This window comes from Centropristis striata, chromosome 21 (assembly GCF_030273125.1).
Source record: "Centropristis striata isolate RG_2023a ecotype Rhode Island chromosome 21, C.striata_1.0, whole genome shotgun sequence".
Taxonomy (NCBI): Eukaryota; Metazoa; Chordata; class Actinopteri; order Perciformes; family Serranidae; genus Centropristis; species Centropristis striata.
The window spans coordinates 15,767,078-15,911,256 of NC_081537.1; the positions used below are offsets into that span (position 1 = coordinate 15,767,078).

Sequence of the window (144,179 nt, forward strand, 5' to 3'; positions counted from 1 at the left end):
TGTGTTCATGTGAGTCTGTGTGTGTGTAAATCCTCAAGGCACGTGAGGATGACAGACACACCATCTCTCTAAACACCAGCCGAAGAAAGACGACAATCTGTAACGAATAAACAAAAACAGGGGGAATTCATGGATGGAAAACTGGAACTGTGCTTAATTTAACAACCGTGCTGTCATTATTTTGTGCTCGGGAAGCACACTAATAAGGCACACAGAAATTGTGGGTATAGTCACATTCTGTTGAGTTATTTTAGGAAACTGGAAGGAAACAAATGCAAAAGAAATAAAAGAATAGTGCAGTGACAGAAACATATTCTGATTAATGTAAAATAAGTGGAGATCAGGAGGTTCTGGGCTTATATTAAAATTTAACACATGTCTAAATAGATATCAGTCTCCTCTGTAATAGAAGTAACACATGTTTTCACTCAGTTGTCTTCTTTCTTTTCTTCTTTATTAAATAATTCTTAAAACACCCGATACGTATGTTTGTTAGCAGCGCCCTTCAGTGCTCATAGTAATTATGAAGGATGCAAACGCAGAAGTAATAAGTGATGTTACAGAGTGAAAGGCGAAGGCCTTTTTTTTTTCTTTCTTTTTTTTTAAAAGTTTTAGCGGGCAGCAGGGATAAAGTACAGGTCAGATTAACATTGAACTTCGACCAAAAGTCCAGTTGATCCAATCTTTCAAAAAACTTCTTTATGCAACTACCTTACTTAGTTAAATCACCTACATAACTACCTCACTGTATGTACTTCTGTCCATTTATTTCACTTTTCTAACAATCTTTTTCTGTGCCAGACCATGTACCTTTCCCCCTTAACGTTAAGCAAGTAGTTACATTGCCTAAACCTAACCAAACTGCAACCATTTCACAACTTTTACAGGTTTAATATTATGAATCGTTACATTTATCTATGAGGATATGTTGATCTGCCACCAGTAAGGGCATATTTGAATAAAAGACATATGTGGTCTTGTGGTTTGGAAGTTTGCCTCTGAAATATTATTGTATGTATGTATGTACTACTTAAAAACACATTGGCAGAATGTCATGTGTTTGACAGCTTTTATACGATCAAACATTTCACAATCTAGTCTTTTTGACAAAAACTAGACGAAAGAATTTACTCAAAGTTTGCTACTCAGACAGACAGATCATAAACAGCAGTACATTACTTGGGTATTGGTGTATTTCAGGAACAGACTTGTGTTGACACACTGGCCATGAAAGGACACATTCTTAGCTGGCACTGAGACATGACTATATAAGATCTGTCTGTCCTGTATTCTTCACTCATTCTGTGACATGAGAGGATTGAATCTGAGCGTGTGTCCATTAAATGTGCATTGACCGCAACTTCTTCACTTCTTTTCCTCTGTCATCAAACCACAACCGCATCATATCAGTCCTCAAAACTGCATCTGTGGTCGTTTCTGCTGCAGTACGTGTCTCCAGGACCACAGTTTGTCATTATGACACACGCACGGAAAACAATACCAGCATCGCTATTGCAAATGGTGAAAACATCAATTTGCCTTTTTATGAGCGGTTATGTGCAGGACTGTTTCTTGGCCAGGGGCAGTTATCCTCCCCAAGTCTCCTCCACTGATTGCCTGGCAATCAAGTAAAACCACAGGTAGTCGGTTTTACACTTAAGTGTTAGTGCTGATTGAACAAACAAAATATAACAGGCTTCTTAATGAGCTTCAGAGGTGCTGTGAGGTGGATTTTTTCTGTTTTTGTTAACAGCTGCTCTGTCTCAGATAATTATCTAATAAAACAATCTTCTTTTCTAACCTTACTCTACGCCAGAAAGTAAATTAATGTGTTCCCCAAAATGTGAAACTATATCTTTAAGCTTCAGCAGTCACACAAGGTTCACAATGGACAGTGTCTTTCTCAAGGACACTGGAACTGGAAATCTATTCTGCTAGAAAACATGACATGATCACAGATGAGGCTTCACTAAAGTACATGTTTTATTTACTTGGGACTCCTGTTTTGGCCGGATCGCACTATGAGGCCAAAGTAAAGCTCGAGCGGTGTCAAATCTCTGCTGAAATGGGACGTTGCTAAAAATATTAGCCCAGTTTGAGAACGGAGAGACCTGCAGGAGAGAAACGTGCTGTGCAACAACACACGAGAGAGAAGAGGGAGAGGCATCTCTGACTGGGGCTTCTTCAGTATTCTGTGCATCTTTTTCCTAAATTTAAACAATTAAACAATATTATGACTCTCTACTGTGTCTGATCTGCCAGTAAAAAGGAACTCTAACATGCATTTTCATTTCACAAATCTGTTATACTCTTATAGCATGTGGTTTTATGTATTCTGACTAACAACAAGAGGGCAGATGAAAGCACTAATAGTTTGAGCTTTTAATCAGCCACTGTTTCAGAGCATGAAAACAGCTACTGTACAAGTCTTTTATACATGTATATATATGACTATCCCCACCTAGTGGTGACAATAAAGTCCTGGCTCTGCTAAGTACCATCTGACTGAAGAGATAAGATGAATGACTGCATGAAACACAGCGAGCTAACCCTGTGTTCTCCGCCGGCTGTCATGGGAATCATTAGGTACAGTCCACACTATAATAAATCTTACTATTAATGTGCTCGTCTTAAAAATGCCCTCTGGAGTCAAAGTGAGCAGAAACTGGAAGCTTGCTCCAGGAGGCCAACGCTATATTATGCGAATACGGTAATTAAGGAGAGAGCGCGTGCTGAGATTAGTAGAAGAACAAAAACTGTGGAAATAAATGTCAGATGGTGGGGAAAAGAAAAGCAGTAGCAAGAAATGATGGGGATTATCAGCTATTTTGCATCCATAGCATGTCTTCTTTCAGACTAAAAAAAATGCACATTTAAGATTTATCCTTCCTTACCAGAAGTTTAAGAAGCCCATTTGCACATTGTAACACACAAAATAATGACCATCTTAATGCAAGTTATACATTTGTTTTTTAACCTATTAACCTGTAGTGTCTTGCACAATATATAGAATTTTACAATTAGTGTATTCAAAGGCTATCTGATCTATATTCTTTAGGTTTTACAGAGACGTTTATTTATATTACATTCAGAGCATGATTTATAGAACATTTTATTCCTAAAACATGGCAGAAACATATTTTTTTTTTTGATTTTGCTAAATGGAGCACAAACATCTGATTATGTGAAAACTCCAATTCCACTTTTACCTGATCACTTTGCCACTTATAAATCCATTCTACCTGTGCAAATAGAACAAATGTATAGTTTTTTAAGTAAGACGGTTTAGGGTGCCTTTCTCTGTTGCCTTTCAGCCCCACTCTATCATTTCGGCATACAGGAGGAGTTTATTTTTAGATACATTTCTTGCCAAATGGTGCTTTAGTCTTCACAGGTGACTGCACTTATGGGACAGTGTGGATGTGGTGAAGCCTCAACGTTCAATAACACCAGATGGTATTAACTGAAAGGATCATATTGTTAAAGATGCTCAAGCACTGAAGACATTTCTACATCTTTAGAGGCTCAAAAAACTATTGAAATAAACAAGTAAAACTCTTATTTTTGTTGCCTTATCAGATATGATAAGGCAACAAAATAATTATAATAATAATTTTCAGGTCAAGCTTTAAGATAAAAAACAGGATAAATTTAAAGTAATTAGACTTTAAAAAAAAAAATAAACATAACAGTTTATTAAGTAATTGAAATGAGCCATATCGAAAATGAAAAGGCTGCTTACATAAATCCATCAATAAAAATAATCTTATAATATATTTATAATATAGAACAATCTGAATGGGTCCATTCTGCATAACGAGTACTATTCCTTTTGATACTTTCAGTACATTTTGTTGCTGATACTTTTACTAAAGTAAGTTTTGAATGCAGCACTTTTACTTGTAATGGAGTAATTTCACAGTGTGGTATTAGTACTTTTACTGAAGTAAAGGATCGGGATACTTTCTCCACCACTGGTATTTTTCCTGTTTGTATTGCTTCTATCTTGCTAACTATTTGCACCTGTGCTTTATCAATATTGTAATGCCCAGATGTTATTGTGTTGTCAATAAACAGTATTCATGGAGCAGTTTTCATGGCAGCCAAACATTTAATTAAATAATCCAACAGCAACACATTTACGGTTCACTTTAATAAAAATATAAATATGGCGAGTAAATAAATCAGTCAAATGAACATTTTTAATTGTCAGATATTATGTGTGTTTGTGTTTTTATAGTTCCCAAAGGCACAATTAATCAACTCGTTCAACATTTCATTCAGTCAGCGCTCACCACAGTCCTCAATCTTTGTCTCTATCCACAACAACAGGAGGTTTCAGGAGACGGTTTTCCCCAGGAGAAAGTCAGCGTACTCTTTCCTGCGCAGCACTCGGTGCATTTTAAAAGTGTTGGGTGACGTGTTGGAGAAGGCCATCATGTGTTGTCGCAGCTCCTTGAACGCGCCCTCTGCCACCAGCTGCACCCTCATTGGCCCGATGCTGCCTTTGATACGGAAAGACTTGTAGACAGCCGAGTCCTGCTGGAGACAAATGTCCAACTGGAGGGAAAGACAATGAATTAATTAACTTTACTTCAAACATAAAAAAACACATAATAAAAGAGTAACAGTGTCCGAAAAGGAGTAGGTAGAAGTAAAAGTTCTATTTTCCTACCCCTGTTTCACATCTCTATTAACTTGTTCAACATTTTGTTCCTTGAACATGATTTTTGCAGCTCTATATTTGACCAGATGTATTAATTTTAATGCATGTGACTTAAAAAAAACAGTTAGTTCATGTATTCCCTGTATCCCACATCATGCATTTTGCTCTCTTTTGTAGTATGCTTAATGGTTGCAAGTTGCTTTTGTAAGTGTTCCTCTAAACTCCTCCAGTAATTCAGATATGGCAACACAAGTGCAATCATTTTTGATCCAGTATGTGTCTTGTTTTCCCAAGTTTTGCCAGTTTAGTTCTTACATAATTGATCTGAGGTTTCCAGCAGATTTTGTGGTCTAAAATCACACCCAGAAATGTGCTTTCATATACTCTACATAGAGGGGAATGTGAGAATAAAGAACAATTTCATGATAAAGAGTTAACATGCTGTTTGCTGGTTTTGTCTCACCTTGTACCGTTGTTCCTCTGTGAGGTTTCTCACACCTTTCAGCTCTATAAAGACCTGGTAATGAGGATCTGAGCCGCCAATTGAATCTCCTGCAAAACCACGACAACGTTAGATTCATTATAGTGAAAACTGAGCCGGATTAGCCACTCAGAAGACTTCACAGATGTCAGATTCTACTGTGTTTGAGGGGTATAAGCCATAGACTGTATATAAATGATGGACGTAGTCACCGTGACGTCACCCATTGGTTTGTGGACTGCCCGTTGGAAGCCTCGAGTTCAGCGTTACACTCGTCGCCATCTTGCGTCGCCATCTTGTTTCCGATACGCAGAGCAGACCATAATTGGACTGTCGCGGAGCGCGAGGGATCTGACGACACTGACTACACGCATCTCTACACCGGCAACCCGACTGAGAGAAGCTGCTGCTAATTCATGTTAGCATTAATTGGAGCATTAACTGGGATGTTAGTTTTGGCTAGCAAAAAAACTAAAACAAAATGTATCTTTCTTACCTCAGAAAACTGAGCAGCGACTCCTTGGAGCGTCTGTTAGTCCAACCAAACACTGAACAAGACATTTTTACTGAACAAAACGTTCAAATAAACTGTCATTAAGTGAAAATACAGTGTGAAAGGGTCAAAGTTATGAGACCAAATCGGTAAACGTCTTCTTTTCTATCTATATAACGTTATATATAACTTTATTGACACGTTGCCGTGGATACGCATTCCTCTGCTTCTCTCCTGGTGACGGCTCGCCTTGTCAGTGACCTGTCAATCAAAGCTAGAAACGCCCCAAATCATACGATTCTTTATCTTCTATTTTCTTCTAAATGGGGCCATTATTAGAACTATTGACATCAAATTGTCTTGAAGAAGATTTTTTACTAGCGATTGAGACCATAATGTTGTCCCTGAAAATTTTTTGAAATGAATGGGCAGATTTCTTTTGCAGCCAAACTTAGCACCCTCTACTGGAATTTTCGGTGAATTGCAGGCTTTATGCACTTCCTGGTGGCCTCCATGCTCAGGCACGGAGATTGCCGCCTGGTATAAGCATGACGTCTTACCCATGATGCCGCTCTCAGCGCAGCAGTAGTCAGCCAGTTGGGCTGCCGGCCACTGAGCAACAGCTTTCTTCAGAGCATTGAGGAACAACGCCTCGGACACTTTCTCCCCTCGAACGCTCAACATCTGACCCCGTCTGACAGCAGAAAGGAGGAAATATTCTGCTGTGTTGTGTCGAATGAATATTATTGAATATTTGAACAAATATGCACAAGAACAAAATGTACCTGTACTGAAACTCAACAATGGGACACTGGTTGTGGAATCCAACTACTTTCACAATGTCTCCGATGCGATATCTGTAAAAGCAAAACACAGTTATTAATGCATCTGTCCATCTAGGTTTGCAAAATTATTTCCAACAATTTTTCAAAGTTTTAAACTTTCCATGGGAATTTATGGGAATTAACAGAAACTTTCATTTTTGAATGCTTGGGGTCGGGGGGATGAGTAATATTTAACTCAACATTAATGTTTGGTTGTTCAATTAAAGAATTGATTGCTCAATAAAATAATTAAAACGTAATAATAACTTACAAATAAATCTGTTGAAATGTTGCTATTATACAATAATTGTATTATTTTGCATGGATGTCTGCTTATGAAATAAAATGTTTATATTCATGATTGGACATGATACAGTTTGTTTAAATTACCCCCAATTTCCAATTAATTCCCATACATTCTCCATAATTCCCCAAATTTCGCAGCTTAACTTTCTTTGGAAAGTCTTTCTGGAATATTACTGGAAAATTTCCACCCCTTTGCAACCCTATGTCAAACACAGCTATTGTTAGTAAAATACCTGAGATCAAACCTCAGTATAGACTGCAGTTCTGAGCCTCTTTAGATTTTAACTGCATGTCAGGCTGTTTAACAGAGTCTGATCACGAATCTTTATATTACATAACATTATCAGCCACTCATTCTGTCTTGATGGAGTGCAGTCGAGTGAAACCACATCACAACAATGACACAGAGCAATTACTCAATATCATATCTACCTTTTTGTGGCCTGTAATCCAACAAATGGGCAGTTAATTGAACCCACAAAAATATACATGAAATGAGGACGACTTGATTACGTTATAAATAAACATGGTTATTTTGGTGAATTTTGAGAATCATGCCTTTTTAATATGATTCCTTATTGACTTTAGAAACATTATGCATTCATAATTTAAAAAAAATCTTGTATTGTAAATTTCTTTTAAATATAATTTAAAAGAAAAAAAAAACGTAAAAAGGGCGATAAAATAAAAATAAATGTATATTATTTAACAAAATAAAATACACAATTGAACAAAAATATATTTAAAAATAAATTAATAAATGTGCATAAAAAATTAAACTAACTTACTGAAAACTACTTCACATATATTCAATATAGAAAATAGTAAATAAAAAATAAATTAGACCAAAATAATTCATATAAAATAAATTTTATGTTGTAGTGCACTGCAACACCCTATTAAAAACTCTTAAAAATGTATTCATCATCTAGAAAACTATATTCGACATATATTCCAATGACTAACTCAACAAAAATTGGGTGAACACACAGTGATGTAAAGGAAAGGGGTGCGTCTGATTTATAACTAAAGATTGAACAAGAGCATCATTGTGAAACATCATAATCATTGGATTACAAAACTGTTATGAAAAAAATACCTACCACTAATTGACCAGCCCTACCTGCATTAATTAGCCTAGATTTCATATATTTACTCCCATAACATAAAATTGTCAACATTCAAACGGCAAATCATGCAAGAGTACAATCCTTAGAGATGAATTCATCATTATAAGATCATTTTTGATAGTAAAATAAATCAGACCTGAAGAGTCCTGAAGCGTTTGTGATAACGAGCTCATAGTTTTGTCCCTCCTTCACCTCCTCCATCAGCAGAGTTTGAGGCGTCTCCTCCTCCAGGCTGCTCTCCGGCAGGAACTCGCAGAACATTGAGCGAGGGCAGAGCATGTAGCGTCTGTTCAGCTCCTGCGGCCACAGGTTCACCCCAATTAGACCTGCAGGGGCCAAAACACACAGTTAGAATTATTCATTCATTATTCTTATCCGCAGGGCTGACATACAGTAGTGTTCCAAATAACACAACCCTTTCAACTAATTGCCCAATTGCACAGCCTTAAGAGCGTACATATCACGAATGCTGGGTCTTGTTGGTTTCCTGAGAATCTACTGAACCTACTGGTACTTTGTTTGCCATGTAGCAATAAAAAATATACTAAAAACCTGGATTAATCTGGTTAGTTACATTGGACTGTGATTATTTAACACTACTGTATAGTTACAGACGCTCTCATTCACACCTACAGGCAATTTAGAGTCACCAATTAAACCTAAGTGCATGTTTTTGGACTGTGGGAGGAAGCCGGAGTACCCGGTGAGAACATGCATTTGAAAATATTCATATATCTTTATTTTTATTTCAGTTACATTTAGGATATTTGGTTGCTTTTTCTGTCCATTATCATAAAAAGTAGAGCGTTAAGAGAATGCTAACCACTACACCACTGTGTAGCCATACAGTTAGAACTAATACTAGAACTTATATTTGGCATTTTACTCTGTGCCTTGACCACCTGCACTTTTAGAGTTGTATGGGATCAGGTTCCTACCTTCAGTAGCAGCGTAGAAAGGCGAATAGAAAGGCACTCCCTGGCAGTAGTTCTCCCTCAACATTTCCCCATAGATCTGATTAGAGCCCGAGTCCACTGCCAGCACCAGGTGCAGGTGAGGCCACAGCCGCTTGACAATCCCACGAAAGCCATCCTGGAAGTGGGCCCGGAGCTGAGCGGCCCTCTGCGGGTCTGGCTTCATCAGAGCCTGGAGCCTGGACCTCACTTTGGGCTCCAGAGCCAGAGCGCTGCTCACCTCCCCTCGTTCAATGTCCTCGACGAGCTCCTGCCAGCGATCCTGTGGGACGGAGAGGAGATGGGATAGAAATTACTTTTCTAATCCTTCCCCCATCAAATAAATTACCTGAGCTTGTCTTTCAGTCAGTGGGAGCCTGACATCTGACTCAAGACTTCATCCCACTTAACTAGAAAATGTCCCAGTGTGACTCGAACCAGGCAGGCGTGAAGGACACCAAGGACGTTTCCACTAAATTAAAAACGGTACTGTTGTTGAATTACAATATTGTCTCTGCAAAATATAAGACAAACTTTTTTCGGGATTAAGGCATGGTAGTTTCTAGTTTAAAAAATCATGCATTTAATAATAAAAATGCAAATAAATAAAATATTTGGGGGGGGGGGGGGATCATGCATTGGAAAATATACATATCTTTATTTTTATTTAAGTTACATTTAGGATATTTGCTTGCTTTTTCTGTCCATTATAATAAAAGTAGAGAGTAAAATTATGGAAAAAACTTAAAGGCGTAAAAGTCACACAGAGCGTGTTTTTACAATACACATATTATCTGTTTATTACAGTTTTTTTAATGCTTAAACACCAACATTAATTCTTGAATCACTGGCTCTGAAACCCTTCCAGCCAACAGATTTATCAAGCGTGTCAAACTAAATGCATATTTTTTTGCAAAACTAAATACATTGCTTTACACTCAGTTTGCAATTTAATTTCACGCTTCTCGTAAAACTGTGAGCATTGGTCTACATTGCTCAATTTCTGCCTTGCTCAAGACAACATCACATTATGTGGATAAAGACTTATTACAATACCCACAAAGAAAGCAAGATTTATTTTATTTTAACACAACCATTTCTGCTTTCTTCTACTGTGCTTTTGTTGTTTGAGGAGCATTAGAACATTTAAAAAAAATTCAGTGCTTTGTTGCTTTCTGTGCTTTTTCAAATATTGATTTGTCTGAAATGCATTGAAACAAAAACACAATTTTACATGAGTACGAAGAGTTTTGCAAAGAATTGTTTGCTTTTGTAAGAGATGTTTCGCTGGTTTGGTTAAAATGTTTGTGGTTAGTTTGGAGAGTTTTGAAAAGACAAGCTGTAGTTTCAAAGAAAACTCATGAAATCATGTGACAAGCTATGCTGTACCTGTAAAGCAGTGAAAGCATAGAAGACTGTGGAAGCAAAGTTGGACTCCAGTGTTCCCACACTGGGATCTTTGAGAGCAAACAGGAGATGTAGGTAGAGCGTGTCTTTCTCACTGGGAACCTAAGAGGGAGGACAGATGGACAAATGAAAATAATTAACAAATTCTGCAGGAAATTAACAGAAGAAGTCATACATAACAACACAAAGAGGTGAAACTCATGCTGCTCTTCTCATGAGATGTACCTCGAAGGCGGGTGCCGGGGTGGTGTAGAGGTTGAGCATGTGGCGTGAGGAGGCTGGTGTGGAGGAGTTTGGTCCGATGGGGATGCCGGCCTCCGACTGGCGAAAAGTCGGTGAGTAGAAGAATTTGGTGGTGCGCTGGAGGCTGTCGGTCGCAGGGAACGCTCTTCCCATGGCATCCAAACACACAGTCACTCCCTGGTGGAAACACATGAAGAAATATTGTAGATTTACATACACAATAACACAGGCTACAGTGGGGCCAATACATCATTATTAACCCATTGAGGCCTAAAACGTCTGTAAAAACTGCCTGTAAAACCTCTAGGCGATTTGAAAATAACCCCCTAAAACCTCAAGTTTTTCTGTAAATTCAACAGAACTGTCAACTCTTCCTACTTTTTCAGTCTCTGTAGCAGATAGAAATGAAATTCAAAAAGTATTTTAGAGCTTACAGCTGTTATATCTGAGCCCCCTCCGCTATAGTCGTCTTCCGTCATCATGTCAAAGTTCTGGAAAAGTCCCATGATGCATTGAGACACTCCCACATGTATTCTCAATTTGTGTCTTTTTTAGTCATTTTGTGCCACTTTGTGTCTTTTTTGGTAATCTTGTGTCTTTTTTTAGTCATTTTGTGTCTTTTGTTGGTGATGATTTCAAAGTTCTGGACTACTACAAAACAACGTATCTGCTTTCCCGGCTTTAATGGGTTAAGCTTCACCTGCAGGAAGAACTCAGTGTTGGTGTCCTTGGTGCTGAGCAGCATGGCGCTGGCTCCTGACGTCCCAGAGGTCATGGCCAGGATCAGCGGCTTCTCTGCAATGATCACCTTCTCCTCTCCGGCCGCGATGCGTTTGATGAGCTCCCGGTAGTGCTCGTATGTGGTGATGGGGTGACGCGACCGGAAGTCATCGCTGTCTGGAAATCAACAGTCAAAACTTTGGTAACGCTCTATATTAAGGTCCTTGTAATAACCATTAATTAACAAGTAATAAGGCCCTTGTAAGTCCTTACAAGATGCTTAATAACATTATTGTGTGTTTATAAGCTTATATAAGTGTTAATAATGGCATTACAAACACCCATGACCCACCCATTATGTCTTTGCCATGCCTTAATTAATCTTATTTTGTTTGCTTATTGATATTAAAATATACTTTATTGCTCATCTATTATAAGTTAACTAGAAGTTAACTATGCTTTTTGCAACTACCGGATCTAAAGCGAGAACAATGCCTTATTACTTGTTAATTAATGGTTATTAAGGACCTTATTATAAAGCGTTACCAAAACTTACTTTATAAAATTCTTCACTGAAGAACAGTATGAGATGTGGTTATTACATCAAAACAGTCAGTAAAAAAACCTTTGAGCTTTGGTTATTTATCTCACATACATTTCCCGCTGTTTATTTTTGTTGTCTGAGAAGCAACACAGGAACACAAAGCAAATACCAGTTTTGAAAAATACCATTTATTAATACTGCCTCTTCTGCATATAACTCTAAGAGTTTTCTTTCTTGGATTCATCAGAAACAAGATGGGAGATTAATAGACTTATATGGCGTATGGGGAAATAATTTTTTAAAAAGAAAATAGACAAGGACTGTGTCATTTTCTGCCACTAGGGATTCTCTCAATCAAGAGTTTCAAGATGGTACAGTCTGTCGGACCTGCGGTCAGTTTGTACTTCAGGAGGTTTTTCTTAGGGGCTGAACAATAAACACAGAGGTCTCCTCCTCTCCGAAACAAATGGACCAGGTTGTTAAAACAGTTAAAAAAAACACTGAAAAAATTTTTTTTTTTTTGCTAAAATTTGTGTTTATTTTGCAGGTCAGCAGACAGCTGCTGCTAATATTTGTTTACATTTGTGACTGAAATCCTTCATCAGGTTAAAATATACAATTAAAGACATAAATGTGAATAAATGTGGCTTAAAACTGGATAAAAAGTTAATTTATGACCACTTCTGGCAGATAACCACAATGCTGGGGATATACTGACAGGCGACCAAATGACACTGACCATAACCTTGAATAAAATTACTGAAAAGTTCCTCTAGGTTTAAAAAATGTTGAAAACATTAGAGATGTAAGTTCACAACTAAACAAATGTAGAACATAGGTCTAGTCGTTTTTAGCCATTTTATTGTGGAAAAGTTACATACAGTCATGGAAAAAATTTGTATTGATAAGGATTTTGGTTATTGTCAAGAAAACCATGGACAATGGCTAGATATTAGCTCATGAATTAAACTCTTATGAGCTATTTTAGTTTTTATCATCATATTTGTCCAAACAAATGTACCTTTAGTTGTACCAGGCATTAAAATGAACGAATGAATGAATGACTTTAATAGACTTAAAATGTGTATGGGCAGATCTTTTTCTTTCTTTTACATAAATAACCAGAAATGTAACACCTAAATAAATAACAATAATATAAATAAAATAACTGTGCAATTGTGTTTGGTGCCTTGTCAAAAATTCTGGTTACGGCCTTGCTGTCATGCATGCTGCAGCCTATGAGCACTGATTATATATACACTCAACACAACGTTACCAAACAGGCAGTCAGAGGACAAATCAGCGTAAGGGCTTGACTACACGTGCAGTCTGTTGTCCTGCAGAAGAGTCTGACTGACTTACACCTAGTTACAAAACGCGGCGTCAAAAACTGTCCATCGCCACTATCTAATTATTTTCTTACCTTTAATTGAGCTGAAGTCATACTGTCTTCCATAACATGTGTTTGCGTTTTTCCGCAGGCGCTTCAGCAGCGTCTCCTCCTGGACCCGCTTCACGTTGAGAGTGTCGGCTTCAAGTTTCCTCCTCTGCCGCCTGCCCAGCCAGCCCACCGCCTTCACGGACAGATACTGGCTGAGCAGGCTGCCCATGGTCCGGCTCTCACCCTTCATCTTGGAGCTGATGTCCCTCCAGAGGAGCGCCATCCCGGCCAGAGAGCACACACCGAGGGCGGCGGGCAGAGGAGGAGGCATCGCTGTGGACAAGAGCCGGAGTTACACAAGATATGAGCCTCTTGAGCCAGGTGGGGGCGCTGTAGGCCAACATCACACCGGTGTCCGTTTCCCCAACAGTTAAGACAGCTAAATATAAGCAGTTGCTCCATCATGGTTCAGTTTAACAACACCGTACCATCATTTCACTGTTTTTAACTTACCCTGATTTGGTCCGATAACGGCGACAACAACCGATAAAGACGCAAAACAAAGCGCCACAGCAACACGAAACCAAGAGAAAGCCATCTAGAGCGAACAATGTGACCTATCGTTTCTGTGGTTTTAACTGTTTATACGTAAAACAACGCTTAAAGACATTTTTGCTTGTTTTACAGAGGAGCCAGAAGTTTCTCTTTCCCAGCTGTGTCAGTTGCTTCCGTGTTTGGGTCGCAGTCTGTCGCGTTGATTGGCTGACGGCAGGATGACGTAAGGTCATTGAAATTGTGCTGCACTGTAGAAATACTTAAATAAATAAATAATAATAATATAAAGTCTGATGTTACACTGTAGGAAATGATACTACTAAAAATACTGCTCCTGCACCTTATTTGTATCCATTACATTTTTTATGTGTGTGTGTGTGTGTGTATATATATATATATATATATATATATATATATATATATATATATATATATATATATATATATATATTTAAAATACCTGAATTGTTTTGTTTATGTATAATGTCACTGTTGTATTGTGAAAGCATGTTTAAATAAAGCTTTATTTTTATTTTTTAAAAGAGCTTATGTTACCCTTGGGGTTTACAGTATAGTTATTAAAGAATAGTTTATATATTATTAAACCTCTGGCTTTAAATTATAGGCACGGCAAGTTTTTTATATTATATAGCACATTTCAACAACAAGGCACTTGAAAATGCAACACATTAAACATAAAAATCTTTGAGAGAAAGTGCAAAGAAACACCATGAAAAAACATTGAAATTAATTTTATAAGGTCAATAAAGAGCCAAGAGAACAGAAAATCAAAACAATCTAAGATAACATAAGACAGGTATAAAATACTAGAATAAAAGTTACAGTGCAGTGTAAGAAACTATTTGATTTAATATTAAGCAGCAGCAAAAACTACAGTTAAACTGGTCGATGCTTCCCCATGTTAGGTTTTCACTGTGGGGACAGAGAGCAGACCTGTCCCAGGCAACCTGAGAGGTGAGGGTGGTTCGTAATGTAGCAGAAGATCAGAAATGTATTGTTAGTCCACAGAAACCCCTTCATCAGCTCTCCTCCTCAGAACCTGCACAGAGATCAGACAAAACACTGAAACCTCTGATGTCCTGCAGCGCTGCAAAATCGTTCAAGAGACATCTGCACTTTGCTCACCTGTTTCATTTCCATTGTGACAGCTGGTTAGAAAAAAGCACAAATAATTATGATGAAGTGCACACATGAAATGATAAACACACAATGAAGCTTATTTTGACATGTCTTTGTGCTTCTTTCTTGGACTAACCTTCCCAATCAGAAGGTCCATCGACAGACAGCTCAGCCAGCCACGACACCTCAGCTGAGTTGTCGACAAAATATTCTTCTGGCTCGTTCACACACAGCTCAAACTCTGCCAGAGTCAACATGAACACAGAGATACTCAATGCATCCTTCAGCAAAAAGCAAAAATACAGTAGTGAATAAAACTATTCATGTGTTGATTTAACCTTTTGCTTGTACATTTTCTCTGTCAAAGTTGCAAGTTTAGGAGCTCTGATTGTTCTCTGTACTGTACATTTTTATATTTATCTTCCATATAGTTTTTTTTTTTCAAAGAAAACTTCGGGATGGAACATTTCAGAACTAATGTTTCCCTTTAGCTGACCTGTGACTTTATCTTCCTCCTCTTCTTCTTTGGACCAGGTTGTGGTTGTTTCGACTCTGACACTGCAGTCGGACATGGTGGATGAGAGGCTGTTGGTGTGGAGTCTGTGTGCTAAGCGTGTTGTGTCACAGATATAGGCCTCTTTGTAGAACTGATTGGCTGCAGAGAGACAGAGAAAAGACTTTGGATTGAGATTTTGCATGTTTTTTTTTTTAGATATCCTTTACAAAATGCTTTAGATGAGGAGAAAATAAAATGAGGTTTTACCAATTATAACGTTTGGTTAAAAAGGATATTTATCAAATAAATGTGAAGAATGAGGAGTTTAAAGTGAAATAGAAGTTAGTTAGATTTCTTTGGGTTGCTGACCCTGCATGTCTTCCAGCTGTTGGATGCAGCAGGCTGCCCCCCTGGTGTCCATGTGGAGCCGGTGACTGTCACTGAGGTGCCGCAGGACGTGTTTGGAGTGGAAGGCTGAAGGAGTGTAATACAGCAGCTTAGGGAGGCACAGAGAGCCCACTGCAGTGATTTCAAACCTGCTGCCCTGAAGAGCAAGAGAGAGGTACAGTTCAGTACAATGCAACATGAAGTATATGTAAATATTTGTGTGTGTGTGTGTGTGTGTGTGTGTGTGTGTGTGTGTGTGTGTGTGTGTGTGTGTGTGTGTGTGTGTGCGTGCGTGTGTGTGGTCTTTTGGAACAACCTGGAAAGTGAGACGGTCAATGTCGGTCCAGGAAAAATCATACAATAGACACTGCCTCCCTTCCACCTCCTGAAGAGAAGTTTTCATTCTTATTACATGCAAACTCATGATTAAAAAGAAGTAAATACAAACAAATAAATTCCAGAACAGACCTACCTGATAAATATGGACTCCTTTCATTGTCACACCAAGAAGGATCGAACTTCTCAGCTCTCTTTTCTCCTGAACACAAAATGAACAGATGAAGAACAGTATAAAACAATATAAATAATAAATACAATTAAATAAAAAATAATAAATATCATAACACTCATATAATTAATATGTACTCTTTTATGTGCAAATAATTTCTATGAAATAAAAATTCATAAATATTATGTTTTTTTCATTATCTGGATTTTATGTCTTGTGTGCTAATAAAATGTAATAAAAATAATTATCAAGGGGGTATTTTTATTACCTAAATGTTATGCAGTCTTGTGTGTGCAAATAAAATCTAATAAATAAAAATTCATAAATATTGTTTGTTTTTTTTTCATTATTTTTACTTTATGCAGTCTTGTGTACTTATAAAATCAAATAATAATAATAAAAAATAGGCAACCAAATTAATTAAATTATAATTATTAAAATTACAGATTTCTGAATGTTAGAAAATTGTTGTAAACATTTTGGGTAATGTAGGTACAAAACTCAACAAACTAAAGAACATATATTTACTCTGTTTAGACAAAGGAAAATACACATTACACCTTTAAACACTTTACATACAGTTAGAGTATCCTGGTGGTTTTCTTTGGTTTATTCTGTGCAGTCTGACCTGTCTCATCCTGTAGAAGGTGGCTGGTCCATCCTGCAGGTTGCTGACCTCTTTTATAAACTGCAGGACAGCTTGGCTACGTGTCAGACCTCTCAGCTCATCGTGTAACACCGGGCAGTGCTGGAGGAGGAAGTCTCGTCCACGACGTTTTATCAGCTGAGGACATAACTCATATTACACACATATTTAATTTAAGGTCAAGGTTTTCTGCAAATGGTCTCATTTTTTGTACCCAGGAGGGGAAGTAATCTTCAGGAAGGAAGTAATGTCTGTGTTTTCTCTCCTCTTCATCATCATTCCCCTCTGCTCCCTGCTCCAGATCTCCGACTTCAGCTTGGAGTGCAGAAGCTGCCAGCTGGAAGAACAAAGCTTCCTGCTGGCGGCTCTGTGAATGCAGCACCTTCTGCCTCAGCTCAGTGTAGTAGAGCTGCCGCACTTTGCTGCTCCTTCAACAACCAAGGACGCCAAATATAAAAGAAAAACATACATGGTTTCAAAACAGTGGGGAAAACATGGCTCACAGGTGCATCTCAATAAATTAGAATATGATGGAAAAGTCCATTTCCAGTAGTTCAAGTCAAACAGCCCCAACCAAGTATTGAGTGCATATAGATGGACACACTTTTCAGAGGCCAACATTTCCATATTAAACATACTTTTTAAAATTGGTCTTTTGCAAAATTAAAATTTTTTGAGACACTGAATTTTAGGTCTTCATTAAATGTAAGCCATACTCATTATAATTAGAAGAAATTAAATAAATTAAGACATGAAATGTTTCATTCTATGTGTAATGGATCTATATAATGTTATTTCCACCTTTTGAATTGAATTACTGACATAAATAAACTTTCTGTGATATTCTACTTTATTGAAATGCACCTGTATATGTATATGTGCAGAGGGATGACAGTGATGCTGATGTGAGACTGACTTACATTATCAGCCGCCCGCTCTCTACATAATACTGCACTCTGAGAAATAAGATGAATGGGACCTGAAGAAACATGTAGAATAAATATTTAAACACAGTCAAAGAGAAGTATTGCTCACTTTGGATTCTGCATATTACCCTGTCTCTAGACAGTCTCGTTAATATTTGAAGAAACTAACAGAAATCACATTATGTTTGTAAGATAATAAATATTTCACTGGACAATATTGGGACAAAGTGTTGTCTGTAAGAGAATATTGTGCTGGAAACAAGGCAATATACAACACATAAGTGGTTCCTTACTCTTTTCTTTAACACGTATTTTATGAACTAAAAACATCTTCATCAACACCACCCATCAGATTCTGAATCTGTTCATTTTAATTTATTATTAACTGCATTTTACACTTTTCGCAATATTTTTTATACAGTTTTCCCCCCAATATTTTACTATATATATAGTAACCTTTTTTATTCAAGAGAACTATCAATATTAAGGTTAGTTGAATTTGTACGAAGAGTAAAATTTCAACTATTTCAACTGCATATTCATCACTTTTAGTTAACTTTTCAGTTATTATTTTTAGTTAATTAACTAATTGAAATGTATAATTATTCTAGGTTTACTTTTTAAGCATTTACACATCAATTTTAGCTCACAGTTTAGACTTCTCTGCTTTTTTCAAGTTTCACACTCTCCCAGTTGTAACACGTGTTCATGTTACAGCTGACTCAAATATGGATATATATTTTTTATTCTTTAACCTAATTGTTATTTTTTATTACGTTTTTGATTGGTTAAGCTACACTACAATATTTCTCTGTACACTGTGGTAACTGCAGAAGTTCTGGTTAGGAGTCACTGCTATATATTACCACTGTTTCTAATACCTGTAGCACTTAGTAACTTAATAGCACTTAAGTAAGTTTCTTTAAGGAGTTTAAACTCACCTTTAAGGATCCTCTGTTCCATCTTTTGCCAAAGTACTTGCTCAGCTTTTGCTCCAGATCAAGAAAGAGGTATTCATTATCTGAGGACAAAATGAACACATTTAATTAACACAGAGAAAAAAAAATCACATTCATGATTATTTTTAACTTTAAATGTCTCCAGTCAGGATGCTTTCTTAATTTTCCTCATAACATACAGCATTATTATTTTATTTTTTTAGCTTATTTCATCAGGATGGAGATGTTTGATGTCAGGTTATTTGTGGTGATGACTCCCAGGAACCTAAACTGTTCCACCTCAACTCTACTGGTGTAGGCAGGAGTGCATTTTCACCTCTTTTTTTCCCGTAAAATCAACTATCACCTCCTCAGTTTTGCTGACGTTGAGCAGTATTTTTTCTCTGACCACCACTCTCATCAGCCTCCCTAAATTGCAGCACCCAACAGTAAATTAATTAAAAACATTTTCTCCCGACCTCCCACACAGACTCTAACTGACCTCTGAGGACAGTCAGACCAAACACTTGGAGTTCACTGACATCAAGCTGCTGCAACACACTATTTAAAACCTCATGGCCTCTGGCTCTCACCTAAAAAAACACACATAAGAATAATTACATCAGTAGTGTTGGGTTCATACTTAAATAGGATTTTGGCTTTGTGAACAGAACAGCACAAGGCAATAATAAATTAAAATATCACTATTTCATGACTGGCACATCACAGAGAGCTGTTAATGTCAAATTAAATCCTTGGTCTATATATTTCTCCAGTTTAAAGTGATGCTTTCGAATAAATTATTAATAATGAATAAATATATGACATGAGAAGGACACTCACCCTGACAGTACAGTCCAGGTGCTGCTTGTTTGGTAGAAGGATGCACACTTGTCGTTGCTGTGTCGTCCTCATGGTCACAGAAGCTTCATTTGGTCTCAGGCCTCCATATATCCTCCTCTGATCCTCCCACGGGCCGACACAAGCAGGCCCGCCTTCCTCCAACAGCTCACGTCATTAATTCTCACTTATGTTGGTATAAAACAGAGAAAAGCATTAAATCCTCACATTGCACATTACATTATCACAGATTATTGCATTCTTTTCCAGTATCTGGATTTTATGCAGTCTTGGTGTGTGCAAATAAAAATAAACAAAAAGAATAAATATCAATAGAGTATTTCTAATTTTTTTCATTATCCGAATGTGATGTAGTCGTGAGTGCAAATGAAATGATCAATTTAAAAAATCAAGACCATATATTTCTTAATTAGATTGATGCGGTCTTAATAAAATGAAATAAAAGTAAACAAATAAATCAATAAAGAGGATTTACATTTTTTTCATTATCTGAATTCCATGCAGTCATGTGTGAAATAAAATTTAAAATAAACAATACAATTAAATAAAAATAATAAATATATCAAATATACGTATTTCTTATTTTATTATCTGAGTGTTTAATAATTTCTAATAAATAAAAATTCACAAAGATGATGAATATATTTTTTCATAATCTGGATTTTATGCAGTCTTGTGGGCTAATAAAATAAAATAAAAATTATCAAGTCTTTTTATTACCTGAATGTTGTGCAGTCTTGTGTGTGCAAATAAAATCTAATACAAATAATTATTAATAGAGTATTTAATGTGTATTATCTGTGTGCAAATACAATCTAATAAAATTTCAAAATATATAGGGTTTTCATTATCTGGTTTTTTTGCAGTCTTGTGTGTACAAATAAAATAAAATAATTAATAATATGAGTATTTTGAAACTAAGTTGATACTCAAATATTTACTGCCCCCTTCCCAATAAAAAAAAAAATAGATTAATAGAAAGTCAGACAAGACACCATTGTTAGTCTATCATTAATTTATTTAAAAACAAAATCTAATAATGCCAATTGTGCTTTGCTCAGAGAAAGCAAGAACAAAAAAAGTGACACTTTTGTTTTTAGTAGCTGGTGATTCTTCTTATAGTAACCACAAGTTTTCTGCTCTTGTGTTGTTTTCTTAAGTTACAATCTACAGTGTTCTTTTGGATTCCCACACGAAATAATCTTTAACATGCACAAAAAACAGAAGAAAAAACACAACCAAAGAACACTACAGTGCATTAAAAAGGCACCTGCTCCCCAGATACAGGCTTTTTTTTTTAATCCTACAAAGTTACATAGTTGTAGAGGGATGTCGTTAATGCAGCTTCAGTAGCATGAGTCTCAACAATAATCCCCATGAGCAGTTCATAAAAACTCTACCGACTCCATCAAGTACTCTAAATTATCACATTGACCTTTCTTGGGGACAGATGAGATACATTCAAGAGGTAACAATTCATCTCCTAAACAAACAACTATCTTTCTCTGCAACATAATTCACACTAGACTGTAAAATACAATTCTCAGGTTAAGTAGAGTTCACATTGAAATGTCGATGATTGAAGGCGACCAGAGGAAACATGCAGTACAGTACGTAGAGTGGTTTTATCTTGGCGGAGGGGTCCCTCTGCGTGGGGACTTTACACAGATTGTGGGCTCAGAAATGCTCTGAATGAAAATCACTCTCATCACATTTAAATGACATACTTCTCTCTTCTCTTCAACATGCTATGGGTGTCGCTCAACGATCCTCCACAAGTTTCCATTTCAGGGATACATGGATTTGAAAAACTGCATGAAAATATGCAGGTTTATATTATCAAATAAAGCTGACAAAAAGCATTTAAATTAATTTTAACAAGCAGCGTTGTTGATTACTGTCAACAAGTCCTTCAGTATAAATATCAATTTGAACGTGTACCAGCAGACACCCGGTTGCCCATTTATGTTATTGCCCTGACAGATCAAGAATGTTGTTCTTTTAACATTCATACTGTCTTCACATTTTCAGTCTAGGTAATGATTATCATCAAACTTGCTCTGACCTTTCGGAACACACTTTTTCCTATCAGTTGTGTGCACTCTTGCACCAATAAAGGTATATTATGCAGAAATTGCTGCTAACTTTTTGTAAACGAGAAAAAAAAAAAAGAGCTTGGCCCCTCCTCCCCGGCTCAAAGTGAAAGCAAACACAAGCTTTTTTGGAACAAGGTTGTACACTTGTCGTTTGACCTGTCTGCTTTTCTTATAACTTTTGGGCCAAAGGGTGACACCCACAACACCCCAACACAGTAAAATGAAAGGAAATAGGAATTACAGGCAGGGGGTAGGGTCTCTGCAGGTACAGACAGCACCACACAGTTCTAGTTGGTTCTAAATGAAAACTGAGAGGGATTCTTTTTGTCTGACATGGTTTCAGAAAATCCTGCATAGTACACCTTTAACATAGATATTCTACATTTATATTCAATGCAAAATGTCTTTACATTTAGAAAAAAAACGCACCTAAGACCTGTCCCGTTGTGTTATGTTACAGTAAAAATGAAAGCTGGTAAATGTTCTGCAGCTAAATGCACAGGATCTGTGCAGTGAGGTTTCACTATCAGGTAATAATTCTACTGATGTTTGGTATTTTTGGGCCATTTTTTGATTTTCATGATCAACACATTCTGTTACCACACAGTTTTTATTCCCAACCTGTCTGACAACATTTCTTTTGACAAGTGCATTTCAGAACAAAAACTGAAATGATCTGCTTGGTGGTAAGTGTGTTTATAGAACATTTTCAGACTGTGACGTTGTGAATGTAAGAGAGGTGGTGCAGAACAGTTGAAGTGAAGCACTGCTTTAACCAGGAAAAAAAAACAAGAACCCGTCAGTTAAGGGTGATTATTTTCAGAAACATTGCTGCCCCTTACAGCAGTCTGCATTTAAAAGTAAACAAATGAGAACGACATTCCTTCTTGAACAGTACGACAGAGAGCAAACTTTTAGAGACGTGACCTTTTGTTCAGATGCGCTGCACAGAGGATATGTACCATTTATTTTTTACCACCCTATGCAGTTCCTCTGTTTTGCAAATGCCCAAACATTGGAGCAAAATTGCCCTCTCAGCGGTGATGCTTAAACGGCTTGTATACAGTGTATAATACAGGAAAAAATGGTGGTTATCACAAATGTCAGCTTTCCCTGAAAGGCATGACTGAGGAGCTTCTGAGCTTGTTGCATTTGGACTTAAGTGAATGTGATGGCTGGTATTAAGTATTTTAAGAGCTGTGCTATGTAACATTCATTGACAAGTGAAAAAGGTGTTACGCAAACAGAGATCAAAGTCACTTTTCATCAAAAACCATGATGAAAAGTGTGACTGAATGCACTTAGATATTAGTGGTTTGAATGCACTTAACTGTAGATGTTTGTGATTTGAGGCTTTGACTGCGCAGGACTTTCAACTTTCACATTTTGCCTTTGCCATGAAGATCATTTAGTATGACTGAACGGTTCTGCTGCTTAGATTTTGATATCTTAAACTGTGCAGTATTACTGACCGAAGCTGTCTATGAGGATTAGAGGATTAGATTTTGACATTTTGTTTTGCTGAAAAAATGAAAATTTGGATATGTACGCATTTTGCAGGAGATATCTTTCCATCTAATGTTCCTGCATTATGAAATTTGAGAATGCATGTATTTAAATTCACTACATATGAGAGACATTGTTCTTGTGGCCTATGTACAGGAATTTCTTTTCAAAATGAATCTACATTTTGACATGTTCTACTGTATGATAGTGGAATGCAACGAAAATATTACAGCAGTTAAACAAAACAAGCAAAGTTAACATAAAAATGCTTTGTTGTTGGTTATGTTCATCATTATTTTCTATGCATATTTTGCTTGTTTACTTGTATAGACAAAAGGCAGCTTGCTTTGTTCTGATTGCTGTAAAAGTGATTCTTATTTACTAACCTGCTTGAGTACATTTTCTGATAGTTTAAAATTTTGATTATATTAAAACCTCATGACTTCACCGGCAAAGTTCACAAAGAGAAGATGACTCCTCTTCAGAGAAAGATACATGTGTTTTATCTGCTGCACAGCTCTAAGACAGGGGAGTCAGAGACTGGAACAAAAGGGAAGACTGGCTTCAAGTCTCTTCCGGCTAACAGCTAACAGTTAGCGGCTGTTACATGAAGGCACTTCCTGGTAAAGCTTTCCACAGAGTAGCACCTGGGATTGTTTAGAAGTAACCAGTAGAAGCCCTTTATTGGAAGGAGCCTGGGGTCTGAGCTGGGCTGAAAGGTGTGTCGATCACAGCAGGGTGAATCCTAAGATGTACTGCAGGAGTTTGTTCCGATTGGCCTGAGGTAGAAAGGTGCTGCTCAGCTCCAGAGTCGTCACCTGGTTCTCTCGTCTCTGTTTCAAAACCTGCAGAAAAGCACAACACAGGAGGAACGTCTTTACTACTTAATAACTGTAATAAACACATCATCCATTAAAACCTTGATATAAATAATAAACACACTCTTACCCCAAGCTCTTTGAATGTCTTCACTGTGTTCTTAACCAGATAATGGGTCGCACTTTCACCTGGAAAATAGGATACAAAGGACTCAGAAAATACGAAGCTATTCTATCTATTCTATCTATTAATCCAGTAATTGTTTATCTGGTTTCATAATGACTTTTACACAGTGCCCTTTATTTGTTTATTCCAAACTGAAACTAAAGGTCTTTGCACACCAAGTCCTTATTTTCTATCCAAAATGATTGCAAGCTTAAAAAAATGTAAAATTATTATTAAAATTAAAATACAACCTTATATTGTGTCAATCACTTTTACAAATTTCTGCTGAAGCTTTTGCCTGTTGTTATATTTTTTTCAGAAAAGGTTTGATGTTCTGGAATTTCCCGCGTCTGTCAAACGCTTTTAGAGAGACGTTTGACCACTCAGAGCAAACTTACTTGCAAATGTCAGCATCAAAAATGTACTTACAGATATCAATATGCTTTTAAAAGTGGATTGCACACTCGAGACTCAAGCTGCTCCGCTAAAATTAGATGTGGCGCAATACCGAAACAGGGAGGTGCAAGTGACGTGTTCCGGAAACGGACACAGTGGACACACCAGCGAACAGCAGCGGATTGTCTCCAGCAGCCATGGCAAAACAGTGATCAGCTGTTCTTTTGATACCTATTTGTCCAGAATTTTTCCAGAAGGTGTGCAAAGGCTTTAAGCCTGGATAATGAACTTTGCAACTTTCTGAAAGTGGACATTATGTGGGGAAATAGTGCAGTACTACCATAAGCAGCCACTCCTCTCTCTGTGCGGGTGAGCAGGTATCTGAAGAGCCTCTGGGTGTAGTCGGACTCAGCCATGGGCTGACTCAGACTGTGGACAAAGATGGCAGCGCCGCTGTAGGCCTCCAGCACTGGGCTGACTAGTCGCTGTAGGAAGACGAAGAACTCCTGGTGTTCTGCTGAAACGCTCACCTGAAACGGGAGGGGGAAAGTCACTTAAAACAACATTTCTAGAAGTTGATGCCATGGTGGTGGTTCAGTTGACTTTAATAAAAAGTCGTTTTAGAAAGGTATTAAAATAAAACCTTCAGGTAGCGATCTCTCTGCTCCTCTCCAAAGTCACTGTCCTCGTCCTCCTCGTCGCTTCTCCAGGAAAGGGGTTCGGGGAACTTTTTGGGCCAAGGTTCATCTGTGGGGCTGGGACTCAGTTCCTCTTGGTCCTCCTGTCCCGCACAAAAACACACATATTAGATCATCTGGGCCATGGAAATGTCCCACTACTTATTACACATGTAGTATTTGGTCAAGATGAAAGCACTTCCCAGCATTCACAGTCACAGGGGTTACTTTTATTTTTGTCTCTGTGAACTGACCTCTGCTATGTAGAGAACTCCATACTGGATCAGCCGGGTCACTGCATCGTGAAAAACCTGGTAAATAGTCTGACAGGGCTTGGGGACAAACAGAAGGAGAGGAAGAGACACTTTGAAACATGAAACAAACCATGTGCAGTCCTATTTACAATCTGTTTAAATTCTCATAAGTAGCAACAAACAACCATAGTTTACACAAGTGATCAGAACTAGTGTGATCATTCTTTGTGATATAGAGACTGTATCCCAAATCAGACACCGTTTGTTACTGTATCCCAAATCGGACACATCTGAAATGCCGCACTTTCTGATGTTTTCACGGTCATTTCGAATAAGATTGCCACCACCAGTGTAGGTATAATTGATTTATACATATTTAACATTCTACATGTGAAATTTCATTTATGTACATGGAGATTTGCATGTCTATTTACAATACGAAAGTAAATTTGATGAGAGAAAGCAGTAGGATTGCCTGGGTGACGATCTTAAAAGTACATCTTTATTTTTACTGTACTGAATTTTATTGTGAGGACAGAAGTACTGTCTGGGTGTGTTGATAACGATGGCTGATAACGGTGATATTTATTTGGCTTACCCAAAAACATTTAATTTCCCAAGAAAAACTCAGCAGCCCCCATTGTTTTACAGCGAGGAGATGAAAGTGTCCGATTTGGGATACAGTTAGCGCACGGCTAATTCACCGGCGTTAGCGTCCTTTTGCCTATTCTGGTAAACCTGAGCCTAAAGTACACGGTTAAAACAATATACAGTCTGAAAGATAAGAAGTTAGACTCTAGTTGCACACTACATTATTAATTTGAAACATAACATGATTATTTATATTAGTAGTTGATGTGAAACTTTGATAGAATGTTAGCCAAAAGCTTTTGGCTACGGTTACGTTAGTTTACAACACAGAGATCCTCTTTTTGTGCAGTTCAAAGTTTAGAAAGACGTTGACAATGTGCAGGACTTACTGGTGCCACTGAAACCTCATTGATTAGGAAGTGAGAGAGCCCAGCGGCCTTGCGGATGAGTCTCTCCTGACTGAGAGGGAGGCTGTGTGGACCACCAGGAAGGTGGTCAGACTCTGATTCTGCGATCAGCTCTCGCTGCAGTGACAGGATGCTGCAGGCTGGAGACAAGAAATTGTCAGCATTAAGAAATTTAATGGAGAAGAAATGAACAAGGTTGACAGCAAACTTTATCTACAACACACCACTGAACAAAGAGTAGTGATACATCAGAGTGAGCAAGACTCAACAACTTCTTGGATCAACTTACCAATGAGTGCATCAGAAATGAAGACATGGAAAAGGCCATTGCTATAGAAGTTGAGTTCGAAAAGCGCCTGCACAGTTTGGCTGGGTGCGATGGTGAACTCTCCATTGCGATTTGCGCTGCTGGTCACATTGACGCAGTTTCCCAGCAGGTGAAGAGCGCGCATGACCACATCCTCCGAGTTCCCCGAAAAGCCCAGATCAAAGTCACGAGACAGGATCTCCTCCTTCATGTTGAAGAAGTCTTCCACCAGTTTGGAGAGCACCACCCCCTGAAACAATGTGGAGTGAAAGACAGAAGCTCAAAATGTTTGGGGGGGAAAAAGGGATCATTGGTGACTGAGAACTAACAACAGCCAGGATTCAGCACAACAAAATGCTAGACTGGGCTTGAATTTGTTAAAAGCAGCACTGGGTTTACAAAAATGCTGGAGTCAAGGTGGAAAGATTTCATGGGCATTAACGGTAATGTATGGGTATTAACAGGAAGAAAATGGAAATATAGTTTTTTTTTTTGTTGTTGCTCAGGCTGTATCTATCATGACCTATGCCAAAAATTCCTTAATTTTCTAAATAAACCAAACTTTACTTTATTTTAAAAGTTTAACTTCTTTAGGAACTCTACGCAGGACAGAAAGACAATTTCAGAAATCGTTTTTCCTCTGTAACTCACTTATATGAGTATGCCTGCAGAGGGCAGCAACTCACCACTAATGTACAGGAAAGAGGATGCTGGAGAGCGAGATCTCTTAACAGAGAGGGACATTCATTCCTATCATGCAGAAGTATGTGACTTTTGGATCACCTTGGTGTAAGGGAAGGAGCATAATGGACAAGAGGAGGACTAAAGAGACAGAAATCTGAGAAAGAGAATGGTGAAGGAAATAGAAAAAGGGGAAGATGGAGTATTGAGCACCAGGAGAGGACATGAAAGACAGACAGACTCACCTGTCTGTGTCTGTACAGCAGCAGACAGGCTACAATGTGGGTGGACATGATCGCTGATGACTTATTTGCCGCTGTAAGGAAAGATACAAAGAAGATATAATGAGCAACACACAACAGACTTGACAAGCAACCATCAGTCTTATATATATACACTGTATTGTAACGCATATTTTAAACCTTAAACCCTTAGTATCCTGGCATCTGTCTTAAAATAAAGTTCCCAGTCATATAAAAATGTGCCATGTATCAGATGATCAGTTATGTTTGATGTAACACAGGATTACAAAGATCCAAAAGGCTTGCTGACATTAATTATATATCAGGCAGACAGAGAAAATAATGTAGTGTGTGTGCATGCATGTATTAGCACAAGGGTTACTCGTGGTCATCTTAAGCATAGCTCAAGTTCAGGGGTGTAAGGCATGTGTGAGCAGTGGTACTGCATTCCTCCCCTCTCCTGCTTCTCCAGCCTCCCCTTTATCCTATTGGCTAAAAACAACATGCCATCCAGCAGGAGGCTCTGTGATTGGCTGAGAGCTAAACACAAATGTCCCTAGCGTAGGAGAATGCAGATGAATGAGCTGGGGAGAACCGGTTTCTGTAGCGCTAACCCCACGGCAAAAACGCCCAGAGGGATGAGATGTGGATGCTGTGTTGTGCTGTGTTGGATTTCAATTAGAAGAAGCAGTGTGATGGACAATGTTTAATGTGTGCACCTTTAACGCAGGATGAAAATAAGGAGGATAAAAGAGGAATGGCTGATAAAACAGCAAAGATGTTATGAGATGTGATAGGATAAATAGTGTAATTCTGGTTGAAAGAATTTGAAAAGGATGGCAATGTGATGATTCATGACCTCTGTTACATGTCAGGCTTACTTGAGGTCTTACTATAAACTAAAAATATAAAGACATAAGCTGACTTTGAAGCAAACAGCTTCAGATAGATAAACTGAAGGGATGGTTGGCAAGGCTGGTCATGATCCCCAAATGTTATATGCGACAGGGCTATAGTTAGGGTGTAGAAAATCCACTGGCTGTGTGGTTGTGAATTTCTTACTGAAGAGCACATGCTTGGCCAGGTTGTTAATAAGTTGTCGTCTTAAGATGTCATCGGGCAGCTCTCTGTTCAGCTGCTCCTCCTCCTGCCCCTCAAACAGCTGAGCATCAGGTCTGAAAGAAAACCAAAGACTGAGAATTAACTTATGTCAGCTCAATATAGTATGCATAATAAACCAGTTTCCTTCTCTATTGATAATCACGTGGTAAAAAGAGTTGTAACATTATGTTTAGATGATGGTTTCAACCATAAAATTAGAATTAACTTTTCTTATTTTATGGTTTATAGTCATAAAAACATGACTTTTAATAGAAAGGCACCAAAGAGGAAGAAGCTGCCCCTTAAATATCTTAAACAAACACTAATCTGAACTGAAGTAGTCTTAAAGGGACAGTTCACCCCAAAATTAAAAATTCTTATTTATTTCTCTTACCTGAAGTGCTATTTATCAGTCTAGATCAATTTCATCCAAAAATCAAGAAAAAGGTTACTCAAGATAATGTACAGACCGTGTTGTGAGCAGTTTCATGACGGAACTATTTTCTTTTTCTGTAAATCCCTCTGGGGCAAATTTGTGATTTATCATTTTTGTTGCAGCACTGAGCTAGCTTCTGGAAAGAGATATTGCTGTTGAGTTTTCCACATGTATTCTAGATTTTAGCGCCACAAAGAAAGTACCATAGAGTTAATTATACCAAGGAGAAGGGGGACATCTTTACGGCCAGTATCTCCACCACTCAGCAACTCACACCTAAACAGTCTAGACTTATAAATAGCACTACAGGTGAGAGGAAAGACAATGTGTATTTTTGATTTTGGGGTGAACTGTCCCTTTAATTTCTTACCATATGTTTTAATTAAATTACTAAGATGTTCCAGAGAATGTGGCTCATTCTAATCACTTTTACTTTCTCATTTTTTTTCCCAGGCTTACAACAGCTACATGTCTCAGCCATACCATATATTTTCACGACAGGCTGCTATTTAGCATGTGAGTGTTACTATACATGCTGCAGAGGCAGTTTTTCTAAAATAGTATTTGCAATTTGTGTTTGTGTGTTTTGGCTCTGCTGGCATCGGTTCTGAACTTGTGACCCCAGGCCAGCTGGGATGGACACTGCTGTCTTTGTTGATGTACTATATGACCGTATCAGTTTTATTTTGAAGGGACAGACACCGCTGACTTGCACAAGTTTGACAAGTGCTGTGCTCAGATGGCCGACAACATACCCTGCAGTGAAGTAGCAGGAGGGAGAAGTCAAGTTTGGCCATGAGGGTTCATAATATTACAGGTGGGAATGTGGGACTGCTGGTTTGTGGTCATAACAGGAAATAAGTCATTGTCAGAGTGGGGAATGTGTGTGTGTTTGTCCTTACTGCGCAGAAATAATGATCGGCATCAACGTGTGCTCAAGGGAAACTGCTGGTGGAATATGGCGACTTCTCTGGCTGTCCAGGTACTCCTACATTAGACACATAAAAGGTTAATCGATACAAACTCACTCAAGAAAGTGTTGTCTTCATTGTAAGATTCATTCATTGTAAAGCTTTGCAATGCTTTTTAGTGCTTTAAAATCAAGAGCAATAGCTGAAATATGCCGCAGTTATAGCTCCATGTGTGGACACAACAACTGTTCTTTTTATATAAAAGCTGATGTAAAGCTGCAATCAGTCACATAAAGATGCAATTAGTCACCTTTAGGGAGAAGGGCTGGTTGAAGTCAACACGAACACAACCGTAGTTCTTCCTCAGCATCCTGAACACTCCACATGCTATACCCCACAAACTCTCATTCTTCTTAGGTTTACCCTGGTGGGATTGAAGAGTTAAGATGGTTACAATGAGGAATTAATAATGGTAACAAGATCTTCTAGTTATCTATCCCAACAACCACAAGCAAAACCTCAGTTTTCTACAGCTACAATTTCAAAAGCCAGATGCTATGATACTTATTAAGTTTTCTTGACTGTTTGTGTGCATTTTTGCTGTGGCAACAAAGGTGTTATCCTCAAACAGACGTTAGTCAAGCACTCACCAGCTGTTCGCTATTGTAGTTGCCCTCAATAATACGATCATAAGAGATGCCAACTGGCACAACCAGCACGTCCGGGATCGAGCCAGTGCACATTGTGTCTACCACGATGGACAGCATGCCTGCACGCGCTGTGGATGGCTTACCGCTGCGGGAGCGGGTACCCTCCAGGTAGACCTCCAAAAACTGCTGCTGACGCAACAACTCCTCTGTATACTGAAGGAAGATTGATGAAACAGACAAAAAAAGTAAGGTGAGAATGGTGAAATAAGGATGAATGATATAGGGTGGCGGTGGAAGTCAAAAGTGAGACATATGTGCATGCACTGTGTGTAAAGGTCATAATGCTTTTGATGAAAATACAATTTGCTGGAACATCTTTGACATTCTAGGAAACTAACTCCATTACAAGGTAGAAGTCAAGCAATGTGAACGCTGTGCAGCTGCTGTTTATGCAGGCTGAATGCAAGTTAAAAGTGGCGGGTGGTCACCGACAATTTGACCCCCAAACAAACCGCAGAGAGCTGGGCACGTGCCAAGGCAGCCATGATGTGTAACAGTATCCACCTGAGTGAACAGTATGTACACAGCTGTCTCTTGCTATGTAGACATTTTTGAGAAGGGAAGCTTTGTGCTGAAATGGACTCTGTGGCATTTACGGTAAGCTGTGAAGAGGAACGACGTCCAGGTTCAGCTTCCACAGGAGCCACTGGAAATAGAGCAGCACATGGCTTTTATTTTTTTATTAACTTCTGCAAGCAAGGGAGTTCGCTAACTACACTTCTGTGAGCAACAAAACAGGATGCCAGACTAAAATGATATCTTCTACCATATCAAAGTATCACACGGCCTACTTGTGTACTCTAGTGGTTTGGTGGGATGTGTGGTAAAATATTGGAGGTACAAAGGGATAAAATGTAGGTCACGCTTTACAACAGTTGCTGCATGTCTTAAGCTGATACCTCTTATCTACAGGGCACAATACACGCTTGTCTTCGAGGCACAATACACAACCTTTGCCTTTCTCATTACTTTCAACTTGGTTCCACAAACTCCAAACATAAAAATTAACAGCAATTCTCAACTCTGATAGACTGGTAGGATAAGTAAATCCACTAAGCAGCCTAGCTTTTTTGCACATTTAGAGACTTTGTGCTACAAGAAGCTTATGATGACAAAGCATTATTATTAACATTAGTGTTCATTCACATTAGCTATACTTCAGGTTTTCTCATTAGCAGGAGCTCGTTAAGCCACATTATCTAAAAAAAACTAAAGCTGAACAAAAGGTCCTGATTCCAGTCTTAATAAGCCTCTAATTTCTCATTCAGTGTAATTATAAGGCTTTCACACCAGGGACTTTCTTGAGATGCAAAACATCAGGATGGGAATACATTCCAACAAGCAACAAGAGATCGAAACGCTTATAATTCTTCTTACATGACAATAAAAACAATACACCAACCACTTTACATTTTATAGACATTTTGGGACATTTGAAAGGGAGTACCATACATCACCAAAATGATTATCTTTTTACAGAGGCTCGACCTAGAATTGATATGTCTCGATATGACGTGAGACGACAGTATGTACAGTCACAGAGATATAAAAGTGTCTAGCATACGTATTTTGTGTCGAGAAAAAAGCAGCCAAACTACATAAGTTAATATTTATGTCATATGGATGACACTTTGTTATGATCCTTTCATAGAAAAATAGGCTTTACCATGTGTTTATTTCATATAGACTATTTATTTATTGAGTTACCAGAAGACATGCTATATTATCATATATATCGATATTAAGCTATGAAACGACATATCTGGAGAGATTTTTCACTAAAGTTAAAAAATGATATAAGCATCAGCTTACGCAACTTCTCTTCATGTGATAGCTTTATATGCCACTTCACCAATGGTCACATGGTTTCAATGTGTTAGAAGATGTAAAGGCAATAAGAGTTGGATCTCGGTCAGTACAGTGAAGAAAAGCAGCCATACTATCTTAAACTATCTTAATTTTACAACATAAGTTTTAGAGCAGTCTACACAAGAAGTAGTAGATAAAGACGCTAACATGGGCTAACATTATGTAACAAAGGCTTTTAGCTCTCCCTGTCCATCATTCAGGAATGAAAAGAGCACACAGAGCAGAAAAGCATTGAGACATCCTGCAGTTATATAATAAACCCTGGCAAGAAACACACACACACACTATCGGCAGGAACGGAAAAGGAACGGTATGTTAAAGCAGCATTGCTGTGTTAAATAAACACACTTGAGACTTACTGCATGTAAGAGTGATCTGTACAAAATGTCTTTCTTCCCGTCCCCCGTCTCCTCCATTTTCCGTCGTATGAAGAATCCTCCAAGTTTACGGATAAGGGTGCTGAGAAAAAAAAGAAAGTTTGATCAAGTGGCTTCCACACTAAGCTTTCTCCACTGGCAGCAGCAGCAGCGCACTTATCATTTAAAGTTGGCTGCAAAATTGCGATAGTCCAGTAATTACGACAGGCCAATAATTTGGATTGTAGCTTCACTGTGATTATATCAGTGTACTGTAGTGACTAGGAGTGCTAGGAGTATGAAATAGGATTTACACAACAAAGTGTTCACATCAGTGGTTTCCAACGTTTTGAAATAAGCTAGCTTGCATGCAACTACTGCCTTTCCCTAAAGATTTTCCCACATTTTTGTGCTGAGCCTGTTAGTGGTGTATATCTCTATAGAACGTTATTTACAAAAACGGTTTTTAATTTCCTTAAAGAGATCATTTAAACTTCAGTAGATGGCGGTCGGCATGCCCCCAGATTGGAGAAGCAGGCAAAAGTACTGACACAGAAGTTAAGCATACTTCTGAGAACGGGGTTCAGCAGCAATACCTTTTTTTACCCACCTAAATAATCAAATCTAGTTCTAGTGTACGCTACAGAATATTTTCACCCCCCTTACTTTTTTAAAGTCACCAAACTCCTTTGACAAGGACTGACAAAAGTGAAATTTAACTCAAACAACACAGGAGTTGCTGGTCTACCGCTGCCTCGATCGGTTAGTTTGTGTGTGCTACTGTGACTTTGGTGAATCTGAAATAACCCTTTAAAACAGTGGTTCCCAACCACTTTTTCTTGGAGCCCCCCCTACTTGTGTCTATGACAAGCCAAGCCTTCAAGGACATTAATAAGATATTTCTGAAAAATGTCTCTTATCAAGAAGTAAACATTAAACTCAACATGACCATAACAGAGTTGGCCTATACACACACATATCTGACCTCTCAGACGTGTGTACTGCAAAATAGCCTGATATTTTAAAAGGCGGACAAAATCACACAGTAAGACAAACAAACTAATCAATGGACACAGCAGAAGAGCAGCAATTCCTGCCTGCTTTGACTGCCATCTACTGTAGGTAATACACCGACTATGGACAAGTGCCTCATACAACCACACTGCAAAAAATCTGAACTATTCCTTTAATATTTACTCTCCTGTCCTGTCACTCGGTGTGTCTGTTCTTGGTAAACATTGCACAAGCTTGTACTTTCAGGGCCTATACCATAAAGCAACCATGTACAATAAAAGATACATTTTAGAGTTTCAAATACTGTTTGAAACAGGATATGATAAAACAGGTTCAGCACCTGTTGTCCTGTCGGTTACCCTTCTATTAATATTCTCTAAAAGTAAAATCTGTGTCAATCTTTAATCTCACTCTTTAGTTCATCTTTAGTTCCTCTCTGATCTACTTCCAAGGAATTCCCTTTCTTCTCATATCAAACTGATTTCTGTGTTTTCACTTACAGAGAGCAGAAATGCACCTTATTGCCAGATCAAACCTGACATGAGGCTTTGTGGGCCTTTTACCTGAGGATAGGGATGCTGAGGTTGTTTCCAGCAGCGATGTGTGGGGCTTTGATGTTGTGACAGAACAGGATCAAGGTGATGAGCAGGTAGTCAATGTGGGATTTGTGAACAGGGAGGAAGACCATGGGCACATTTTGCTGTAAAGACAAGACAAAGACATACATTTTTTTTTTTTTTAAAACACAGATCATTTGCATTTGTGGATATCTACAAGCAACATTTTGTCTTCTAATTTGATCCAATACCTACAGCAAAAATAATATTTACATGTATCCCTCAAAAAAGTTATGATCAATATGTGTGTACAGTTTGTGCACAATATGTTTTGAAAACACCTTCTTGCACACTGTGTTGAAAGGATCATGCTGTGACAGCATAATTAATGTGCTTTGAGTGTGGTTTCTGCTGACCTCTGTAGCTGCTTTCTTGACCATTTCCAACTGGCCCTTGTGGATCTGGATGCTCCAGAAGAAACCATTAAAGAGCCTCAGGAGGACCCATCCTGTCAGCCTGGATGAAAAGAGAAGTGTGAGAAGATGTGGAACTGAAACGAAGAGTATAAAACATGAACTGTGGCAGGATCTGGTCCATTTTAGTGTAAGGTAACAATATCAACCAATGACTGGAAAGGAAGTGAGGTGAGATTTCTGGTAAACAGTATGTACCTGATAAAGGCTGGTGAAATGTTGGCCACCATCTCCTGAAGGAAGGCCCTGGCTTTCTGCTTCACTTTACTGACTGCTTTGTGCTCCTGGCCAGGCTGGGGGGCTGCAGCGTCCAAATCTGTGGCTACCTTCACAATAGAGCTCTCAACCCTGCGATAGACCAAAGTACAGCACAAAAAAACGTTTTATTTTATTCCCAGAGGCCACCACAAGCTCTCATGATAACTGATGGCATGTTCCAACAAATGTCAAATGTCACGCCAACCGGTACCTGCTGTTGTTGAGCACGTTGTCCACTACGTTCCTGGTGAACATGTCCTTGTTGACATCTCTTTCCATCACAAACAGCACATAACTCAGCCTGCGCGCAAGCCAGCCCCGCTGTCTGCATTAGCACACAGACACAGATGTGCACAATTGTATACACAGAAACATGTTGAAATCTTTATAAGTAAACATATAATCTTCCTATTCACCCAGGCTTTTGATTAAGACTTACCGGTACTTATAGTTGTTATTTACATTCTTTTATTCACTTACTTTATTGTATTTGTTGTGAAATTTTATATTTTTTCTGTCAACATTTGATCAAAATCTATCCCTCTCTTTCTAATAAATACACTCACACACAGAGAATGAAAGGTATAGTTTAACTGTTCAGTCAAAATGGTCTTTGTTGCTTACACTGATTTCCTGGTAATTTAACACATTTTCAGGAACAAGAGATCAGCCCTGGGTGCCTTATCCATTACACACAGCTTTCTGACGACAATGGCTGCGTTAAGGTCACTTTTGTTCCACTTTACTGAGCTTATTCACGGCACAATACTGAATGTGTTTGAAAAGACTAACAATACCATCTTCTCTATACTGACTCCAGCTCATCATGGCTCAAGGATGTCTCAGTCTACATGCTAATACAATGCAAGATTATAATTTTAAAAAAGTGATATCAACATATTTAAGTGAATCCTGCGCTTTCTGGAGCATGATACCTCTACGGATTGCCTTTGATTTAAAAAATAGAAGAAGCGAAGATTCACATGATCTTCATGTTTATACTGTTTGGAGTTAAGGTGTCTTTGTGAGTTTTGTCTGCTCAGGTAAGTCACTGGATGCATGTGTCTGGTATCCACTGACAAACACTTTAAATTATTCATCGGTCTATCTTTCCACTGTTTCACAGATACGTCTTCTTGCCTTTAAGACATTTATTATACACAGGTTGTTAGGAGGGCCTGCTTTTGCTTTATTGATTGTACTACAGAGGATAGTTAGAGGAGTTAGAGCTTGTGCTCTTGTTTGAAGGTGCGAAGGGGCAATTCAAAATGTCATCAGATGTCAAAACAGCACCTGGAAGTTTTCCAGCTCGACATGTAGTGTTGAAAAAGGTTGAATATGTTCTTCTTGCCAGGCTAATAGACGGGTCAGATCAAAATATGTGATACTGTAACGGAGTAGACTTTTCTTTGTTTACCTGGTGTGAGTCTCATTAATGTAGATGACATTGCGCAGTCCCAAAGATGGAATGCTGGGGTTGAACAGTTTCTCCTGGGACCGAAACAAAAATGATCATTATATGAGGAAGAAGCAGCATCAACATCAACTAAGAACCTTTAAGACAAAAATCGATCTGTATATTTGAGGAACAAACACATACAGTTATATTCATTTTATTTTGTTGTCTTTGTTAAATGCTTGGCTCATTAAAAAGGACATTATTTTTTTGCATTTTCTTGTTACCACTGCTACAAGAATACACTCAGTACAGCACTAACTAGTGTTCAAACATTGTTTTCGAAATAAATACATTAAAAATGTATGTTGCCCTAGCCTGAGGCAACTTACATGGCCAGTGTTTGCTGCATCTTTTAGACACACTTTCACTTTGATTATGTAAATATAATGGGGACAACCAAACCTTTACAAATGTGGCACAAAGCACAACTTTACTTTACTGATATCATTAAATGATGCAGACGAAAATGCCTGTCAAACCGTCTATAATTTGGAGGAAAATGACAATATCACATATATACTGTATACTGGATACACAAAATATGTTAAAGTTGATTCACATAAAAACAATACATTTTAATGATGACTTGGACATTTTATGCCTTTGAGCAGCTTCGATGAATATTACAATAAATATTGATCCTTTTCTTCTTTCTTAGTTATGAACATTTCCATTACAAATAACAGACTGGACATGACTAGAGTCTAGCAAATTAAATCAACTTAGAGTTAATTAGCTGTGGTGTAACATTACCCAGCTTTGTGGTGTACAGGAGTGACAGCAGCGGCCCACAAAGGGCCTCTTTCTGTTCAGCAGGCCCTCCTTCCACGTGCTGGCAACACAGCGCAGGACTGAGGGGCTGGTGCTGCGGTCCTTGAAACACATCCATACATAAAAATCATTGAAGATAAGGTAGACAACTAATGCTGAGACAAGACTGAACACTTTTAATCTGACAGGATATGAAATGCTGATCTCACTGTATCATGGCATAACGAAGATAGATTGTTGGTCTTACCGAGTCATCGTTGGGATGTTTCCATCGGTTACACCACTGCTCTCCATTGTTGACTTGCAGCAACAAGCCATCTGACAGCTCCATGTTCTCTGCTGTCCTTTCCTCTCCCTCCAGATCACACACCACTAGCTGGCAAGCTGTCAGGACACAGGGATATTGCAGGGTTAGATTTTAATTGATTTTAATTCAGCCATGGCTCCTGGCAATATGCAAACTTTCATGTCCTTAGCAAAAGTACTGAAGATGAATACCTTGCATTAGACATTAAATTAACCATTTGTATGGCACCACAACTGAACAATATATCATACTTCAAGACCACAAGAGCATCTCAACAAGAAACTACTGACACACAAAAGGCAGATTACACCCAAACACCTCAAATTGAAAAAAGCCGAAAAGCACTCATTAACATTTAGGGTTTATTCCATTGTCCATTCGGATTTATTGAGAGTACAAATGACTTTTGTAACATATAAAAGTGCTGTGCCTTGCAGATTAAAAACTGAATTGCAAAATTTGAGCACCTCATTGTTTACATTTTAACTCAAGATCGAAATATTTATTTAGAAGATTAACTACACCTCCTGCGATAGCACTATTTGTTTTGTCAGTTTTCTGCCAAGAACAATCTGAAAACATTAAAGGTGCTCAAATTTGACGAGAATACAGAGTATATACATATCTAGCCCTAAATATTAGAAAAATAAGTATATTATGCAGCATTTGAGTTGCTTCAGATTTCTATAATAGCAAAAAAATAATTACTGGTGCTGTGATATATACATTTATCTCTCTACATGCTGCAACATCTGCCTCTGCTTAGCACTTTGAACCAGGTGTTACCAGATTCACTTTAACCGGAAAAGCAGTCAAACTAGGTGTATCCAATGAGTAAAAAATACAGGCCACTCCCAGACGATGCATCACCTTGCTACTATTAGTTAGGATTACTTAACACCTGTTTGCTCCAGTTGGGCCTGATTTTCTGAGTACTGTCAAGGTTACATTGTTTCACTCGTCCCCTGACACGATGAATTATGGGTTGGTCTCCTGTGGTTCGAATAACCAACAACAATCAGCTGCAGAAAGTAATGTTCAGTACACGCCCAAACATCTGAGACTCAAAGACCTTTGGGAACAACCAGGTAACAGACAGTCACCACTTAAAGGAAACGTCTATTATGTAAACCAAACGGCTGGGTTTATGTAGGCCTCCTTTATGCTCACTCAAATATCATCATTTGTTTAAGTCTATATTTTACATGTTTAAGTCACACTTCTGCTAGTGAGCTATTTTAAATATTGGTATGCCACAGTTCACACATATGGCAAGGGCTTCCTCATTTTAAGAGCCACTCAAGCATCTTAAGACAACAAAACACCTTTAAATACAGTTCTGTGAAACAGTTTCAACTGACAAAATGTACAAATGTTTAACTCAAATTAACTTTGTAAAACTAAAGTGTTTCCTATTAAATACATTAATATTAATTAAACAGCACTCAATAATATTGCCATTACATTTCTTTCTTTATCTACAGTAGCTGCAGTCAAACTACATTAGCAAAAATAATTAGCAGTTCATCCCAAGTCAAGGCAGTCTGCCTCTGAGTACACAACACTTCATCTGACTAAACCAGGTACTCAAACAATTACAACGCCAAAATCACACTTCTCACACTTCTCAAATGGACAGACTTTCACTGCGATAGTCACAACCAGGTAAGATTTGCAGATGGGGCCAGGTATCATTAAAACACATTCATTACTGGTACCAATACCTTGACTTGGATACGTATTCCTGAACATACATTTTTCCTATAACATTTATATAAGGAACATTTTAACAAAAATAAATTACAACATTACACACTACATGGAAATCTATTGTTATTTTACAGAATCTTCACACTTAAGCGATGCACAGTGTCTCAAAATACACATGCACATACAAGCCCGATCTCTGTGCGCATTGTGGTTTTCCCTCACGCCTCTATGACATGTACCATCAGGCAGCTTATCACCAGCGTTATTAGATCTTGGCTCAAGCATGCTGCCTGCTTTTGGCTCACTGATGCTGATGAGATTTACTACTCTGGTTTTGAAATTTGGTATTGAATGACAAGACATTTTTCGATACAAGATACTACAGAGTATCAATTTTTTTGGTACCCAGCCCTAGTAACAAAACTTTACAGGTTAGGATTAGGGTTAGATCAAAATAAAGGCTATTTCATTTGAGGCGAAATGTCATTTAAGCACTAAAAGGGAAATTCTCTGAGATTATTAATGCAGCAGTTTGTATTAAATATTATTTGTAGAGGTTTTTGTTATACTATGTTTAAGATATTGTATAACACATTTATTGGATGTGTATTTTGTGAGGATGTGCTGAAGATTAAAATTCTGTACAATACCTTCAAGCCCACAATGAATCACACATACTGTACTGGTTTCATATTATACTGGTCTTGTTAACCATTTGCTATAATGGATTTGTGCAGCATCTGGGCCCCAAATACCTACAAAGACAATTAAAAACTTTGACGCCCATTCTGCCTGTTTTTTCCACAACATTTCAACAATAAAATACAGAGTACATCCAACAGCCTGTAGAAGCGAGGACAAAGTACAAAGAGAGTACAAAGGTAATTAACAGAAAACACCATGCTCAGTGCTTCTGATTTGTTTGAAAATAGGTTAGTGAGTCAGTTTATGAATGAGTGCTTTCACACCAAACATCATGGAGTATGTGTGGAAGTTAAAGTACAGTGTGGCTTCATTTATCTGTGAATATTAAGTCTGAGGGAGAGGGAAGACAAGCAGACCTCTTTGCAAAAATGTTCCAAATGTTCTTTCAAACTAGTCCAGCAGTGTAAGCTCCTGTCCGGTTGTAGTGTTGTGTTGTGGTGCTAGTAGGTGATATGCACACTGATGAGGGAAAGAGGGTTTTCAAAGGGGTCATTGACCGAGAGTATTCCCCTTGATGGGGTGACTTTGTTTGAAGCAAAACAAAGAAGATGAAGAATGAGGAGCTTTGGGGATTAGGTAACAGGTGAAGCTAGCCATAATGAAACATCATTGTCTCCATGCAAGTAAATATATTAGCAAATGTAAGGTTAATAAGCCCACATTGTCATGTTTCTAGTTTTTTTATATGAAAATAGAAACACTTAAGAACCATAAGTCAAATTCAAAACCTTTAAGTTGTTTTTTTTTACGTTTCATGTTTCAAAATGTGTCAACAAGACTTGCCATCCTATATGACCTCAATTCAAGGAGTTGCAAGCACTTTATTTAATATCAAAGCAAGTGTTTTCAATGATTTTCAGCACCCATAGTAACCCTGACAAATTATTTATTTATCTTGGACTGAAGAAACTAGAGCTGTGCTTTTCTCTGTTATTAAACTAAATATCTTCGGGTTTTGGACTAACAAAGCAAGACATTTGACATGACCTTAATCTTTCAGAAACCAGGATTAACGTAATTTACTGTTTTCTGATATACTATTGACCAAACGATTAATTGATTAACGGGAAAATAATCGGCAGATAAATTAATAATGAAAATAATAGTTAGTTGCAGCCCTAGAAGAAACACTCAAGAAAAAAAATGAAAACAAACATGGCATATATCACAATCTGCTAATCATCAATTTATACTGGACAAACATCAGTATTCATTTTAACTCTGAGGAGTCTTGGGCTATTTTGTCCAATTTTGAATCATTTTCATCCTGCCTGTATACACCACTTAAAAAATGTTTAAATGCTATGTTAGTATATTTTTTTTCAGCAAAACCTCACCTATATGACCTAATAATTGATTTTTTATTCTGACTTACTGGATCGACATTTTGAACCAAAAAGAAACCAAGATAAATGCGATCTTGTGATTGTGTTTGATCCTGTCATCCAACTCTGTTTTTTATTCTATTGTGACTCTATTTTATTTGTGTCTTGTATGTTTTGCGTAACAATTTTGGTATTTTTTGGTAATTTTGTGTTTTTTGTTGTGTCTTCTTTAGTCATTTTGTGTGTGTTTTTTTAGTTATTTTGTGTCTTTTTTTTTGGTAATTTTGTGTCTTCTGTGGGGTTTTTTTTGGTCATTTTGTCTTCTCATTTTGTGTCTTTTTTGGTCATTTTGTGCCTTTCTGGTCATTGCATGTTTTTTTTTTTTTAGTAATTTTGTCTTTTTGTGTTTTTTTTCTGGTCATTTTGTGTCTTTTTTTGGTCATTTTGTGTCTTTTTTGGTCCTTTAGTCCACCATAAAATGTGATTTTGAATCTTTTTTTGCAAATGTGAACAAAGGTTGCAAATAAAACATTTAAGAGGGTTACATCCAGTTCTATAATTTTATACAAAATATATTTGACCTTGTCTCCAGTTTTACTTGGTATATCATCATCAAACTGAAACTGGCCTCATGGAGCAGCAAGAACTTTAGAGGTAAATTTACAGTAGGGCTCCACGCTGCTTTGTTTTCTAGTCCGGATGTGATGAAGAAGTCATGCTTTGGAGCTTTTGGTGAGCTCCAAAATGATGGTCCAGAGGGTTAAAAGCTGTAATTAGATGCAACAACCTATCTCCCACAAGATCACATTCTGTTTATTATTTTATGACAAAAACATCCCTGTTCAGACATACTATACACGCCTAACGCTAGATTAATCCGCCTCATACGCTTCAAGCTGTCTGCAATAAGCAGGTCAAACAGGAGAAGTCTCTGTGTGACAGATGGGCTGTGCAGCAGATAACTAGCTGTGCAGACAACAATGGCACAAACCAGGCAGCCGAGTGTCTGGTGTGGCTACAGAGTAACGCCGATCTGTTAGGTTGCAATCTCTTCGTAATACCTGGTTAAACTGTCTGAACCAAATTAGCTTCAGTTGTTCCATTAGGAGGCTGGGGTTAAAATTAAACCATGACTTAGTGCAGCTTCGGCCACAGTTTCTGGCACACTGCATGGCATGCTGCCGAGACTCATGTGGCAGACCTGACGTTGGGGCTTAAGGGGCTCGCGATACCGAGAATGGAATCCATTTAACGTTAAACACCTTCATGATCGAGCGGTTAACGTTACATTCATTTATGTCACTGAAGAAAGGCAAGGTCCTGTCAACGGTCCTCTTGAACTCAATGTCAATGTAAAGTTAACCGGCTAACGTCAGGTTATGCCACTAAAATCCACCCTGAAGTGATTTAGCATCCACGAGTCACAAAATGTGTTACCGACGTCGTGTAAGATGCTAATCGCAGTTATTGTTTCCATGACAATAGAAGCACGGCGGCATTAACAGTCACTTCAGCGTTGGAGATGAAGCTAGCACGAGCTCGCTAGCCAGGCTCGCGAGAACGAAATATCCCTTACCTTGGATGTTTTGTTACGCTGACTCATATCTCAAAAAATAAACTCGTTGACAAAACTGCAGCCCACCCGTTGGCTCCTTTAGTAAGCTCGTGTCTTCCTACAAAGAGCTCCACTCTCCTCCGAGAGAGACTGGACGGCTCAGCTCTGACAGGCAGAAATGTGTCACAGGAGGCAGGAGCTGTTATTCTGGTACAGCGGCGAACTGTCAGTGGAGCCGTTCTGCCGACAGCCAGAAGGGGGCAGCACCGCTCCAGGATCACTACATATACAGTCTATGATCGCTTCACTATGCCTTTTTTTATTAACCCTCTGGAGTCTCCAAAAGCACCAAAGCATGACTTCTTCATCACATCCAGACTAGAAAACAAAGCAGCGTGGAGCCCTACTGGAAATTTACCTCTAAAGTTCTTGCTGTAAACTCCATGAGGCCAGTTTCAGTTTGATGATGATATACCAAGTAAAACTGGAGACAAGGTCAAATATATTTAGTATGAAATTACAGAACTGGATGTAACCCTGTTATATGTTATATTTGCAACCTTTGTTCACATTTGCAACATTTCAAATTCTTTATTGAGCATGATAGTGTATTGAAAGTAAGAAAAAGATTCAAAATCACATTTTAAGTTGGACTAAAGGACTAAAAAAAGACACAAAATTACCAAAAAAGACCCCAAATGACCCAAACAGACACAAAATGAGAAGACAAAATGACAACAAAAAAAAAAAACACAGAAGACACAAAATTACTAAAAAAAAAAAAAAAAAGACATAAAATGACCAAAAAAAGATACAAAATAACTAAAAAAAGACACAACAAAAGACACAGAATTACCAAAATTGTAACGCTAAACACATGTTAAAATAATTTGTTATTATGTCTCTGTTGTCTGCCAGCTTCTACTTTTGTTAAGTTTCTACATGCTGAGTTTTTTTTACATTGTCAGAAAGGTGATAATTCAACTTTATGTTTATTACTGAAGTTGTGGTGGATGGTGCTGGTCTACCATTATAGTGCATTGTATTGACAGTGTTCCTATATTTTGCCCCAATAGTGAATATTGGATACAGTGTTTCTTTGACCAATGGGGTAAAAATAGACGGCATTTAAAACAGCTGCATTTTGCTGACATCCATTTTTTTCAAATAAACTGTCCTTCAAGACAAGTTTCACTCTGTCTTTCCTACGTTTATCACCAACATCAAGGCCATAATGTTCTGCTATTTTTAGCAGCTGCTCTTTTGTTCAGAGAGCCAAAAACTCTACTAAAGGAGAATAAAAAATAAAGTAAAAATAAAAAATAACTCATCAACACTTGTCATACTTGTGTGTGTGTATGTATGTGTGTGTGTGTGTGTGTGTGTGTGTGTGTGTGTGTTTGTGTGTGCGTCAATGCAATGAACAGTGCCACTGTGGTGCACAACCAGCCAAACACTATAGCCTAGACAGTAAACAAATGCGCCCCTCTAGCTGACTACCTGACCATTACTGTCTACCTAAGCTGAAAAAGAATACACCAACATGGCATTTAAACATTTTTAAGTGGTGTATGCAGGCAGGACGAAAAGGATTCAAGAATGGACAAAATAGCCCAAGACTCCATAGAGTTAATAAAAAATGAATAATATATATATATATCATCTGCAATGCTAGAATTGTGAGTTTTTCTGGAACGTTTTAGATTACTTTTTTTTTCCTTTGTGACATAAGACATTGGTGTACCAGTTTCAATTCAGGGTTTTTAATGACTTGTTTTTATTTTGAAGGCCTTTGTGCTAAAAGCCAAACTAAATGTTTTCAAATTTGAGTCCCCAAACAAACAAAAATGAATAAATAAATGCAATATCTGTTAGACCTATACAGAAAATGATATGAACACAAAGAACAAAGTTATTAAAACATGGATGTAGCGCGTCCTCCAGTGGTCGGATATTGAAAATATATTTCATTGGAGCATACCACTGTGCCACGATGGGGGGTGGGGTATTTTTAATACAGTCAGTGTTAGTTTTAGGGCATATTATACTATAGATACAACTACATATATTTATATTCAAAACTGCATTTGAATACATACGGTCACTAACCGATAGGTGGGTATATTCACGGTTTTCTAATACAGCCACAATAGAGTAACCCATGACGATATGTATAATGGTACGCTCTGAGACGTTCTATTTCCTTCGCTTCTACTTTGCTAGCGGCAGCCATGAGGTGAGCTAGACTTTCGACATTCAAATATGTGCTTTAATTCTTAGAAAACGATTTATAGGGTTGTTGGCTTTGTTATTTGAGACGAGAAGGACGACTGAAACTCCATTCGACTTGATGTAAAGTCGCGTATTTGTACCATAGAGCATGTAGCATGGGGCCTATGTTGGGTAAGCTAACCGGAGTTAGCCGAATTAAACAAGACATGTCACAACATGTAACAAACAGCGCAGGTCCTCACCGGGGAGGCAGCGGCCAATGCTGCAGCATTTGCAGCGTGTCTGCCAATTTTGGTCGCACAAGCTGATCGATATTGTAATTAAATTGAATCAACTAGCTAGCTATAAGCTAACTGTAGCTTATAATAATATTTTGGTCAAAGGCTTTTCTCCTCGTTGTATACGTGGATCCCCACACTTTCAGTTGGCTAAAAGGCTAGTATTTCTTAATGTCAAGCGATTACATTGCATGTTTCACATGTTATGATAGTTAGTTTTAAAGATAAACCTAATGACCCCTCCAGGCGACAGTCTCCCACTCACAAAGAAAAATACTTCACCCCTTTTAATCACATTCAGACCTGTTGAGCGACTAATTGGCAGCAGATCAATTATTGTTGCACCTTTTTATATTAAACCAGTTAACCTGTTAGTTCAGTCTTTTGACTGGCTTATGTGTACTTAACTAAAAGAAATTTGGAAATGGGATGCAGTTGCAGTCAAGCTCAGTTAAAAATGTATTTAGTTAGTAAGATGTACTTAGTATACATTGAATTGAGAATTATGAGTATTTGTTTTTTTTGTATGTTTTATCTTTTGTACAACACTGTCACTGTTCTTTCTGTATGTGCTTTTATTTGTAATCTTGGTTTTGAATAGTGCTAAATAAAGAAGCTCACTTGCCATTAGTTGTGGCTAGCAGTAATTAAGTATTTAGCTATAAAATTAATAGTTTTAAGTTCAATTAGAAACCTTTATTATACATAAGCTATTTTTCTGGGGACTGATTATTGGCACAAATGCCATTTTTGTAAAGTTAAAATTAATAAATAGTAACAGCCCCATAGCGCTGTATGTATCTCATAACCTGCAAAACTAATATGCCAGCATGCTCAGGCTCCAGAAGCGATTGGCGTCCAGCGTCTTGCGCTGTGGCAAGAAGAAGGTGTGGCTGGATCCAAATGAGACCAATGAGATTGCCAACGCAAATTCTCGTGAGTAGTTTGCCTTGCATTGGAGAGCTCACTCTTTGTAGACTTGTGTTGTGTGGCCTGCATCTTTATTGCATTATGGTTTTACCATAGGCCAGCAGATCCGAAAACTGGTGAAGGATGGACTGATCATCAGAAAGCCTGTGACGGTTCATTCCCGTGCTCGCTGCCGCAAGAACACGCTGGCACGCCGCAAGGGACGTCACATGGGCTATGGTGGGTAACGTCCCTTTTTATTTTTTTAAAAACACACAAGTTGTCATATTTTTTAAAGGCAGTATTTTAGTAGTTTTTAACCTGATTTAACACACTGCCATTTATTTCACTACAATATTTTTTCCCTCCTCCTCAGGTAAGAGAAAGGGAACAGCCAATGCTCGTATGCCTGAGAAGTTGTCATGGATGCGGCGCATGAGAATCCTGCGTCGTCTTCTTCGTCGCTACAGGGAGTCCAAGAAAATTGACAGGCACATGTAAGTGTGAATGTCACAGCTCATTGCTGTCTAATAAGACAGTGTAGTTTTTAAGTCCAGTTTCAGGAAGAGGCATCTTGCTTTGAGACACTCTGAGGTATTTTTTACTGTTTCTTACAGGTACCACAGTCTCTATCTGAGGGCCAAGGGTAATGTCTTCAAAAACAAGCGCATCCTGATGGAGCACATCCACAAGCTGAAGGCAGATAAGGCTCGCAAGAAGCTCCTCGCGTAAGTTGCTCTTTTTATTCTGTTGGGAGAGGTTTTGATTTTATATATTTAGATACTGATTTTCCTGCCTGGGCTTTATAGTCCATTTTTAAGCTTTTGTTCTTTTCATTTACAATGACCCTTTTTCATTAGCTCACTGTATTTCTGTCATTAATTTTCTTGTCTTCACCTCCCTTTTGCCTACCCAGTGACCAGGCAGAGGCTCGCCGCTCCAAGACCAAGGAGGCCCGCAAGCGCAGAGAAGAACGTCTCCTGGCAAAGAAAGAAGAGATGATCAAGAACTTGTCAAAGGAGGAAGAAACTGCAAAGAAGTGAATCTAAACGGAAAGTTTTTCTTGTCAGATTCCAGTTTTTCTTGCTAATAAATTTGGATAAAATTAAAATCATTGTTTGTGTGTTTTGGACAAAATGGGAGATGCTTTCCACTTTCCTGAAACAATGGCCAACTATTCTGTATTCCATAGAACTGCTGGTACAGTAATGACGTTAACATGGTTTATAATACTATACTGTGTACTCCACAGTCCAGCAGGTGGTAGCAGAGCTCCAGTTTCAAGTTCTACTCAACATCCCATGTCTACATTTGTTCATTTCATTAATGCAGATGTTTAAAAACACTAGAAGATATCTAAAGATTTAATATTGGCTCATATCTATTTTGCCACTCATTCCAAATTAGTTTCATGAACAATTTTCAGTCAGGCTTTAGTCCTATAATCACACCAGCAGGCAGCTGTCAGACTTTTAAGACAACTGGTTTCTGGCACAAGTGTAAGAAGGCCTATTACACAAACTGATTTATCTTTAATTGCTCACATTTGCATTAAAAAGTCTTGTTTATGTCACTATAGTCCAGCATCACAAAAACCCTTATGTACCTTCCTCTATATGTAAGCTTCTGTGTGTAATGCGTAATGGCAACAGTTTTGCCACTGCGTTGAAATGCATCTTTTATAAATCACTTTAAAAAAACATCCATGTATATGCTGGTAACTCCCTTGCTGAAACGAGGAGTTCTGAACTCAATAGAAGTTTATTTATACTCCTTTTATTTTGGACCTGCACTTCACTTTTTCCATATCAACAATGATTTCAATTCAACATGCACTTTCTAAAGGAAGGGTCAAGTAAAGTTTAGGGCCCCTGCAGGTATTAGGGCCCTGGATGTGGCCACTCTGCCAGTAGGAAGGTTTGTAAGCAGCATTAGAACAATATAACCGCACAGAAAAACAAATTTTTTGGGTGCAGTCTTGGGCTTGGTGATATGGACCAAAAGTCACATTATGGTATATTTAGGCTGAAAATCTATATACAATATATATCCCGATATCGCAAAGTGAGAGCAAATGTTCAGTCGGAATTAAAGCCATAATTTGACATGTCACAAGTAATTTTATTGAAACTATTTAAATGAACATAAATACTGTATAACAGGAGTACCTTTTTTAAAATCAAATCTCAAAGTGCACATTTAAATAAAATCTTAAATAAAAATGGCCTATGAAATAAAATAGGCCAATCTTTTTCTGAAGTATATTTATATGAGAAAAGAATAACGAACATTACAAAAGAACTAAATATGACACCCTAGTAAGGGCAGCATTTATATGTAAAGAAATACATTTTTTAAACTATATTGATATATGCGATATGGTCTAATTCCATATCACATTTAAAAATATATCAATATATCGCCCAGCCCCAGTGCAGTCCCATATTACAAAACTCATTCGAGAAGCTGATGCAATTCATATCTTACTAAACCTTGACTGAAAGAAGACTGTCTGTTCTATATCTGCACTACTTGCTTCACAGCTGACGTCTTACACAATTGTGTGTGTTAAAGATGAATTATTACAGTTTTTCTTTAAAAGCTTCGACACATTCTAGCTCATCCTCTTCCTGTGTGTGTTTGGTAGCCGGCGTGTGCCGGTGATGCATTTTATCCATGACTTATCAATTTATAACTAACTAACTGTGAGCAATCATTTGCTATCAGTCACATTGAATTCAGCTTGATTGAAGTTGACATTGGTGCAAAACTTCAGAGAGGTGAAGAACACATCAAAGTTTTTTTTTTGTGAATAATTAACTTCATTTAAATGAATCTAAACAAGTATGACAAACTGCCCACGTTTTGATTAATAATGTATCGACTATAAATGAATTAATGCTTTTCTTCATGAATTATTTCCTCTGCTTCACTTTTCCGTAAGGCAAGTAACAAAGCTATAAACAACTACATCACACCTCCGTACAAACACTGGCTGCGCTCCAGCTTACAACCACTGTCAGCCGCATTAAAGATGAGCTGCTGACGCTTCAGTCATCAAGTCATTTTCACTTCTTGCTCAGGCCTTGAAGGATTCCTTCTTGCGTGTTCCCTGGAGAAGGTGTGACTGAAGTGTTTGCAGATGCAGCCATCGCTAACCAGGACAGACAGGCTGCTGTGTGTGGCATGGACTCTAACATCTGTGGAATGAGCTTCATGGAGGAGCAGCATTGAGCAGCATCCCTCAGTGGACACTCTTAGCTCAGCTCTTAAGGCTGTGCAATGATAATTGCCCAATTGCACAGCCTTAAGAGCGTGCATATCACGAATACTGGATCTTGATGGTTTTCTGAGAATCTGCTGCATCTACTGGTACCTTGTTTGCCATGTAGCAATAAAAAATATAATTAAAACCTGGATTCATCTGGTTAGTCACATTGGATTGCTATTATTTTGAACACTACTGTACTATCATCAGGTATCTGGAAAGTCACATGAATTTCTGTTTTTTGGAAAAAGATCTCAAGGGTTGAACCTCCTTTTTCTCCCACAACTTGCCCCACTGGCAGATGTTTTTCCTGTTTCAAGTCTGGGCTCTGCACCATCGTACATAAACAATAAGACACTCAAGCTTTAGAGACTGGCAGTGAAGAAGACTCATGTTTAAAATCTGTGTTTCAATGGCCTTCGGGAGCTGGAATAAAGGCTTGCACACAACATAATGCAGCTGCTTACCTTGACTTCCTGATTTCATTTTGAGTTGAGTTGAGTTGATTAAATTAAGATGAAGTTTATCTTTATATCGCTCCATAAATCAGAAAATACTGTCAACAGCCACATATAAACAATTTTTGCCTCGTTTTAGGGAATAAAATGTGATATAAATCACACTATGAATGATATATGAAAAAAACCCAAAGTAAAAAAATGAGAACTTCCTGATATAAATAGGAATCAAATTCGAAAATATAGTGTATGTACTGAAGTGATTACGGAAGTTTAAAAAAACAAACACTTTTTGAGATAATGGCCTTTAAAAAATAATGAATTCATGAAGACACTACAGGTGAAAAATAAATACATTTTATATATATATATATATATATTACAAGTTTACTGAAATTTTATGTTCAAATGCATAAATTATTATTATGTAATGCTAACTTGCAGTCAAATTTGGAGCAATCTACAGATGCAAATTGAGAAAGTGTAGAAAAATAAACACCTAGTCCAAAAGAAGACATTATGGCAGAAAAAAAAGCCCAAAATCTCAAAATGCATGAAAGTGCATGAAAAAACAACGTGCTTGCACGTAGTGTCTCGCTTTAAATATATAATTATTACTAAATGGATCCGGATGTCTGAATGTATATGAAGTATAAAGATAAAACCATCCAGCTAAATAAATGTGAAATCTCCAGGGAGATGTTATAGGGATTGCTGAAGGAGAAAACAGGCTTTGTGCAGCAGGGCCATTTTGTAGCTCGGTTAATGTATTTCTTCATTACCAGGAGGCACTCCTATTTCCTGAAGCGTGAGCCTTAATGGGATTAGATAAGGAGAGGAATATGAGATGAAACGAAGCAGGGCTCTTTATTACACTTGGCCTTCAACCCAGGCAAAACAAATGAAGAACACTGAAGAGTTCAAGAGCTCAAGAGATCTTCAATAACAATTGAGATGAGGAGATGCAAGTAATTAAAAGGGATTGTTTTTTAAATATGAAATCAGTTATCTGAAATATTAACGCATTAAACCGCACATGGCAGTTTGATGACCTCCTTTGCATGGAGCGTCCCTTTTCTTTGATGGTTTAATGAACTGTTGGCTATCATTAGCTATCAAGAACCCTTTTATGGATTTACAGGGGTCTTGATAAATGTCAAGTTTAATGTGCAGCTGTAATCCTAACCTGAAAGTGACATTATTAACCCTGTCAGTCTTTCTTATCTACTACACAATCGCCTATTGTTGTGTTCTCTTTCTTCACCTCTATCACCTCATTGCTTCGGTTTATATACGAAGAGATTTAATACCATCAGAAAGCACAGGAGGGATTCAGGAGGTTTAATTCTCTTTCATGTTTCTTTCTTTCAAGGGATGATTGAAAGAGGGATTAATAGTGCTCAGTGATACAGATCTCAGATCTATTGGACAGACAGTGCTGTCACATCTTATGTCCAGATAGACGCCTCAGCCCTGTCGTCTTAAAACCTGGTCTGGTGATTCAACACACAACCAGACACTACTCAGTACTAAAAGACATCTAAAGACAAGTAAATCATAATATATATCTTAAACAAGGGTATTACTTTAGTTTTAAAGTGGAAGATTAAGACCCCTGGCCTCACTGTCATTGCTTTTATGTTCACTTGTACCACTGAAAATAAGACCTTTCAGCAATTTTATTGTAAAATTCTCAAAAACGTAAGAGTAAAACAGATAATCTCTATTAACAGATTCTGCATATGAATTCACAATCTGCAGGCAACAGGACCACATTTAAGCGTCTGAAGCATTCTGGTTTCCGTAGTCCAAGTACTACTGACCAATTGTGTTTGAGCAGGCTTTGGTTGACTGTGGCTAGCAAAAGGTGCAGAATGCATTGGTCAACTTTGCAATCTCAGAACTCATCGGCTAGCTATCTGATGACAATTTAGCTTTTTAGTAGCTGAGCTAACCTGGCCACTTGGGAAATAAAAAAACACGTTGCAGGACGGAGAGATACAAAAGATCCTTCGCTCCTACAGCCATCAGGCTGTCTCATTCTTCAAGAGATTCTACCAGACTAACTGAATTTCCCCTCAGGGATAAATAAAGTATAGTTTTGATTTGATTGATTTTGATTTGATTGATCCAATCATAGATCCATCTCCCACCTCCAACTCTGTTCTTGCCTCTGCGATTGTAATGCAATGACCAGCAAACAGAAGAGGACGTTTTCGGCTGGATATTTGTTATCCGGATACCTGCTACTCCAGAAATATTGAGACGAGTCTACTTGCAGTCTTGCAGGCTACATGATCCCCCCACTTTACTAAATGGCATTTACTAATGACCAGGTTTAACATACCTATTTTAACCCAAACAATGACTGTTTTCTAACCCTAACCACATAGTTTCTGTGCCTTAACCTAACCAAGTAGTTTTGGCGCCTAAACATAACCAAACTAATATTAAAAAAAAAAAAATCATCCCATGCCTCTAAAGGCCTAATTTTCACCAGACCTATAGCCATAGAATATATATTAAGCTGAACAGACTGACAGCTCCCCAAAAGTGAAGCTAAAACATCCTGGTGGCTGGCTGCACTGTCGGCCATAAACCCCGCCCCCTCTATGTAAGCGAATAGGAGGGACGTGGACCGGACTAAAAACTCAAAGCACGTCCAAAGATGGCTTCTCTCATATTAGTTTGGGTTCTTAACACGCTGTTTGTTCAAGTGTTCATTTTTCTGATGAAGTTTGGTTGTAATCAGTTATTTGATGCTGTACCATGGATCACTACTGTGCAGACTCTGGCTCCAATTGACATCATCAATGCAAGATGGCAGCGCCTGTGTCTGGGATATTTTGGCTTCACTTTTGTACAGTGGGAGGTAAATGGAGACATGTCGTCCATTCTTTATGCAGTCTATGCCTTTAGTTGATGAGTTCTGAGTTTGGGAAATAGATCACTTGTTCATCATATTTGTTTGGTAGATGTTTGTCTTGAAAGCACTCTGCTGGTTTGCAAGGTGTATTTGTTCTGCAAGGTGCAACCATTGGGCTTTGCTGTGCAAGCCTCCACCCTCTGTCTCTGCTAAAGGGTCTCATTTGACATTTTAATTTCACCTCTAAAACACTGTTAAAGTGGTACAAACACAGCTGTCAGTTCTGATTTGGAAATGTACCGCTACAGCTTACAGTAAGAGTAGACAGAGCCTAACAGCAAACCAAGCACAATGAATCAATACAGCTATAGGCAGTGGCAGATACAGCAGTTAACTAAATGCTTCATTTAATATTAAATGAGTCAGCTATGCTCATTCATCAATAACTGATTAAAATGCTAAATAAATCTGCTTTCTGTTGCATGATCAGATGATGATTCATTTTCTCACTTTTCGTAACAAGTGTGTGAGATTTAATTAATATATTCAGCGTTTGGTTACAAAATGCAGGAGGCATTAAACCGTTTACAGTGATTTTTTTACCCTTCAGCAATGACCAACTGCTGACATTTAAGTCTTCTTTACTTGAGCATCCCTTTTCAGGAAAACTAAATTTACAGAAAATAATCACATGCAGTCTGAAGTATGAAAACAACAAGGATGAGGGTTGAAGAAAAGCCTGCTCAGTAGAGTTCAGGAGGAAGACAACATGCAATTTCAAGGTATTTCTTGTGTACAGGATGTTTGGAATAGTAATTAAGGCTGGAGATGCATGTAAACTGTAAATCTAGTCTCATTTTGTCCACTTTATGCAGTGCAGACAGTTTCATATCAACACTACAACTAAGGGAATAGAAAATTGTTTCCTCAGTTTTCTCCTCTTCTCCTTCTTGTCCTCCTCTCCGCCTCATTCTCAAAAGCTTGCATTTTCTTTCTTTAAAGACGTAACCAAGCAGAGGCGAGACTTAGTACCAACTCTTTCTCCTGTCCTGCTGATTCTTCAGAATGCTGAATATTCTCGCCTTTTTCATCTCTCTATTTGTCACAACAGAGTTGTTGACTTGGGCAGCGAGTAGAAAAAAGTAGTTTCAGCTGATAGCAAGCAAAGCATCTTCAGCAAAACAGAACAGCCCCAATTATCCTCTAATCCCTGCACCTTGAAGGCAGAAACCCCAAAGTCAGTGACACACTTCAAATTGAATAGATTAGTTTAGCCTTTCTTATTCATACCAGGACGGGGCGTTTTAGAGGGTCCTTTGTGGGAATGTGGCTAAATTAAAGGGCTTGACTGAATTGAGCATGAGGAAAACAATAGACTGCTGGAATGTGAAGTGTGTCTGCATATATATATTTATATCTAGGCAGGAAAAAGAGCTGAGGCGCGGAGTAGCTGAAAAATTAATATCTTCAGATCCACAAATGCACCGTAATATGAGCCGTGGGGGGAGAGAGAGTGCGGAGAAAACCTGTCCAGTGGATTTCAAATCCTTTTCTTAGCGTCTTAATGGATTTTGAAGTTCACTTTCAAGATTTCAGAGCATGTTGGATTGGCAAACCATTTAAGGGCAGCAAGGGCTGAGGTTCGGGAGGTGAGGCGTGAAGAGGACCTCTGGCAACACACTCTTCAATCGTGTACGCCTGAGAGGAAACTCGCAGCAGGAAAAAACTGAGAGCAAAGATCTGTTTAGTCTTCAGCTGAGCCCTAAAAAGTCTTCATACAGTGACAGAAGAGAATCTATCTTTTTTACCCTTTTTTGTCATGTAGAACATTATTATGCCTAGCAAATGTGTAACTTCTGAATAAATAGCATGAAAAGCCCCCAAAAAGTAAGTCAAGCCAAAAACTACATCATCAGCCAAATAGGCCTGTCTGCACAGCAGCAACATGAGAAGTTCAGTCTTCTCAATTAAAAATCTGCAAACATTAAGAGCAAAAAAACTGGTATTAAACCAGCTATCGACCTATTTTCAGAAGTACTTTCTCCTGGTATGCATGCTTTATATTGCCTTCCAGCTTTAAGGTGGTAATAAACTTAAAAATATAAGGTCTTTTTCAATGTATGTGTCAATATCTAGTAATAGATATGCGAGACAGATATGTGAGACAGTGTGCAACTCAGGAGACCATTTAATGGTCTCCTGAGTTGCACACTGTTGTAGTCTTGATGTTTGATGTGTAGTGCTGCCCATGGTGCTAATCATACAACTGTCACATTGTCGCTGTTTTCGTTCTTTTTTTTCATTAATAACAGACTTGGGCTTCTGACTTTTTGTGCATGAATTGAAAGATCATTTGGGATGAGACTACACCACTAAAGTATAGATATTCTATGAATCAAAGGCTGCTCTATCGGGTCACAAATAATTATTGACGAGCGACTGACTATAAAAGTGTCATCATTTAAAACATTTTTTATTTTGTGCTATTCTTTTAAAATAAAAACCTACACAAAATAAATGTAAATATGTTGTTGCATTAAAAAATGAAGAAGAAAAAGATGAAGAAGAAAAAAGACTCAATAAATTAAACCACCAATAAAAACCAAATGCTCAGCCAACTACTCACTTCTTGCCGGGACTAATATATCTAATTTTATAATGATCATCAACACTATGAACAGGAAATGCAATATTGTTCATGGCAACAGTGGTGCAAATATATAATCATGCAATTGTGTATTATTATCGATTATCTATAGAATATATTACTCGTTATGGCTTTAAACCACAATATATACGGTCCTCAGAGAGTAGTACAGAATCATGTGCCAGATGGAGTCAATGTGTAACTAAAAAGCACTAAGTAACTAGGAAACCAGGACACTAATGTGACAAAATGAGTGTGTTTACCCAGTGATTAGAGGGAAAGAAACTCTAAAGAGTCTCTAGATTGTGTTGGTAATGCAAAGTAGCAGCTTAGTGTGAGATAAATCACCGGAGGTTCTGCAGTCATGAACAAGCATGAACACTAAAGCAAACTTTTTAAATCTCCCTGATGTAGATAGAAGCACCTAGACTTACATTAAAAACATGCTCCTCTCCAGCCAAGAGCCACATCCTCATGAGTCATGACCTTGCCCCTTAATTGCTTGACTGTTTGATTTTGATTTTTCCGGCCAAGGCAAAGGGCCAACATTAACGTGAAAGCCACATAATGGTGAAAGGTTAAAGATGAAGAGGAAAAACAAGAAATTTGTCAGAGCTGATGAAAGGTTGGGTTGGGTGAAGTGCTGCAGAGTTTAATCCTGTTGCAGTGAGAAGTTGTGGAGTGAAAGCACTGAAAGCAGGTGTGGAGGTGGGCTGCAAGACATAGTGCTGTGTTTTTATAAGGTGTCATGGGTTTAATTCAGAGAAACATCTGTGATAACACATAAAACAGCCATCTGGCATACAGGCCAAAATATGTCACCACAGCAACATTACAACCAATATTGTGGTACTTTGACTCTGAGGTATACATTTAAAGCAACTTCCACTCCCATAATTTTCTCAATTTTATGTTGAAGATGTAACTTAAAATGTCATGATTCAAATGCCTGACAGTGGTCTATCATGTAATTGTGGAGCTAATGGGTGAAAAATAAACAAACATACAGTACTGTGCAAAAGCCTAAGGCAGGTGTGAAAAAATGCTGTAAAGTAAGAATTCTTTCAAAAATAGACATTTTAATAGTTCTAACAAAAGTGAGTGAACAGAAGAAAAATCTAAATCAAATCAATATTTAGTGTGACCACTCTTTGCCTTCAAACCAGCATCAATTCGTCTGGGATTTTTTTTCCCACACCTGCCTAAGACTTTTGCACAGTACTGTATCTTTTTGTGCCCATAACACCTTGATTCATGCTGCCTGCTACAATGGGGCAGCGCTCAAAACAGGAATCGGAACAACCAATGAATGAGTCGAGACAGCCTGACAACTAGTCACTGAACAAGATCAATTGAATGATTCTCTTAAACGGTCATATACAAGTGAACAAAATTGACTTAGTTGACTCAAGGCCAGACAGACTTGCAGCTACGTGCATTGAATGATACAAACTTAATGTGGACTACACTGAGGAGACAGAACATACCACATTAAGAGGGGAAGCTGAAAAGTGGTTCCGGCTTTTTCAAGAGAACCAGACTCCTGAACTAGAAAGACTACTACCTGAACTATGAACTATGAAAACGTTTGTTCTGTCAAAAAAAATGCTTAATGCATTAAAATTAATGAATTAATGAATTATACTTAACCCCTTATTCAAACTCGGGTCATGGGGGGCTGGAGCCAATCTCAGCCGACATTGGACGAGAGGCTGTTTACACCCTGGACAGCTCACCAGACTATCAAAGGGCAGACACAGAGACAAACAACCAGTTATGCTCTCATTCACTCCTACAGAAAATTTAGACAATTAAACCCAGAGAGAACCCACACTGACACGAGGAGAACATTCAAACTTTACACAGAAGAGCCACTAGCCAGATTTGAACCTGTGATCCTCTAGCTGTGAGGCAAAATTGCTAACCGCTAACCCTTCATGTATTATCTAATATGGATAAGAATCAGCCTACCCATCAGTACTGGATAAGGTCAGTGCAAGGTTACGGGCCCACTGATTGGACGCTCTAATTAGAAGGAAAATGCTGCTGTCTTGTGTTTCTGTACTTGTGTGAAAGAGGTGCTTGTTGTGATTGCTCAGGAGCAATCAAATCAAAATAACATTAATCCAAGCACCGGTGGAAAACAACTTTCAAGATGACCTTTTCTCCTCGGACTGGCAACAGGCTATAAAAATCTCCCAAATATATTACAGTATTGCTGAATATAATGTTGAGCCAGCCAAGTCTGCTGGTTAGCTAATTTGGCAGCAACATAAACACATTTCCATGACTTCATGTATCACTTTAAATATTTATTTAATGATGTTTTTATATTTTACCACAAATCAGTCAGTAGCAACCATTCTGAAAGTGCCAAATATAAATTTCAATTTTTTTTCCCCCCGGTTATTGCTTTAATTTGAGGTGTGCTTTCTTCTGAAAACCGAGACAAAAATAAGAATTTTGTCGGCAGAGCCACTCTTCTTTTTCCATAAATGTTTTATCTATAAGACGGTGCTTTTATAAGAGAAATGTGATTTTGGAATCTGTTCAGAGAACGATGGTTTGAAGCTAATCCATTCTCATAAATAAAACTCTCTTGATCTCTTTTTGTTGTGTGTGAGAATAAACAGTAAATCACCCTAGGCCTCCCCTTAAACCCTCATTCTATAGAAGCAAAGAAGCATATGCGGTTCCTCAAATGTACCGTTCCCAGTGTAGCACGCTTCAAAAACAGCTTTCATGTGTCAACCTCAGGGCCTATAGTCTCTCTGTCCCGCTCAACCTCTAAGATGAACTCGGAGGATATTGCGCTGACTTTTCACTACTCAGACTCGAAGCCCTGGAACTCAGTGTACCGTCTTTTACCTCTGGACTCTGCCACGTGGTTCTCATTCCTGTCACAGAGAGTGTGTTTGTGCGAGCAGCATCCTGAGAAAGCGGAGGTAAGTCGCAGTGGCAGGAGATGAGACCATGCATTAAACATGCCGCCTTGGTGTACCTTTTTCATTTTTAATGGTCCAGTTGGCCAGGGGGTCTGGAAGAATGTAAACACGGCTGGAACCTGAGGATGGTGACAACATAAGACAGGGAGGAGGAAAAATAACACCAGAATTCAGGTTTGGTCATCAAAGGCTGCTGCTGGAGCAGGAGGTGTTGATGCACTCTGAGTCATCTAAGTCATCTGATTACATTAATATTAATAGTTCTTCTGGTTTGGAAACTGACTTGCAGCTGTGAGTTAGTTGAAGCCTTACATTTTTTTAGGTTTGAGGGGGAAAAACAGATGGTGATTACAGCTAAAGCTGAACAATGAGTCACAGTTTTTTACCTTTTATTTCAGTGGATGCAGGTGCAGGTTCAGGTTCAGGTTTGGGTAACAGAAGCTCAAAAGCAAAAACACAGAAAGCAAGACAAGAAAAGCAACAATGTCACTTTGATGTTCTGACAGAGTGAGTGGGAATGGGTGAGTACTGTAGAGCTGATGAGGGAAAGTGGAAACAGGTGAGCAGGTGGATGAGGGCATCAGGTGAATGGAGCAGGTGGAACAATCTGAGGGCATCAAGTGGACAGGTAGAGAATGGCAATGAATGGGTTTGGGGAAGTGGGAATGTGGCTGGAGGGAGGGGTGGATACCCATTCAGAACATTTTGACTAAAAACAAGACTAGGTGAAAACGTAGTATATGTGTGACTGTGTTTGGTCAATGCGATTTTGCAATTTTGTGTGCAATGTTTTACAGTATTAGTTCATCACTAGCACTTATTGCTGCACTAACGTCTCTTATCGCACTATACCTTGGTTGTTTCCCTTTGCTGTAAGTCGCTTTGGATAAAAACATCTGCTAAATTACTAAATGTAAATGAATAGTTAATGTCAATAGCTGCGGATGTAGAAGAGGACAGTGGACAAGCAGCCATGCCCCCCTGAACTAAGTGTGATCACTCAATCACTCAGTCACCTACATACCCGTGTGTAGCGGCTGACCTTAGCCTTTAGCCAATAAATTGGTTCAGGACCTTAAAAGTTGGTTCCAAGCTGGAACCAAAAAACAGCAGGTTTTCCTTGAAAATGTATATATTTTATTCTAGAGTGGTGGAATGTAACTAAATACATTTACTCAAGTACCTTACTTTTACTTGAGTTTTTCCAATTCATGCAACTTTATACTCCTACTCCACTACATTTTGCGGCAAATATTTTACTTTTTACTCCACTACATTTAGCTGACAGCTTTTGCTACTTTTCAGGTCAATATGTAACAGTGTAAGTGTAACTTTAAGTGCATTTTGATGCTGAAACTTTCATACTTTCATTGAAGTAAGTTTTGAATGCAGGACTTTTACTTGTAGTGGAGTAATTTTACAGTGTGCTAAGAGATCTGAATACTTCTTCCACCACAACAGAACAAAATCTTGCAGGTATCAATGCTATCTGCCATCTTGCTACTGCTGTTTACTTATATTGTGCATTGAGCTACACCCCCAGTTGAGGACACAGCCTTGATTACAGTGGTTCGGCTCAAAACTTATGAATACATGGGCCGGCTGATTTGATAGTACCAAGGTTCCAAAACCGTTTTTGTACCAGGCTGTAAATATGTTTATTCCTGCTTTCAAGTCAAGCATTTTAACATGGGAGGTCTATGAGGACTGACTCTCTTTTGGAGCCAGCCTCAAGTGGCCATTTGTGGAACATTACCTTCATTATTTTCATTTGTCAGCCCCGGAGGTTTCCGCTTGGCGGGGAGTGGCAGTCTAACTCTATAAACACTGGATATGAACTCGGTATTCACATAATCTGTTTCACTGACAGAACTGCATTTACAGAGATATTACAGTGTGTTTTACATAAACTGGAGCAAGATGCTCACATTTCAAGCCTTGTATAGATTTGTGTGTAATATCCTCTCATGTACACTGAATTAAACAGACAGTAAGAAGAAGTGAGGGATAGGAGATTATTTTTATTTGCCTGTGTTTGAGGTCTGTAAGGTGTTTTTTCTTCACGTCTGCTAAGCACCAGACAGCTTTATTTCCCTGTGACAGTGTTTTCCTCATCCTCCTGCCTGCCTATATAATCAAGTGCTATTTTGAGCAGCGGATTTTCTTCCAGAAATTTGCATTGTTGCTGTATTCCTGCTCCTCGTTAACGCCCTTGCGCTGCAATCGTCACCCCTGCTGCGAGTTTGTCCAGCAGCTGCTGCTCAGCTTTCAAAAAAAGATGCAAAGAAGTGAGTGTGAGCCTTGTAGGACAGGAGACGACTGTGCAACAAATCTCACATTTAATGAGCCATTTTACTTCATTTTCTGAAGCGGGCATGATACGCTCAGGACCAGCCTCTTTGATACTCTCGGTTAGGATTTGTTGCCCCAAACTAAACACTTCAGTGTCTTGTCATAATGTTGATGGATGTAGCGTGAAAGAGGAGTGAAAATGATTTGCTACGGGAGAGACAGACACGCGGCCTTACATTCTCTGCTCGTTGTTGTCGTTTGAGGCACAGAAAGAGAATTTCAGAGAAGGATTTCAACCTCCGCTGCTCAATGTCATGAAAGAGAGAGAGAGAGAGAGATAGAGAGAGCTCAGTGGTACAGTAAGTGGAGAGCAATATGCCATCTTGGGCACCAAAGTCAGCAATTTTATGAAATGTAAGAGTAGCTTGATGTACTGCCAGTTGCACACATTTCTGTCTCTCTCTCTGCAGAGATGAAAATCACATTTGATCCAATTTGATAACAGAACTGGGTCATGATTTGAGAAATGTTCCTCACACCACAGCAGGGACACACACACAACACACACACACACACACACACACACACACACACACACACACACACTCTCCCTGTGCCAGCTTAGTCTATGGCCTGCCAGCAGATCCTCCGTTGCCAATTAATTTTATTGGGAGTTAATCATATTATTTATGGTCATTAAGAACAAGAAGTCCTCTCAGGCTCTGCACTGTCAAGGCACATGAAAGATCTCAGAGCGCTTCTGTGGCCACGAAGGGAGACATTTTCTATTTGGATTCAGCAGCTTATGAATCGAGGTGTGAAATTACACATTGAATATGAGGTTAAAGTGCAGACTTTCAGCTTTAAATTAGTGCTTTTTTGTACATAGTAGGCAAAAGTGGGCAGAGCATTTAATCTGTTTTTTTTTATAGTGTTTTAGCCGAACTAGCAGCTCTGTTGTTGTCAGTGTCAGTCTGTCACTTTGATCCAGACTCGGATATCTCAAGAACTTGCATGGATTTCCATGAAACTTGGCTCAGACATCTATTTCCACATCAGGCTGAATTTTATCAACTTTGGCAATCACTTGACTTTTTATCTGACACCAGCAGCAGGTCAAAATTATGCCCAGTACATTGGTTATTACCAAAAATCCTGCAAAACTAATAGCATTCCCATAAATTGCTGCAGGAATAAGGACTAAAAGCCAGAAAATAGCTCGCAGTTTTGTGCTTCTGGTTTCTTTGTCTTGATGTCACAAGGTTTTTTAAATGGGTTTTTGGTTAGCTGACTGAAATAAGGTCTGTGGTTAACACAAGCTTAAAAGACTTCAATTTTTTTTTCTGTAGCACGAAATACGTCAGTAAATTCAATCTTGGATTTGAAGCTTTTTATGAGTGTCTTAAAAAAGGGTGGTTAAAAACATGTGGCCAAATGAGATAGCAGAGGTTGTCTCGAATGTTAAACATCCAGAGTGAATGTGAGCCCTTTAATACTGATGATAGAATGTATGCTTAAAAAATCATAAAAGTGGTATTTGTTTGAAGATTATCTTGATGAACAAAACTTGTGTGATTAACTTTTGTCCCCTAAAGACCTTATTTTCTGCAATAATCTAGAATCTTGTGGAAAAATCGTGTTGGCAACCAAGGTGAGGCTAATTTCAAGTTGGCCTGCAAAAATATGTCATTTCAGCAGCAGTACAACCTTACAGAGCAGCTATAGACCATTAGTATTGTTTAATATATGTTTAGTGTATGGCTTTAATGTAATCTGATTGTGGCATTGGTCATTTGTCAGTTTCTCTGTGAGAGGTAATTTTCTTTAAAAAAAAAAAAAAAGTGTCCTTCCCCATGAGGTCACCATTAAGGTTCATGTCCTCAGCAAACTGATTACGCTCAGTGAAATATGACACCCAATCTTCCCGTCATTTATCACATCAACTCATGAAGAAGTGAGCCTGACAGCGTTACAAATTAATGCCAGGGTCAACGTCTTCGTGTCAATCACGGCCAGGCCAGAGCAGTTTGACCACATGAAGGATGGACAGTCTTGATTGAGGTAAAAAGAAAAAAAAAGTGTGGAAGTAGTGAAGGACAGAGATGAACAGCTGAGCCTCCAGTCTCCCAGTATGTATCAACAACAGTCATTTAAGCCATATATGTTTTATACAGTGGTGGAAAGTACATTAACTCTTCCGTATTTTGCACATAGTGACTTTAATTAATGTAGTAATCTGGAGGACTTTCATATAAATACATGTCTGTTAGGTCTTTATCATCAAATGAGGGAACACAAAAGTATTTTTTGCCTATGGTCGACTAATGGTGAAAGTCCTTGCATTTACACTATCATGAACTGGATATATGTGGCAACATTCACACAAGAAATCCCTAGTTAGTGACCAGTTGTTTTCATCATCCAGCACCAATTTTTTTTTAAATTACATCTTAGACAATGTCCCAACCAAACGAACAAGGAGACAACTTCTTTTGCAATCAAGGTTGCAAGTTAACTTTTGAATGCATGACTTTTACTTTACTTATTGTGGGTATTTTTTGTAGAGGAATTGCTACTTTCATGGATTAAAGTAAAAAAAAAAAATATTCTGACTAAAATTTTTTTCACACTACAGCCAAGTCACATGCAGTGTGTGAAACATGTTCCAGGTGACTTGACACCTGCTTAATAAATACTAATGCATAAGAATTCAGCACCAAATGCAGCCATCATATTTAAATACTCAACCAATACTGTTTTACAGGAGGATTTTAAACAGCTGTTCTATTATTTCTTTTTTTATCTTTCAATTCTTTTTTTTTTTTGCTTGCTTGTCTTGTCTTTACTCTCTAAAATATTCATCTACATAACTTTTCGTAACATGTTTTTATTTTCCTTTTTATTTCAAGTAAGCCTTTTATACATTCTAACTGCTGAGAGGACGAGCCGCGGGGGCTGTCGGCTCTTAAGAAGAGTAAGAACGAGTCGAAGGGGCACAGTCCTCTTGCAGCAGTCTCTCCCAGCTGCAGTCACAGAGCCAGAGGGGATGTTAACCCCTTAACCTCCAGTCTGCAAATTGCCAATAGGCTTACAGTTAGCTCTGTAGCAGTACAGTGAGTATGTGCTGCTGCTGCTGCAGGAGGTGTTCACTTAGCAATCTCTGTTTGTTTACAACAAGCACCGGACACTGTGCACAGTTAGCGATGTCGGTTAATTCACGATCACTATGTTTATGATCAGCGGAGACACTATGCAGAATTAGCCATGCTGCTTTGTTTATGATCAGCGGCGGACGTTGTGCACAGTTAGCGACAGCAGCCACAGTTGCATCTCCAGTGTTTAATCCGTTGCGTATGTGAACAAGGATCACCGTCGAAACTTTTGCTAAGCATTAAGCTACGATGAAAAACCATACGTCACTACTGGAGTTTTGTAAATCCCTCTGAGTGGAGTGAGTAGTGGAGACACGTTGAGTGAGCGGACATTGGAGAGGGCGTGGCCTGAGACTTTCCCAACGGCCACTCTTTCCCCTAAAGGAAACATGGCTATTGATCTCATAAGTGGCCTCTGTGAACTCAAAATTACGGAAATCCGTCGTAGCGACGGAGAACTTTAATCAATGTACTTTTACTTAAGTAAGTCACAGTAAATTATCTGAATACCACCATTGGCTTTTGAGAAATTCCAGCATTTGTGAGGTAAAATTTAAGAATAACCCTTAATAGGGCACTCATTGAAATACTTGCAAATTCCAACCCTAGAGAATATTGGAGGATATTACATACTGCCAGAATGTGTCTGACTGTGGAATGTGTAAAAAACATATGGATTTGGGGGAGGGGGGTAATATTTTGAGAAAAATTTACAAGATTAAAGTGGCAAATCTACAAGAAAAAAGTTGCTTTTTCAGATTTGCCCTTGGCCCTAATATGCTGTCAGTCAAGTTCTCCTCGTACAAGTCATTGAAGAATAACACGACTGTTTCTTGCAGATTTCTTTTTCTAAATTTTTCATTTTTACATTGGAGGTCAAGGTCAATAAAGTTATTATATTATTATCATACTGATTGGTCAGATGTCATGGTGTCACTGTCTGTGACGTAGCCTGATCTTTGCTGATTAGCTGGAAGAAATCCATGTGGTTCTACGACCAAACAGAGAAACATGGGGACCCCATTTTGATATCCACTGAAGTTCTTTGCTCGATAAAGGGATAGGTCCATTGTCTTCATCTGAGTGACTCTTTCATCTCTGGCAAAAAAAAACAAAAACCTTTAATTCACTCTTAAAATATTTGCAGACAATAGAACTGCCGGTCACAGCCCCAAATCCTTATTTCACTCTGCTCAGCCTTTTTGAAAGATAGACACAAATCACACAACTGAGTATGAAAAGAATGAATTATTTCTCAAATAAAAAGAGCACAGTTTGACAGTTCATCTGACTTTATTGAGAGATGTGAGAAACAAAGGGCAGCTAGCCATGCAGAGAACTAGCCTGGTAGTGTGCATTAAGATGAGGAAGGTAATTCACCTGGGTTATACTGATCCTGAGCCAATCCTGGTTCTAGCCAGTGAAGGTAATGTTTAGGATTAGCGTGGTGCAGACTGATCCAAGATGGACACTTTGTAAAAGCTGCAGTTCAAATTCAAATCTTTGCAAAAGCACAGGTATATAGTACACGGACATGTGTGTGTGTGGCTATGCTGGAAATAAGCTGAGTACAAAATAAAGTGAGTGACTAGAACTGTTGTGCATAGTATTTGAAAAGATTTGTGCTGACAGGGCTAGATGTTAATTGAGCAAAGAGATGCATACATTGTTTAGTGGGACAATAAATAATGATCTCCTGTAATTTATAACTGTGAGGTTAATGCCCTTAGTTGGCACCTGGATAGCTGCAAACCTTCTTGGTCAGAGCGCTATTCAGAGCCAATATTTACAGTATCTTTATAAGGCTATTTACAAATACTGTCATATCTTTATTTACAGTTATTGCCGCAACAAAGGCAGTTTGTCACTGCCTTATGGTTTATAATGACAGAGCAATAAATCAAACGGTGTGCGGTGATCTTTTTTGCCTTGTATCACCTTAAACAACAGCAACAATAACAGTCCCTCAGAGTTACTTTAAAGTTATCACGTGTGCTGGGAGAAACATTAGCCATTCATCAAAAATTCAGCACATTTTAGCAGCTGAAGTTCGGAACATGACCTTCTGAGAGGCTGAACATTTTAAAACCACTTTTTAAACAAATAACACTGAGTTTGGTTTTTCATCCATCATCCTGAATTTCTTCGCTCTGCTCTTCCATGCAACAAAAGCTTCAGAAAGTCGAGACGGCACACCACCCTCACGCTGTAGTACACAACCGGATATGACAGCGAATATTACACACAAACACAAGTAAACAATGCCAACAATATAATGACACGAAGCAGATACTAGTGGTTGCTTTTAGAGTTACATGGGACAGAGTGAAGTACAGAAACCTGTGTGTAGAGAGTGTCTTTGAAGGGCGTTCTGAGGCAAAAAAAAAGCTCCCTAAGGTGCACGCAAAGCATTTGTCACATCGGAGCTGTGAAGAGCACAAATGTACAGTTATCTAATCACTGGAGAGAAGTCTGAAATACACAAAATCCCAGTGTATGTGTGTTGTGACTTTCATTTGACCAAGATCATGGTCCATAGAGCTTTTTAAGAGTAAAATTTTAGCACTTTTAAGGTACCTACACCAAAAATGCCTTTGTAATCACATCTAAATTGTTACTGTAAATGCATGTGAAAAATTAAGTTTAAAGAATTCCTTTATACAAACAGCAATCAATGTATATTGCCACTGTTTATTGAACCAGCTGTTCATATGGAATTGATATTAAATTGTATGTTTTGATTATTTAATGCTTGCTACTTTCCAGTAGACAACAAAAAAATAACAATGTGATTGTTTAATTTTAAATATTTAAAGATTTTTGGTTTTCATGAGGGATTGTGTCGATTAAACACCGGATTATGTTGAAAATTAAATATTATTTAGGGATTTTATTTGAATTTGAGCATGTCCCTAAACTCGAGAAACAGGACTGTTAAAATCAAGCACTTTGTACGATCCCTGCAGGATGTATCAGAAGACTCTGTTTTTTAGATTTTTTACAGACACAATGTAATACCTGAATCATTGGAGCAGGAGTAAAACATATGCATGTCATGAATCCATATTACAACAGCAGATGTTCTGAGCTGCAGTCTGCACATACAAAACTGGATTGCCATGGTTTATACGAACTCTACTAAACTAAATCTGTTAAAGGGTTTGAAACAACCACTACAACAAACAGCTACAATCTTTCACAATCTTTTATGTCTTGTTTTTCTCCACACAAACAGTGAAATGAAGACTCACAAGGCTTAGACATGCCTTGACATCATAGTAAAGTAGTCCTCTCGCGTTTTTTCAGCAGACAGATGACCAAAGGAAATGGCTAGTGAGGTAGCCAGACGTCCTGCACACTATCCTCTTCAAACATGATGCTACATTTTTGTTGTGAGTGTGTATAAAACCACACAAAGTAAAAGTTGTGCTACAAGAAAAGTAGCTCTAAAGAACTCTGAAGGAGAACCCTCCACACACACACACACACCTCCTTTAAGTCTTAAAAGCTTCTGCAGTGAAAAGCAAAGCTGTGGGTCGTCGTCCACTCAAGCTGCTAATTCACTGCCACTTTTTGTTGGAGGGGTGGAGGTGGGTGGTTGGTTGGCGGCCAGTGAGGTGTCGGGTAAACACTCCTGAGTATTCCTCCGTCATCGTGAACTTCTTTATCAAACTGAGGGTCAAGGAGAAGTGCTGCCATCATATTTCTAGCAGATACTTCACAGGGACCAAGCCTCTCTTCTTCCCGCTGCTCAGCCGGAGGAAACCGTCAGTCTCCTCGTTCTTCCCTACACAGATCTGCAGAGGGAGGGAGGGGAGAGAGGAGTACAGAGCAGGAGGAGGAGCAAGTGACATTCAGTATAGTGAGAGAGCTTGTGGACTGAGGCGAAAAAAGTGAGCCGCATTGGAAGCCATAACATGCTGTCCTCTGTAATCTCAGCAGTTTTCTGCATAAATTTGCATACATTTAAAAATGTATCCAGTGTGTATATGAGTGTGTGTGCGAGTGAGAGGAAAAATGTGTGTTCACCTGGGCCTCTTTCACAGTCATCTGGCCTTTGTCTCGGTTGCCGTGGAAACCATCGGTGACCTTCCACACGCGCTCGCCAGGGCGGACCCGCTGCACAAAGTTGGCCGGGAACAAGCCCACCTTGTCTCTGCTTTTCCCCTGGTAAACACACGCAAACACACACACACACACACACACAATTACAGTTATAAATAGATATTTTCTGTTCTGTTTTTTCTAAAATTCCTAAAGGGGCATTTCACCCCAAAACCAATAATACTTACTCCTCTTACCTGTAGTTCTATTTATAAATCTAGATTGTTTTGGTGAGTTGCAGTGTGTTGGATATATTAGCCGTAAAGTTGTCAGCTTGACAAAAAAACATTTGAAAAGCTGCAACAGCAAATCTCCAACACTTGGCAACTCGCATCAAATCAATCTAGAATAATAAACAGCACTATAGCTAAAAGAGAAAATATGTATTTTTGATTTTATGGTGAACTGCCCCTTTAATTGCTTGTATCAAAACAAAATGATGATGCTGACGACTCTTGTAAATAAGCTGCAACTTGCTGCCTTGTTGACAAAAAGGAACTACCTTGTTTCAATCATCGTCTCAACACAAACAGCAAAGCCAACACCGGCAGCTCCCACTACAGTCCTTGACAGTCCTTGGCTGAGCACACACAATTAGATTCTTTGTTTTCTCATTTCTGTTTACTTGGCCAGATGCCTAGATAATGCATCACATTTATATCACAGTAATACATTGGACTTTAAATAAACCACCACAATTAGCGGGAAAATAGAAATAAAAGAATGTTTTTGTTCCCTAATTAGCAACGTCAGTACTAGACCAAAAAGCATCTGCATTAGTGGAGGCCTAATCCCCTCCTATTCTCTTCAGAGACTCTGGCACACAGGCGTGCAAAGCCCCTGGGTGCCAAGTAAGCTATTTTGCTCCTGTCCAGATGTTGGTTCCTCCACATTAGGCAGAGGCGTGTTTACACTAAAACGGCAGGAGGGGGGTTAAAGTGTCAGTTTTCTGCAATGGAATGAGTGTGCATGGATTGAAATTGCTCCCAGGACTTCATACTTTACCTTTTTATATGCTTATATACCGTTTTACAACTGTTCACACCTGTGTGTGTGGTTATGCATGTATAGATTTTTTATCCCCACCTATATTCTTAGTATGCATTTACTACATTTCTGTTTCAGCTCTGTATTAATATATTTATACTTATCATTATGCAGATAACATTATATTACGTTGTATATTAAGTTATATGTTACATTCAGTTTATTTATTGCAATTAGGCTCTAATTGATATTTCTTTATTTTACACAACCCTGATATGCCAAAAAAGCTAGGATGCTGTGTAAAACATAAATAAAAACAGAATGCATTCAATGTATATTTACAAAAAAAAGTTTATCAGTTTAAACATAAAATATACAGTCTTTGTACAGTTTTGTAAAGTTTGTGCAACTTTTTTAAAATCTGGGTTGTATTTTATGATCATTTTGTTTAGATTCACATTTTGTTTTTACTTGTGTGATGTTCTTTTTTCTTTTTTAACACATATTTTATCAGAATTATGAGAGGGATCTTAAGGCTGAATCCTAAGATTTTCATTGCCAACTGCTTCCCTGTAATTGTTGTCCATATGATAAAGAACTTGAACTACAATAAAACACAAAACTAAAGTTTTATGAACTTCTACTTCAGCAATACATAAATTATATATGTATAAATGTATTTTGATTTAAATATTGTACTACATTTAAATCCCACCCACTACAGTTTAAGAAGAAAGTTTTAAATCATTGAGGTAACTAAGTATGTTTTAAAGTACACTGCTCGTTCCACCACTAATGTAAGCTATATAAATATGGTTCGCTCTGCTGCCATATTAATAAAGTGGATGTGTCTGTACTTTCCCTGGTGTTTCCATTATGTAAAGACCTGTGTGTCCTTGGGCAGGTGAAGGTTAAGATCTTCAGCTGCCTCATTAAACACTGACTGCAATCTGTCTTCTTCCTCTTCTCCTCTTCATAACTAGCTCTGCTCCCACCCACCTGCTGTCCTTCAAGCACATCCAGCAGCTCTTTAGTCTTTCTGTCTCTGACAGCTCCGCTTTGAATGGAAGAACTCCAACTGATTGTCTAACTGAAGTCCATGTGTGTGTTACTGCAGTTTCTATTCAAAGGCAAACTGAGGATTTCTAATGACGACATTCTATCCAAGTTAGTGAATCTGAATAGAAATATTTCATTCACAGCCCACCTTCCACCAGTCCTCGTTGGAGTCATCCGTGACTTGAACTCTGTCACCCGGCCTTGAGGAAAAACAAACGACAAATGAGAAGACTTCGATTTTTTATACGTTTGCAACACATTTAAACCAAATTTGAGAGTACACAAGCTGTTAAACCCTCTGAACCTGTATGTTTTCATTGGCAAATTACAGTTTATCGTAGAAAGAAAGTTGTAAAATTATTAATTGTCATTATCAATCAAAATTTGTACTTTCCGACATTCCTTGAACGCATCATCGGTTACAAATGTTTACATTAGAAAAAGCAACCAAAACAAAGCTTAAAATTGTGATATTTCTGTCCAAATCATTTTGTTCTACACCTCATTTAAAATGTTGCCAAAAATTAACTGTTTGGAATAACTACATACTGTTAAAAGCATTAAATTTGGATCTTATCAGCGGCACTGTTAACCCATGGTTTATTTTGCTGAGATAAACAGTCAAGTGACAAATATTCACTGAAAATAAGTCTACACAGAGCAGAGAGGAGAGAACAGGAGAGGAGACCCTAGGGAAGACCCAGAACACGGTGGAGGGATTATATCTCTCGCCTGCCCTGGGAACGCCTCGGGGCCCCCTTAGGAGGAGCTGGACATTATGGCTGGGGAGAGGGACGTCTGGAATGCCCTGCTTAACCTGCTGCCCCTGCGACCCGGCCCCGGATAAGCAGAGGAAAATGGATGGATGTAACAGAGAAATTCAACTTGTTTTTACTTTTTGTGATTTATATCCGTGTTATCCTGCAAAAAAAGACATATTTGAGTTGTTCCCACTTCTAGCCGTGAATGTGCTGATTCCATAAAGGTGCAGTACTTATATATTGCAGTGAAACACGAGGCCAAAGTGAATACAATGTAGAAAAAACGCCCTGAAACGGTTTGGGGTTCAGAGGGTAAGAACATTTCTTAGGAAAATAATCAATAGTAATAAGTTGTTGGTTTTTTTTAAGAAATGCATTTAAATTTGACTTATTTTCATGTTTTATGTATTGTGCCGTGAATGTCAACATGTCACATTAAGAAACTGGACTGCTCCGTCCATGTGACAAAACGCCTCGTGTGCTGTCTTCTTGCACAGACGCATCCTCCAGATTAGTGGTGGGTGTCATACCACACTGAGCAGTTTCCTGCACCTTCTAACATACAAAGACTCATTTTTTTTTTTTATGTTACACACTAAGCGCAGCTGTTTGTCCTTCCCAGCCTCCCAGCACGCTCTCCCCTCCCAATCCAAACCCTGCAACCCCCCTTCGATCATCCTGCTGAGGAGGCAGATGGTGTGTGAATGTCAGTAGATTTTGGCCAGGTACACCCGTCCTCTTTCATCTGATTACTCTCATGCACACAATCAGTACAGGATGCAAAGAAATGTGACTCACTGTAGCTCCAAGTCGTTCTTCTCCTGAGGCAGGAACTTGTAGAGAGCCACATAGGTGTGGATGGAGTGGACCTCTACTTTCTTAGGAGTCTGATGGAAAGAAGAGTATCAAAAGAAATAGAGAGAGAGAGAGAGAGAAAGAAGATTGTTATCTGTATGGCCAAGTCTGAAACTGAAGGATGGAGAGTTAGAAGGGGGCTGACAGTGTGTTTTCACCAAGAAAAATAGGCTGAAATAAGAGAGGAGTGCTGACTACACACCTTCAGGCTGACCCTGTCTTCTGAATCAGCCTTCTCACTTTCAGGAGGGGTGAGCACTGGAGAGACAGAGGAAAAAAGAAAAGGAAATACAATATGTGAAAGAAGGGTTGTGAGTGAAAGCAAAGGAAGAGGGAAAGAGTGTGTGTGCAAGTCAAGATAAAGAAAGAAAGAAAAAAGGAGGGATACACAGAGAGGTCTTGTCACTTTGCGGCAAACAGAAGGAAGGTAGAAGTCAAGGTCATTTACTGCAAAGTGGCAGCAGTACAAACAGAGATGATCCCCTCTCCTGGGACTAAAGACAGAGAGGTTAAAGTACGGTGGAGAGAACACACACGCACAGACACACCACCTCTAGGGCGAACTGTATCTCATGCTTATGTCGTTCTTTGACTTTCTGACATTTAACCACTAAAAATGTCATTTTGTTCTTCGTAGACTACAGATATGGTAAATGAAATGTATCCTTACGAAAGGTTTGCTGCACATGTACACATTAAATCACGTTTAATCCTTTAAAGGAAACACATAAATTGAACACTACTGATGATGAACCATTTGTTTGGGAGACCAATGCATTGTTTTTGTCGGTGTAAATTTCATTTTTTCCCAATCAAATCTAATCTCTAATCTAAGGATTTCAGAGATTTTTAGCTCTGATACAGTGCCATTTTTAGGGAGTCATTCCACAATTTGTTTCTGAAAATGAACAGATCCCTACCGCTGTATCCATCTCTATGATAAATCTGAAGCCACAGTCAGCAGGCGGTTAGCTTAGCTTACACATACCCTGGGAACAGGGGGAAACCACTAACCTTCCAACTCTAAAAATCACCAATTAACACTTTATATCTTGCTTGTTTAATTATTGTTGTAGAATCTGTACAAATGGGATATATAGAGTGTTAATTAAGGTAAACTTTAGGTTGATTTTGTAACCTTTGGCCAGCTGTATCCTGTTTGAAGTCGAAATGAAATGGAGAAAAACAACCCTTTTAAAAAACCTTTTGGATCACATCTTGATCATATTGTGCATCTATGGTACAATATATGCAAAAAAAAAGTCCAATAAAAATGCTAAGGATTTGATGGAAATCCTTGTCGTAACTGTATATCGTTCAAATGTTACATTTCACTGGAACATGCGTCAAAAAACAGATGCTAAAGATGCTATAATGTCCGTTTCACTAGAACTTTGAAGTAGACATTAAGGCGGTATCAAATCTTCTTATTTACCCCTAAGAAAGAGAACAAACAATTTGCCCAAATATTGAACCAATCCTCAAAGACTTTTCAGCATTTATCTGAAAAAGCTGCCAACGAGCCAGTTAAGAATTCAAAGGAAAATGATTTGCCTTACTTCCTGGGATGTGCTCCTCTTCTGCTATTGGCTGGTTTTCTAGTTTGTCTTGCAGTTTTTCCGCCTATAATAAAGAAAGAGTTGCAGCCAGCAATGTCAGCAATATTCTAGGCATGATTAATGTCAACATGAATTTATATGAAGTATGGGGGTTTTATGTGTGTTTTTATACCTCATGACAGGGCGACTCTGAGATACTGCTGAAGCTGGAGCGACTCATCTGAGCCAGCGACGTCCCATAGCGCAGCGCCTCGTACACAGGGTCAAGAAGGCCATTATCTGCCTCTACACACAGACACAGTGCAACACGTGCAGTTTTATAGCTGACACTATACACACACATGGCCTTACAAACACACACAGTGGCCTGGCAGGCATCAAGGATCGAAGGCCACAGACACGGTGATTAGTCATCCTGAGATTGTAGCTGTCTGGTGCTGTAAGAAACTAGCAGGCGTTTCCATCACTCACCTTGGGCAGCCGGAGCCTCTCTGACCACACCCAGCGTATCAGTGGTTAACAGCGGAGAGCTGAAGTTCCTCTTGAAAGCTCCTGACTGTCAAGCCGGCAGCGAGCGACGAGGAGACAGGAGAGGGAGGACAGGGGAAGGTGAAACATTACTCGAGGCAGAGGAAAAGACAAAGGGCAGATGTAATCTTTTGTTGTAAGACGATACCTGTGTGGTTATGTGAGGGAGGGGTGGGCCTACAGCGTGAGATGAAAGCCGAGTGTGTGAAAATGTGCAAATATCTCTCATGCTGTTCTATCAGTATTTCAACTCAATGAAGATCTCCTACAAATGACTTTGATGCAAGTATATCACATTACAGAAAATCTGTGAATGTTTGACAAAAATGGGAAGCACCTGGATCATCATAATCTGCATCAGGTAATTAAGTACTTAAAGGTTGACTGTGTAGAAAGTGATGGTAGGTGTTTGTAAACACGATGCCTGTCATGATAATCACCTGCCTGAGACAGAGAACATCGGTAATAATACGATGTGTGGTGGTGACTGCAAATATAGACAGTGCCAAACACTTCCAGTGGGTAATAAGTGGTGATTGTGATGAATTATTTTTGTATTATACTATGGTCTAGTAACACACAAGTCGTTAGAATATATACTACCCCTCTGAATTTACTGATAAAAATAAGATTTAAGATTGCCATCAAGCTGTAGAACCTTACAAACACATTTCTAGATACAGTTTTTGTCATAAAACAGGTCAAATTACATTGCAACGATCCTTGGTAACCTAATCTGTGTAATAGACAAAAACTATTGGACAAACAAATCAATTATATTCTTATTTTACGAAAAACAAACAGGATCTTTTTTAATAACTAGATGTATAAATTGTTGCCTACATAAGTGATTAGATCTTTTTAAATATTGTTATGGATTTAAAGAGTATAAAAAACTAAACAAATGTTTACTGATAATTGACAAAAGGGTTCTCTCAGTTGAATTGAGTCTTCTTTATTCTGATGACAGCAGCAGCCCCTTTGCACATATCCTTGTTGCGTTATTGATTATTTTTTGACAATTCTGCAGTGCTGCAAAATACACAATAGATTCAGTGCAGCATTTTTCAATATTATCTCTCTGTGTCACTAACTCAGGTCTTCTCAGCATATTTGTCTTCAAGTGTCAAGTCAAGTCTCGAATTGCACAGACAGATAATTCATATTATCAATTACTATAATGGTTCATTTTCGGGATATGGGACGACTGTAATTCGAGACTGTCCCAAATTTTTCAGGACCGGTCACCCGGTAGTGTAGCTAATATGATGTATGACTGCATTATTGCCCAGTGATGATTGCAATAATACACTCCCCATTAGTTTTAGCAGGGAGTTTTTGAAGAAATGTCCCCCAACATGGCTGTATGTCTAATGGAGTATGACTAAACGTTTTTTCCTATCTGCCTTTAAGCTAATTCATCCATGTAAGCGGTGTATTGAGGCACAACAAAGATCTGTCTCTGTCAAATTGCCAGTCCGGTACTGTACTACTTTGATATGATTGTTTCTTTTTTTAGCAACAGAAATATGTTTAGCGACAGTACATGACTCATCAGTCGCAGAGATAAAAGTCCTGTTCTTGGCAGAGGTGTGATGAATCTGTTCTGTATTCTCCAAATAGAAACAGTTTTTAAAGATAGTAACTTGGATTCATCTAATCTCTGTATCTCTTTTCATCTATTTTACAGTAAGTGATAAATGCTGTTAATAATCAGAACAATGTCTTTAATCTTTGAGTTATTTTCCTGCTGATCTGTGGTACAATCAGTGCTTAAATCACCTCCATTGTATGGAAATAAAACAGCATTTACACATACTTTGCTCCATGTTAAACTTGTAACTTTTTCTCCAGAAAATACTTTTATTAGTGGTAATTAAAGATGCTCATCAAAATAATATACCCATTAACTAGCAGTTGAGGTCATAAACATTTTGTATGCTTGTGTGTGAAAGTCAAAGTAAAGGAGTATATTTATATAACAAGAAGGAAACAAATCAAAATGACTGCCATGACGATCTGACAGATCTTGTGAGTGTAGACCTTCTGAAATGTACAGAAGTCACCCAAAAGTGAAACATTGCTTAAAGGTTCAGAGGAAGTGCTGTTCAGGAGCTGACAGACAACAACATGCCCAGAATCTCTTCTTCGTCTCTTTTCTCACAGAATACAAACTTCACCTTGACACTGAAATAATTGCATGAAACTCCTTGTTAAAGAGTGGAATATATTTATACAAATGAAAAATTACCAACATATGAAATGTGAAGTTATTATGATATCTAATTATCAGGACAATCTATATTCTTGCATTCCTCAAAGGTCATTAATTTTATTTAATGTATTTATTTTTTTATTTTAACTAATTTCATTTTTCCCCTTTCACTGTTATTTAAATTTCTTTAGCAAATGTGTTACTATTATTTTTGTCATTATTATTATTATTGTTAATATTTTTTTTCAATGTTTTTTTTTTTTTTGGTGGGGTGGTAAAAACATACAGTAGTTATTATAAAGTTGTTTAATACTTTCCTCCCCTTTTTTCTGAGAAGAAACTAATGTAAGGGACCACAATTCAAGAAATAAAATTTGAAAAAAAATGTATGATATCTAGTGTTCTACGTTATCATATAAATATATGTACAGTACAGCTGTAAAATATTGTTTTTTAATATTGATTAATCAGCTGCTTTTTTCCTTTATTGATTAACCATTGTAACCATGGTCTTTGAATTGTCTGAAGAAACGAAACAAACAAACAAAAAATAATATATTAATATGAATAATAATAATATAAGACAGTATCAATTTGAGCGAAACAGAAATTATATCAAATAATTATCAAAGTAGTTGCTGAATTTACTGTCAACTGCTTGCTTTAGTATACAGACACTTCCTGTTACAATCCAAGTACCAATTTCATTATGCTTGTTTAAATCTGTTTGTCACAAAGTGTTTCACAGGAAACACAAATGGCAAATACTTCACTTACTGTTTATGCTAATTAATGAGTGGCAATTGGCCTAATCTGCTCTGCCAATCCTCCAATTTGAAACGCACTGATGTGCTCAGAACTGGAGGTAGATTAAATATTTCCTCAATATTAAAAAACACCCCTTTCAAATCAAATAGTCAAACAAAAACCCTTCAATCGCACATCAAAAATGTGACCGATGAGCACAACTGTACAGTTTAAGAGAGGAGTCAAGCTGAAATTTCACTATTTGGTCAGTTGAGCTTCACAAAAAGCAAGATCAGATGGAGAAGAAGACTCACACAGCTTTCCTGCAGAAGCAATTATTTTGTGCCATGCTCAGCAGGCCCGTTTCTTTAATCAAAGGGTAATACATCTTTAAGTTTAATTAACATTGATTAGCAAAATATTGTCAGGATTCCAAAGTAATTTTCAGCTGCTTGATTCTGGAGATATTTTAAAGCAATCGGTCATATATGGGTGCACTCAGCAAATGGGCTGAGAGCGAGCCAGAGAAGCTGCAGTCATCGATATTCCTCTTTTCATTTTTATCTTCACTACTTTACATAAACTGAACGTTGTGACTGCTTCATTCTGTGTTTTTAATGTTATGAATGACCAGAGGTGGAAGAAGCACTCACATCCTGTAACAACACCATAAATACTCTGTTACAGGTAAAAGCCTTGCATTTCAATTTTAATTTAGTAAAGTAAAAGCATCAAGAGTAAAAATACTCATAATGTAAAATTGTCTCCTTCTTAGTGTTTTAATATTATATATTTTATTGTTATTACCTGTGCATTCACATGTAAGCAGCCTTTTAAAGATGTAGCTGATCAAAGTGAAGTTAATTTTGACTATTCATTGATCATTTGCTTTTTTGCCCTGCAGAAAATCTCCATCTAACAAAGTTATTATGAAATTGTTATGGAGTTGCACAAGTCTCTTTAGAAAATTCATGAAACCAGGTGACTTTCTAATCATGCTATCTCCCCTCACAGGTAGATTTTTTTCAATTGATTTATGAAAACATGACTTATGGGACTGTAATCGAAAATAATGAGCTAATGAGATGGAAATTTTTGCAGTGTGTAAAAAGAACACAAACAACCTAGTATTAAAAAGTCCCTCTGAAATTTAGTGATGTAGAAGTGTAAAAAAAATACATGAAAAGTGCACTTAAGTACAGTACAGATTAGGTAGTTTAATATAGTAGTTGCACTGATGCAGAGTGTTCATGGTTGGATACACTATGATGGCCTGCTTCTCCTGCTCTTAATGGACTCTCCGCTCTCTTCTCCCTGCAGCAACTGTATTGCTCTATCTGGCCTCAAGTCAGCCCAAGAGTCTAACTCCCTTTTTACTAAGAAAATCAAGTTTTCCTTAACAATTATGTAACTTAATTTATTTTATCATCATGTTGTCCAATCAATATTAAAATATCTTTATAAACAAACAGGATAATGTCCTCCAAAATATTCTGGTCTTTTCCTCATTTCCATTTCATTTAAATGTTTGTGAAGAAGACTAAATCGTGAAGTCCTGAGCAATTACAGGACTTCAATTTCAATATAAGTTGCACACAAAGGCTTTGGGTGGTTTAGAGTCAGTGAACCCCCTGACCTTAAGTTGCGTAGATGTGCAAGAAGGATCCTCAAACTCCATCCATTTTCACTAAAATGTCTAATCCTTGCTTTGATGAGTGTGCAGTGATCGAAAAGGACACCGCCGAAGGCTCGGCGAGAGCCTGCCATGTCATATCCTCGAGGGATTGTGTGCGCCTCAAACACACTGAATTTCACACTGAATTAGCCAGACCAGCTGGTACAGGGAGATATTGATTTTCCAACAGAGTTGAGAGGGGAGGAAGGAAATGTAGCACCGAGACAAGAGAGAGGAAGAGACGAGGGCGTTATGTGAGAAGAGCAGCACATGCAGGAGGAAGGACAAAAAGGCTGAGTGAAAAAATGTTGGGACCTGGCCACTGAAACTTTATCAGTGTCATCCTCCTCAGCTTCTGCTCCTCTTATGGCATTTATAGTTGGGAGATAATTTGCCCCCACTGCTACCATTTTCCAGTGTGGCGGTCTACCTTACAAAGCCCTGGTCAATCCACGTTCCATTTATAACCTCTACCTTTTTGTCTCTGCTGGTTTGAAAAGGGCTTTATCCTCTTTTAACAAGACGGGGGCTTTGAGGCTAAGCATATTACCAGGACTAAAGGCTACTGCCAACTGACTGACAGAGACAATTACAGCATCCAGATGCTGTTTAATTCTGCTGACACAATGCATTCTGGGTTAGTCTCTGGCCTACAGAGAGCTTGTGCATTTCCAGTGCATTTTACAAATAAATACACAAAATATAAAAATGCAATTAACTATATAGGAAAATGTTCTTCACACAGAAGGCTGGGAGGCAACTACAGCAAATGAGCAAGTAACAAGGTGACATTGAATTTAACATCATTAATTAAAGATACAAAGCCACCTTGACCACTAATTAAACAGTTGTCCCTTCCAGGCTTGCATTGTCCGTTTCACAAGGGACAGGTGTAACGAGAACAAGAAAACACTACAATAATCAAATATGATAATCAAATATTTTTTGAAGGCAACTAAGAACTTTTATTTAAATTATGAGAAAATAGAAAGAAACATGTACAGAAAAATATATGAATGTGATGCGTTTGAACCATTATGATGACTATAATTTTATATAATACTATATACACTAAAAATAATAATATGATTATAATATGTGACACATATTTCCCTGCCCTCTCACCGACCAGGTAAAAAATCCTGCTACTTTTGGGAGATTTTTCCTCTCAGAGTTTCACACCCCTGTTAACATTCAATGACCACATCTCTCTGGGAGTCATATCGCTGTCAGACAAAAGCCAGACATTTAGAGAGCGTAGAGAGCCTTTGTGTTACTATACATTTTATGTGGGCAGTAAAGTGTAACTGTGAGCTTTAGTGCGTGGTAGTGAGACTTAATGATAAGTCTGTCTGAGGTGTTCTTACCTTGCCATTACAGGGCTGCTGGGAGAGCTCTGATGAGCACCAGAGGTGGGCCGCCAGCTTGCAGGCTTTACAACGCAGCCCCTGCTTGGAGTTCCCTGCATGGACGCCAGACAATGTTATCAGCAACAGGTAAGGCTACTGCAGAGGTCAGGAGCAGTGAGGGTAATGGAAACGTAGGTGGGAAGAAATAACGTAGACTGCATGTTGCTACACTGCGATACCCTTCCAGAGTGTATAATCATCTCTGCCAGGTGTAAGTATTTACAGTTCACAAATGTGTCCCCTGTAAACACAACCATCACAATCCTGGCTTGAGCCTGATCCAGAAGCAGTCAGAGGACTAAAACCAGCTGTACACTATACCAGGCCCAACACTCGTTTCTTGCCAATATTTCTAAGCTGTGAATTGATGTATTCATTTTCAAATTGTTAAACTAATTGATTAATGATCTCTTAAATTCAGCTCTTGGCCAGCTTGGGCTTAATTGCATATAATAAATCTGAATTCTGTTTTATCTGGTAAAACAGAAGTCTGTCCAACTGACTTGATTTACATGAGATATACAGCTGAGAGGAGTCAACATACCAGTGGGAAGAAAAGCAGATACAACTCCCAGAGGAGGTTCGCAAACAAGATTGGACCACAGAGCTTGCTGTCAATAACTATTCATTGGGACAATTTTCTGCTAAAGAAACACACTTATTTTGAATGATCCGCAGTAAGATTTGTGGATTATTCTGAGTAATAACCTTTAATCCTTTAAGAACCACAAACCAAATGCCTTTCATTATTTTGGGTATAGTGGCAGAACTCCCAGTGGGAAAATATCTGCAGCAACCTTTAATGCTTATTTTTAACAGATATCGTTGCACATTGGTGAGGAGATCCTTGATACAGCCAGGTACAGTAGATGATGACTAAAATTTTAATGTTTGCTGAAATGTATTACCTAGCATTCAGCTATATCAGCTCATGAAAGTGGAAAAAAAATGCCCTTGAAGTAACCAGCACAACAGACCTACCTTGGATCATGTGTTTGCATCGCTGGCAGCTGGTAGGCCGACGGAAGACGTGCTCCTGGAAACAGTGGGTCTTGACCGGCTGGGCCTGAGACTTTGGCTGGATTTTCGAGTTCACGGACAGCGAGGGACTGACAGAAGGTGAGCGTGATGTCAACGAGGGGTTGGGACTGGTAGACGGAGAATGAGATGGAGAGCGCTCGTAAGCCAGGGGGGACTCTGGGATGGGGGGAGGAGACTGCAGGGGTGGGGGTGTAGTGATGACGGCTGAGGGAAGGCGGGATTCGCCGTTACTGCGCTGGAAAAAGTTGTCCATGCTCTTGCTGCGCATGACTGATTTGAAGGAGAGGGATCGTTTCAACCGTTGTAACTGAAAAACAAAGAAACATAAGAAAACAAAAACAAAAAAGGTGATGTCAAAATTTTAAATTACAACCAGTTCCAAGAAAAAAAATGTTTTCTTTTTTCATTTTTGCTTCAGAGAAATGTGGATATATGGACTAAAAACAGTGAAACACATCCACTTAAGGAAGTAACAGCAAACCCCAACCCCACAAGTCTGTACTCACTTCATTGAAGTAGGCTCAGCTCAGGTGGAGAAAGGTAATGTAACATACTCTGATGGAACAACCTGAATCTCGCAATATATGAAGTTTCTTGGCTAAGCACAAATTTGTAGAAATCGTTTGGTTGAAAAGGGAGTTTTTCTAATCATACTTTATCTAGTATTTGGGCTCATGGTATAATTGTTTTTGGATTAGACTTGTGATCTAAAAATATTAAGGTTGTTCTGTTACATACTTGCCCAATATATGTCCGTACCAAGTTTAACTCTTTAGACCAATCTGAACAAATGTTCTGTCCTGTTACTTACAATTTGATTGTCTCGTTATAACTTATGATGTAAAAAAATATTTGGTGAGGGCCTTTTAAATCATAGTGTGAATTGAGACCCATTTTCTTTAATTGTGACATTCTATACAGCAGTAGGTGAAATTTTGGTGAACCTTTGAAATAACAGTAAAAGCCTGCAGCTCGAGGGAATGTGCAGTGTTTGAAAAAGCAGTCTATTAACAAACAGTCTGTTAGCTCTACCCTCTGACTGTCCTTGCCCTGCTAGGCTGGCTCCTGATCTTCCATCTTCAGCCTTTTTCACCTTCTTTCCTTAGATCACAAATTTGCCATGCCTTGTGAATCCACCGAGTCAATACCCCTTAAAATTCACGTTTGATTAGTTTTATTGAGCGGCATGCACCTTTCCAATGATGCAGCCAGTGATGCACAGCAAACACAGTGTTTATCTTTGACTGTGCCAGCCTCCGTTTCCTGCATGCTTGCCATCTAGTGCTTTTGGCTACAATAAAGGGGAACTGATAATGACAAACAATTACAGGGACGAAGGAGTGATGGAATCCAATATATGGAAATAATAACTGCTGTTGACTCATACATCAAGAGAACTGCCCGGAGAATGAAGGAACGGATGTAATAGGTCCATGAGACTGAAGAGCACCTCCTCAAATTACACGGAGCTCATTAGCTCTGTGTTAGCGACTGGATTGATAACCAGAATTTGGCAGCAAACTTCAAAGTTGTACCAACTCCCTGATGAAGGCTTGATGCGTATGCACGTCAGAGTTTGTTTTTAGGTCTAACGTGATTATGCCATGGCAATAAAGGCATTTTAATTGTTTGGAAAGAGAGAGAGGCTTGGAGTTTTCTTGTGGTTTTTGTGTCTACATATATCTTCAATTTGAGTCTAGTAAGCGCTCCTCTCAAAAGTTTTATTTAATTATCTATAGTTTTCCAGAATTACATTCAGGATTCTTTTGTGGTATTAACTCGTTTTTGCTTGTAGGAATGAAGCATAAAGTCGGACATTTTCCTCTCCCACAAAAAAGGAAAAATGTGTGAGAAGGTAGCAACTTCATCACACCTATTGTCCCTCTGAAAGCCACCACATCGCCCATCTCACTCCTTTGCAGAAAGTCCAATCAATAGCATTGAGCAGGTTCCTCTTTTTCTTCCTTAAGCTTCGGATTCACAGATGCCAATTAGTTTGAGTGATGAAAGAGTCCTCTCTGTTGACCCATTAGCAAGTGCCTCTCGTAAATGTTTTCTACAGGGAGCTGAGTCCATGCTTTCCTTAATGGCCTTTTCTTGGCTCGACTGTTGGCCCATTCAGTAATGGATGTTCCTCTCTATTAGATTTTTAACTTGTCTGACTTTGTTAATCTTCTCTGTGGTGAAGGCCAGTCTTTGCTCCAGTTCCAGGGGGAAAAGGAACAGTTTCGTTAGACACAAACCAGGCTACACATGACTGATAATCAATAGCTTAAAATACCTCACTGAGCTTTTAAAAAGATTAAAGTAACAAAGAAATAAACATCTTCTGATCTGAAGATAAAGGAATCAAAGCTAGCTTAATGCCACATGTAGTTTTACAAGGTTGACTGGTCATTGAAATTGGACTTTCATTTTTACACGTACCGGTGCTTCCGTACATACTCAGATCTGCACTTATGTAAACAATAAATGATTGTTAAATGTTAACTTTATTGGTGGTTTTATAGAGTTCATCAGTGGATCTATTATTCAGAGGTTTCTGTATCTACACTATCCCTTTTTCATTTATCCTGCCTTATAGAGGTTAAGCTTATGCAACGTGAAATAGCACAGAAAAAATGTTTTATGACCAAAATGTACAAAGATGCAATGTAGTTTTTGCAGGTTGCCAAATGCTCTGGGCACTTTTACAGTTCGGCATTAGGCCAAGCTGAAGTACACTGAATGGCAAGAAATATGTGGACAACTTTGTCCCTTTGTGTACAAGGACAATTCTCCAGACCCATGGTTTGGTTGCTTGTTTTTTTTTTTTTTTTCATGTGAATAAGTAAAATCAGGTTGTGTTTTAAAATCATGTACAAGATCAAAACACCTAATAACCAAGAGGTAGATTAACTTTCTTTGATTTATGTGAAGTTAAATTTATAAAGAAGATTGCTGACAACTGACTTTGTCCATTCTTAAACTTACGAACAATAGTTCACACTATGTAACGACTTTTTCTTTTTCTTTCTAACATTGTCACATTGTCCCCGCCCAAGGCAATGCTGGCATTCTTTTCTCTCAAAGTCATGAGGACATAAATGTCTTGATTAATGACTCCAGTAAGGTTGGTGGTAACATGGTAAGCAGTAAGGCAGTGTTACAACACTATTTTACTGGGTGCAGCAGCACCACATTACAGCTTGGTTTCAAAACTGTTACACCCCTACTGAACTATTGATCTGTGGATTTTTTTTAGGTTTTGGTGAGTACCTTACTTCAAATTAGGGAAAATATTTTGCAACAGAACATAATAATATTATTGACATATGCTTCCAACCTTTTGGCAACAGCTTGGAAAATGCCCTGTTTCCTGTTTCAAATGAGGATACCTTTAAGCACAAGGTAAGCTCCATCCTGACTGGCCTGCACAGAGCCAAACCTGAAAGACATCCAACAACTAGAACTCCAACAATTAGCCAGGCCTAACTGGTCCAACATCAGCAGTGGTCAACATCGCTGATGCGCTTGTTGCTGAATGGGAGCAAATTACTGAGGCAAGTAAAGCCTGTTAATTTCCTTGGTTTTAAAATTAAATCCATAAAAAACACTTTCTCATATTCAGTTGTCCACATACTCTCTTTGCTCACAACCTTGGCCATGCACAGTGGTGGTTTCAAATTCAGGACCAAGGCCAGTTCCTCTTTACAAGTTTTGTCCTCCAACCGGCTCTATAACTCGGCACTGTAGTTTGTATTTACTGCATCGTAAATGCATCACTTCCAGAGGAGTTTGGTGTTTAAGCCAGAACAGTATGTGCAGATTTCAGTGCTGTTACGAATCTATGATGCCCGTTTCATCATAAAAACAGGGTTTAACTTATAAATATTCAGGCAGGTTTGTTGAGAGAGGCACTAAACAAATACACTTAATCACATCCAATTTACTATTAGTGCACAGTACAAGTACTTAAACAACAAAATCATTATTTTAGCTGGCCAAGCATCGGGGCATCAAGCTGCATTGATTTTTTATGGTTACTCTGCTTATACTTGTGTGGCTTTGTGCTTTAATGTTTGTTAGCATAAACCTGAAAAAAAATAACACCAGCTTTACTGTTTTTTCTTATATCTCACAACATCCTCCCCTGAAAACAGAACAGAAATCAAAAGCAGAGCTCTAATGAATGCAAATCTCTATATTTCTGCATGGCACTTTTGTGTCTCACTGTAAGGTTTTGAAAAGTCTATTTATGGATCACAGAACTGGAGACCCTTCGCACTCTGAACTACTGACGGCAATTAGCTCTTCACAGTGCAAGCAGTGTGGTGTACTAGAGCAGACTGGTGTTTGAGGAAGAAGATGAAGCAAAGAATAAAAGAAAAAGTATGAGGGCAGTTGAAGGCAGTATGAAGGAGGCAAAAAAATAGGGGGAAAAAACAAGGAAGGAAGGAATGAGAAAAACAGCACACTGAGTGAAGTGATAGACTGAAAATACCACAGCACCACCATCAACCCCCCTCGTCTTTGAAAGCCCAATGCACCAGGGCCTTTTCTCTATCACCCCTCTGACAGACAAATGGTACAGTGGAGAACGAGCAGACGTTTCAGCCTTGTTCTTCAGCTGTTTGAAAATGAGCACAGAGTGCATAGATGTTTGGTGAGGGTTTCTATAAATAGTCTGTTGTGAGGAATGCCTGGATAAATTAATGATTAAGAAGTGGGGGTGCATTCACACAAGATGCCTGCAAAAGGCGAAAAAGTCATCCTGCTGCCACTACGATACAGTTCCAGCCCCCAGGCTTTTCTAAACTGTCTTTATTTTTTTACAACACAGAGGTGATGCAGTGAGACAAAGTAAAACAGTATAACAGAAAAAAAACCTGCTAATAGTTGTGCATATTGCCACACCTCCAAGTTTAAAGCTTCATTAACAGTATTTTGTTTTAGGCTACATCTTCAAGCACAAACACACTCTAAATTGATTGACTGATTTCAGGAAAGGGGGTTAAACTTTCTAAACCTGATCTACCATCTGTAAAAATGGTGCACACAATGCATGCGTTTGTGCCCAGTTATGCTAAAAACTCCTCTTCTCCAATCATGCCTGTGAACAAACAGGAATATCGTCAAATTAATGGCATCTTTACTTATAATGCATAAAACTACTAACAGTACAACCTAAAAAACATGACATTTCGATGTCAAATACAATAAAAATGTAACAGTTTCACGTAAAACTTGTACGTATAGCTGAACAAGCCAGCAGTTCTCCTGTAGCAGAAAGTTGGGCTACAATGTCAAGTGTAAAGGTAGAATCAGGCAAAACTCGCCGTAGTTGTCACTTCAACTGTCGCTACTTATATCACCAATATCAGTTAAACTGCAACTGCTTTCAAACTGTGCCGGTAGTGGTTTCTTCTAGCCACCGAATTTTCAACTGAAACCGATCATGGTGTTCTGTTGGACTGAGATTACAGTTTTCTTTCACAGAAATAACAATAAAAATAAAGACTTCAGCTACGACTATCTTGTCCTGCCAGTAGTTTCACCTGCCAAAGAATTTTGTCAGGTGGTGTGATCTTGTCCAGGAATCAGTCCTGGATACGTGTACATGAAACTCATAAAAAAGCTTCAACTCATGGAAATATAAAAAAAGGAGCACGTATTACATTAGGTTTATAAGCCTGGTTTTGAATAATGCTTGTTTTTCTTTTGTCTGGCACCAGCAACATCCTTTAGCAGTGCCAAAGCTACCTTTATCTTTATGCACAGGCATTACACTGACTGCGGTATATTGTACTGTTGTAGTGTTAAAAGCTGTAACAGTCTATTAATTGATGAAACATTAATATATCCAATACAATGTTTGATTCAAAATTCATTACTCTAATCCCTGCAACATTATAATATGTAGAGTGATGTGTACATGTTATTTCCATGTGTTTCTAAATGTTTGTTAGTTGTATTAATATCTTACTGAATAGTTTAGATGACAGTATGTAAACATAATGCACCAGTGTATACTTGTTTCTGCATGGAAAAGTGCTTGTTTCACTGTAATCTGCAGTATGCTGGTTTTGCAACTTACTCCCCAATGTCTGGCAACTCCTGCACATGCCTACTGCAGTGCTTTTTCTCAGGACATCTCTAGCTGCTCATGATATTAAAAAGTATTACTGAACCCACAAGAACCTATTGATTTGGGCATTATTCTTGCAATGACGTGAGGTTTAAATTAAAAGTGACCTCATTAGGCATTGTTCCAGCTACACCCTGTTAGGTAAAAGTGCACCTACTGAGATGACCTTTTGTGCCAAAAGAAAAGTTTTAATGCTTCACTGCACACGCTGCACTGCTGGTCATAGGGCTTAGAACAAATTAAAATCTTCCTAATTAATTACAATTTTTCAGCATATATTTCCTATTAAAAGGGATTCTGGGGGAAAATTCACACCATCCAAAAAGCATCTATCAAGAGGTAAAGCTGTCAGCATTTTTAGTCTATTTGTTTGAAAGCAGAATATCAAAAAATTACATTCAGATGTAATGACATTAAATTTGTATGGCAGTTTCAAGACACTTGGGAGTTTCATCTGATCAGACATATGGCTCCCTTGATTTCCACTGCATTACTTTCCAAATTACTGTCACATCAAAACTTTATTACTCAAGAGATTTTAGATCGAGGCAATTACAAACTCAGAGGCTGGGGGACAACCTAAATCAGGCATTCATTTTAAAGATTTTCCAGATGGGAAAGGAACCTAAAATTAACCTTCAGAGGTGTCTCTGTGATCTATTACACAATATGTAAATATCTTAGGTGAAAGCAAAGATGTGAATCAAGGTAAATTATTCTCCTCTCCTCTTCCCATTGTCACATTCACAGCTCTGTGTGTGGTTGCCAAATATCTGGCTGTTGTTTGAAGGGCTGCTTCTTCGTGATCCATGAGCCTCTTGCGAGCAAAGACTTCGGCAGCTCACAAGCTGCCTGCCTGAGTGTGCAGCAAAAGAAGCTTGCATTTCCAAATCCAGCCGTTTAAAAGGCTTAACTGCACAAGGAGCTTTTGCAGTTAGCATTAGGTGACTGCCACAACGGCTCTTTGATTCTCACACAATGGTGAAAGAACAGCACTCATTGGGGTATTCATAACAATTTGGTTACCCTTTGATTACCCACTAAGGGTATATTGTCTCACATTTAATGCACAAAGAGATTATATGGAGCTTTTTTTCAGTAGCAGTGTCAGTTCAGTTGTTAGTGTGAGCTAGTTTGTGATCAGTCATGGTGTTAAAATAACCAAATGGTGCATCAATACTGTGAGACATTACAGCTAAACTGTCTATGAGCATTTGCGTTTGTTTGCATAATCTTATGCTTACATGCTAATGTTGCTGGTGTTGGTAAATGTTCTTTACTACACTACTGAGAATACCGGCTTTGTGGCTGCTGTCGTTACTAATTTATTGCTATTAACTACATTACTGAGTTTGCGTTTTTGCAAGAAATGAGCACTGTAAATGACCTTTAATATGACTAGAACATCACTTCATTTGTTGTTTTATGTCTATTTATTTAGTTTCTGAACATTAGTTAAGGTCAGGTTATTATTTCTTATATATTAAGCACCCGTTATATTCAGTGCTTTTACCAACAGATTTTACAGACAGTGGGAAAAGTGTGTCTGCAAGACAAAGAGTATGTCTTTAATGCTAAAAGTGTGCCAAACTTAAATGAAATGCACGAGCACATGGCTAATAAAGGGCAAAGGTTTGTTTTCATTACTTTCATGCTATATTATGTCCGCTTCAAGTTTGGTTGCTGTTGATAGTTTTATGTATGGAACGTGTTGTGGTTAGCTACTATTAGCATTGGCCGAGCTGCCATTTCAGTCTGTATTGAAGTGAAATGGAGCTAAGCTAACTCGATGGTTGTTTTATTAATGTAACAGGGTGTATTTGTCTGTTTTATGTGAGGTCTGCTAAGGCTAAAAACTGTTTATTGGATTAAAAGGAAATAGTTAAAAATATCTATTTCATGGTAATACAGCACTCCATTAGAGATTGTCATTTGATTAAAATAGATAAAAAGGGAGTTAATTTACAGGATTGTTTATGTGATAAAAGCAGTTAAAAGTTAGCTCTTACGGTGTGTTCATACAGTGTGTTTGCAATTGAATACGGTCCACGGAATAAAACCATGTGAACCATCAGTTTGAGAGTTCGACCATCATTTAGCTGGGGACGCTACAAGCACAGTTTTTTGTTGTAGTTTAACTAGCATGATCCCGTTAACTGGTGGCCTGGAATTCAGCCCAATCTGTCTGGTCACTCTCTCAGCCAATTAACACAGTGAACCACCCAGAGAAGGTCAGTTTCATAGGATGACTGACAAACAGTGAAGCTCACTAAACTGTCAAAATAGACTTAAATGTGAATAGATATTCTGTTACTGTGTTGCCTATTCCTCCACCCAATTTTGTATACTGTTTAGCTGTATTTTGAGAAAGTTTGTGACCAGGCTGCCATGATTTTTCTGCTTGAAAATGGTCCAAGCACCACCCCCAACTTGCATGTGCCAATCTGCGATAACATCACGTTTTGTTGCTCTGTTAGTTTGTAGGTCTATTCAGAGTCATTAGCCGTGTTTCGACTGGGGGGGAAGTGTCTCAGGACACACCCTCTCAAAAGTCCGCTCACTCTGCGTGTTTCGACTACAAGTTAGCCCCCAGAGGGACATAGAGAGTCCGGAGGTGACGTATGGTTTTCACCGTCGCCAACTGTGCACAACGTCAGCATCTGAAAGCAGCACGGCTAATTATGCACAGAGTCTCCGCTTATCCTAAACATAGTGATTGTGAATTAACAACATCGCTAACTGTGTGTCTGGTGCTTGTTGTAAACAAACAGAGATCGCGAAGTGAACACCTCCTGCAGCAGCAGCACATATCGGCCCCTTAAGAAGAGTAAGAAGGATTCACTGGATTTGTCTTTTTCTTGAAAAATAGTCGCTAAAGGGGTCTGAAAAGTCGCTAAATTTAGCAACAAAGTCGCTAAGTTGTCGTTTATAGTACTACGTCACATCCCGCTTAGGGATCTATCCAATCAGTAACCAGGAGAAAAAAAAACCCTGCACTTCTACAGGGACTAAAAAGGTCCCGACAAAAGCCGGCTCCGGACTGCTGGTATTCAAATTGGGGGCGTTTCGGCAAGTGAGACCCGCCTCATTCCAGGTATGGTCCGGCTATTACCCGGTAGTGGTCTGTGCTGGTCAATAACAGCCCTTGGAAATCAGAAATTAACTGAGAGGTTCCAGTAGGGTTTGGGCAATGTCTCTCAAATTAGCATATGACAATGTCCACAAGGAAACATCGCAGTGGATGATGATATTGTCAGCACAAGTCAGGCAAAAACACAAAACCCACTACAGGGGCTATATTCACTATTAAGAATCCTCATTATCATACTAATTCACCAGAAATGAGTACATTACATAGACAGTAAAAAATAAGTGTGTTATAGTTGGATAATGATTATGTTGTGTAGATTATTATATATGGATAATTATAATGCTGTGTAGAGTAAATGTGACTTTCCACCTTGCTGGTGGTTTTGTAAACTTTTTCTCATAGATGTTCAGCTGTCATGTTTAGACTTGGTAACTCTTAGCTACACGCCTGTGAGGACAACACACACACACTTTCACACATTGTGTAGAACAAACATTGTGAATAGTTTTTGTTATTAGTAACCAATAGAATCGGTGTCGATCCTTCCATTTTATGTACGGTGGCAGGCTTAACCAAAGACGAATAAAATGTAAACTTTTATAGTGTTCTTGGCTCACTCTGACTTCATGCAAGAATGATGCTATTCTGAGACCAAATATGCCTAATTTTACCTGTGATCAAAAATAAAGGCCGGTATTGAGACCTTACTTCATCTCCAGTTTGCTCTTGGGCCTCCAATCTACAAACCAGAGTGATTTTTTTACAGTGTTCTCTAAAGTTTGAATTAGTTTGAATGAATTCTCTTCTACTTTAAATCCGTTGATGTGACAGCACTCATAAAATATGTCTACACCAATAAATAAGTCAGAATTGTTCATTTTAAAGCACTTAAATGCCACCGCAAACACACGACCAGATGTAGGTGTGGATGGGTACGGGGCTTTTAAATCATGATGCTGGGCTCAGTGGTCGATGACGGTCAGCCACAACGATGGACGATGGCATTGTCCATCAGCCCAACCCTAGGTTCCAGACTAACAAACAATTGTGAATGAGAGTGTCAATGGTCTACGTGTCAGCCATGATTTAGTCCGGCGACCTGTCCAGAGTATACCCTTCCTCTCACCCAATGTCAACTGGGATTGGCTGGAGCCAACCCGAGTTTGGGTAAGCAGTATTGAAGGAAATAAAAGCCCTTTAATTACTACCATCCCGTTTTATTCTGTATTCATGTACATCTTTATGCGTCAGTGCTGTGAGTCCATCACTGCAAGGTTTTATAACACAATCCCTGCACCAAAATGAATGCCTTTATAAATCTTTGATGTTTTATTCAAAGAAAAGAGCTGAGAGATACAATGAGATGTGCAGGGTGCAGGTCAAGAGAATTACATTCATATTCAATGCATGACCTCCTTTATTGACTTTTCCATCCGTTTATTTCAGATAAATGAGGGACAAATGTACAAGGAGAAATTGGGGGATAAATTATTCAGTTGATACAGTGAAAAGGAAGTAGAGTATAATTTTTCTTTTAAAGCTTTAATAATCAAATGTTATTTAACTGCTAATGACGTACTAGCTGTATGCTTTTAAATAGTTGGAAGTAAAATGACATCATAGTTGCTAAGCAGCATAATCTCTTCCTAAATTATCATTTGTTTATGAATTAAGTATTTGCATTACATATGTTTGTTTTTTTCAAAGTGGGTCAGCCATTCAGAGTGGAAGATCAGAACAATCACTTTAAAAACTTTTTTCCACTCGATTGGATTAAACAGCTTCGACTTTTGGGAGACAAAATAACCCCCCAAGTCCACTGTCTCTAAAGCAGCAACCTAAGGTCAGTACTAAACAAAGGACTAAATAAAGTCCACACTTATTCCCCACTGACTCCGCTCTTACCCTGACACTGCACATGGGACTCTGCTGGATCAGCAGAACTCAATCAAGGGTAGTAATTCAATGACTTCATCATTAATCCAAACAGTGCTGGGTCAACATCGGATACATGAGCACAATGGTGACACCATAAAGTATAAAAAAGTTGGTTTGACAGTACTGTCCTATTCTTTGTGTTTTCCAACTTTGTGAAAATGCGCCTCTACCTTTCTCCCTCATTGAGTCTCTGTCTCTCTCTAACTCTTCATCTGTTTTTCTGTGCAGACTATAGTATGTTTCAAAGGTCAGCGGTGCAAGTCAATCATTCTGGCAGGAGAAACACAAACATATCATGGTCTGTCAGAAGTGAGTGATGCATCCTTCATCTTACAACAAAACAGAGGAAACAAACACAAGGAGGCCGAACAAATTCACAAATGTCAAAGACACAGTTAAATCATATGATTGACACAGACGTATGCTGGAACACATCAGAAAAGCTCATTAAAGAAGTAATTCAGAAGTTTACAAAGAGGAAATTAAATGTCACCACTGTCAAAACCCATCCAAAAGTATAAAACAGCATCGCATTCTAATTTATAGCTACACCTTTACGTTCATTGATCCGTCTCAAGAACTGCAGAAACAACAAATTGGAGTTTCTTTATATTTCTGCACATTTATAAATGGTAATGGTATGGAGATGTGGCTTTTCACTGTCACTCAGCTCTTCTTGTCTTAATTTGGCATTCTCTTCTCCTTTGCGGTTTCTTATTTCTCCCGCTTTCCCCCTCACACTTGTACTTCACTCTTTTCCTGTTTCTCTCATTCCTGACAGGACCTCTTTCCGGCTATCCTTTTCTTAAATCACCCTTTATCCTCTCAAGCACTCAGGCAACCATCACCAGAAAGAGACACTCTACGCCATGTAGAAAGAAGACAATTTAGGAAGGAGAAGAGGAATGAGGGACATAAAGAGAGAAAGATGGGAAGCGGTGAAGTGCAGGAGGTATAAGACAGGTGTTGAGTTTCATTTAAATGGGGTACAGTCAGTAGAACAGAGAAAGGAAATACATACTCTAAATGGAGAGAAATAAATTAATCAGACCAAAAAAGGCTGATAAGGAAGTTAGTACAGCAGAAGAAGGAGAGAGTGAGAGATGGGGCGAAAGTGAGTGTGAAGGGCAAAGTCGGGGAGAAACCGTTCCCATCATTTCACCTCATAAAAACGTCTTTGTGTTGGCTGAGAACGCGATGGGCTGTGTGAAGGCCCTGTGGACCGGGGCACAGCACCACCTTGCATTATCAGCATTTACACCCACTGTCTTTGGTGAAAATTAAACTTAATGTAGTGGCTGATTCTAAGCACAGCTCTCATCCCCTACTAATAACCAACAAAAAGTTTGAAGGAGAAGTTGGAAATTTTGGGAAATATTTGCTTTCATGCCGGTGTATAAAAAGATTGAGAACACTGTTATGTTGGTAAGGTAAATATGAACCTACAGTCAGCTCAGCTCAGCTTAGCATTGCATAAAACCGGAAACAATGTACGTCCTATCACCTCTGAAGCTCAATAATTCACACATTATATATGGTATGTTACACCAAAGTGTAAAAATGTAAATTTGCCTTTAATTTGAGATTATGCTGCCAAATGTTTTCTTGGCAACGACCAGTAACTTTCCTGGAGTCTCTGCTTGTTGCCTGGCAATGATTACTATGCATAGTGGTCACACACATCGAAAAACCGTTTATTGCTGGACCAATAGAAAACAGCAAAGAAAATATAAACAAAGGTCTGCATACTAGGCTTTGTTTTTTCATTGCAGTTGATTTTCTTTTAAATCACATGTTGTATGAACTTGTTAAGGTAGATGCATGAGCCTTGTTTATTTGTAATCAACCATAATGGAGCTGTAAAGTGCATATTGTGTTTGTCATCCTGTTATTTGACTGCAGAGTTACAGATTATGGGCTGTGAAGTATAGGTTATGCAACGACGGCAGGGTTGATATATTCAAAGATGCACAGTAGAATGTGCGACCTTTCAAAAACATGACCAACACACACAAGAAATCGCAAATGGGTTTTCATTTTTGGTAACAAAAAAGTAAAAATCCATGTTATGTAACGATTTTCTTTTTAATGGCAGTAACATGTTACTTTTCAAAGTAGCCCTACTCAATACTATTCCCAAAATGAATAACTATTCCTTTAACTTTGTTTTGTCTTTCCAAACTCATCGCCTATGTCACCGTACTTACTGTACCACTAAATGAAAGACACTTGAATGACATGTGCTCCAAGTGATTACAGAAGAATAATAATGTTTTTGGAGCCATCACCTTGCCCGTAGGTGTTGGAGGTGGAATGACTATTCATTCTCTGTCACAGCATCTATTAGAAGCACTCTAGAAAGCTTGTAAGCCCACTTACCACCACTGTAATAAATACTCAGAGCCGAGGGACGATGGAGAGACAGAGAGGGAACGGAGAGTTAGAGATGAAGGAGAGAGAGCTGATGAAGAGATGAGAAAGACTGCAGAGAGAGGTGGTAAGAGGAACTGAGAAAGAGATAGACATGAAGGCAAAAGAGGGAAAGAAAGGGGTTGAAATGATTATGAAATTAATACAGAAATATGCAGAAGTGAGAGGATTCAGAGAGACAAAAAAAGAACAAGTGAAGCTCGAGAGATTGAGCAGACTACACTAAAAGAGACCCTGTAGTTGTAACACACATTTAATCTTTCTTTCCTATTCATTCTTCTTCTGCGGGATGTGGAGTGGTCGCTGGTGCCAGCAGGGGCTTGGCAAACACAGAGCTACACGGCTGACGCAGCTTGGAGGATTGCTTCCCCCCCAGTTCTGTTTTGTCTGGACGACCATTTCTGTGAATTATGACCAAGCCCCCAGCAAGACACAGCAAACATCTGCTAGCTGATTGGCTCATAAATTCATGCTGCACCTCAACGCCCACCATCCATTGTGTTTGTCTGTAGTCAAATAGGAACAACAAGAGGCCGTCTTTGCCAGGCTTGTTCCAGGTCCCTATGGTGATGACCAACAAAAGCCAGCATTAATGTGATTTGTTGTTGTGACTGCGGCTGCAATTAAGGCTGTTCTTGAAACTCATTTGAAATGTTAAAAAATAAATTGGGTGCAGGAGATTTGGGTCAAGTCAGTTAGCAAGAACGTACTCTCAGTTTGAAGTTCAGCTCCACTTTTGTCAAGAAATATCAAACAAGTCCATATTTTATTTACAGAGAGCTACTTCCACAAGAGCTCCAGGAAAACTGTTTACTGGTTAGTGCTAATCTAATTGAAAATGTGTTTGGGAACATGCACCATTGATGATATGTTAAGAGCCCAGAGGAGGGTCATGCTTTCATTTCTAAAGTTAAAGCACCTCAAAGCACAAAGAGGGGTCAAAATCTAGTATTAAACATTTTGCTTATTTACTTTTATTTAGCACATTTCTAACCTATTTTTTAGTCAATGGCTTTGGAAACCTCTTCTGCAAGGGGGGGCTGGCAAAGACTGCAGCATAAAAAGTTGCAAACCAAAACAGAAACAGAAAGAACTAGAAGGGCCAGTAGTTTCTCCATAATCCTGCTGACAAACAGACAAACTAACCAACAAACTCAACCAAAAAATATCCTACTTGCCAGACTTAACATTAACATTAACACTTAACATATTTACAACAACAGGTAACAATTAGCCTGGCATGGCCAGACTAATTCGCAAATCTCAAAACCTCTCAGTTCACTTTTGATTTCCAAGGGGCATTTTCAACACAGATCTGAATAGATTTACACTCAAAAATGTCAACAGAGCATGCAACCTACTGCTGAGTGACACTTGCAAATTGGGGCAGTCCTTGAATTGTTTTCAAGCAGTAAAAAAAAAAAGGCGGCCTCGTCAAAACTTTCTGAAAATACAAGTATACGATACACTGAAATGTATTTCAGAAAATATGTGAGGTGAGAAATTTGTGAGTTGGGCTGGACGCCAGAAATCCAATCAAGGCCATCTTACATGAGATAAAAATTTGTGATTGGGCTGGTAGGTGGCAACATCGTGTGGAAATCTTTGTGAATGGGAGAGTGACCAGACTCTTCTGCCAAAGCATATAAAACAAGGCAGATTCGACTAGTTTCCAAGCCAGGAAACAATACAAAACAATTAACAATAAAAAAAAAAGGAAGGTTAGCTAAGAACAGAAGCAACTGACATAGGAGTAATTTACCAAAGAATTCACGATAGTCCTGGATGATGCCAAAGGTTGATTTGAATTTAAGGCTAAAATCATGATGGCTTTCTTTCCCAGTTGTAATATGAGATAATGATCTGCAAGATGAGCTCAGGATGCAAGATGATTATATGTTGCATACTCATAAAATTGTAATGCGTTTGCTCAAATGTACCCCTGCAGCAAATCTGGGGGCAGGTAATATGCTAACAGAAAGCATAAGAAAAAATGTATATTGCACAGAAAATGGAAGAATGCAAGTTAAATCTGCAGGTCTATGCCTCTACCATGTTATGCCATTCTAGTTCTGGTGATGGTCCCATTTTCCAAGAGACACGATGTATGGCCCCCAAAGGTATAGGCTCATAACTCATCTGCTCGGCTGTACCTCCAACATTAACTATATGTACACAATATTATTGATGTCTTTTAAAGCCCAACTAAAATATTGTCTTAAAACATCATTCTTAACCTGCCTATACCTGCAACTGAATTGACTGATTCAACGAAAGTGATTTAATTAGTGTTATTCAAGAAGACCTTGTCTTTTCTTGAACTAGTGTTACTAATATTGTTCACTACGCATGGCACGGAAAGCAAACACACACACACACACACACACACACACACACACACACACACACCTTTTAATGTAATCCCTGCCCTCTGCCAACTTTGAGGTCATGGAGTTACAAGAATTAAACAGGCTTAGAGTTGTTATGCAAGCCTGCAGTCACTACAGTACAGAATTAGCCCCATAAGACCCAAAACAGCTAAAACATTTGCATAAAGACTATTTGAAGAGCGGTTAAATCATTGAAAAAATGTAAATAAAGATCACATACGGTTTCTTAAACAAAGCACTCAAACTTTAGCCCTCTGGAGTCATTGGAAGCACAGGCACATTACTTCTTCATGACGTGAAGACATAAAACTGAAGCAACGTGGAGCCTTACCATCAGCTTCCCTCTGAGTTCTGGCTTGAGACTCCATGCCAGGTTTTTTTTGGTGGATTATATTCGGCCAAGTAAAACCGGAGATAATGTCAAATATATTTAGTTTAAAAATAAAGAACTAGAGATTGTCCTCGTTGTACCTGTTATAGGTTATATTTGCAACCTTTGTTAATATTTGCATCATTTAAAATTCCTTCTCTGGCCCTGATATCCTGCGGTTAACTGTGAACTGTTCACATATGTCAGATTTTTTAAAGGACATAATAGTCCAAGTTTTCAGTTTTAACAGTAAGGGGGGAAAAGTCGCCATGTTTACACAGGTGTGCTGTTACCTTTGATTCCGGTTGGCTCGGCACGGTAGCCTGTGGTCGGTGAAGGTCCCGGTTTTGTGGTTCATTCTCCTTTTCGCTGATCTCCGTCATCTCGAAAATGTTCCTTCAACAGCAAAACCGAGATAACCTGATAAGTCCACGGTGACAGAGGGAGAGGGGGGACCTATGCACACAGAGGTTTAAACATCGCTACAGTCCGAAGAGGTAGTTTTAACTGTCAAGTCATCTTTCCTCGGTGTTATTCGGTATCCCGTCGAAAATACGAGTCTTATTTCTGGTTTTAGGACTCTAACTTGGCGGGGGAAAAAATCCGATAATGATTTTCTCGGTGGAGGAAAATATCCGTTTGTCCACTTCTCTCCGGTGTCTCGAGCCTCTCTCATCCACCGGGCAGTTTTCCTCCCCTCTCGCACACACGCGCTCTTACAACAACTTTGATTTTACAGTGACGGAGCGTTCGACTCGTTCTGATTGGTCCAGAGGTCTCAAAATACACCAGAGGGACCGCTGGAGCGCGTCCTGATTGGCTTAGAGGCGGTGACGCTAGGAGAAGTGGGATGGTCCAAGATTGAAGATGACATTTTCACAATAGAATTTAAATTGTACATCGAAACTTTAGATTTGATGTCAAATAAGAAATGTGAACGCACTCTCATACACTTTAAAAACTTATTTTCAGAAACCCCAGAATAATATAAAGGGAAGCACCTTGTACCCTATGTGCCTTATTATGTTATAATTTTATTTATATTTAATTCTACAGATACTGTAACTGACATTTTTCTTTGTATGTCTTGTTTATATACGGAATGCCTGTATTTATTTATATAAATAATTATAATAAAGATCTGAAAATAAATAAATATTGAAGATTAAATTCTACATTGTTTAGCGATTGTTTGGATGTGAAACGCAGTTGTTTACATCTTTTCTTTCCAGGAAACAATAATAGGATTCACATTCAAGTAATCAATCAAAAGACCAATGACACACAAAGTGAAATATAAACAGGGATGGATTACTGAACAGGCCTACCAGGCACAATCTGTGTCAGGTTTTTACCTGCAAAATGTCATTTGCAGAGACACATACCAGCCAGGAAGAGACTCAAAAGGCTTATTCTGACATAAAACAACCACAAACATGCACAAAAATGACCACAAAGAGACATCAACAACTATAAAAAGATGCAAAAAGACAATAAAAAGGGGCAAAACAATCACATCATTTTTTTTAATTGTATGAAAAAGTCACATAAAACAACTGTGCAAAGAGACACAAAACAATAAAAAAAAGTCTAAACAACTATAAAGTCTGTGTGCTCCTATGTAGGAGCGTTGGGGGGGCCATGCCACAGGTGCATACTTGTCTTGTACCTGCTTACCTACTGAAAATCCTGAAAACCTGCAAGCTGAGGTGAAAGTGAAACTAGTGAAGTAGTGAAAGTACTATCTAAATTTAGTATGAATAGAGCAGTTAACCAAATTCTTAAGAAGAAATACAAAATAGCTCCTGCTGCTATTTTTAGCTTCCATGCTGGTGCAGAAATTAATCTAAAAGTAGATTTAAAAAAACCCACAGTGTTAAACATTATGAGCTAGCAGTGTTGGGATGTAACACAATCAATGTGAGCCACAGGCGACCAGGCAGACACAATAGTCCACAGAGAGCACCAGTAGCCAAGCATGGGTGGCTGATTCAGCACCAAGGACAGCTCCTCTCTGCCTGCCTGCTCCTCTCTGCCTGCCTGCTTCTGTGTGCTTGTGTGTGTGTGTGTGTGTGTGTGTGTGTGTGTGTGTGTGTGTGTGTGTGTGTGTGTGTGTGTATCAGCCTTCTCAGCATGTTAAACTGCGTTGTTGCATACACACATGTTTATTTTTAATCTAGACGCTGAGAATTTTCGTTATCAAACAAGCTCATTAACATCAACAGCCTGTGTACAGTATATAGTGTGGTTACACCAATCTGAGCTAAATATAGAAACAACTTAGAACAAAGACATGGCGCTGACTATAATTATTTTTTTCTGCTTCTCACCTAAGCACACATGTGAATTTAACAGAACCTACAGGATCTATCTATCTATCTATCTATCTATCTATCTATCTATCTATCTATCTATCTATCTATCTATCTGTCTATCTATCTATCTATCTATCTATCTATCTATCTATCTATCTGTCCTTTTTTCTGTTGAGTGAGATATTCTCTCAGAGGTAGAGTAGGTCTGTACACCATGTCCCAGTTTTTTTTCTTTTTCTTTTACTGTCAGTTGTCTGAAACAATCATGGCTGGTATTGAGCAGGTTGACTAGTCACTGCCATTCTTCATTCATTTCACTGAAACAATATTGTATTGTGGTGAAGCAGGTAATTATGCAAATGAAAGACCATATTGTTTTATCATAAGAGTGTGAATAAGCTGATAAGGACTTCTCAAGGGCTTCTCAGTGTAATCGTGCATACCAGAGACAGAGCTAGTATCAGCTTTTAAACGGATGTGACCTTACTGCATATACAGTACATATTTAATGCTTTAAAGTTACACAAATAGTACTTTTGTTTTTATGGCAAAGGTGTTCTACTTGCATTCTGATCAGTCAGACAGATAACACTTAATGTTTTAATGATAATCTGTGGGATTTTTTTATTGGATTTCAATGCCCAATGGCCACTTGTTGGCCACTGGAAAAACATCAAAATCAACATCAATCTTTCACAGCAAAACAGACACAGAAGACAGATAAAAGAAGAAAACCAGTCATATCCTTTTCTCTCATGTCATGTTGGAACTTGAGCTGGTATCCATTTTGCAGAATCATCTTTTATTAACTGCTCGGGGGAACTTTTTTTCGCTCTAGTTACGATACACTACCCTCCATCTACTCTCTCTCTCTCTCTCTTTCTCTCTCTCTCTCTCTCTGTCGCTTTTACACACACATACTCAAACATTTGGGCAGCACTGAAAAAAAGCTTAATTTTGAACCCATTTTCGAACAAAAATCAGGTGTCTTACTGCATTTACACATCTGTCACCTGAAATATGCATTGCACAATTCACTGCAAACCAACTACAGTACAGGGACCTGGATTTACGTGAGTGTCTGTTTGTACTTTATGTGTGTAAAGTTGAGCTGTAGGAACCAAGCAAAGGGGATTAGGGTCCCGGCTCTGTAAGACACATGACCTGATATGACTCTGTTTAATCTCCCCATCCACTTAAATTAGCATAACCCTTTTCTCTGCATGCTTCCTCCTATATCTATCTTCTCCTCTGTCATTTTGTAAATCCGTCACTCTACACCACCCCTCGTTTGCTTATTATCATGTCGCCATCTATGCCAACTTTGTTTCTCATCTACTTCCAGTGGAAAAAAGAGCCATATCGCAGCAGGCGGTCTGGTGAGCCAGCTGACGTCAGCTGTTTTTCAGCGCAGGGTGGCCAGAGATTTTTAGTTTTTGCTTTGGGAGGCTTTGGTTCGGCTCTGCTTGGTTTGCGGTTTATCTGGAGTCTGACAGGTTCCCATGTGGTGCTGCTTGGCCACAATTCATTACAGATCTCTCTGCAGTAAAAATAGAGGAAGTACTGGTGATGCTGAGTGTCTTAGATGTGTGGTGTTTGTGAAATTTATGCTGTAACTGCACATTATTTGATGATGTGTGTACAAATACTGTGTTATGATAATCATTAAACTACAATATAAACCAAACCATCACCCCTGGATAATTGGCCGGCTGTTCTCATTCTGCAGCACTATCTAAAGCTTTATTCTTCTTCATTATATGCACTAACCCTCCACTGGAAAGGACATCGTGGCCATAATTAGGACATTATACTGGGAAATGACCTTGCTAATGCAAATGTTATCTCTCTATCATCTTATCCCCAATTTCAGAAGGAAGTGCAGGAACGCAAATGAAGTTTGCACACATCTAACCCGGGGCTCAGGGAGCCTCCCTGCATGGTGCCAACAGATTTTTTTATTAAACGAAATTACACCCTAGAGTTCATCTGGGCAACATTAAGTTGTAATAAATGCATTAGTCAGCTGCTGACCTTGTCGAGCTATATTAGTTACTGGTCTCAAAAGGAAAAACAACATTTGAAATGTTAAACATGCTTGTTTCCATATACTGAGATTTAAAAAAATACAGCAATGGCACGATTTATTAGTGGTGCTCAACGATGGATTCATTTTTTAAAAATATATATATATAAACATGAAAAGGAAATTACAAATACATAATAATGACTAAGATGAGAGTAAGTAAGTAAGTAATAACAGTAAAACAATTAATAAAATCAATCAGGTCATCTCTTACATCACTTAATGCATCCACAAACTTTCTTAACTTACTAAACAGAATAATATAATACGAATGTGATACAAAACAATTAATTAAATGCTCAAACATATCAGTGCAACATTATTAACCGAGTATAATAGATTATAGGTTCATGTAACTTTCTGTCTAATAATATATTGACATAATAATAGAATAAATAGTAATTGCAGTCTTTTCAGGGAGTTTCACGAAACTATAAGGACTTATATTGCAGCTGTAGAGCTGCAGGTGGAGCATGTATACACCATGTGGCAATAACACTTCCACATACGCCGCACCCCCAAATGCAATTATGGAATTGTGACTGAGACTTCAAGATGGCTGCTTTAGATCAATTTCCAGGTCAATTTATCGAGGAGAAAGGAGAGAGGAGTCGAGGAGGGATATTGAGGCAAAGCCTACGAATCAAACTGTTGGCTATGTCATTACATTGGCGGTAGTATAGGCAGCTTGAAAGGAAGAAGAATACATAGATGTTTTAGAAAAGCAATTCTAAATTAATAGAGCGCTCTTTCTGAGATCAAACTAAGGTTAAGCATGTGATCTAGTAACTACATCCCAAATAGATTCCTTTAATTCTTGGCCATGTGTTTCCAGACGCTCTCAGCAACCACATTTTCCTTTTGTCACCAAAGTCTGAAACACTGCATGATTTAGCTTGTGATAATAATCCTGAGCTGGCTTACAACAGCTGATTTTCAAGTGTGAGCTGGTCCATGCAAAATTGGGTATGTCACTGCGGACAGTCGCCGCATGTTATCTTTTGGTGTGCAGCAGGGTTTAAGATGCAATCCCTCCCAAGTGAGCTGCAGAGCTGTTAGAGCCATCATGTTTTGAATTTTTTTGACTGGAATATTTACAAAACCGTACTTTAGCTTTTTTATGATGTAAATGTGAACAAAGACAGACAAAAGACAGTGGCTTGCTGGAGTAAATATTCTTGGAGTGCTATTGTCCTAAAGCTGAATGAAATGGTACAATGTTCCTCTTGTTGCCTTTGCACAATGTTAGGTACTTGTTGGACATTGTGTCTCATTAGGTTTCAAGGGCGGCATGAACGTAAAAGTGAGAGAGAATCTGAAAATGCAGGGAAAAAAAGAAGAAAAGCTACTTTTACTTTTTTTCTCATGACGACAAAAAAGCTCCAACTCACTGAGCCTTGCTTGAAACTGCGAGCCCACCCGGTGAAAAAAAAGTGTTATTTTAAAGATCCTTTTTTTATTGAAATGAGAAAGCTTAATTTAAACTCTTTGATGTAATGAACATGCACAGATCCCAGCTGTATCTGGGTCAAACGTTACCCTACTAATTCCTGATAGGAGACAAATCTCTTTCATGATGTAACAAGCAAACGTTTGCTCATGTGCGAAGCCGCCTTGTTTTTTATTTATCACTTTGAAGAGTTTTTCACGGTGAGCCCGCTCCTTGTGGAATACATGGCCCACTTTTTTTCTGTGAGGATGTGTTTTTTTGTGGTGGATATATGTTGCTTTTTTTAAATGTAGAAGTTCATGTGTCTATTTTCATTATAGGGATAAGATATTTTACACTGTGTCAGAATCTGATGACAAGGTGAAAACTGAGATCCCCATTATACAGCTGATGCTAGACTCTTTCCACCTGGTTAGCTGTGAATTTTGAAATATATAAAGGTGTGAGCTATCACAAAAAAAAAGCAGCGTGAGAAAGGCTTCAGGATGTCAGGGAAATAAGATGTGATGAGAGTTTGGTGCAAGAGTGAGGAAAGAGAAGTAAAAGCGAAATAGACACAGATCTCAAGGTATTCATTCAAATTTATCACAAGAAATCGCACACATTCCCAATAAAAACCTACAAAATGCTATGAACATTCAAGACACAACATTACTGTTCAATTAGAACATTAGATGCTCAAAAGATTCAGTCTTGTTTGTGTTATGATGCAGAAGCAAACAGTGAGATGCAGTGGCAGGTGACGTGCTCACAACCCAGACTTTAACCTCATTATAATAAATTAAATGATTAGAACTTAATAACAGCAACAAATGAAATTGTCTGACCTTAACCTGATTATCTCGAAATGATTCTGACCTAATTATAGTAAGAAAACATATTATGTGCCGCCTCGCACACTAAATAACATGCATCATTACACACTCAGTGAGCAGTCAAAGATGAATGTAATGTGGTTAACCAAGAGGACATGTGTTCTCTGTTTACAAACACTTCCCCTTATGTGGTGAAGTATTAATAATGTGCATAGACTATATATGGGACAAATTAGTCATGGATCTTTGTGTTGTTGCTCCATATTCAAGAGGAAACGTATATGGCTAATATCTCAAACACTGAAACAAAAATAATATAAACTGATAAATAGCATGTAAAAAAAATTATAAATATGTATATATGTGATTGTGCTGTTAACTACCCTTTAAGCAGGTTTAATGTTAAGTCTGTGTTTTTCTCAACATTTGCAGACTAGAAGACAACTCGAAGAGCACAGACCTCCACCAAGACCATACAAATGGAAAAGAAATGTGTGTATCTGTTAGTTATTTTTGTGATCCACTTCAAAACTGAATGGGTTCTTTCTTGGTCCATGCTAACAAGATGAATCGAAAATTAGATAATCAGACAAAAAAAAACATATCCTCCTTGACAGAGAAATTTGTATGTGAGTAAGAAAAGTGATTTCATTACAATCCATCAAACGGTTGTTGAGATATTTCACAGGGGAAAAAAACTTCATGAGAGCAGTCAAGGAAAAGCCAAGGATCACCAAAGTAAATCAAATTTATACTCAAACTATGAATTCTACAATTATTACGTAAATCCAACATCCAACAGTTATTATGTTAAGATATTTCAATTAGGACCAATGTGGTTGAACGACAGACAGACAAACAAGACAGATTAAAATTAAAACTAAAACAGTTGAGTAACTTAATAAAAACATTTCTACAGTAACTACTTAGAAATAAGCAGACAGTGATATTGGTACTATCATAACCAGATGAAAAGTATAGTATTTAACTAGAGAATGCAAGCTGACAGGAATGTTTCAGAAGAAAAAAGTATGATTTATTGGAACTCATATGAAAGTGATGAAAAGTTAAATAATACCAATTGTATAAAAATGTATTAAAAAAATATAGATTTTTTTTAAAGTTAATTGAAGAGCTGATGCTACACTGCAATGGTGGCTGAAATGGATAAGATACAATTGAAGCAGTAGGAAAAGTGCTGAATCATGGTTAAGTAGAACTGGTGATATTAGATAGTATGTGGAGACAGAGGTCCCAACAGCTCAAGAGCAACACACCAGTCAGAAATGGAGAGAAACTGATGTAAATGTAGGCAGTTGTCTAAAAACCTGCATCACAGTTTATATATATATAAATATAGTATAAACGGTGATAAAACACAATAGTGGTATGTAGAGATATAATGTGGTAAAAAAAAAATATATATATAATGTGGAAGGAGATAGTAATCAAAAAATATGGTCAAAAATAATATGAAATACATTTTATGAGTAGAATAACAAGAGTTCAATTGTACTGTGTGTACTGTACTTGAGTCTCTGAATGTTGTGTTACTCTTCTCCATCTCAGAGTGAAATGTAGAGTTTCTTTTCCACTGCAGATAAAGATTTTGCAGAGTTTGACATAAATAAGACAGAGAGCCAGATTCACTAGTCGTGCCAAAGTCTAAATAATTTGCTCAGCAAACCTGACAGCTATATTTAGCTCCAGAGGCAGATCTGCTGTGCCAAGTGGTGTCTGTTCACAGACTGTCTGTGTCTCACGTTGTATGTGGTTGCTTGTTGTACTTTTGGTAACAGCTATGAGGTAAATTTCATATTAATACATGCCAATTAAAACACATGTTGCTGTTTTTTTCTCCTTGTGATAACCAGTTTGAAATTCAGTTCTTTTAGCAGGATGTTTGGTTTGGTCATTACCGCTTTTCGGCTGTGGACCTCATTTCAGGGCCAGTGTTATTGAATTAGAATAATACATTTATGAGAGAAAACTGTGTGCTTGTACATTCGTGTGTGTGTGTGTGTGTGTGTGTGTGTGTGTGTTTGTGTGTGTGTGGTCCCATAATAGCAAAATGGCATACTAAACAAGGCCATCTCTAAGTGACCACATTCACAATTACAACCACTCTCTCATTTTGAATGAAACTCAAACTCAAAATCCACTCCAATTTGTAGTGAAATGAATGTGAACCACTGCCTGTCTGCAGGGATATATTATTACCTTACAGGTTGGGAAAAATGTATTTGTAAAGCACCTTTCAACAACCACCAATACAAATTTCTTTACATAGAACATAAAAAGCATAAGGAAAATATATTAAATGAGGTCCCACAGTCAGTGAATTCCATGTTCCTGCATTTCCAGTTTGGAGAATCAGATGTGCAATCCAGGCAGGAAACAGACTGCAGACAGGGACAGCCACAAAACATATTTTAATCACCTAAACAAAAGCCCACCCTGTAAATGTACACCCGTTTATGTGTATGCTACATTAAAGATATGTCCACTAATTTTTGTTCCTATCCACAGCAGTTTCATTTGGCACTACTTTTTGTCAACCGCTGCTGGAGATCAGATGTTTTGATCTGAATCTCACCACTAGTTTTTGTTAGAGACAACAAATCAAAGAAAATAAAAAGGAGTGATTGTGGTTCAGTGATACCGTTCATTATGAAGACAAAATGATTTCTTTATGATCCGGAATATACAGAAGAAGAAGTTTTGCAGATGGAATGGGCTGAAAGAGAGAAACTAGACCCCAAGATGTAGTCCAAGAAAGAGCCTAAGCTACCTGTTGGTACTGGTATGTAAACTGTAAAGCCAGGCCTACAGACCTGTAGAGCTGTGCTGCCACGAGTGGGACTTGGTTCTGATTGATTCGGACTAAAACAGCTGATCTGGAGCTTTTATGTGTAGGAACATGAAAGTTCTATGGTTGATAAAAAGTAGTGCCAAATTACATAGTTGTGGATAGCAACAGAGATCAGTGGACACAGTTAATATAGTGTATAACGTTTTTTGGGTGGGCCTTTGTTTAGGTGGTTAAAATAGGTTTTGTGCAGTCTGTTTCCTGCCTGGAGCGCGCCATCTACTGCAGGTAATACATTGACTGTGGGTAAGTACCTCATACAGCCCCAATTGAGAAATCTGAACTATCCCTCTAAAGAAACCCAAGGCTATGTTTAGAGACACATTTAAATAGGCTTTAAAGAGAGTGAAGCATAATTGGACATATAAAATATTCTAGAATAGGATGAAACTGATAAAACAGGAGCGCACAAATTACAGCACAGTAACATTAGAGTACAAAATATGAATTAAAAAGTGGTGGCAACAAAAAAGTATTTAACGTGTTTTAAAAGAACAATAGTGCAAGACACATTAGGGGACATTAAATCAATTTTAGCATAATAATACTAAATCTAAGTAAGATATTACACAAGTGTTACGGCAGAGCTAAAATCCTCTTAGGGGTAATATAATAGACTCTTAGAAGACATCATGCCATAAAGAACAATAAAGTCTCTATAAACCCACGACGGAGCAGCACACTCACAGTACATCTCTGTAAGTGTAACACAGTAATATTTTTCCAGAGAGAGACATTGGGAAAAGATGGATTATCAGCAGCAGAGAGGGGTAGGAAGAGAGGATGGGCAGGTGGCCAGAATGACATTGGGGTTTGTGTTGGGCATGCCAAAAGAGGTTGGTGCTGCCATTTGCTGACTCACGCCCCTGCCCCACTGGGATTATAGGCACAATAGACTTCCATTTCTTTTTAATGAGTGCTACAGATAGCCTTAGAGACATATTGTGCAGAAAAACAGGATAAACGAGTGGAGGACACAGGCCAAATGACCCACTCTAACAGAGATACTATAGCCAGGTAGTTTAGATTATTGCCCATAATTCATGATGAAGCATGTAGTGGAGGGGAACACACTATTTCTACATCGGAGGGAATATTTATCTTGTGATTTGACATGTTAGTAATTGTAATTTAGGTGCTGCTCACTAACTGCCCCTGAAGAGGTGAAAAAAAAAAACTTCCTTGCTTAGAAATCAGTGGACAATGGTGGAATTTTGTGTGGTTTGACAAAAAAAAAGTCCTTATCATAGGGTCCATGTGCCTGATTTTTCCCAAGATGGAGCAGACATAGTTTATCAGGCTGAGCAACTCTATTCTCCAGAAAGTGTTATTTCCAAAATCAGGAATAAAGCTTCAAGGTCAACATTTTCAATTGGTTTTGTTGTAAAGGCCCTATTGAAATGAAAGGAACTCTAAGGCTGGAGATATACTTGCTGTTTACTGCCTAACCTGTTTGTGTGTGCCTGAAATTAACGCTGCACATGCACAAGATGCACAACACATGTGAATTGTAGGAGCAGTGCAGGAGTAGTACTCACCATTTTCAGAACATGATTGATTTAAGGGACAACATATCATCAACAACTTCCCTGCTGTTACCTTTACTGTAGAGGTGTCAGAATTAACAGTACAGTAACCTCCTGGAGTGGTGCCATGTTTGTTACTTACATCCTGCAAATCTGGTAGTTCTATACGGCCTGACTTATCTAGTGCGCCCTCTAGTGAAATCCTCCAGTAACAAGAGGTGGGTAGTAATCATAGAAAGTATAAATAATGGACGTAGTCACCGTGACGACACACATTGGTTTGTGCCCATTTGAGGCATTGAGTTTGGCATTACACTCGTCAGCATCTTGTTTTTGGAAACGGGGAGCAGACCTTATTTGGACTGTGGAGGAGCGAGAGGGATACAACAACACTGACTACACGCCTCTCTACACCGGCAACCTGACTGAGCGAAGTCGCTGCTAATTCATGTTAGCATTAACTGGAGCCTTAACTGGGATGTTAGGTTTGGCTAGCAAAAAACAAAAACAAAATGTATGTTACTTACCTAAGAAAAATGAACAGCGACACTCCTGGAGTGTCTATTAGTCCAACCAAACACTGAACACTAAACGCCTATTTTCTTTTTTTAAACTTTATTGACACAGTGCCGTGGATATGCATTGCTTTGTTTTCGGCTCGCCTGTCAATCAAAGGTAGCCATGCCCCAAATCATACCATTCTTTATCTTCTAGTTTCTTCTAAATTGGACCATTATTTACACAATTAACATCATATTGTCTTGAAGAATATTTTTTTCTAGCAATTGAGACTATAGTGTTGTCCTAAAAAAAGTCTGAGGTAATAAATCAAGTGAGTTTTCTCATTCTGTATTTGAAATGGATGGACCCAAATGCTTCTGCAGCCGGCGTCAGCGCCCCCCTGTTGGAATTTTTGGTAGAATGCAGGCTGAAGGCACTTCCTGGTCTGCCTCCCTGCTCAGACCCGGAGGTTGCATTTATTCTGTTACATTAACCTAAGTTACTTTTTGGGTGAATTGGACTTGTAAGATTAGTTTTAATGTAACCTACTTTTGACTTTAACTTGAGTATATTTGTGTAACACAAAGTTAAAGTAACAGGTGGATCATATAGCCCAATGTAACAGAGTTAGAGTGGGCTATATTTTAATTTTGACCCCCTTGTTTTTATTATTATTATTATTAGTAGTAGTAGTAGTAGTAGTAGTAGTAGTAGTAGTAGTATTTAAAATTACTAAATTGAGCAAGTTCAAGGATTTATTAGTTTCTTGTGGCGGAATCAGTAAATATTTAATTTATTGTTTTCATCAAACAGATATTGTTTGACAATATCTGAATTTGCACATTGCTATTTTATACGTTCATGCTCTCAGTTTTCACATCACATGTTTGGGCTACATTTTAAGTGGTTTTCATTTCAAAATATTCACGGGTACTACAGTGAAATGTTAAGTGTTGACACTCCACATCCATAAACTGAGGTGTACCTTCACTTATTTCAGTTTTGCTGATGCTTTGCAAGCAATACAGTTTTACAGCCACTTACTTCAGTTTGCCTCAGCATAACTCTAAAGCTTGATACAGTCATGGAAACTTGCCTCAGCACAGCATTTAAAAAAGATCTGCAAAGCCACAAAACCAGAATCTTTTTCCACAAAGACTGTGAATGACAAATATGATTTGTTTCCCCTCAAACACGAATGATTTTGATATTCTAGTATCATGATTTTACAAAAGTAATTATTTCCCTCCGAGGAATCATTTCAACATCAACAAATTAATCCACAATTTTACATGGTTCAGTTGCAGGAACTTGTAAATGAAAAAGTGTGTTAAATTAAATTTCAGTCTCAGTCCATTCAGCTGTGGTTGCTGTTTCTCATCAGAATGATTATTATTCAGCACTTGATGCTGATCTACATGAACAGACACGTAAAAAAAAAACACAAATTAGTGACAGTGTCACCTTTGCATTTATCACTGCTGAGTAAAACCAGGAAATTGTTATTAAATTTGAGACTCAATGTGCTCAGACAGCAAAGATAAAATGTTGCACCGCCTTCATGCTGTAAACTGCTGTCTGACTCCAGAGACGTAGCTGGAGTATCTTGCTATAATAATGTCCTTAGTTAAGGGTGTAGCACTCTCAGGCTGAAAATACATCTCCACTCTCTTCCCCTCCCTCCTTCTTCCGCTTTTATTCTTACCTCCTCTTCTTTCCTCCTTCCTTGTGTGCAGCTCTAACTGCGTGCTGCTATAAAGCTTAACTAACTGGTAAATGGCTGCCCCCTCTTGCTTGCTTATCTACAGGATAAGCTGGGAGGTTATTTCCATGCTATAAGGCTCATCAACAGTAACAAACTGCAGCCCTTCCTTAAGTGCTGAACGGGGAGATGGCAATTTGCTGAACTGTGTCTCACGTGCCTGAAATGTAATAAATCTGTACATCACGATGATTGGGAAAGTGATGAGATGGTAACACACACTATCTCGTGAAACAGACGAGTGAGGCTGCATCGCATTATTCCCTGTACTCTGATCTCTTCAATCCATGAAGACAGAAAAAAAGAGTTTTAAACTAACCTGTGGAGCAAAACTGGAGCTGCCAATGAAGAGATAAAGTCAAGGATACAGATGAGATAGTAGATGAAGAAGAAGAAAAAGAAGATGGCTCATGAGAAGAGAAAAAAGATATTGTCAGATAAAATGGAGCAGACTGACCTAATGACAAGGAATTGAACAATTGCTTTAATGGTGGGATGAGAACTGACGTTGGACCTTTGAGTACTACCAGATGGGACTTAAGAAAAACAGCTGCATATGAAATTTGCCCAGCACATTTTCTCTGCACAAGTTTTTGCAAAACAGGAGTAACTAATCAAGTAAGACACATGACAAAGGACAGACTAGCCTTTGCTACAGCTACAATGTTTGGCAGTTTGTAGCTGATCTCAACCTGGGAGTCTAAAAGGGTGTGACAGGAGCTCAGGAACTTCTACCCACCCCAAAAAACAAGCACAGGGAGAGTAAGAAAACTAAGAGTCTACAGTCATGCTAGCAGTCTTGTGAGACTGTTATATAGGCACAGTGCTTGAAACTAAATGCTAGCTAAATGGCTAGCTGATATCTAGCCATTTTCCATGGTTTTCTTGTTAATGATTTTGGTTATTATAAAAAAAAAACATGGAAATGACTAGATATCAGCTCTTAAATTAAACTCTTATGAGCTATTTTTGTTGTTATCGTTATATTTGTCCAAACAAATCTACCTTTAGTTGTGCCAGGCATTAAAATTAATAAGAAATTGAAGAAAAGGGGTGGTCTAATATTTTTTTTATATTCCCTTAATATGACACATACACATGACACACTACATCTGGCTTTCTAGTGAAGATTTACACATATTAATTTATGTCTTTTGATATTAACTAAAACATTTTCAGGGACTGGTAAGGCCTATCTTCACATTGCATTGATAAGGCTGATCTTGCAAAAGCATGAAGGGAGATGAATGTTTTCTAAAGTGTCTTGTGCAGCATCCTGGTGGATCATTGGTAGATCACATACCTTTAAGACTTGGTCCTTGCAATGCAGGGGGTCCGGGTTTGAATCTGGCTCAGAGCCCTTTCCTGCATGTCTTTCCCTCTGCCTCCCCTTTTCACTCTGCATTGCTCCCTCTATCGAAAAAAAACTTTTAAAAAGGAAAGGTGTCTTATCTGTAAATCTGAGGACATGTATTACATACGAGAATAAAATGAGTACACTATGAGCTGTGTGTTTACAGAATATAATTACTCTAAAAGAAGCTACTAAATGTATAAAGTACAGGATTTTTACCTGTGAATGTTTTATTGCACTTACTTACAGTAAGAGATTTGCAGCTGAAAGTAACCAAAACCTGAGAAAAAGGTCATGTCGGATCTACTTGTTACTTTGAATCCATACTTTAAAGTAAGAAGTACTTTAAAGTTTAAGTTTCATGGCAATCCATTAAATAGTTGTTGAGATATTTTTTGAGCCTCACCGCTAGCTAAACTAAGAAATACGTGAAAGCAGAATTAAACAGCAAGTTAAACATCGACTGTCTAGAAATAAAATAATGTTAGGACTTGATCACCTACGAGAAAGTGACGATCCATGAAAATAATAAGACTTAAAATAGAGTAAATTATGAGTAAAAAGTTGTTTTTTAAGGGATGTATGTGTCAGCGGAGCAAAACCCAAAGTGCTCAGTAACCTCCCAGAGACCTGCCAACGGCCATAGGCTTGTGATGAGAAACGCTGAAAGAGTACACAGCGGATGAAAGGATGAGAAAAAAAGGAATAATATGGATATATTCCAAGCTGTACGATTGAGTGTAAAGCCAGGAAGAAAGTTTGAGTGGCAGGGTCGACAATAGAGAAATTAGCCGTGCTGAAGAAAAGCGCGGCTCAGCAGTTTGAAAAGGTTGACAGGGAGTAGACAGTCAAGGAGCTGCAGAAGGGAGAAATGAGGAGAGGAGCTTGCAGTCTCAGGCTTTCTTTTATTTTCCTGGCATTTGACAAATTGCTTGGAAAGGCCTGGCAGAAATGAGTACATTGATTGTGATGAAGTGCTTGGTTGCATCTGAGCGTGAAGTAAAAAAAAAAAAAAAGGAGGATGTTTGTACTCAATCAGCCTTTTTAACAGCAGGTATTTTGACAGGTCGTAGCTGGAAAAGCACAGGTTTTTACTAATAACAATAATAATGGCTCTGTTCCATTCAAGTGTCCCAGTAAGCCATGACAGTGTGGCAGCAAGCCACCGTGCACAATAACAGGGGCATGAAAGCTGAATCAGCTAAATGGAATACAGCCTTTACTATTTTTCCGACTGTGACAAGTCTGTGAGAAAGACTTATTACCTAAAAAGCTAAATGTTTTAATAAATGTCTTTCCTGTTTACAGTGAGAACAATTGGACTTAGTGAATGCCATTAAATGCACCAAAGTAAATTAAAAAAATAAACTATTTGTATTAATTTTCCAACTTTTTTACTTTCCTTTTTGTTTTCCCTGACATTAACTCATTTTTATTATTTAAAATATGTATTTATTTATGTTTGCATTTATATTCTACTAATTTAAATGTTTTTTATATATATGTATATATTTTTTGTCCTCCATATTCATCTGGAATACTCCTTTCCCCCTAAGGCCTTTCAGCTAACATCATTCTACAAATATGACTGAATGAAGCTGACAAATTCAAACCCTCATGTAAATTATTGATTGAGTTTGGAATTTGAGTCTTACTGCTGCATCATTTTCATGCACCGTGTTAGAACTGGGTTGTCCACTGGCAGGAAAATGTTTTAACCTCTTGATGTTTGAGGTCAGGATAAACTGACGATGTATTAGTAGATGAAATTCGCTGTTAAAAACATTCTTTAGATTGCAAGAAACATGTTTTTTTTTTTTTTTTTCAATAAAAGGAGACATTAGTTGTTTGCAAAAATGTAAAACAGTTCATTTTCTTTGAAAAAAGAGAGACTTCTGTGGTGTAATTGACAATAATAATGTCACTATTTAAGGATAAATGTCATCATTGACTGACAAGGAACATAATTGTTCATACAGTCTATATGACATGACAAGAAAAAGAATACACTGTATAAAATATGTATGTAGTCCCCATGACGTCACCCATAGGTTTCAAAGAGCTGAAATGAAGCTCATAGTGGAAGGCTCCATTGGCTCTCGCCCATCTTGGCAGTGCCTGACTCTTCCTAACTCTGGGCTAATCCAAATAAAACAAATATCTAAAGGAAGATACAGTTGAGAAGACAATTATCATTGGGAGTGAAGCCAAAGTTAAAAAATAATTAATACATCTATAAAAGTAAAAAGCAAATAAGGTTTTTTAAAAGCCAGGACAGATTGATGTATTTTTTCCAAGGTCAGATTGAACCACCATAACAGTGACGACATTCAAGCAACCTCCTGTAGTGGTGTTGTATAGTATTTAGCTGAATATGACACTTTTCAGCTGCATCCTTGGGGTGAGTTAGTAAACAGTACAAAGGGTTAGAGGACCTCCCTTGGGGGCCCTTCAGCTGGGCGCTTTGAGACTCCGACCAGGAACGGGAAGCCAACTAACATCTAAGCAGCTGCCCCAAGCAAGCTATTAAAGTGCACATGGTTGGTGGTGAACCTGTGCCATTTGAGCTGAGTGTCACATTTCACTCGAAGACTCCATAATAAAATGTTATTTCTAATAGAAGGACTCCATTCATTTGTGTCAGCTAAGCAATTTAGCAGGCCCTATTTGAAAAAAATCACAGAGTCAGCAGAGCTAGAGAAATATGAGGCGGTGGGTCAGATCAGCTGACTGGGAGCCTCGTTTGGAATCGTATGGTGTCACTAGGGACATTAATGGGGACAAAGGTTAGAATTTATTTCTTTCTTCAATATATTCTATTGATTTTCGACTATAATGCATGCTGGCATTTTTTCCTCCACTTCTAAGCTTGTATGTATTGAAAAGGAACAGCCATCCACATTTAAATTTAGGTACGGTAATTATGAAAATCTGAAGGATAAACTAAGAATGCAGAAATGATGTAGCAGTGTTTTTTTTTTTTATTTGACTTTCTTCTAATACTTGCTCATTATCTTGTGAAATTCTGGATATGTTGCGTTTACCACTGAAAAATACAGTAGAATGCAAGAAAAAGAAATCCCTCTTTGTTAGACACATGTAACTGACGGCAAAGGGTCACAAACAGACGTCATTTTGTTTTACAGGTGTAATATATCAGCATATGTGTGTGTGTGTGTGTATATATAAGCTTCAGTTTCTCCCAGTTCTTGTGTTAGCAGATATCTTACTGAAGGTGGAGGCAAAAAAAAAATTATTTTCTGTAATTTAAGACCGCACTGTACCACATTACCTGCAAATACATAACTACACTCCCCAAACTACTTATTATTTAATTAGTTTGCAAATATCTCCAGCAGTCTCATTTATATTTTAGGTGTAACTGGGAAACAAACTGCCTACTCGGTTGTATCTCAGTGGACAATGAGGTCCTCTTGATAATGCATTGAGCTATTGAGATTATTCAATATTTAATTTCTCATTTTATTTGATGACATTCCTTGTGACCATCCTAACTGATTTGTTTTGTGCATGTTTGGCTGTTTGCTGCTGTTCTGTCCCTCTCGTTGCACCGGGATTTCACAAATCTTCTTTTCTAATACCTGTGAATAAAGGTGTGAAATTTCATTTAACCTCTAGTCATTACCTCTGGGAGTGTGTAACTCATTAGAATGCCATGTGATTTTGCTGACCCTGATACTCTGCTGCCATCTAGTGTTGCTTTGTGACTCTTGCACTAGGTTAAAAAAAATATCCACCCACTCTTTTGTTTGTTTTAATTAATAAATGTAGTATTTAAATATTTGTTACTGTAAATGTGAATTTAATTTCTTACTACAAGAGACCTGCAAGAAATGTAAGCCTAAAATACAGAAACATGACACTGAACTTTTTCCAGAAGTGAAATGTTTATTTCAAGCTTCCAAATCTTCTACAGTTAAAAAATTAACAGCATCTCTTTTTCTCCATCATCATCATCATCATCATCATCATCAGTTGCAGTCTTCTTCACCTATTACTAACTTGCACATCAACAGTTCAAAATGTATCAAAATCTACAAAATTCCCAGTTTTATCTGAAAAAAACAAGGCATCTGAACACTGTATCCTTCTTTTACAATACTTTGTTTTCTTTAACAGCAGACATACTTAATAAGTGGCAATCTGGCATGTTTGTATGAAACACCAATTAATTATGAAGAGCAGAAAATGTATTAAATGTGAAAAGAAAAGAACTTCTGACATCACAAGAAAGACAAAAATAATGTTAATTTCTTTGAAAATATACTGTTTAAATCTGTTTCCTTAATAAAGCTTAAGGAAGTTTGTATTTGGATAACCAACTTCATGTACAATCGGCTTCCCAAACCCTAAATATTACACATTGATAGTAAAACAGTAAAATATGTCATTAAAATGCAGCTTAAACAGGACAATGATCACTCAGAGAGCCACAGTATTCTTATATCGAGTCCCAAATTGTGGCTTGAGTTAAATAAATAGAAGTTTCCTTTGTATGTTAAAAGGCATGTGTTAAAACCGAGAGAAAAAAAAAATTAAATTAAAGGTTACCAGTGAGAGCTGAGTCCATGAGGTCATCATCTTCATTCCTCATGTACATTGGACTGGGCCGGGATGGGCGCTCCGAACCCAGCATAGACAAAGATGAATCTGAAGCTGAGATAGGGGACCGGGACCAACTGTCTGCTTTTATTGGATGCGAGGACGGCCCCATGGACATAGAGGACTTCTTTTTCTCTTTGTCCCTGTCCCGTTCTCTGTCTCTGTCCCTCTCCCGTTCCCTCTCTTTCTGCTTCTTCTTCTCCTTCTTGTGTTTCTTGTGCTTTTCCCCTGAGCTGAGAGGAATGGAGCTCATGTAGTCCTGTGGGGGAAGCGGGCGCATGGTCTGGTCGTCATCCGAGCTGGGGCTGTTCTGGTGGGACTTTTCGGCAACTGAGCTGCTGCCCGACTCGCTCTCGCTGTCGTGGTTGAGCGGCGTGTATCCTGGCGAGCGGCTGTGGCTCGGGGAGGATCGGTCATGCTTGGGAGTGGAGCCACTGAAGAGGGGGGAGGCTTTGAGACTAGATATTTGGGGACGCATCGAGTCGCCAGATCCATCCCCTGCTTTCTGGAGGGTCACTTTGGCCTTGATGCTTGGTGAGCCACCATCAGGTTTGCTAATGATAATTTTGGCTAGACCGGTCGCACTTCCCCCGCCTGATTTTGGGTCCATTAGCTTCTTATCCCCACTGTTCCCACCAGAAACAGACACTTTTGCTTTTGCCTCTTTATCAGACTTTTCACGCTTATACTCTCCACTTTGGGAGGCATGCTTCGAAGAACCCATGTTTGAAGGTCCACTGCCTGGAACATTTCCAGGACCACCACCACCAGGAGCAGATCCTGAACCATTTCCTCCTCCCGGTGGCCCTACCTCACATCCATCCTCCCCTACACCTCCTCCACCGACACTCTTCAGCTTGTCTATGACTGCTGTGAGAGACGGTTTCTTGTTCCGACTGGGAGACTTCCCTTTGGCGTTGGGGTTGTTTGCATTGTTCTGGCCAGCTCCTCCACTACTTCCACCTCCACCCCCGCTTCCTCCACCGCTTCCTCCTCCACCACTGCCCCCGCCTCCACTTCCTCCTCCTGCCCCACCTCCCCCTCCACTTCCACCTCCACCATACTGAGACTGGGAGCCTGAGAAGTTCATGGAACCGGAAGATGATGAGGAGCTTGAGGATGATGAGGAAGATGTGGAACCAGAGGAGGAGCCCCCACCCATTGGCTTCTGGGAGCCCATTCCTCCACTAGAAGAAGACTTGGACCCCCCAGAGCTACCACCTCCTGAACCCATTGGCGATTTAGCCTTGGAAGAAGGAGGTGTTCCTGGAACCTGGGACTGCTGCATTTTCATAGGAGAGGACAATTTGTCACCAGAGCTACTGGAGCGGGAGTGAGAAGGGGAGATGTTGGGCTTTATACTGGGATTCATAAGAGAACCAGTAGGCTTCCCTCCCTGAGTCTTCATTTTATTACCACTTCCAATTCCACCACCACTACCTCCAGGCCCAGACATCCCATGTTTGGTGATTGGGGAGGATCCTGGTTTGCCAACACCCATCCCTTGGGAGGAACCTTTAGACTGGGATGGCCCTCCTCCACTTCCCATCCCTCCACTCCCTGGCTTGGAGCTGTTGCCTTGTGTTGTGGAGCCTTCTTTGGACTTGATCTTCCCAGAGGAAGATGAGTGAGAATGATGGCTTTTGCTGCTGCTGGTTCCCCCAGCTCCACCGGTGCTACTTGAGGCTGAGCTACTGGAGGTGTACCCACTATGGGATGATGTTTTCCCCCCAGTTATGGTCCCTTTTGGGATCTGAATAGTGATTTTGGGAATTGGGGGTGTGGCACCACCAGGAGGAGTTTGCGAGCGTCCTGAACTACCAGGAGACTTGGAGCCTCCTCCACTCATGCTTCCCCCAGAGCCTGAGCCACCACTAGGAGGCGTATATGGCCGCCCCCCTGAGCTGTGAGAGGGGGACTTCCCATCAGGGTCCAGCTTTTTGCGTTTTGGAGGTTTTTCTTTAGACTTTCCCTCACTGGATGGGGTCCTGCTACGTTTGACCTGTTTGCCCTCTCCTGAACTGCTCCCCATCCCCATCCCAGAACTACTCCCTCCGCTACCCCCATTGTCATCCTTTGGTCGCATAAGTCCCTGTGGCTGTTTAACTTTGGGTTCTGAAGTTTTAAACTCAGCACATGCAGCTGCGAGGCCCATTATGAGGGGGCTCTGGGACCCTCCGCCATGTGTGTCTCCCAAATCAGGAGCCTGCCCGAGAAGCGGTTTACCACCACCACTGTTACCACCTCCAAAAACTATCCCCATATCAAAAGGGTCCTTCAGTGAGGGCTCTGGGGTGCTCTGCCCATGTGGAGTGGGATTCTGAGGTGTTCCTGATGGGGTGTTCTGCTGGCTACTTCCACCAAAACCTTTGACCAGGTCCATATCTACATCTGCACTTGGAGAGCTGTCGTCAAAGTAGTTCTGGGAGAAGCCATGGCCTGAGGTCAGAAGGTCAGGGTTAAAGTCAGCAGCATCAGGGAAGAAGTTGGTGGAAGAAGAATCACTGGTGGGCGTGGCGGCAGTTGCAGCCGCCTCAGCAATCAGGTCAGCAGCATCCGTGAAAGGATTCTCATTGCTGTTGGTGTTGAAGATGTCTGCCGAGTCGAACACTGCACTGCCCTGACCGGAGCTGGAAGAGTCACGGATGGGGGTACCTAGAGGGCCTCCATCCTCCCCACCGCTGCCCATGGGGTGCTGCCCATGGCTCCCACCACTGCCTTTGCCTGTCTGCTCGGGCAAATCTGACAAGATTTCGGTGATATCATGTCCAATGCTATCAGAGCTAGACAGGCGGACCATACGAGGCGGTACAGCACCTGGTGGTTGCTGTTGCTGAGACTGGACATGGGACTGTGGATAAGGCATGTTGGGGCCAGAAGGTGGTGTTCCGCATTGGCTAGGAGCTGGCGTGATGCTATGTGGAGTGTCCAGGCCATCACCAGTCAAGTTAACATCAAAGATAGAATTTTGTGATGCATCCACATCCATAGAAAGGAGCTCACGGTGGAAGTCATCCTCATGCGAGACTTGATGGTGCTGATGGTGCTGCGGCATGGAAGATCCTGGTTGGGATTTCATGCCTAAACCGCCGCCTCCACCACCACCTGCACCAGTTCCAGGCATCACACCACCCTTTTCTGTGCCCCGCGGGCGCTTCTTCTTCCCCTTTGTGCTACCTCCAGGACAGGCGCCACTCATGCTCTCTGTCCGTGGGGAGCCAGACGAAGAATTCTGCCTCTCTAGTGGACTAGAACCATACAAAGTGGCGAAATCTTGTGAGGGGTTGTCTTTCAACAAGTTCATCAACATGGGATGGTTCTTTGTGTTGCTGGCAGGGGAGGATGTTGGGGGAGGAGTTTGGTGGGGTGGTGGTGCATTCTGGGAGCTAGGACTTGAGCCCACACTTCCAGTTATCTGTAATAGACTAGTAAGTATGGGATTCTGGGTGACTTTGTTGTAGTCATCTGCATGGCCTTGACCAGCCTGCTGCTGTTGCTGTCCAGCCACCCCTCCTTGGGTTAGGCACTCTCCTTGGGCTTGCCTCTCTGTTCGGGAAACTGCAAACAGAGAAGTAATTGGACCTCCAAAATTAGGCCCCCCAGGTGGTCCTCCTCCAGTAGGTGTGTTGCCCCCTGCGAGCCCAGGCAGTCCCATAGGGTTAGTTCCATCGCCTGCTGCCATGTTGTAGGTGGGACTACCGGAGGGTGGCAGGTTATTTTTCACCATGGTCTCCACTGTCTGTGCAATTAGTGAGAGGGCTGGAGTGTCTGCCTGGATGGTCTCCGCTTTCCTCCGAATGGCCCGCATGGTTACAGGGATTGACATGCATCTACGAGAGGGAAAGACACAATTACCATTAAAAAAACAAACATACAACCTATATTTATGCATTCGGGAGGAAATAACAAACCCACCTCTGAACCACTTTGGTAATAAATTCATCAGTACAGATCAGAGCATCTGACAATCCTTTATAAAGTTTGCAGGACACCTGTCTGGAGTCAATCACCTCCATTACCACTAGAGGAAGAAGGTCAGATTGGACAGAGGTAAACAAAAGACTGAAATTCCAACAAATTTCATGATTCAAACATTGTGGTATCACTATCACCCGAGGGTATTGTTATAACATAGGCTGAATTAATGCGATTTTGTGAAAGTGCGTGCTTACCACAGACTAATGACTCATTCACTGGATGCTGGAAAGAGACGCTGAAACTTGAGTCAGTAAGAGGACATACTTCAAACTGCAGCAGGCCTGCACTGTCTGAGGGGGACAACAGCAAATATGATAAACTCAAATATATAATTTAATACATCGGGCAGAAAACAACAGTGATAGAGTACATGTTGATTGAGAAAATACAGTAAATATGGAGCCAGAATCTTACCTTCTTTGATGGAAGTTCGCTTCACACAGCTGCCAATCAAGGTGTTATAGGCTGCCTGGTGCCGGATGATATCCAACAAGAGTGGCACTTGTGCTGGGTGGCGGAAGGGGATCTTGGACACCAGTGCTCCTTGAAGAGAGCGACCGTCTTGCACCGGGGCATCACCATTCAGGAAGTAACAGTGCTGCTGGTCTGGCAACACCTGAAACAAAAGACAAGTGGTTTTCTTACACAACCTGTGATTTGCTTAGACTAATATCTGTGTATTAAAATTGTTCTTTACAAACTACAGACCATGAATGTGGCTTTCATGCCATCGAAAACATTCATTTATTTTCAGATTAACACAAATTTACATTTAGCGAAACTTCTGTTTTCCGAGTATGTTTTAAGTTATGATGGCAGAGGGAATGGAGAGGTTGTCCATTAAAAAAGGGCAGAATTAAGGGCAGCACAAATGGACTTGTGGTCATAATAAGCCATAATAATTTAAACAATAGTTCTGTAATAATGTAACAATGTTGATGATTTTGCATTAGCCGGGTTTCCATCCAATTGTATTGCAAATTTTAACCCAATTTCCAAAAAATCTGAATGTTTGTTTCCATCCACTACTGTTATGTGAATACTGGGAATAGGTTCATTGAGATGAGCAGTAGGTGGCAGTAGGATTCAATTCAATCTGGAAAAACATTAAACCATTGCAGAAAAAGAGGACTCAACAAGATGACGTAATTAAACGAGCGCCATTCAAGCCTTAGATGATGAAAAATATTGTAAAAAAACTACTCACAGAATAGAAGTGCATGTTGTGGGAGGGCGGCGATGTGGAGCTGCCCTCCTCCTGAAGTTGGTGTTGGCTCTGGACAATTAACTGGTAGAGAGGTGAGAGGCTGGGGGAGCTCTCAAACACTGGGATCGCTGTGAAAGAAGAGAGAGGGTAAGTCCTACTTATTAAACAAAACCCTGCTCATTAAGTACATATTCATTAAAAAACGGTGTTCATGAGATAAACTCACATGTAGCATTGCCTAGTCTCTGAATAAAGGACAGTGAGAAAGGCATGGGGCGGTTCATCTTGAGGAAAAAACAAGCTGGCAGGTCCACACAGTTTGAGTTGGTCACAGTGGAAAAGGAAGGTGTCCTGAAATAAATGAAACATACATTCATCAGCAGTCTCTCTCTCATTATGTCAAAGAGTTGTGCATTAATGTATGTTTAAAACATTTTGTTTGTTAGATTTAGAGGTTGCTCATTGCAGGCTTTTAGAAGTAATCTGATAAAAAGGAGGTAAACTTTCTTACCCTTTGTTGTCAACTGGGTGGGATCCAGTGATGAGCGGGGCAATCGGAAGCTTGTAGATGGCAGAGGTTCCCTCAATCGTCACAGATACACCGATACCCAGCGAGCGTGGAACTGCAAAGATTGTTCAAACCAGGAGACAAGTGACAAGTTACACAGTGATCTTTCAGCAAACCATATGGTTGGTGGTTGCTGTTTTATTTGCATTTATAAAGTCATCCCTCCTCAATGCACTCACCATTGCCATCTGGTAAGTTGAGCTGTGAGCCCGGTCCCTCCTCAAATATGTCATACGGGGACACGTAACACTGCAGAGAAACAAGATGGCCACCACTCCTGGCTGTCAGCAAGCCAACACTCCCATGAAGAATTGTTTCCACTGCATTAGCATTGGTTGCTAACCTGAAAAACACACATCAATCAAAAGTTTTTGCATTACAAAAAGAGATGTTCAAATAAGGCTTTTTACACAAAAGTGTCTTTTTGTACTACAAGCTATATAGGTGTATATGTTACCAGGTGGACTGATTTATTACACAGATAACATTCTGTTTTATTACATCCTCTAAAAGCTAACAAAAAGATATTTTGTGAACTTACCTAAACATGTGCATCATCTTTGTGAGATCAAGCTCCAGCGACTGCAGTGCTATATACATCTTGGTTTTCAGCTTACTGGAACACAGAAATTAAGTAAGATCATTAGATATAACTGACATGAAAACAGTAATAATCATAATAACAAAAATAACGTCTTTAATCACGGTTTAGGTCGGCCTCAACCAAAAATCCTTTAAAAAAAAAATGTACTTACTTGTCCCCAGGGAGCTTGTAAAGTTCAACCAGTCCCTTCAGATGTTTGGAAAGCTCTTCAAAGTTTTTCTCCCTGACAAGCAGCAGCAGAGGAGGTGGTTTAGACAGTTTTCAGACAAATACAAGTATTTCTAAAATGGTGCCCGTATCATTCCACAAAACAGACATAACATACCCAACACACATGGGAGTGAAAACTGTTCAGGGAAGTGTGTGGTTTTACTCACCTTAGATGCTGAATCAGCTCAGGACAACTCTGTGACCAACATATAAAAAAAGTTATATATAATACACTTTTCTGGATGTCTCCAACAACATGCATGAGTGTAATTCATAAAAAAAAAATTAAAACATGATGCACACATATAGATTTTAATTATAACCAATGACCAACTTGGCTCAGCTTCACAGAGCCATATGAATGTTGCTGTAAACTGACCGTAGGGTTTTCTCCCTGATGAGCCACCTTGACGTCCACGAGCTGGCCACCGGTGTCCAGCTGCACCTCCACATAAAACATGTCTGTTGTGATGTAACACTCTGTCCCTGATGGGCTGACGTGAGAGCCAAGCCTGTAAAGACAAGAAAAAGATTACATATAAAGATTAGGTTTCAATATGTCTTCTACACAAGTAATTATCCTTGCTGACTAAATCAATACTGAATTATTACAAGGAGAAGAGTAAAAATAACAAGACCCTGCAATGTTTTATCAGTAGCCCACCCAGTCATTCAGGGACCTCAGAATTGTGTGTGTTTAATTCATATTTTCTGCTAAATTTAGAAAAACAAATCTATTGGAATTCCCTTCCTCCTCCTTCAGCCTCCATTTCTGTACTTAAGGTTACCTTCTGCCTCAGTCATAGTTTCACAGGAGAGAACAGGTGAGAGGATGAAAAAACAGAAGCAAAAGGGAAAGAACTCACATGTTTTGCCGAGCGATGGATTCCAGGCGATCCGTCATGGAGGGCAGAGATGAGACTGAAACAGAAGGCAGAGAAGAACAGGGACATTTTAAAATTATATATTAGCACTATGTCATAGGATTGATGCATACTGTTTCTAAAGTCTGTAGACATGAGACAAGGAGACTGGTTAATAATTAGCACTAAAACAGCATTTTTCCTTAAACTTGACTAGAATGTTTACTTCAGTCCAAATACAGTTGTGTTTCCCTGTCTAATGAAGGAAAGTAACTCATTTTAGTGGAAAACTTTCTGCTGTGTTTCTTTGAGTTGACAGCCTCACCTTTCAGCGCTCTCTGCAGGGTCTCCAAGCATGTGAGCAGGAGCTGGTGACCTGAAGCATTCATCACACCACGTTTCTCCTGGGACACAGAGTGAAGTAAAAAGAGGAATATGATAACAGCTGAGAAAATATAAAAGTGCTCCATCAACAAGATCTGATGTTTAAGTTTGTTATTCACTAGCTTAGTCAGCACAATAGGTCAGGGATTTAAATGCCACGACTACAGTTTCACAGACTCAGCAGGTAAAGTATTAAACTAAAATCCTTTTTGTGCAATTAGGTGATTAATTGCTAAAAATGCATATTGAACAGCCTGGTAGTGAGTCTCTATGATACTGTTGGGGATTATCAAAAACACATTTCCAAGATGCATTATGGATATTACATGTGTGTTCATTGCATTTTAAAGTCTTTAAAATTACTAGTTTGAATGTAATTGCCCACGTAATTAAAATAGATTATTTTCTCTTTCAAATAAAGATGTGTCTGTCTCACCATAGCCTGTCGCACAACCTTGCAGGTCTCCTGCCATGGCCGTGACGCATTGTGTTTGGCATGAAGCTTCTCCAGCAGAGCAGCCATCCGACTCTGCTTCTCTGCCTCTGAAAAACACATGCAACATACAACATAACAGTTACACAGGAATGCAAGTTGTACACATTGATCTTCGTACATTTTAAAGTTATTCACAGCCTCAACACACAGATTACATCTCGGTCCTTTAAAAAAAATACAAATTTTACTAAATAATGGGTTTGATCCGCACACAGGGTTAAAAGCCAGTTTCCCTGCATTAACATTTCATTATTAATCAATGCATTTAACTATTATTATTATTATTATTATTTCGCTATAACAACATAACTGTAAACAAGTGATATTTATCAATGGCACTTCCCCCCCCCCGAAAGACAGTACCTAAATAAAAGTAGTATACAACAAGTTACCAATGTCGTAATAACATATTTACATCACGTATGTCCTTGAAGAAGTATTTTTTTTGTTAGAACATTCAACTGCAGACAAATACACTCAGTTGTCAGTTTATTCAGTACACCACAAACCATGTCCTCCACAATGATCATCAGGATCTCAAAAACCATTTTCAACATAAACTAAACTTTTAAACCGTCATGAAGGGTAGAAGGGTTGTATGTGTAGATAGTGTTACATGAAAATTAATAACTTTGGTTTCTTACTTACTGTAAATTAAGAGTCACTATGGACAACCACAAATCATGACAGTTTACTCCACAATTATTTGTAGCAGGGCTCAACCAAAAAAAATGCCCCAGCTTTTCTCACATTAATGTCTTGTATTGTGATTATTTGGGACATTAATAGGACTTGGTATCTTTTTTGCAAATAACAAAATGAAACGTAAACACAACAATCATTAAGTCACATTTGTGTTTTCTTCCTGATTTATGTTGCTTACTTGCTTTTTGATTTGATGTTTGTTTGCTTGCTTGTTTACTTCTGTATTTGCTATGAATGCTTGCTGAGGTGATATTTTAAGGCTCATGGGTTTCTTTAATGTCAGCTGCAGAACTTGCGTATTTTCCTTTGTTACGGTCTTTCTGTTGCTTTGTTTTACTGTGCAAATCCATCAAATCAAATCACATGACATGCCTTAAAAATATCAAAATCTGCTGTTAAAGTATTTCATATTTATCATTCTTTTGTGGTTACACCATTTGACATCTTGCCAATCCTTATTTGTCACTGACCCTCATATTTGGCAGTTTAGCTAAACCCACTTGCATTGTTTTGTCTCACTCTAGACGTCAAAACAAGCCAGCTGACTTGTTTACTATAAAACAAATCACTTTTAGGGACCTACGTGCAGTCTCTAACGTTAGTGTTTCTACAAAGTAAGATAGCTACTTGCTAACGTTAGCTCACTATAGAAGTTAGCTACTACTTTACCAAACATGACATCTTAACCATTGTCGCCAGCTTGTGTTTCACGAGTGTACCTCATTGAATGTTTAAGTAATCCAAATAGCTGTAGATTCACTCAAGTTGTGTGCCAAAAGCATTAATAAAAGTAGCTAGCTAGCCGTTAGCCGTCATTAGCCTGAGTCGCCTGGTACACCTAGCCAGATCATTATCATAACAAAACTCAGAAAGGCAAAGCAACTCAAGTACGGGTCACGTCTTACCTGTCACCTCTTCGGATCTGACCCGTTCCCCATGAGGCTGATTCCCTCCTGGCTGAACCGAGAGAGAAAGTTCTCTCGCAGGGCTGCCGCTCTGCATAGAAACACCAGGCCCCGCCGCCATTGTGCCCCACTACCATTTAGTTTCCCCGCTTCGGTTTCTCAGGTTCCCCAACCAGGCTTCCGTACTGGACTAAACTCGTGAGCGGGTGAGTGACAAACTCTTCTGTCTTTTGGTTGTTTGTTTGTTTGTTTGTTTGTTTGTTTTTGTCCCTAAACGTACTTTATTTGAAACTACTCAGCAGGACACTGGTACATAGATAATTAATACTTCGAATCAAGCCGTTATATGTGAAAATAAACTTTATAAATAAAACTAATGAATTCCAAAAAGAAAGCAGTGGTCAGCTACTAGAAGGTAAATTAACTGTAAATATTTAATTGGGAGCACAGTTTCACAGATACAAATGTATGTGTGATTTGATATTATACCATACATTTGATAAACCCAAACCCTCTAGTTTCCAGTAGAAGTTATTCATTTTAATAATAATAGTATTAAAATAATATTATCCTAGATAAGTCTACACATATTTTTCCACAGTTTAAAGGCTTCTTTGCTGATGTGTTTCTACTCCACACTTTAGTGTAGCTTACATGTAATTTACTGGATCTTTATCTTCAACTTTCATATTAAGCTATGTAACTAATTCAACCAGACACTATTTCGTTAGTTGAGACAGTTTTTTGTGTGCCAATTTGCAATGTTTCCGCAAATATTTCAGATTATTTATCAATATAATTAATGGAGAAACATGCCTTTGCCTTTATTCCTTCAAAACCAAATCAAATCCCTTGACTTGACTGCTTAAAATAAAAGACAATGATCTGATGAAGACTCCAGATGGCGTACTATCGCCGCAAGTAAATGATTCATGATTTGCCAAGAGCAACTAGCCGCCAGAATCCAAAGGAAGGTTGAAATATTCATGTTAAACGACTTCAGAAACAGAAAAATACAGTATTGACATGACGATTGTTTTTTCCCCCTTACAATTTGTAATTTGCAATTTGTTTTTGTTTTCATACCGTCATTTATAAGGCGGTCACGTGAAGCGGTAAATAATTAAGCACTAGATAAAGAAATTTTAAAAAGGCAAAAAGCAGCCATGCGCAGGCAACCACACACATGCACATACATGGACACACCTGAGCCTTTTGTACAGCTGAGCCTGTGGCAATGAGTGCTCTCTGGGGAGGATTTTCCCACCAACCATTATGACCTGCAGAAGAGAGGGAGCAGGAGTGTGTGCATGAATACATGTGCATTTGTGCATATGCAAAGATATATTTGTGAACAAGGGTATAAAACCACACACACACACACACATATAGAAGATAGCTATAGACAGCAGTGGAGATGGAGAGGGACCAGATTGGCATCGTCTGAGACGGTAGACAGACCCACAGATAGACATGAGAAAAGAGGGGAGGTGCCGCTATGTAATTGATGTGCCCACCAGGAGCTTTAGCTGGCTGCCTGGCATGGAAGAGGAGGTGGGCACCGCTGCCAAGACAGCAGTAGGAGAAAGGAAAGGGAGGCACGGGCCTTTGGGAGCACAGTAGCGGGCTGAAACCATGCCCATCAATCAGAGGCTAGTTCACCTTGCCATGCCAAGCGGGACCCCCCTCTGTGCCGAGGGAAGGGGTGGCACAGGGAGCGAGGCTGGCACAGTTGCTAAACCTTCCCTAATCCCTCCTGGTGGGTGTATCAGTGCCACGTCCGAATGGCAGTGGAGTGGGCAGAGCCAGACATCGGGGAAAAGAAAAGAAAGTTCAGCCCCTATTCTGAAAGAGGTGTCATTTCACGTTGTTAACATCATGATGTAGAAATTTTAATTCAACTATGCACAGAAAAATGCCATAATGTCTCATAAAAGCAACAGTTTAGGAATCGTGACATTGACTTAAAATGGTTTCTGACCCACTCTGTTCTCTAGACATTATTAGTGCTCTCTAGTTTATTGCTCGGGAAAGACTTCAACAAAATTAGGCCTATCTGTCATTTAAATTTTGTGCCATATACTGTATGAATTCTGTGATTATGCTGATTGTTACACTTAACCTTTACATGTACATGCACATAGCATAGCACTTCATTTTATTTGATGAATGATTGCAGATAGTGGATGAATGATGCCACAACACAAGCTAAGTTGATAAGTTGTAGAATGTGAGAGAATGAATTAAAATGTATACATGCATAGATACACCTAGAAAACCTAAGATGAGTTCGAAACACAATCCACAGCCTGGTTTGCACACGTGAGCTGCCGTTTTTGCATTCCACAAGAAAACAAAAGTTTATGCACCGTCATTTTTTAAGTCCGCTGCCTGGGAACATTTTGAATTGAGTCACCAATTAAAAAAAAGACAAATGTCAAATATTTTAACAGCAAGACATCTAACATGATGGGGCATCTGTGCCAACATCACCTAAACATTTCCCTCACCGGGATACAACACTATCCTTCCCACTGTCTTTATTATGAATGTTTGAATTGAAAATGTTACTTTTGCTATGAAGGCGAAAACACCAAATACGGCTTTACTGAAAGTGTAATTGTTTGCTCTAAATCGGCTGAGTAATACTTCTGCTTTTTAAAGAATATTTGTTGATTTAATAATAAAGAGATCATAATAATAAGATCATTGAAAAATGTTGTGCTTTCCCTAATGTGGAAAACAAACCAAAACCTATAAAACGGGGACCCCCTCTGACCTGCCTATGGATACTGGTATATATAAAACTACAAGACCTGAGGAATTCTTAAAGTGCTAATCATGTCTAGCTTTTCTGGAAGCTTGGCAAAATAATGCTCCAAAGTTTAAGAAAAACTAGTATGGCCATTTTTGAAGGGGCTGCTTGACCTCTGACTTCAAGATAATCTGAATGAAAAGGGGATTTATTGCTACCTATGAGTCTCCCCTTTACATACATGCCCACTTTATGCCAATTCCATGCACTTTTGGGCAAAAACCATGCTGTTTTTTGCACGCAATATACATTTTCACCTTTTTTCTAAAATGGTGTATTTAAATAATTATGCATACGGGGGCAGCATTCTTAAATAGTTGTGGAATTGCATAAATTGGATAGAACTGGAAACTTGGAGACTCTTGGTTCCCTTAAACTCACATGTGGCCATAGCCTGACCATTTGAAATGGTCTATTTCCGCGACTGCATAAAAGCAAGTATATGACAAACAAAACATGATCCTTTGTTCCAAACTTTCCTATATTATCAGAATGGTGCTGAAGGAGATGGCTGTGCAACATCTCTATAAACACATGTATTTGATTTCCTCTGCATGTTTCCAGTTTTAACACAGGGGATGGTGATGTGTGAACAGCTTGGCAACCTTATTGAGCGCTTTGAAGTTGACTACCCTCCTTTTTCACCATCTCTCTAGGTGAACTCACGTTTTACCTGATGTGAATAAATAAAAACAGGCTATTTGATGCATGCATGCGTCCTTGACGATTCATGGCGAATTAACCAGACAATGCAAATAAGAGATTTGCTATATGGGGTTTGGTGGTTGGTTTACGAGAAGCATTACTTAGCCGACTCTTGTATAAATGTGCCAAACAAAAGGAATACACTGAGCCATTTGCTCTTAACGTTATCATACTAGTTTGAGATCAGTGAGCCTGGAGGCTGGAAACAGTCCAGAAAACAGTGAAGCATTATCAGGACACAGTTTCTGCTTCTTTGGCACCGAGTGCCTTGAAGTGCAAGGGCAGCTGGGAAGACTAGCTGGGAGGGTGGTAGAGGGAGGGAAGTGCAAGAGACAGAGGGAGAGGGAGAGAGAAAGGAGGGGTCGGCCCTATAGGACCATTTGTGATGAGGCTCATTTGCACAACGGCACTTAATTGGCTACAACAATTAATTAATGTGTTGGAAAGTTGGCACAAAAAGTTCATTTAAGAGGGTTTTAATAAGCAATTAGGGAGAAGTAACCAGTGAGGTAGAAGCAAGCACAAAAAAAGATGCTGAAAACTCTTAAAGTATAAACTCCAGCTTGGACTATTTGGGAATAATGTGCCATATCTTGAAACCAGGATGTGGTTTGGGTAGTTACTGCACATCCCATTGTGAGCACTGATGACATTAAGATACATTATTTTTACCCCCATACTTTTACAACCCCAACTGTTCATGGCACCCACTTTCCAAAAACAGCATTGTCTCCTCTCCCCTTCATTCTCCCTCCCACTGTCTGCCTCCCTCTCTCTTTCTCACTCTGTGTATGAAATATCGCATGACTAATGAGTGGAGCAGGTTGAAATCCTGGGGAAGATGTCCTTGGAAGACGAATGCATTTTCAGCAGAATAATTAACTTAATTAACAAATTCACATGCATATTCATCAGCCTATTAATGTCTCCTCTGTGCGGCTTGATGAGCAGTGGGGTAATAACCATCTCATTTGCATAGCCTGTTCACACGACTCCCCATTTAAAGACAAAATAAGGGAAGGAAGAGCACAGGAGGAAGAAGGAAGAGAGACATTGGAAAAGGAGACAACAAATAGAAAACAAGGGAGAGGCGCAGCAGGGTTGCACGCAGAGGTGAGGAAGTGACGTGGGACGGTTGGAAATAGGCGAACAGTTTATCTGACGGATGGGTGACATGAGGAGGGACGGCAAACATGAGCCCCAACAGATTGACTCCATCTCTCTCTTTCTCTTTCCCTCCAGTCAACCTTGTAAGCCATCTTCCCCCTCCTGCTGTTCCACCATCACCATTTCCCTGCATCCACGCCATAATATCCTAAAATAAGTGGGCTTTGTAATGACTGTTTTAGAGTTATATCCAAGTCAGAGGACAGAAATATCACCCATCAGATCTTGGTAAATTGTTCTTGTGTGACTCAGTGGAGAACACATGATCATATCAGCGTGCCCTCTCTGTGTTTCTCTCCCTCTCTGTCTGTCTGTCTCTTTCTCCCCTTCCTACAGTCTCTCAGGGGGAATCTTCTTGGCATTGCTCCACTCCTTTCTTCTCCACTGCCAGGCTGCTGCTGCCGTCTCTACTCTGTTACCACTGTCTGCACACAACCTGGTGCTCCTAGCAACGCCACCTCTCTCACATACACTCCACATGGCAGTCCGAATGTGTGTTTGTGTACTAAACACACACGCACACACCTCATGTTTACCGCTTTATTGCCACTCTTACAGTATATTTGTGTCTGTACTGAGATAAATCCTCGGTCTACAGCGTTTCAGTTGAATGTTTATTTTGCCACCTTGAAAGAAAACAAAAGGAAATTGTCAAATTCAACAACCCCGTAAGCTGTCAATACTCCTGTCTGTTCCAGTTTGGAAGAGTTGAATCAAAACACACTACACCTTCTTCTGTTTTGGGTGGAACTAAATAATTACCAGCTTAAGTGAGGCAATATTACACTTTAATCCCTTTATTACTCGCTAATCACAACAGCTTTACCTCTTTAATCAAAATAATTCATTATACGCATATGTTCAGAATATTGCTTTATGAATTAAAAAGGTGTATTTCAAACGACCTTTCTACAATTTCTTTATGTTTTGGCTCTTAAACTTATAAACATATTTACAGTTTCTTCCAATTTTCGTATTTTTTAATCTGCTGTCACTTATTGAGGTGTTGCTTTGTGTACTTGGTATTAGAGCCCGACAGATATATCGTTTGATAGATATTATCGGCCGATATTTGCTTATCAAAGGCATATTGGTATCGGTGTATATGCTGTCTGATATGTGCCGTTATGAAATAGTTATGTGAACTTTTTTCACACAATATGTAGTGTAGAAAATTTAGCTTGGCATCATTTAGAAATGATGTTTGCTTATAATCTTTTGATGATGCTATTTAGCTAATTACTTGATTCCTATTTATTCTTTATTTTCTCAGTTATCATTTGTAGAATTGGCTGATAATTTAATACATTGTTTGTGTGATGTATGATAATATCTAACAATGTTTTATGTTTGACAAAATAACTATCAGGGTACTTTTGCAGAGTGGTGAAAATTCTGCACAATCCACATAAAATAGGTCTATTTTCATTCCAGATAAAAAAAAAATGTCAATATCGGGCACCATATCGATCGGTTTTCCCCCTTAAAAACCAGTATCGGTATCTGTCTCAAAAATCCCATATCGGCCGAGCTCTACTTTGTTATCTGCTCTCAAAATGTTGTCATTAAAGGATGCTTCTTTTAGAAAAAGTAGTCTTCATATTTTCAGTTTATAACTGATACTCAACTGGATCCGGTTCTCACAATTAGATATTCATGCACATTACCACAGAGGACTGAAAGGAAACCAATCCAAAACAGCTGATTTCACATAAAAGAGAAATTCATCTGTGACATCACAGACCATCCATCTTTTTTTACATAGGCGACAAGAAACAACAACAAAAACTACACAAGCTTATTCAACAATTGAGCCCTGCTGTAGACGCGGACATGTGTGAAATGTAAATGTAAATTTGCAGGCTTTAAGGTTTCGCGTTCTTGGCCAAGTCATGAACCGATGCTCCCTTGGAGGCATCTTTTCTCAGCATTCATCTGAGGGTGCGAAAATGTGCAGGGACATAAATTGAGAAAGTGATCTGTTGCATTTGCGAAAGATTCTTCTGTCTGAACAGAGTCTATGTGAGTCTATGTTAATGCTGTGCTACATGAAGGGAAAGGTACTTTTTAAATGTTTTGTTCTATTTAACTCACACTTTTGCTCTTTATATAAGTGATTAGCCTGGATAAGTTAAGTTAAGATAAGACTCTCCTGTTATTTTATACGAATGTGCTGCATATTTAGGGTCGCCCTTTAAACCAAACATGTTTCTAGCCCTATAATTGCTTTTCACAATACCCATGACTTGTGAGTGGACATTTCCTCTCTGAACGTTTGTTCTGCATGGATTTAAAACAATGTTCTTTGATCTCCAGTGGTGAGAAACTCAAGTTTAACACCTCTTTTGATTTGGCTCACCGAGCTGAATGACTTTCTGTCGTGTGGCGAGTGTTTCCTCTTCAGCTGTGGCCTCTCAAGTCTGTTAAGTTTGATGCTGGCCTCTGTTAGAGTGTTGATAGAGTTGGTTACTTTATGCACACTGTGTCCTTAACCTTACTCCATTTGTCTGCGTGATGCTGATTCAATACATATCAAATGCTTCCCTTGACAATGCAGTCTCATTAAATGGGAACTTAATTTTCAGGAGAGCAGACTGGGTGCAAGCATGTTGTACAAAGGCATACTTTTTGCAAGCATTTGATAATCTAAAGGTCCTGGATGAGTCAAAATTATTTTCTCTGTACCCACCCACACTATGATTTAGTGTGACTGTATAACTGGATCGGTGCAAGTACTGTAATTTTTTGAGGGTACCAACTAATGGTTTGACACTGATAACCATGTGATGACTTTGAAATTCAAAGGTCTTTCTTAAGTTTTTGCTTAGTTTTATTCATGCCAAATAGAAAAATGACTCACAGACTGATTGTGTTCACATTGGGGCATATTATGCATCCTCTTTCCATCAGATAGTTAAGATGTTATGTCATTCAAAGACTAGACTCTAGTTTATGTCATTGAGAATACAATTTTGGAACCATGTGCGCAATGATTTTTGATTTTGTAAGGCTGTGTTGTTCTTACACGTCTAAGGTCAGGTTGCTGATTGGCTAAACGCCGGCTGATGCAGGCTGTTGTGTAGCCGTCGTGAGAGGAAAGGCTAGGAAAGGCGATTGAGATACAGAGCATTAGCCGGTGTCGGGAGGAAATTAAAGGCCAGATCGCTTTCTTAATCAGAGCACAAGCACTGCGTTAAGAAGGAATTAGGTCGACAGCTGCTGTGTCGCTGCTTACCTTGCTCTCGCTCTCTCCCTTCCTCATACACACACATGTTCCTCAAACACTCTCATTGTCATTCTCCTTTTCGGTTTCACTTCTTGACCTTTGACTTTTGTCTTTTTTTTGTTACTTACCCTTTGTTACTTTTTGTTTCCCGGTCCACCAGCACTATTTCCTGTTCCTCTCCTCTCTTTACATGTTCGATCTATTTTTCCCCACACAAACACGTGAGAGATGAGCTTTGGCCACTTGTCAGCAACTGAACACATGCTCAGACAGAAGAGAAGAGAAGAGAAGAGAAGAGAAGTGATGCATGATGCTTAAAGATGGTTTTTGGTTCTGTTCCAGGACGCTCAGTAGTACCCCTGTGGCTGATGGATGAGCTGTCATTGTTGAGCTCTTCCACGTACACCTGAGATGAATGGACAAACAGCAGTGGTCCTCTCGCTGTCTATCCATCTTCCTCTGTTTAGATACATTCTGCTGTCCACACTTGTCCCCCACCCACACACACAAGGGGCTCATCAGATATGAGTTTTTGAAGACTAATACCGTTATTTTTAGACACAAATTGCCAGTAGCCAATATTTTTCTGCCAGCATTAACTGTATTTTTGATTTGACCATTTAATGCCAAAAACCTGGAAAGGATTCAGTGTTTCCCAGGATTTGTATTGTTGCTGGAATGACTAAAATTTACAACATGAGATGTGGGTTGGCAGTAGGATAATCAACTTTACTTATTCAATATTAAAACAGGGGGGAAAACACAGAATGACTTCAAAATGAGAATTTGTGTACAAATTTTCATTATTATTATGAAGCTGTGAAGATAGGAGAATCTGCAATATAATACAGGTGGATAACATTGACTGGGCAATATCCAATGAAAGGCCGATATCAGCTCACTGCCAAATCAATATGTCAGTCTAAATTTTCCGCCCAAACATGCACATTTGAATGTCAACGCTTCCCGTCCATATTTCCAGCTCCCACATGTCTTCTCAAACCATGTGTCAGAAATAGGGAAGATTGTTCACTAAGGTCAGGAGTCACTCCACTTTTTAATTTGGCAAATGCGGCGTATAAATTTTAATTTGTTGCTTTAATCAGTTGAATCAACTGGAATGACCCTGAGCCTGATTGCCAGCATCTTTCTGCGGACTTCAGTTTTTTTGGCATATTGTTCAGGCCATGACTCTATGGAAATTACAACCAAGTGGCAGCACTCAATATTCAGGCATGGATTTCTGTTTTTTTTTTTTAAGTTCAACAGCTCTAGCTGCTAAAATCCTGGAAAAGTTTTCAATGTCATGTTTTATTTTTATTCCATTTATGGGGATACATCTATAAATCCATAGTGGGTAAGTATTAGGGGAGAAACATTGATGTATGCACATATTATAAGATGAAAATATATTCAAAAGGCCTCAGATAATTGGTTATTGTGTTGGAAGTATTGTGTTTGGTTTTATGGAAAGGCACATAAGATCAGTGACAGTGTCTTTGTTTTCATTGGTGTAAAATGGACATTTTTAGAGTTGCTTCATGTAAATATCCAGCCAAGAACAAAACAACATAAAGCATTAACACACTTACATACACAGAGCTTTTATGATTAATCTGTTTCTATATGTTTCGATTTTAAGGTCCTAATTCAATTTTCAGTTTAAACAATTTTCAGCACTGTAGTCTTGATTTTTAGAGATCAAGAGATAACTGGTTTATGCCCTGACAAGCCATACATAGTATCATGATAGAACAACCATATACGTTTTTTTTATATGTTTTGCCACCAAGCTAAGCGATATGGACTTTGATTTCCCCAATCTAGATTTAGGATAGAAATCAAAACAGCCCTGATTTACAGGTCCACAAGAATGGTACGGGCTGCCCTTATGAAGCTGGTTTGATACACACAGTCCATATTAACCAACCTCTCCATGGCACAGGCACACTTTGGGGTGAAACTACTCTGTGTCCTCTCCAAGGGGGAAGGTTTAAAAAACATTTAATTAGGCTTTTGGCATGGCTTCACTTTTAGCCTGGAGGTGTTGGAGGAGGTTTTACAGACTTCATCCCTTTTAGAGGCTCACAGATTAAACATTCATGAGAGCAATCAGCAGACCCTATGTGTCCTCTCCTGCTGTACAACTTCATCTGTAGTTTTTATGTGGCGTCACGTTCGTGTAGATTTATGTTGTTAAATGGTGCACTTATAGTATGCGCACTTGATTTTTTTTTTTTATTTATTGTCACTTTCCTGTACTGATGTGTGGACTGTGCGCCTGTGGAACATAGTATGCTGAAGTGTTATTAAAGTATGCATCATTTTATTAGAAGTGTGCATGTAAGTCTTAAAATCTTTCTGTTCGGTGGTGCCCAAAGCTGGCCTAGAAGAGTGCAGGATGGAAGGATGGTGCAGGAAGGCGGAGGAGGTTTGAGGGAGAAGGGTGGAATGGTGTGGGGTGGGTGAGGGTGGGTGGGTGGGGGGGCAACAGATGGTACGCCACGCTGCGAGGGACGTCGGCTGCCACGGGTGGGGGGGAGGTGGAGCGGGGGCAGATAAATGGGGGTGGGAGGGGGGTACTTTTCCCCAAAGTGCCAGCAGGGATGACGAGGAGGGGGACTAGCTGCACGAGTGTGTGTTTGCGTGTCTGCACGAGCGTGCCTGCGTCTCCATGTGTCAAGGAAGAGCCATATTCAGACTTGAGTTTCTCATCGAGTGAGGTGAGAAGCCTTTTGCCCCAGTGCTTCATGCCCACTCAGTGTCTGTCTGTGGACGCCCAGCATAGGAGAACAGAGCGATGACTCCCCACGCACCAGTACACAGCTAGTTCACAGGCATCAAGACTGTACGAGGATGATGGAGCTGAAATTACTCGTAACCCAGTTGTTGTGGTGAACTGCACCCCCCCAACACACACTCTTGTCTCCTCTCTTCTACAGCACCTATACATGCATAGACGGCACACATGCTCTCACACATGCACATTAACGCACACACCAACCCCCAATTACAGTGGCTGCCTGTAAACACACCAGCTTCAGTGGTATATGGTGCTGCCTATTGAACAGATGTTGTGGAATTTAAGATGCAAAAACCACCCCTCCACCACCCCCCTATCCAACACACACACACATATATAAATATATATATATATATACACACACACACAAACCCTCACTGTCTCCCTCCCCCCCAGCTGGCCCTGCCATGAACGTGCCATGTGGCGCTCCATTCCCCCTGGCACTTCGACTCTGGCTGTGCCAACTCTGCCGCGTCTGGCCGCCGCCAACTGGAAAGACCAAGAAAACAGCAGACTCAAAGTGGACTGTTTCTTTGTGTGTCTAGAAGTGTGTGTTTACCTGAAGAAGCACAACACTGCAAACAACTTGAGCTGTCAGTCTTTGTGACTGTTATTTATGTAGAATAGAAGGGCGGAGAATCTGACATTTTATTTTCCAGTGTTAAAAAATGACTGAAATGTCCAGTTTGTTTGGGAAGAAGATATGTGGGTCTATATTTCTGTACCTTCTGTACGTCTGCGCAGGTGTATGCAGTGTGCAGAGAGTGTCACTCTGTCAGTCCGTACATGCTGGTTGTGAATCCACTTGGGAATGGCGGTGGAATTCCTGTTACCATGGAGATGTCCAAGCTCATCTGTAATAAAATTTCAACTTGAGAGAGATTAATTCAGGGGAAAGTGTTGATTTATTCATCCTGGTGGATGCTGATGCACTTCCTCATTCGCTCTGATGTTTGACTGTGATGACTGCCCATTCGCTGAGTGGTTTTCATTTTTCAAACCATGTCACTGTTGAAAATGTGGTAGCTGGGACCGCCACTGTGCTTTTCTATTTTCATCACAGGATAAATTAAGGACATAGGTCTGATATTTTCTGGTTTTCTTATAGCTCGCTGATCCTGCTAACAAGTACTGTCCGTAATGAGATCTAATATGGCTTATTCCTCTGTGATATAGTGTGATTCTGTCCAAAAAAAACATCAATATGCTACACCACTGCACTGGATGACATGTTCCCTTCATACAAAGAAAATGGACACTGCAGTTTATTTTTGAGTCAATCCTACATGCACCACCCTGCTGACATACCAACAAGTCCTCCAAGTTAAACGACAAAGTATGTATTTTGTCCATTGAATGACAAAGAAGTGTTCTGTGATCTGACCATACAAAAAAGGGAAGGTTACTTCTGGCTCTGAACAGTGAAATCAATGCTGAAGTGCTTTAAACCTGCATTCTTTCTAATGGCCAGCAGGGGGCGATTCCACTGGTTGCAAGACAAAGTCTGTTTGTGCAGAAGTCTATGAGAAGATGATCCTATTTTTCACTTGATTTATTACCTCAGTAAACACTTTTCTCATGAATTTATGGTCTTGCTAGTTTCAAGTCTTCTTCAATTCAGCATGATGTTTATTTTGTTAATTATAATCCCATTTAGAGTAAAATAGATGATAAGGTTTGGAGTGCTTTAGGGCGTGGCTACCTTATGATTGACAAGTCACTACCACAGCAACCTGTCAATCAGGATGAACTCATGGCATTGCATGTTCATTGCACTGTGTTCATTTAGTTGTGAAGTTGTTTCTGGGTGTTGTCTGAATTTTCAGCTGTGGATTTGGTCACTTACACAGTGTTTGGTTGTTCTAAAAGACACTATCAATTTGGCTGTTAATTTTATTCTTGCCTGTTTTTCTGCTAGCCAAAATTAGCTTCCCAGTTGTTAAAGTTAACTTAATTTACGAATACACCTTGCTAACCTAGCTAGCTAGCTAGTGCTAGCATTAGCTAATGCACTTAGTTTGTGTTCAAAATACTAACGTACTCTCTATCACATACTGAACTTAGTCAGTATATACTGCACACTGCCTATTATACAATACAATTAAAGCATGACATTACCAACAGACCGTACTCACTGAAGTATATTTTTCATCACAACTACACATAACTGACAGCAAAAGGTTACTTTCTCACCTGAACAAATATTAAAACCTTAATTAAGTGACATATTAGCCCAGGTTAGCCTGGTGTAAATCTCCGCCATTCTACTGTCTGAAGAGCCGCAATGCATTTTTGGGCTATTTGACATTTACAGTAAGCTTATGCCACATACTTGGAAATTGTTGTAATGCATCTTGGCAGTGTGAGCGCACTACATACTCAGTTTTAAGTCATACTTGGTATGAATAGTATGTTGGTTTGTGATTTTGAACACAGCCTGAGAGTTTTAGTTCCCAGTCAGATTCTGTGACTTCTGGCTCCAAAAAAACAAGATGGGAATGACCGAAATGCCAAACTGGAGGCTTGAAAAAAGGTATTTTTATTTGATCAAGAGAATTTGATTCATCACTAGCAGCTAAAGTGGTACCAGTCCTGTGCTAGTATTTATGTTGCACATCTTTGCATTCATGCGTGCATATGCATGAGCATGTGTTCAATATCAACATGTCTCTATGCGACCCTCAAGTCTCTCTTCAGTTCAATAGATGACCCCCCCCACACACACACACACACATACACACGCACACACACACACACACCTCCCTCTCCTCCCCCCATGCAGTGAAGGGACGTGAGAGCTCCTCTCTTCATTCCTCTTCTCATAATCTCTTTTAATCTGAGAAAAGCAGGCGTGGGCTGCTATGTCAATACCTCGTCTCAAGGCTGCCACCGGGACAAACACTCCTTCTCCTCAGCATCCGAAGAGGGGTCAAGGGAGATGGGTCGGCGAGACAAAAAGAGGAAGTGAGAGAGAGCATAAGGCAGAGAGAGAGAGAGTGGAGAAAGTGGGCACTAACCCCTGGGAAAGGCAGTGACATATAGGTTTAACTTCTGATAAACAGGATGAGAGAGTTATGTTAATAACAATACCAATTAATTACCAGAACATGATTGTCGGTTGTTAATCACTTGCTGCTTTACATAATACAGTACAGCATGAATTATCAAGCTTTGGCATCATAATCAGGATAAAAGTGATTATTAACAGCCATCACCTCAGAATGCCCCATATTCACACGCAGGATTATATAATCAAAACCATGATGGAAATATTCTAATTTGTTTCATGCAGGCAAAGCCACTTGTCTAGTTTATCTGTTTCTATGAAGAAGATATAGCTACAAGTGGTGTATAGTGTGCACAGTAAAATCCCATAAAGTAGATTTCAATGATAAAATTTGCTTTTTTTCCTCAATCATGAAAATAAATGTACTATTTAAAGTATTTTTGCTCTATGAGATGTGTAATAGGATAAGGCGAAAGTTTAGAAGAGATACATTATAGTAGGTTTAAAAAATCATACAAACATTCAAGAGAATAAATTGCTTTGGCACAAAAAAAGAAAAAAAATTAAAGACAGGACAAAGCTCTATGACAGCTTAATATCCTAATGAATTTTTAGCAGTATTTAGCATATTTACAATGATGTTTCCACAATCACAGTTTTTAATCGTATAGACATAAAAATAGTGTGATTATTATTTATTATGATCATTCTTATTTTAAGAAAGTGAAAATATCAAACAGTGATAGGCGAATTAGGCATAAATACATTTTATTTTATTTTTCTGAAAGTGTCTGCTTATAAAAATTCTGGCCCTTGGACGAATCTAGTTGATGACCCTTGCTCTATGATGTATGACTAGAAATACCAAAACTAATAAATCTGATAAATGGAATAAAAATAGACAGCCAATAAAAACCTAGCTGGAATATATGCAGTTGTTTTGTTTTTTTGCATTAATTTGTCATAAAATATGATCTGATCTGCAAGTATAGACAAACACAATGTGCTTAACGTAATACAATGCAAACAATTATGATATTTAACGTCTTTATTGAATATATCCATGAAACATTCATAATGCTGGTAGAAAAAGTAAGATCAGATCACATTTGTAATGTAATGTAGAAAACTAGGTCATTTCAAAGGGTTCACATACTTTTTCTTGCAACTGTATTACTGTATATGTGCTAAAAACCATACAGTCTATGGCTAAAACATGGAAATGTCTATCTCCAAAGATACGGCTCATGTGTGCAGTAAACACAAAAATACAGGAATAGATCTAACATTTATTACTAACATCATTATTTTCTGCCATTTTTTGAAGAAAGACTACAAATGTTTCATATGCACAAAATACACAAATGGTTAAATGCACACTTAGAGGTCAGACCCACACAAAGTCGAAACCTGTGGGTGGCTGCTAAGTCAAGGCCAGCGACTAAAGAGATTCGTGTGTGTGTGTGTGTGTGTGTGTGTGTGTGTGTGTTGTGAGCATCTGCATGTGTGAGGGACTCTGTGGTAGTCTCTGTATGTGTGAGCGAGTGTTTAAATTCAGTGACAGCTGTTCATTAGTCCATTACAACCCCACACTGCTGATTCCTCAAAGCAGCAGACAGCAGCAGAAAGAGACGATGGCACGAACTCCACGGGAAGGACAAGACACATTTCATAGCTGCAGAAAAACAGGCGGGTTATTTTTGTTTTGTTCGTCTTTATTCTACACATTTCCAGCTTTTTTTTCAGATATTTGTGAAAAAAACAAAGATTATTATATGCTCTCTGCAGAAATTCAAACAATTGCTACTACTTAGTGTCTTTTACACATTTTACTTCTATTCATAGCATGTATTATATGTGCATCTGGGAGCTGTCTGTTGTGTGTGAATGGGACATTATGGAAACATATGGACAGTGGCCAGTGTGGGTCTATTTCACTGAACTTTAAATGAAATATTCACACCTGGCAGATACCTCTCTTACTGTACTTACAGTACAGGCCTGGGGGATTTTTTTAGTTGCACTTTAATGTATTCATACATGTGAATGTTTTACATTGAGGAAAAATGTTAAATTACAGGTTTGTCTTTATCCGGTATGACAATTTATTCCATTTGATAGTATGAAGAAAAGCAAACAGAGCTAGAGGATAAGAGTTGACTTGAAAGGAATAAAAACGACATTACTTTTCACCTCCATCAAACTCCTATGAGAAATCTCTTCTGGGAGTCAGAGCATAAAGATACAATAACTGAACATAGTACTGTTACGGTATGTTTGAAACATTTGGCTCTGCTGTGAAAGTAATTGTGTTCAACCATGTTGACAGCTAAAAGTGATCGTAAGGCATTTTATATATAACACTTGTTTTTTTAACAATACTTTTATCATTATCAACAAGAAAAGTACCCGCTGTTAAACAACTGTTAAACGACACAATTTGAGGAAAGTTTTACACTGTACACGACTCAACAGTAACAGTTTTTAGAAACTGGCACCAAGATTTTTTGCGATTTAAAACCATGTTTTAACATATAAAAAATAGGGACAGCTAACAGCAAATCATAGGCCCCAAAATAAATCTTTTTTTTTTGTATTTTTTGTATTAGTGGTTTTTAATATTGCTGTTAGAGTCTAAACTGCAACCAGACAACACTGGATGTGCTTTGGTGGGATTTTCTTGTATCACACAGGCATATGCAAAGCTGAAGCAGATTGGGGTGAAAACGTCAACTATCTTGAAAAAAAAAAACACACAAAAGGAAAAAGATAACTTGAACAAAAAAAAAGAAAGGACAATTATAAAGCATTTAGCATTTACAACACACCTCAATAAGTGACACTTCAAGTTCACTTTTTCAAGACAACACACTGTAATACTTACTGTAATTAAGCTTTTATTATTTGTGTAACATTTTTTTTGGCTGACATCTAACTGCATAGTATCTTAAGTACTCAAAATAGAAGCTGACTGAAAATGGCAACTGTATTTTCAGTTTCGGCAACCACTTTCAAAAGTTAGTGTTTAGTGCTGATATCCATGAATTAAAGCCTTTGAAGTCATTTGCAGTGTGCATCCAATAATCATTTTGCAATTTGTAAAACATTGTGCACCATTCATTTTGAATAAAGTTACAGTTTTGGTTTTCCCTTTTTAATCTCGGTTGTGCAATTTATAACCATACAGTGTTTACCTATTCTGCAGCTAAGTCAAATGTAGAGGTTATGAAATGGGGCACTTTGATGGTATTTGATGAAAAAATGCTACTCTTTCACTTTCCAATATTATCTCAGCTGGGAGGAGATTTAAAGTCATAGTCACCAGATCACCACTCTAATATTAAAGCTATCACCTCTGAGAATTAACCTGTCCTTACCACCATCCACATGATAACACCATACACACCTGAAAAATGGCTGTACATATTAAACCTTGCAGTATGGCGACTATTGCACACTGTTTCATCAGAAAAAGCATTATAGCAGCATGACAGAGCCACATACGCTCAACATCAGTCGCTTTTATAACAAATACCAAAACCAAAACCAAAAAGATCAGATGAGCCTTTCAGCTGTTCTGTCTGACCTCTAAATTGACCTACATCCACATCTGGCAAGAAGTGTCGACTATATCATGTT

At 38.8% G+C, this 144,179-nt stretch overlaps 6 protein-coding genes across 10 annotated transcripts; 1 reads left to right on the forward strand and 5 right to left on the reverse strand.

Annotated features, from left to right (window-relative positions):
• Positions 1-4,134: 4,134 nt before the first annotated feature.
• Positions 4,135-13,874, reverse strand: ghdc (GH3 domain containing). 2 transcript variants are annotated; one of them, XM_059325340.1, is made up of 12 exons: positions 13,662-13,740; positions 13,469-13,481; positions 13,191-13,311; positions 11,204-11,400; positions 10,486-10,680; positions 10,243-10,362; positions 8,839-9,136; positions 8,037-8,226; positions 6,426-6,497; positions 6,201-6,334; positions 5,130-5,218; positions 4,135-4,560 (listed from the first exon to the last, which is right to left on the reverse strand). In XM_059325340.1, the coding sequence occupies exons 4-12, from the start codon at positions 11,276-11,278 to the stop codon at positions 4,339-4,341; spliced, it is 1,395 nt and encodes a 464-aa protein (XP_059181323.1). In that variant the 5' UTR covers positions 11,279-11,400; positions 13,191-13,311; positions 13,469-13,481; positions 13,662-13,740; the 3' UTR covers positions 4,135-4,338. The 2 variants fall into 2 exon arrangements, with proteins under 2 accessions (XP_059181323.1, XP_059181322.1); XM_059325339.1 differs by having other exon boundaries at positions 13,191-13,481; positions 13,662-13,874.
• A 386-nt stretch (positions 13,875-14,260) lies between these two features.
• Positions 14,261-19,659, reverse strand: LOC131959959 (FERM domain-containing protein 6-like). The gene is made up of 13 exons (XM_059325171.1): positions 19,588-19,659; positions 19,247-19,337; positions 18,748-18,827; positions 17,801-17,859; positions 17,095-17,308; positions 16,863-17,018; positions 16,199-16,264; positions 16,043-16,111; positions 15,709-15,883; positions 15,340-15,498; positions 14,980-15,084; positions 14,850-14,872; positions 14,261-14,763 (listed from the first exon to the last, which is right to left on the reverse strand). The coding sequence occupies exons 1-13, from the start codon at positions 19,657-19,659 to the stop codon at positions 14,722-14,724; spliced, it is 1,311 nt and encodes a 436-aa protein (XP_059181154.1). The 3' UTR covers positions 14,261-14,721.
• A 1,518-nt stretch (positions 19,660-21,177) lies between these two features.
• Positions 21,178-43,446, reverse strand: gpam (glycerol-3-phosphate acyltransferase, mitochondrial). The gene is made up of 21 exons (XM_059324626.1): positions 43,285-43,446; positions 37,909-38,045; positions 37,644-37,763; positions 36,849-36,922; positions 35,643-35,756; positions 35,372-35,521; positions 35,117-35,216; positions 34,707-34,843; positions 33,133-33,232; positions 30,845-31,057; positions 30,505-30,618; positions 30,186-30,271; positions 28,809-28,921; positions 27,750-27,820; positions 26,806-27,073; positions 26,499-26,656; positions 25,519-25,596; positions 25,231-25,368; positions 24,928-25,117; positions 24,156-24,214; positions 21,178-24,052 (listed from the first exon to the last, which is right to left on the reverse strand). Exons 2-21 carry the CDS (start codon positions 37,990-37,992, stop codon positions 23,936-23,938), a joined length of 2,484 nt encoding a protein of 827 aa, XP_059180609.1. The 5' UTR covers positions 37,993-38,045; positions 43,285-43,446; the 3' UTR covers positions 21,178-23,935.
• Positions 43,447-45,442: 1,996 nt separating this feature from the next.
• On the forward strand, positions 45,443-47,793 carry LOC131959444 (large ribosomal subunit protein eL19-like). Of its 3 annotated transcripts, none has more exons than XM_059324645.1 (6): positions 45,443-45,499; positions 46,612-46,709; positions 46,800-46,922; positions 47,059-47,179; positions 47,300-47,410; positions 47,599-47,793. In XM_059324645.1, exons 1-6 carry the CDS (start codon positions 45,495-45,497, stop codon positions 47,723-47,725), a joined length of 585 nt encoding a protein of 194 aa, XP_059180628.1. In that variant the 5' UTR covers positions 45,443-45,494; the 3' UTR covers positions 47,726-47,793. The 3 variants fall into 3 exon arrangements, with proteins under 3 accessions (XP_059180628.1, XP_059180627.1, XP_059180626.1); XM_059324644.1 differs by having other exon boundaries at positions 45,480-45,499; positions 46,603-46,709; XM_059324643.1 differs by lacking the exon at positions 45,443-45,499 and adding an exon at positions 45,740-45,930.
• Positions 47,794-67,483: 19,690 nt separating this feature from the next.
• LOC131960012 (SH3 and cysteine-rich domain-containing protein 2-like) lies at positions 67,484-98,281 on the reverse strand. 2 transcript variants are annotated; one of them, XM_059325221.1, is made up of 11 exons: positions 97,890-98,281; positions 81,191-81,557; positions 80,168-80,262; positions 74,107-74,191; positions 73,808-73,920; positions 73,636-73,699; positions 72,279-72,334; positions 72,020-72,108; positions 70,609-70,660; positions 68,340-68,477; positions 67,484-68,107 (listed from the first exon to the last, which is right to left on the reverse strand). In XM_059325221.1, the coding sequence occupies exons 1-11, from the start codon at positions 97,977-97,979 to the stop codon at positions 68,009-68,011; spliced, it is 1,248 nt and encodes a 415-aa protein (XP_059181204.1). In that variant the 5' UTR covers positions 97,980-98,281; the 3' UTR covers positions 67,484-68,008. The 2 variants fall into 2 exon arrangements, with proteins under 2 accessions (XP_059181204.1, XP_059181205.1); XM_059325222.1 differs by lacking the exon at positions 97,890-98,281 and adding an exon at positions 97,558-97,644.
• A 17,882-nt stretch (positions 98,282-116,163) lies between these two features.
• med1 (mediator complex subunit 1) lies at positions 116,164-126,952 on the reverse strand. Its single transcript, XM_059324977.1, has 16 exons — positions 126,818-126,952; positions 125,148-125,254; positions 124,653-124,731; positions 124,331-124,385; positions 123,844-123,976; positions 123,632-123,660; positions 123,406-123,477; positions 123,192-123,266; positions 122,830-122,993; positions 122,594-122,705; positions 122,309-122,433; positions 122,083-122,210; positions 121,290-121,491; positions 121,070-121,165; positions 120,813-120,918; positions 116,164-120,727 (listed from the first exon to the last, which is right to left on the reverse strand). Exons 1-16 carry the CDS (start codon positions 126,936-126,938, stop codon positions 116,836-116,838), a joined length of 5,496 nt encoding a protein of 1,831 aa, XP_059180960.1. The 5' UTR covers positions 126,939-126,952; the 3' UTR covers positions 116,164-116,835.
• Between the last annotated feature and the right edge of the window lie 17,227 nt (positions 126,953-144,179).

Coding starts and splice junctions, on each gene's coding strand:
- LOC131960012 (XM_059325221.1), bottom strand. CDS start 97,979: ATGACGGAGATCAGCGAAAAGGAGAATGAACCACAAAACCGGGACCTT. Junction 68,478..70,608: donor CCAACGAGGACTGGTGGAAG/GTGGGCTGTGAA, acceptor TGTGTTTACCAG/GGGAAAAGCAGAGACAAGGT. Junction 68,108..68,339: donor TGACTGTGAAAGAGGCCCAG/GTGAACACACAT, acceptor CTCCCTCTGCAG/ATCTGTGTAGGGAAGAACGA.
- ghdc (XM_059325339.1), bottom strand. CDS start 13,746: ATGGCTTTCTCTTGGTTTCGTGTTGCTGTGGCGCTTTGTTTTGCGTCT. Junction 10,363..10,485: donor CCCCGGCACCCGCCTTCGAG/GTACATCTCATG, acceptor CCTCCCTCTTAG/GTTCCCAGTGAGAAAGACAC. Junction 6,335..6,425: donor ATTGTTGAGTTTCAGTACAG/GTACATTTTGTT, acceptor TTCTGCTGTCAG/ACGGGGTCAGATGTTGAGCG.
- gpam (XM_059324626.1), bottom strand. CDS start 37,992: ATGGAGCTGTCAGATGGCTTGTTGCTGCAAGTCAACAATGGAGAGCAG. Junction 33,233..34,706: donor CTCAGCATCCCTATCCTCAG/GTAAAAGGCCCA, acceptor TTTTTTTCTCAG/CACCCTTATCCGTAAACTTG. Junction 25,597..26,498: donor ATGAGGTTTCAGTGGCACCA/GTAAGTCCTGCA, acceptor TTTGTCCCCAAG/CCCTGTCAGACTATTTACCA.
- LOC131959959 (XM_059325171.1), bottom strand. CDS start 19,659: ATGAGGACGACACAGCAACGACAAGTGTGCATCCTTCTACCAAACAAG. Junction 17,309..17,800: donor GAGAGCGGGCGGCTGATAAT/GTAAGTCAGTCT, acceptor TGGTTGTTGAAG/GAGCAGCAAAGTGCGGCAGC. Junction 16,112..16,198: donor AAGGAGTCCATATTTATCAG/GTAGGTCTGTTC, acceptor ACTTCTCTTCAG/GAGGTGGAAGGGAGGCAGTG.
- med1 (XM_059324977.1), bottom strand. CDS start 126,938: ATGGCGGCGGGGCCTGGTGTTTCTATGCAGAGCGGCAGCCCTGCGAGA. Junction 123,267..123,405: donor TACAAGCTCCCTGGGGACAA/GTAAGTACATTT, acceptor TCTGTGTTCCAG/TAAGCTGAAAACCAAGATGT. Junction 120,728..120,812: donor ATTACCAAAGTGGTTCAGAG/GTGGGTTTGTTA, acceptor TCCCTCTCGTAG/ATGCATGTCAATCCCTGTAA.
- LOC131959444 (XM_059324643.1), top strand. CDS start 45,755: ATGCTGCAGCATTTGCAGCGTGTCTGCCAATTTTGGTCGCACAAGCTG. Junction 46,710..46,799: donor GATTGCCAACGCAAATTCTC/GTGAGTAGTTTG, acceptor GTTTTACCATAG/GCCAGCAGATCCGAAAACTG. Junction 47,180..47,299: donor AAGAAAATTGACAGGCACAT/GTAAGTGTGAAT, acceptor TGTTTCTTACAG/GTACCACAGTCTCTATCTGA.